Source organism: Chlamydotis macqueenii, chromosome 6 (assembly GCF_036417535.1).
Source record: "Chlamydotis macqueenii isolate bChlMac1 chromosome 6, bChlMac1.mat, whole genome shotgun sequence".
NCBI classification, from domain to species: Eukaryota; Metazoa; Chordata; class Aves; order Otidiformes; family Otididae; genus Chlamydotis; species Chlamydotis macqueenii.
In genome coordinates, this window is record NC_141561.1 from 3,536,284 (window position 1) to 3,680,462 (window position 144,179).

Here is a 144,179-nt window from a genome sequence, read left to right on the forward strand (position 1 = left end):
GGACCGGGTGTCCTTAGGCCAGATACAGAGGATGAGGGCAGAGAGCGATCATCGACATGTGAGATTTGCTTTAACAAAGCACATAGAGCCCTTTTTGGGTGAGTCATACTGAGTAGCAGTGAGGGAGAAGGTCTTCCCACCCTGACAGGACTCATAATCTTTCTGGCCAGTGGGTGGGACATGACAGGAGCTGTTCCCAAAAGGACGTCAGCACAACCTGATCTTCTCAAAAAAATATTAACAAGAATTAGCTAGAAAAGAGGTGAGAAAAATGTCACTTTCCTCCCCCTCCTATTGTTGGATTCAACAGCTTGGGAATGTTTTACTGAGCCTGCTAGTGTTGTAGAAATGAAGGAGACCCTTCCAAGCTGCACATTCAGCTTTTACAGCAGCTGAAATGCCCCAGTGGCAACATGCAGGTTGTGGGCCTTCTCCATCAGACCTCAATGGCCAACTGTAGGTCCCTAACTAGACTGAAATTTTAAGTAAAGACTAAAACTTTAGGATAGGATAGCATAGGATAAGAAAGACTAGACTAGATGAGACTAGACTATTTCAGTTGGAAGGGACCTACATCTATCATCTAGTCCAACTACCTGACCACTTCAGGGCTGACCAAGAGTTAAAGCATAATATTATGGGCATTGTTCAAATGCCTCTTAACCACAGACAGGCATGGGGCCTCTTTCTTTAAGATCTTTCTCAAACTTTCCTTAAGTTTGACTTAGAGATTCATTTCCAAAAGCAAAAACCTGTGGCTGTGAGAATTTGTTTTATAAGCTGTCGGTTTGAGTTTCTCAAAGCTGAGTGACTGCATTATTGGGACGATGTGTCATTCCTGATTACATTTGCATGTTGGTTTAAACATAACACTACATGCCAGAGCTTCCTAACTGGATGTGATGCAGCATCAAAGCGATGTTTCATGCTCTGAGAATCTTAAGAAGTCATTGAAGGGAGAAAACTGAGATGCCTATGGGAGGAAAGACAGAAATTTGGGCTTGATTCTACTCTTATCAAGGTAAATAGCAAAACATACGTTGACTGAGTTTGAAGCAAGATAGGGCTGTAATGACTCTGACAAGGTAGGTGGTGTCTTATGATTTGTCAGCCCTAAACTTCTCAGGAATGGAATGTCCTTCTATTGTTTTTTTTTTTTTTAGAATTGCCCTTTTCTTGTAAATACATAGTAGAATAATAACTGCTGGTGTTTTATTTATAAAAATGCTGGTGGAGGTATTTATTATAAATGAAATTAATTTTGAATTATCTTGCCTTCCATTCATGAATCATTTCTGCAAACAATGCTCTGTTCTTATTATTCACTGTGTAATGTAGAAGGAGACCTCTTATATCTCCTCTATCTCCCCTTGCCACTCTTTCTTCAAATTCTTCCCTATAGGGAAGAATATTTGGGAGCAATTTCACTAATATTCTTGAAGCCACCTAATCTTCTCCATACTGCATTTCTGAAGGCCTGATATATAGGACTGGAAGAGTCTGCCTATTATGGAGTCATGCAGGCTACGTGGTGGTAAAGCAGATTGTTTGACGATCTGCTACTGCATGGACGCAGAGCGGGTTGTTTCTCAAAACATCTTGGATTGCTGTGCCAAATAATGGACACTCTAGAGATTGAGAATGGAGGTGTAATGTGTAGTAAACCCATTAGATTTTGCATAACCTTTGTGAAAGCAAAGCTTATAAAACTATCCAATATTATACTTTCATAGAAAAACCCAGTAGATTTCGTTTTCATTGTATTAGAATGGACTTTGCAGTAGACAAGACCTGGGGACATGGGAGACTATAAGCCACTAGTATCTGATAATATGCAAAGGGTCTTTAACTAAATTTACCAAATGCCTACTGCCAATCCTACACAAGGTCCTACGGAAACCATGACGAGAAGCAGAAGATGACTTTCTGCTCCGTAGCCTGATGGATCCAGCTGTGGAGAAAGAGAAGGTGGTACAGAGAGGGCAAGGCTCCAGGAGACAGTCACTTTCACTGCTTGTGAGTTATTTCATTTCTGATTTTGCTTTTCCACACTTTTTAACATGTGCTTGTTTGTATCTAGTTAGTGGATACTGTTCCCAAGATTCAAATTACCTATCTGACTTTATAAAAATTCTTTTTTTTTTTTTTTTTTTTTTTAGTCTGGGAAAAGTAGCACTTCCTGTTTGAATTCATGCTTCAATTCAAATACAAACCAATCTCCTGTTCTTGAAATACACAGAAATCACTACCTGCTAAATACCCTGAAATTCTTGGTTAGACCAAATATTTTCATACTCTCAGTTGTAAACAATGTTTATGTTGGAAGAGTAAAGATTAGGACTAACTGCCTACCATATTTAATGACAGGAACAAAATAAGATTAATTTAAGTTTCACAGAACACAAAAAACGTACCTTGAAACTGAGTGAAAGAGAACTGGCAACACTTTGTTCTCTGGTGTACAAAACCTGACTAAATTACTGTAAAGTAAATGAACAAAGAAAAGAAAAAAAACCCAAACCTACCTGCTTGATTTTTTGATTGCCTGCGGTCTGCGATTTTATGTGTAAAGTTGGAATCCAGAGGGGATCTCAAGTCTTTTTATACAAACTTTATAATGGAAATGCTGTCAAATTCTTAAGTACAGCAAAGTAAATGGCACAGCTATAACATGTTAAAAAAAAATATGAAAATGCTCTGAACCCAGGGTGAAGGCTAGCTGTCTTGACACTGAACATAGAAAGGTAAATGACTGGAACTTTAATTACTTTGATCCGTCATGCCTTGTAGCTATATGTCAGCTAAGCCAACAAAACTGACACAGAACAAAGGCCGTGACTGTTTCAACATCTTAACTCATTTCTTATGGTTGATTAATAAGTCTATTGAATGAAACATGTGATGAGAATTGAGAAAAACATCAAGTGTGTGTTTATACACACACATCCCATGCGTATGATTTTTCTTCGTTGAATATCTTGGTCCAGACTATGGAGCAGCTAACAGTGACGTACCCAGCATACAGTTTTTACCATAAGTTGTGACTGGGAAGGGCGGTCTGTGAGCAATATACAGGCATGGTTTGGTGGGATGTTGTCCTTCTTTAGGTTACGTCTGATTACATGAACACACATGTAGTAATTTTTGGAATGCCTCCAATTCCTTGGTCTCCTATTATTTACTGGTAGAGCCTAAATTCATACTAGACTGAATGTTCTTGACCACCCAGCAGTTTCTTTGATAACAAGGGAAGGCCCCTAAAGATGTAGTCAAGGCTGTACTATAATACAAAGTACACTTTTTCACAGGGATCTTGCTTCCTAGGGTCCTGTCTTTCCTTTCTAAACTCCATCCTTTCTCTAAGTCCCTAACATTTCTGTTGTCTAGTACAGGAGTCCAATGGGACGGCTCATGTTTATGACTCGTACTCTAGTGATCTCTTTCATTTCTGAAGGATGCTGTGGATTTGTCAGAATGAGGCAACTATGAACTTCTAACCCAAACTAGGATCTAAAGCTTTCACTTTAATTTCCTCTTCATACAAATTGTTCAGTTCACTGCTGACTTTGGGGGTACTTCTGTGGCTGTACTAGTATGCTTGATATTAAAAAAAGTGATTTCCAGAAATACAATCCAATTGACACCGTTGTGATGAGACACAATTCGGCCCACATAGCAAAACATAAAGCAAATCACATAAACTGATGGTAAATGATAGATGCAAAATCAAAATATTTCCATTAAAAAAGGTGTTCTACGTCAGTTGCACCAGGAACTATATGAACAGTGAGGAAAAGTGTGTGGGGAGCTGCATGGCCATGACATTGTCTACCACAACTCATTAGATCCCGTTACATCCCAGTGAGACGTGCCAAATAAGGAACTGCCATGACAGGGTGGGCACCGAGACTCGATCCCTCCACCTGCGTGATCCATCCCGCCGGCAATCTCAGACTTTCAATCACTTACATAAATCCTTTGCAGAAATAACTACTCAATTCTCCCATTTGAAGTGTACATTGAATTAGAGAATCAGCATTCAATTTTAGATGTTTTTTCCTGTCTGTAATATTGCTTGAACTTGGAGCTAATTTTTAAAGGAAGTCCTTCAAGATGCAGTTGAAATAGTCTGCACTGAATTTCTCACAACTCATTTGATGCTATTTTCCACTCAGCACATCTAGTTCAAGACCCCTCTCTTCCATCATTTGAAGCTCTGGAACATTAAACACTGTCTTGTGTTGTAGTTTGAATATGAGATTACTTAAATAGCAGTGAATATCTCTGCACCATATCTGCTCTACAAAGGGAGCACACGTTTGGATGCTGCCTGAAATGCTAATATTTTACAGAAAATTATATAGAGCCATTCATTAACTAGCTATTTTTTTCCTTTGTGCAATATTTTACAAAATTTGATTCTAAACTCTAGTTCAGCAACTAAACCAGTGATTTTATTTGAAGAGAAGCACTAAAGAGCTGGCTTTTAAAACATTTAACTCTGATTTTTGCATTTAAAAAGTATGCTAATATTATGAAGGATCAAATTGCTAGAATATTTTTATGAAATCAGCTATTTTTTTTTCTTAAAGTTTAGAGAGTAAAGTAAAATAGGGTATAAATAGAAGACAATCAATTAATTCTTTCAAGCTAATTTATAGATTTGAGTACATTCCATGTCCCATGAAAGTTAATAGGAGTCCTTTAGCTTTGATTTAAATGCTGACCAGATATAATCTCCTGAATTTGGCACATTTTTACTGTATGTCCTAGTGCAAAACTTGTCTTATACGGCTATACAAGTACTTTCAAATTTTTTTACAGTGGTATGCTTTTTTAAAGTACAGTATTATTAAATGGTATACATATGCATGTCTTTCAAACTAGTTTGGTATTTGAACGCATTATTACCGTTACGGCAGCCTATTATTACTCAGGGAAATAGGCAGTTAATTTGGTGTAAAATATAGGAAATAAAATACCCACATGGGTCCTTTACATAGCCTTCCTACCCAGTGAGTAGTAGTGTAGCAACTTGATAAAAGGCAGATATTTTGCATTTAAACAGCCTCTAGTAAGGACACATGTAATAAGGATAGTTTTGTTACTAACGAGCATAGTTGGAATTTGTCTATACTAAAAGCGATCTTTGTGACCTATTCTGATTTTTGTTTTCTGTCATTGTAGAAAGTTTATCCAGATCATACATTGCTAGTATCTTTGCTAATATAATTTCTAATATGTTACTATAATCATACATTTCTAATAAGTGATATCGATTGGGCATTTTTATCTTGAAAAAATAAAAAGATATCCAAGTTGTACAACATGGATGCTTGTATGATGGAGCAAAGAGGCCTGGGAATGGCACGCTGAGGGGAAGATCAAGGAAATGTCAGATTTATTCCCATTTGTGACACTGGCCTGCTGTCTGCCCTTGAGCAAGTTACATCATGAGTCTGGATCTTGATACGGTCACACGATGCAATACTTAGCTTCCTTGGAGAAGTGTTTTAAGATTGACAAATGAAAACCTACTATATAATACACTATCAAATGTAATTATTATTGAGTTACCAGTTACCGCTATTGAGTTATTAACTTGGCAAAAATGTGTCTAGAACAAAAAGGGCAGCAGGATAAAAACAAATACTGATAACGTTTCTGTTCTTCCCTCCGTGTAGACATCGGATGGTAAAGGAAACAAATCCTCATGTGTTGTCTGAGCCCAGCAGGGAAATAGGCATGCTTTCCAAAAAGACAGAAAATGAATAAAAAATGCAAGCAAAAAAAAAGAAGCTAATATTTCATATTTATCTAAGAACTCCTGAACTCCATTTAGATAGGTATATTCTTTCTTGGGGCGAATGACTTAATTTAAATTAACGTTATATGGTTTATAAAAATATTTTTTCAGGTCTCTTGGCGTTTCCAAATGAAAATTGAACTTTCTAAGACCTTTCTCCGTAATATAATAAATGTATTTCTAGTTTCACGAATGTCTAGTAAAGAATGTTTTATCCATCTGTAAGAAAGTTTGTTATTTAAACCTGGAAGAAAACACTGCAAAATATTCTATATGGCACCTGGTACAATAAAAACATTGCTAAGAACTATTCAGTGACTTTGAAGGTATAAAAGCTAGAAAATGCAAAAAGCAGAAAGCACTTGAAAAAATATCTGCAACATTTATATATCTGTAAAACATACCTGTTTAAGTAATGAAAATTGCATATACAGTGATATTCTTTCATTTTTGATGACACGATAATGAGCATAAGAAACATGATATCTTTAGTTTGGGAGCACCTATACCTGCTTCTTTTAAAAATGATATACGGGTGTCTTGAAAGACAGAGCTGGTTTCAAAAATGGTGCTATAAGTATAGGTTGGCTTTTTTTTATTTCAAAGTCGTCTTCATGGCTCCAGTCCATGCTACACCCCAACTTTGTAGTAGTAAGTGAGGAGTGATTCACATATGTTGAGTGTTTTTATTAAGAATTTGTTTTGATTATGGCTGAAACTGATTCCTCAAGCCAACAGTCTGTATAAAGCAAAAGCATTAACTGTAGGGATAGAATTGATTAGTGAACATTCCTGTCTGGTAGCATAAGTAAAGACATCAAGGGAGGTGGAAAAGAAAGACATGAATCAGCAATCACAGAAGACAGGGCAAAAGAGACTAGAGAGGTCACCTAATGCATCCCTGCCTCAAGGTAAGATCAACAATACCTATGTCAGTCTTGACAGATGTTTGTTTAATTCTTTTTAAATGCCTGCAGTAATAGAGATTTCCTACTTCCTTGGCATATTATTTCAGTTGGTAACTATCCTGACAATCCAGAAGATTTCCTCAACTCCTTACCTAATATTTTTTTCCTCTTTAGTTTAGTTTCCTCTTATTCTCTTAGTAGTCGTCAAGAACTCACTCCATTAACATCACAGATCCCTTTCACCTTTTTTGAAGATTACTACCATGTATTTCTTGAGGAAACATCTACCTTCCTTGTCAGCATCTCTCATTCTTTTCCACTCAGAGTGAAAACAGAAGCTTTAAAAACAAGATTTCTTCCTCCTTGTAGAGATAAAGAAATTTCAAGTTTATCCCTCAACTTCTTCAGAACACGAATGAAACCCCAAGAGATCTTGTGGAAGCACATTCTTACTTGGCTTTTATCAAAACACCTGGAATGCCTGAAGCCTTGATTTGAGTTGCCATTAATGAAGCAAACATGTACATTTTGTAGCGCAACTTACTTTGCCATGCAGCAAGCCCAACTGCCGTGTTTCCTACAGATCTGCTTGTGCCTCGTGTTCTGTTTCCTAAACTGACCTTATCTGTGAATTTTAGCACCATTTAGCTTGCATAATATTATTCAGTAAAATACATTATATTTAGAGAAACAAGAATCATTTTGTGATTCATCATCACAAACGCTGGTGGCTAGTTTATCACCCGCATCTTCTGAAAGAAGTGAATTCCGTGCCCAAGTTTGCCATTTCAAACTGCCCGAACTAAAGGATTGCTGACTTGAGCTGGAGAGTTCCCACAAAGGCGTAGGATGGTATGTGTAAAGAGGGCCTCTGGCCAGGACCCCTGTCACATGTACTTCCTTGATCAAAATTAGCAGGTTTTTTAGATGCGGTTAGTTGGCCAATGATAAATATCCAGTCCAGCTCTCCTAGTCTTGTCGCCCTTTCATGGTGATAAAATCCTACGTATGAGTCAAAGTTAAACTTTGTTGTGACAGTAGAGGATCAGGAATTCATGACTAAGATAATGTGTCTTGAAAATGTCAAAAAGCAGATGGAGAAAATCCTGTCATCTTGGTCTGTATTTTTCAGCTGTTCCTAATTTAAGCCTATCTCAACCTATGTATTTATTCCACTCAATATACTTGAATGGAGCACGGGGGGAGTATGGGTGGTTACTTCTCCTGAGGTGGTGATGGGACATTCATAGTAGAAGAAAGAGGTCTTTTCAGGTCAAGATGGCCCCAGATTCCTAATTCCTTGGACTTCTAAAGGTCTGTGCTGACTTAAGATACTAGGAATCTGAGCAAACGTCATTTTTCCAGTTGAGATTTTTGCAGGACAGATTTTCATCGTCTTGTTCAGCAAATGTTGCTCTCCCCATCCCTGCAAGCTTCCTAACTATCCTTCTTATATATATAGTGCTCTGTCCCCTATGTGTTAATGATGATCTAGTAACAGCAGGCAAGTTCTAAATGGAAGTGGCATTGTGTGAAAAAGCTGGATGAGAGACCTGGAAAGTTCTGCTTCTTGGCAAATATTATTTAATGTAGGTAATGGAGTGCTTTGACTGAAGAAATGAATCTCTTTATCAGACTGTCTATTTATCCATCCATCCATCTGTTTATCTGTGTATTTATTTAGACTTCACTCAGGGAAAATATTCAGAGAGAACTTAGTTAAGAACCTGAGATTTGGAGGCTTTGGAAGGACATGTCTTGTATCTGCTTTCCTCCTCTTATATAAAAAGATGAAAGAGATTTTATTTAAACCTATGGCATTCTGATGAAGGACTTTAAGGTTTAAAATACACTTTTTGCTTTCCAAAATCATTGTTTTCTTTATTTTTGACTGAAAATGTTTGTGCAGTTTTATGTATTGACATGCCAATTCAAACTATGCCACTTTCCAGGCCTCATTGTATTTCCTCTTCAGTTCTATTTTAAAAGTTTAAATATTCAGCTGTTTATATTTATATATCATCATGTGAAAATATTAACCATTAAAAAAGATTGTGGGACTGTATGTTACCTGCCATGGGTGGCATAGAGCTGGCAAAGTACAAATAATAAAGGTAATAAATTTCACTTAAAGAAGAATACGTTCTGTAGGCTGAAAAATTTCTGCAAACACTGCAAATGAGCTATAGCAAGTTTCATAGACAAATGAAAGTACTTTGAAATAATTTCACCCAAACTACTGCAATAGATTACCAATTATCTTTAGTTTACAAGGCTACTTTATGAAGGGGACAGTCCTATCTAATCACACGAAGGTCCCAGATACTGTGCAGTCCACTTTGACGTATTTACTGCCAAACATTTCCAGAATACAAATCTCTTACTTACAGGATACCAGCCCCCATAATACTTCCTAAACAATCCATAAATAATTCTTATGTGAAAAGTTATGGGCAAAACTGACCCTGACAGAAATTTCAGCTGCAGAAAGTCTGCTGTAAGAAAACCTTGGTGGCTTTTGAAAGAGAATATTTTTATAAGGCTTGTTTAGCATGAAAGATAGCAAAGGCTATGCTCAGGTTGAGGTAGAACAACCAGGAAGAGGGCAGCTAGCAGTGATTTTCACCATTCCAGCTCCTGAGGAATTCACTAACCGCTAGATGACCCCTGCATTCACTGAGATACACAAGAGCGAGAAGAAGAAATCTCAGCTGCCCCATCTTCAGATATTCTCATGGGACACAATATTTATCTTCATAGAGACAGGAGCAATTTTCAGGTCATTGCAACAAATCCAAATTTTTTTTTTCTGCGTTATCATATTTTAATTAACGTATAAGACTTTTCTACCCTGTTTTCTGGAATGGTGGTTTTTATTGGGTATTTAAAACTTATTTACACGACTAGATGGCTGACCTGTAACTTAGCCCTAGACCTGGAGGACATTTGAATGATTTTCAGCTAATTACTTCTATTTAATTTGTAGTGTTTAATTTCAAAAATGTCAAAATGTTTTGTCATTCTTCTTACAATTTTTAATGCAGTGCATCTGTACAAAAGGCAACAAATTATTGATTCTTTAAAATTACTAAATTTTACCTTCAGGATCAATGGGCCAAAAAACTATTTTCAATTTCTTTGGAATTAGTGTCTTGCCATGCCCAACAGAAACTTTAGTACTTTTATCCCTGGAAAACACACACCTACAATTTCTCTTTCAGATGTCATGTTATTTTGGGACATAGCTTCTCTTGAAACGTATTATTCACTAGTATACAGTACATTCTCTAAGAAAAGAAAAAAAATACAAATCATTGGATTGCTAATATTTTATTTTTAATTAAAAAAAAAAACAACTTACTTATGAAGGGTAAGTATCCGAAATACCCAGTGATATTTACTATCTATATAGCAGGTTCAATGTATTATTTTTCCTGTTACAGATTAGGCCATCTTTGGTGAATTCACATGCCATAGGCTGCATGAATTTTTCTGTAATTCAGAAAATTTTCATTTGAAGGTATGATTCTTATTCTTTAATTTCTTTTTGCTTTTCACCTGGTTTTCCTGAAATAATTAGATTAAAAATATCTTTGTAATTTTTTTCCTTATGAAAAATATTTTTATTTGTATAGACCATATTTCTGATTTTTGAATTGTCAAGATTTTTTTTTTTTAAAAAAAAAATGTTAATTTCAATTCCTTAAAAATAGATTGATAATCTAATATAATAGATTGATTTGGTAATATCAGTCTTTCTGTCACAGTTTTTATTTTCCCACTACCATCCTACTTATTTCTACTTAATTCTCGTCAAGCACATAACACAGAACAGAGGGGAGAAGAAATATTTTTGGCTGAAAACATTGGAGTAAATCACAGCTCTTGTGAGAAAATGTCACGAATATCTATGTAGAACAGACAGGACTTAGATTTTTACGAGTAAGAGATAGAGAGAAAAGTGCAAGGACCCAATTTGTCTACATCTGAATGATAAAGAACTGACTGAACCCTTCTGGTATTGAAATCTATGTTTTTAGAGAGAATATTTTTAATTTTTTAAGATAGTATTTTGATCACCAAACTGGTTATAATTCTTAAGGTCAGAAGGAACCATTGCAGTGATATAGTTTGACCTATACACTGAAGACTATAGGGCTCCCTAAATTAATTCCCTCAAAAAAAAAAAAATACATGTTTTAGAAACATAACTTTAACATATGTTGATGGAGAACCCACAACTCTGGTGAGCTGTTACAAGATTTTGCTACTTTGACTTTTAACAAAATACATATATTTTTTACCTTGTTAACATAAGACTATTTTGAACTTCTGTCCAGTGGTTTTTGTTTTACCTTTCTTGGCTGCTGAAGCATCAGCTATGAATATTCTATTGCTCTTGTAAATACCTATGTACTGTTTGAGCCATACCTTAAATTTCTCTTTGATAAACTCATAAATTGTATGTAGAAGGCATTTCCCATTCATTCATTTCTAGTGTCTCTTCCCATATTTTCCTACCAAGGTAATTGTTTCTCTGTTTATATCCACATTACCAAAAGTATTTTCAATCCTTTTTAACTTTTATTAATCAGAAATAAGACCAAAAAAAAATGATAACTATGCAGAGAGTATTCAGGATGCTAGCGCTTTTATGAGCACGGCACCCACTGTACCGTAAGAGCGGTGTTTGTCATAGTAGTTTCCTAAGGGATTACATCTTAATGTTCGTGAAACCTTTTGAAGTTGAGAAGTTCAGTGTGATAACTGGTACAGCATACTCTTTAGGAACTGCGAAAAAAAAGATGTGTTACTTTGTCACTCATTTCAGTCCTGTATGGGCTTCTCTTACTGGTTTTTGGTGTGGGATAGAGATGTGTGTGGTTTTTGTTGTTTTTTTTTTTTTTTCCACCATATGGTTGGAATAAGAATATATAGCATACATTTAGTTTATGTGCCTGGAATGCATTTATTTGTCGATCATGCCCGTTCAAACCTCCCTTGTCACTTGTACAAATTACTAACTTTTTGAGGAAATGGCTCAATTTTTCCTTATCGGCAGTGGGAAAGGACATCCTGTTTTTTCCCCAAAGGGGGGAATTAGGACTGTGAGACCTCCACCCCGTGTACAGTCCTCTGCCAGGCGGGAGGGGCATCGAGTGTTTCCATGAGCTGAAAGAACGTCTAAGAAAACTGAGGGAATGGAACAGCTGAGACGCTATCACGGTCCCAGATACCTCACTAAGCTGGATAATTTGTCCATCACAAGACAAGTCTGACTTAGAGAGAGGATTAGTGTAGCTAATGCTATAGACGCTACTCACTGAAACATCTTCTGTGTAATCACTGTATTGTTTTTTTCCCTCTCTGTAGCAAGGCAGCGGAGAGGTCCAGCTCTCTCTGTGCTGTCCTCACCGAGCTTCCCAACGATCTGTGCCACCCAAGTTCCAAGATTAAACAGGACCTATCTCAAGAAACACATATACAAAAGCAAACGACGCCCCCTCCCAAATGTTTTCACTTTTCAGTGAAAGAGAACGGTACAAATAATAGTGAGTACCACATTGATTTCATACCAGTTTCTCTAATGATTTCCTTGGGAAAGGAGATTTTTTTTCACTGTGACATCATACCTGAAAGCCATTTGTCTCCTTGATTCACCTTTCTAGCCCACGCTTGGGGCAGTGCTGTAGGTGGAAAGCTCTCCTTCCTTCTCAGTGTTCAAGAAAGAGTCCTACTCTTTATTTCAGAGGCTTTTTCTTGTTATATGCAGGATAGCTCTGGCACATTTTTTTCTATCTGGTTTCCAGCAATATGTCCAACTTTGTAGTAGCTCAAAAGCTCCTTTTCTACTTGAAAAGGAAACTTGTTGGTGTAAGAGAATAGTTGTATATGTCTGCACGTATGCTGTTGGTGTTCATCGCTTGTGGTTTTCAGAAGCACCTTGAGTTAGTAGTATGCTGTACATAACCACTCATTCTCATTCTGTATGAGTGAGTCTTTGTTCCCTGAATTTGCCACGGGCGTTCTGGTGTTTCAACTTTATCTCTGACACATCACTAAGATCGTGTTCTTTTGCTGGCAGGTTGTAAAAAAAAAAAAAAAAAAAAAAAAACCACCAACAACAAAAAAAAACACCAAAAAAACCCTCCAACAACCCACAAACCAAATGCAGAAACCCCCCTAACATATGTAACCCCCTCATCCACTTTAAACATAAGCATGTGAATTATGTTTTTGTTCATCAAGAGTTTTGCTGGTTCTAACGTTTTAGTGGGTTAAATATTGTTTGTTCATTTAATTGTGCTATGTGAACCATTGCATATTCTTTAACTAAAAAATAGCAAATATGTTGATTTTGCACTGGTTCCTGGATGCTACCTAATGTTCATAGTTTTCTGCTTAGATTTCTCTTGCATTCTTTTGTATCCCTTTGAAGTGAGGGGAATGGTTTTAATGTTGACCCAAACTGAATTGGTTACAGGAGATAAGAAAAACATTTTAATATAAATAGTGCATAGACAGAGATGATAAAGACAATTTCAGGCATATAGAAAAAGCAGACAAGGAAACTGAAATCAAGTAGTTTCTGCTTGGGTTGGGTAGATGACTGATTTCACACGCTTTTCAGCATCGGAATGTGGATGTTCATGAAAACTTGATCAAGAGCCATATCCAAAAGAGCATTTGCATATCTGAAATAGAGTGTACAAAGATTTTTGTCATCCAAAACTTCCTTTGTTCAGACATGCTTAAGCCTGAAAGCACGGCTGAAATACAGCTCTTCTTTATGGGAGGGGAAACAAGTCAGCTGTGAGAAGCTGACGACCTAGCCGCAGTCAGTTGTAGGGATGGGCATCATGCACCTCCTTCTGCTGCCAATGGAGTTAACCTCATGTCAGTTCCAGGAGTGTGTCTGTGCCTGTTGCTCGTCACATAGAATGGCTCATAGTTACCCGCACGGTAGAAAATCGTTACACGAATGAGACAGTACGTGTATTGCTTACTGTCACGGAAGACTGCAGAAAATGGTAAGGAAGACTGAAAAAACCCATATTTTTATATTATAGTTGATACTTGTATTAACACTTTGAGAGGCTGCTTTCAGCAAATACTGGTGATGTTAAGCAAAAGCAAGCAGAGCAGACTCCAGAAGCTGAGGGGTTTGAGTAAAATTAGTTCAAACCGTGTGCTCTGTTGTCTGAAGAAGCAGTGGAGCGGATAGGATATACTCAATGAAACATTTGGTGCTGAGTGTGAGATGTACAGATCTAAAGTACTAGTGGATTCAGATACAATTTGAATAAGCTGCTGTTATGAGGATAAGTGTGTAAAGTAATACGTAAACTTCCCAGCGTCTGCTTATGTAGTCTAAAGTTAGTTTGCAGTTTGTTTCACTGGAGGTTTGGATGAGGACCGGGTGAGATAGAGTTGAGATTTTTAACTGATAGTGGTTTAATGTTAACAACAAATCGTGGTTGATTTTTTTTTTTTCTAGTAGTTTTCTAGCTCTTTCTAGGTTTCTGATCTTAGCATAGTCTACACACCATGTGCACCCAAAGCTGTAATTCATTTGGCTTTAGCCTGTCCTGGGCCATCCCCCAGTAGCAGGCAACACTCAATCTCAGGGACCTAAAGCATTCCAGTGTCCTTTTCCCTGCAGAAAGTGGACTTCAAATGCATATGGACTTCCATATGGTTTCTCCAAGTCATGCTGGATGCCATGTTTATCTACAGCAGATGAAGAAAGAAGGTATTTGGAGAGGTCAACATGATTAGAAGTTGGTTCCCACATTTCTGGTTATAGAAATGTCCCTACTGTCATGAGGTCTTGTGCAAACTCTTTGTTTTGGTGTTTCTCCTGCAGTTACTGCTTGCAGGGGGGTTGGACTAGATGACCTTTGAAGGTCCCTTCCAACCCTAACCATTCTATGATTCTATATAGAAGACAGTGGAGGGAGAACTTAAGCATGGAAATCCGTATTGGTCTTGCAGATTGGTTTTGCGTGGATTTAAAGCTCATTCCTTTGCTCTGTAGCCAGCACCAGGCTGATTTCGTCCAGGGAAAATAATTTATTCTCTAAAGCAGCAAATGTCCAACAAATACTTTCTATTTGGTTGTTTTGCTCTGTTCCGGTATAGCCAAGAGATAAAGTGACTTATCCATTTAAAAAGGGGCGCATTTATTTTTTCTTTCTCCATTTTATTCTTCTATATAATTTTTTCACATCGTTCAGGGAAGGTCTAGAGGAATGTTTAGTATATGGGCAAGACTGTCACTGGTTTTAATATTTTTGTTCCTCAAAATGGAGAATTGAAATTAGGAAAAGCATACATGACAACATTAAAAATTTCTATCAGAACTATGTGTATTCAATGCAGCAATACATACTGGAGTTAGATGGGGCATTGTATGCCATCTCACAACTCCTGACAGCATTGTATATTTGGGTTTTTTTTTTAGTGGAAATTCTGAAAACTTGTGAAATCTGGTATTTGTGCATTTTTTTTTTTTTTGTGTCTGCTGCTAAAGTCATTATTGTCTCATCTCTCAGAAAACGTATCATCCAATTTTAGAAGCAGACTTCATATCCATTGTTCGGGAGCAGGATAGAGTGTTTTGATTGCATTTTGTATTATAAACAGCAAGCTCACTATAGAAATGGCTGGACTTATTGTGCTGAAAAAACCCTCAAAGCTGAGGGCACTGTTTGCATGAGAAGCCTTCTGTGTGTAATGTGAAAGTTTCTACGACTGGGAACTGCAGAGTAGTAGTAGTTAGGGCTTTATTACTTAGTTCTAATTTGTATTGATGGCCTAAAAAAAGTAGCATGCTTTGCAGTTCTATGAAAGAAAAGATTATAAATGGAGATTAATTATAATTTTGCTAGCTCAGTACTTGTAAAACTAAAGCAATTTATATTCTTTCTCTTAATGATCTCCATTCCTGATTGCAGTAATGTAATCTAATTGTGATTATGATAGTATCTGAATCATGTGGGCCTCTATGTGATTGGAACTACTCTTTGCATTAAAAAGTAATTTTGGAGTAATGATGAAAAGTTACTGTGGAAAATTGGCAAGTAATATATTTTACTCTGTATCTTAAGTTTCTGCTTTCATTTTTGATTGTATCTTATAGCAAGGATAAGTATGATACTATATCAAGGATTTATTACATCAAAGACTTATCAATGATAACTATGAGTATCAAGGATAAGCATGATATTATTGGAATAACACAGATATGGTCGAGGCAAGAAATTGAGGTTTTGAGATACTAGTCTGGAGTTTGTGGAGAGAAAGGGCAGAGGGAGGAGGAGCCATATCAGTATTCCTGGGAGATGAGTGTCTTCAGAGAGAAGCGCTGCCAGTATTTTGGCTGACATAGCAATGTCAATTCTGATAAAAGTTAAGCATGATGAAGGTAGTCAGGTGGTCTTCTGAATTATTCTTTGAACTTTTAGGTCTTCACTTGCAGATGAGAGAGGCCTTCAAGTGTGCCAGAACTTTGATAAAGATGGCTTTTAATTCTTTTAATTAGTCTGTTATTGACTGCAATAAGGTAAAAGTAGGGAGGAAATACTCACGTGTCTAAAGCTAATGCAGGATTGCCTCTAGTTTCTTGTGTGCTTTATTGAATTGTCTTTCAGAAACTATTTGAATTAATTCAAGGATTTGAACCAAGGGTAATAAAGGGTGTTGAACTGAAGAGGTATGAAAGATCTAGTGATCTCAACATCATTTGATTTAAAATATTTGTTGAGGAGTAAAAGGCCTTATGGCAGGCTGATTTTGAGGGAATGCAAAATGTGCTGAGGAATTTTTATCAGGATTTTATTATAATGTATGGTAAATCTACTGAAGAAAATTGGAATATATTTCAGAAACAGTTGGAGGACATTTGAAATTCATCCTGGTTTAAGTCTAAAGAAGGATAAAGGTAACAATGCCCAATGTGGCTAAGTAGGGTTGTAGAGTAAAGAGTAAGATAAGCAATAAGCACAAGGTGTTGGAAAAAAATATACAAAATCTGGTAAGGTGGAGCAGTTGAAAGGCTATATAAAATAAGCAGAAGCAAACTGAAAGGCTAATTAGAAAAGCAAAAAGGAAATACTGAATGCTAACTGCAGAAAAAAAAAGTATTTGAGATAAAAATAATATACTGTGAATATATTCCAGAAAATTGAAAGGAAAAATAGAACCACAAATCCTCATAGTGTGGACAAAGACATAATGGATTTGTTTAGCAGGTTTTATTTTTGCGTGTGAATACACAGAGGCAGATGGATGGATGGATGGGCAGATGGAGAGCTGTTGAACAAAGGAGTATTTTGCTTTACGTTGCAACATGTGCATCCGCACCTGAAGAACTGACAAACATGACATATATCACAATATTAATTTCATAATCATTTAATGTGACCTTATTGGCAATATGAGATGCAAAAAAAATCAATCAAATTTCAAAGAACTAATCAAATTTTAAAGGAAATAGGACCTATTGATAGCGTTCATTATGGCCAGTACTCAGAGGACATGACAGGATTGGCCATAACTCTAAAGCGAAAGCATGAGCAGGAGAGACCATGCCTCAAGTGTGGAGATATCTCAAGTATCTGAAGTAACTTAATCTTTTAAGTGTTTGAGCTTTGTGTTGTTTGCTCCTGGGACTATATACCAGTGCCCTTTCTAACCCAAAGTCATCAGAGCGGAAGTACCGAGAGGTGTGGCTCCAGCGATGCCTCCCTGCATGAGGTGGGTGGCAATTCCCTTCCCAGCTTAAAAAAAAAAAAAAAAAAAAATTACTTAGAACAAGCTGAAAATCTTCATTGCCCCTTTTTACTTCTAGAGGGGGTTCCAGCATGCTCCCCTCATGAATTAAGAAGACCTTGGTGCTCTCATGACTTTTGTTTCACACTTTTAATTTCTCTTAGCTGCTGTTTGGCTTTGCTAATGGTTTGCATAACAAAGGTTGGGCTAATCTACAGCTTTAGCTTGGCTACCAATAATAAATGCCTATAAGAACTGTTTTCTTCAGAATGTCTACTTCTTTTCAGAAGTGTTTTTTTTTTTTAAATTGCCAGTATTATTGTGACTTCCCCCAGGATGCAGTGATTTTTGCTCCCCCTGCTGTCACTACAGCAGCAAATTAACCAATCCTTTTGCCCACTGTGAATGTGCATTGATAATATTGATGCACAGGATATTTTCTTAAAAACAAAAACTTGCAGCAAAGGGAGGAAGGAACCATACAGTATTTCAAAAAAACAAAAAAAAAAAACCAGGGAATATTCTGTATTTTAGACCCCAACAGCAGTATGTGCTGAGTAAAAAGTTGACAAAAATTCATCAAGTGGAAAGATTATTTGCTCTTCTAAAAGACTACTCCAAACCAGAGAGAGTCACCAAAAAAAAAAAAATAACGGGTTTTATTATTAACCCATTTTGTGTCTGAGAACGCTTAAATGCATGCCATGGAATAGCTCAGAATTACTGCACTGAAATTATTTCTGTAGACTGAGCCCCTTCAGAGGTGCTTCTGTAACAAGCTTTGCTTTGCTTTCCATTGATCTAATCTGCTGACAGCTCTTTCCTTTAACATTAACTTTATTTACCTGATTGTGTTCTGAAATGCTCACGGAAACGCCTGTACAGCTGCGTGATGGTACTGTGGTGGGGAGGTGCAGCCCCTGCTCCTGCCTGTCTTTTGCCAGGTCTTTGGGAACCAAATTTTTGGGAGTTGAAGGGACTTTCCCCCTCACTCTGCGATGGGATTTTCATTTATTCCAATTAGCAGTCCTGTTTTTAGAAGCCTTTTCCTGCAACCATGTATGTCAATGGCTTTTAAAAGAAGAGAATATCTATCTAAAATATAGTCCCCTCTCCTTTTTTTTCACATCAACAGCTGAAAATCTTCCCTTTATTCTCTTTGCATCCTGACTTTCCCTATCGGCGACTACCTGCCCACTGATTTTTGAAGGTTTGTGAGGCATTGCAATGAATTATTTGCACAGTGCGGCAGAAGCCGTTGAGTGGAAATGCTGCCTGGGTGCAGAGCATCACCGGGGCATACGGGGGACACTGTCCTCTTATCCCAAGTGGAGGTGAGCTGTGGTCAGGGAACTCCGTGCCCTGCGCCAGCGAGCATCACAGCTCGCACGGAGCATCCCAGTCAAGCTGGCTGCAGCTATTTTATTTAACATCTCTGCTGTTTAAAAAAAAAAAAAAAAAAAAGGGAAAAATCAAGCTAAAAGGTTTCCAAAAGGAGGCAGGCTGGCAGGAAGGTTTCTCCCGCGGAGGGCCAGTTTCTCAGCAACGCCGCCCTCCCGAGGCGTCAGGAGTTTGGGGGCCCCTTGCCCCCGCAAAGGAAGTTCCTCGGGTGCCTGTTAGACATTGAGGGCTTTGTGAGGGGCTGCGGGGCCGGCCGGCCGGCTGTCAGCCCGCTCCCTTAAGGGAACTTGACACATTAAAAAAAAAAAAAAAAATCAATTTTAAACTCACATGCCCCAGTGGGTGCCAAAGCCACTTCAGAGAGGCTGAGAGATGGCTGAGTCGACAAGATTTGACTTCCAGAGGTAGAAAGGTGACAAACTCCATCATGAGAAAGGGGCAGCTTAGGGCCTCCGAGGCCGAACCTGCTCCCAGGATCCAGGGCCCGGCGTTGTATTGAACCTATTTATCTCTTTCATGGGCCCAAGGTACCATGGGGAAAGAAAAGTTGTTCAAAAAAACGCTGGCAGAATTCAAGGGTGTAAATGATGAATTACTTTTCATCAGCTGAAAGGAAACATACTCCGGAACAATACTGAAAGGGAGCAGGAGCATCTGACCTCCTGCTTCAGAGCAGCCAATATCTTCATTCAAGAAGACAACCATGAAATTACACAGAAAATGGGATTGTCATGAACAGCCCCTTGAAATCTCAGGATACAGTCATTACTGCATGGGAAAAAGCCTTCATCCACACATCATAACTTGTAACAGACAAGGGGGGGGGGGGGTGAAATCCACCCTGAAAACGGGCCTTGGAGTTACCAGTAGGAATGTAGAAAATATTTGTTGATTCAAACTTTTCCCCTCTAGTCTCCCAAATCATTGTAAACAGACATAACAATGTTCTAAGTCCATAGTAATACTGGCTTTCTGGCCGCAGACAGCTCATTGGAGCTGTTTTGTAAATCAAAAGAAAGGAAGAGAGAGGGAAAGCCAGTCTATCGCTTTATTTATATTATCCGTCCTTGGTGAATGATTTATCATTTAAGTGCTTTGAGAAGAGAGTCCAGAAACCGTTGTCCAATTAGTGCTGCCCTCTTCAACCACGTACTATAAATATTCGTAACTATCTGAATCACAAAACAATGTTCATCAGAGCTTCGTATTCAGGGTAACAACTTATTTTCTGGGTTTGCCCAGCAAAGTTTATATTTATCCAAATTAGGCAGAGAATAGAAAGCAAACACAAGGCTACTGGTTTATTTGAGAATGAAACCAATCACAGACAACCAGAAGCCAGGAATATGGGGATAAAAATAACACATGTAACTGTTTATTTCTTTATTCTTGCAGATTTCTACATTGACTTTAATTAAGCTAGCCCTGGGCTGGTAGGCATGGAGATGTTTTTTTTTTTTTTCCTTTTTTATTCTTTTAATTCCTCATTAGGCTGTTTTTTTTTTTTTCCTTAGCTCGCTTGGCTTTAATGACTAGTCCCATTAAATAGGTCAATGGGCTTCTTTTATTTCAAGTTTTATATAGACTCGTATTCCACTGAACCTTAAGAACTGAACACCCAAACTCTTTCTAGGCATATTTCTCCATTCCTGCAGATAAAGATGTGTTTCTTTCTCTTTTCCCTTCCTTCCACAGCAGCTGACCTTTCATTGCAATGTAGCTGGGGAAAGCTCTGGAAAGCTGGTCCCAGTCTGGGCCAGCCGTGTGCAAAAATACCTCCCAGGTAAGTTCTTGGCTGAGGTTTGCAGCCTATGGATGGCGGCAAGGAGGAGGAAGAAGAGTGATGGTGTTCTGCGTGCCCTTGCACCACCTTCCCTGCCTTTTCCCTCTCTGGCTGGTTAATGTTGTTGGCAGGACTGGGGGATGATGTATTTGGCCAGCCCATATGGTTGGCTACGTGGGCAGCCAACCTGAAGAGTTAGGGAGTCTGAGTCAAACACAGGTGGTGCAGAAAAAGGATGTGATCTGAGGATCAGGACCTCAGGGGCATCTCCCGTGCTCCCTACTCCTGCGGGATGAACACTGCAAAGTCACTTGCCCAGGAGGGCTGGACCAGCTTTTTGCAGAGCGCAAGGATTCAGACCAATGCAAAGAGAAATATGAAAGGGAAGTTGCTTTGTAAGGGAGTAAAAAAGACTATTTACCAAGAAAAAAAAAGTGTAAAAAAGAAAAATCTTGGCTTTGGGTAGGGAGAAAAAAAAAGAAGTTGTGAAGTAATGAGATTTATTTAATCAATGTCAGTGAGAATGTGTTGCATGTGACTTTTCCTGATAATCAGTTTAGATTGTAACTTTATAATCCAGCATTGCACATGAGGTACTCTCACCTCCACTTGTGTTTTTCAAGCAGAAGGACAGTGTTTCGTAAATGCTTCTGTAACCCTGCAACATGAATTACTGTGGGGAGGTGGGTGGTTTGGAAATGGTTGCTTCCTCTAGGTGGTGTGGATATTTAGGGAGCTGCTGCATTCTGCTCTTCTGGCCAACAGTCGGCATGAACTACCTTCTCCTAAGACACAAGGTCAGTGCCATAGGTTTCTCTGCAGCAGAGCAGTGGGTCTTTGTTTGCAAATACTTCACATCTAGAACAGAGAAGCAACTCTATTGACTTCTTTCAGTGCTTTCCCACCTACCTGAGTTGCTGCACCGTGAGCACGTTGGTCCAGTAAACACCACGTGCTGGGATTTAATTCTCTTCCCCTTCTCCCAAATCTTTATTAGGTCCTTGAAATATTATTTTTTTTAATGCAGTCTTTTAATAAAGTAGTCCATTCTAGCAGCAAATCATGCTGCACAAAATATTCAATGTCACTAATGCATCAGGGAAAAAACTGGCAGAAAGGTATGTGCAAACTGGGAAAAATTGTGGTCTTCATTGGTTACCACAGGTAGAAACACAGTAATTGCAGTGTAACGTACAGGAAATTGGGTAATTTTCTGGTATTTGAAGATTCTAATTCAGATACACCTTCAGATATAATTTGAACCATGTTATTTTAAGTGCAAGCTGGGCTAAAAATAATCTGTCTCAACTCATACCTCCTAAGTCTGTACTCAAGACATCTACATTGGGAATGAATCAACCCACACGAGATGTGTATCCCAATCTAGAGGCGTCTGGGTGTCTCCGCTGCCCCTGAAAGGAGCCCGTGGAGACTTTCATATCCAGTCCAGCGCCTCAAGCAAGATGAGATGAATCTTACTGTGTAGCTGCAACTTGTAGAGTAATTAGGACCTTGACTATGACAACCTTTAGCCTGTCAGCAGTCGTGGTTTAGCTCATAGTTAAAATGCCGGTGGCAACTATAGTGCAGCTATTCTAAATATGTATATATTTTAACTAGATGAGGTGATACGTGGGTTTGTAGTGATTTGTTTAGATATATAGGGTAGTGTGAAAGGACTTTTTAAACCGGGCTTGAGTCCATTTTATTTTCTGAAAGGTGATTTTGATTGCCTTTTCCTCCTTTAGAGTTGGATGGTAATGAGACTGGCTTTTCTGCAATGGGAAAGCAGGGAACCCTCAAAGTATAACCGAAGGGCGGCAGTGGTGTACAGTGAGTATGAACCTGTCACACGCTCTATTCTACAGCAAAAGATGCACTTTATTCAGATTTAACAGATTAGATATATACCTAAGCAAGCAATTTGACCACTGAGCAATCTTTAATGCTCCAACAAACTGACCTCAAACTACACAAGTTGAGTGCAGAAGAAACTTAAAGTCTTATTAAATACATAGCTTTTTTGTTACCTGTATACTTTTCAGCACACTGTTAAAGAGTTGTCATTATCCTAATTATAATTAAGGCACTTGAAATACATTTGGAGATAGTAAACAGTGTAAAAATATCTGAATAGGGAGCTGGTCCATTGATTTTATGGCTAGGTGCACCTTATGTGTAAATGATTCTCAGATGCCACAATTGATAAACAACAGTTTTAATTCAGCAGTCAAAATGTTACTATTAAAGTGGAAAACTGAAAATAAAAAAAACCCAAACAAAAAACCACTAATGTGAATAACTCTGGTTTTGAGCAGAGTCCCATGTACTGTAAGCCAATCTGAAGGTAGATTGAACTTTTGGCGTACAGATCAGTATTATAGATGAAGGATTTTCTTCTCATCAGGAAATACTCAGTAGTTCCTTCTGAGGAAGGGAGCTTTCTACCCAGATGAGAATTTCTAAATTATTAGGGACCAGAGAGGCAATTAATGGGATTTTCAGAAGGGTTTGGGCACTGAATACCAATTGAGCTTCTAGGTGATTTTTGAAAATGATGTCTAGAACCCATCTGTATCCTTTGGCACCCAGATACCTTCAAAATGTCAGGTTTAGACGTCTGTCTTGATTCGTGGTGGATACAGTCTGTAGCACAACTAATTGTGACTGACAGCACAAAAAAGACAGGTGCAAAATTAAAGCACAGGTCTAAAGGCTGGGTCCCATGTAGCTGATGGACATTCAGTGTATTTTTAATGTTTCACTTTCACTGGCTCTTTAATTAAATAAAAACATTTTAGATAGAGCAGCAGAAATCAACTTCTTTGATATGAATCCTGTTTACTCTCCAACTCTGAACTCAGCAGGTTAAGTAATTGGGAGACAGAAAAGTTCCTATATTTCTATTTCCAGCTGGTGGTACACAAAAGGCAGGAAGTTATCTCATTAATGGGGCACCAGCTTTATGCAAATTATAGTAACAAAAAGGCTTCCCTTCATACTTTTCATAAATTACCTAATAAAGTAGGAATAAATGGCCATATTCAAGAGCCTTTGTTGTATTTTTAGCACAAGACTCTTTCTGTTACTGCAAATATGACTAAATGCGCCTTGTTCAAAAGGGGTGTTTATGAAATAAGGCCACTCAAAAGCTTTTATTCCTTAACAGCCTTCAGTTACTTTTATGGCACAAAATTAACATAATTAGTCACAGAGAATAGATGACATAAGCAGCGTGCCATGCACAAAAGGGGAAGCCAGTATCTAAGGAAGGTATTTTGAGAGATCAAAAATTTTCAAAGTGCTCAATACTAGAAGGTCCTTTTTATTTGTGCACAGCCTTAAGATACTTTCTTACGCCGTGAAATCCACATAATGAGATGCAGCAGACAGATGACATTAGCGATGAGCCATTAGAAAGAGGTCAGTTTCCTCTGAAAGATAGTCACTGTTCCTGCTCGTCATTAATTTGCAGCTTCAAAGCAGTGAGCATATGATAGTCTGGCATGTTAAGCAAGTTGCAGTTATCTTTAAATAACCATTTTTTTTCCAGTTATTAGAAGCTAAAGTTTTTTAAACTTCTGACTGAAAGCAAAATTAAAGCACGCAGCAGTGTAAAAAGGCTGTGGAGAGATTAGAAAAAGGAAATCAAATATGTTTTATAAATGAAGTTAGCTTTTCCCCAGGGAAAGGCTGCCTTAACTTTTACTTCAAGAATTTGAGGTTGTGTATAGACCTTATAGACTTGATTGCTTACTGGCAAAAGAGAGAAAAGTAACTATTTTTAGCTGCTGTCCCCTTGTTGATTAACAGAAAGGGCAGAAATGTGCAACTGTGTAAACAGCACTGCAGCCCAGAGACCAAGATATCTGAGATGCTTGCACAAGGTGAGAGAAGACAAAATGAACCGCTGTGCTTATGACTTGACGTCAAGTTGGGTTACATCTCCAGTTTGCCAGTGAAATATATTTGGATATTAAAAAAAAAAAAAAAAAAACCTTGGAGAACTTGGATTATGTCTTTTATTAGCAATTAGGGAGTAAGCAGAAGTGTAGGGCAGTAGGCAGCACGAAACTCCGATGCGTAGCACTGAAATCTTGGTATAAAAAGACTTGTCACTTCTCCAAATAGTGTCACGTGTCCAAGTTGGTACTAACAAACGCTCTTGTTTTCTAATAAATATCCTTTCATTTCTACTCTTCACTTCATATTTAATGCTGAAGCTATGTCACGGGTGAAGCCTCAGACGGAGCCTGGTTTAACAAACCCTGTCTGATTGTCCTAGCCCAGACTTAGTCACACTGCCCGGGCGATGCAGAACAGAAGAAGGCATTGCTGATGGATTTACACTGTGCCAGAGTGGCCGGAGTTAAGATAGGTTTGAGGAAATAACAAAATAATAATCTGCCCTATAAACATTATCATTAATTAGTCTTTTGGCTTAATTCAGTGGGTTTTTGGACCGTGTATCAACATAATCATCTAAGTCACCCAAATTAAGTGCACGGTTTCCCTGGTTTCTCTCTCTTCTGCAGAAAGACCCCAGCCAATGCCTACGCTACTCATCCCAATTCCCCAGGTGCATGTGTCCACAGTTACCCAACCCCGCACTATCAGCACAGCTTTGTCCACAAACAAGGTTTCTTCCACAACATAGACACCACACTGCTCACAGGAAGGCCAGGCAGCCATATAGATGTGATCCGTACCAAGTCCTTTGCCCTCAGAGACAGAAAACAGACCCTGCATTTCTTAATTATAAAACTGCCTGAGATACAGCCCTCAGATCTACCCGTGGCCAGCCAGCTGTTAGCAGTGCCCGCCTCTTCCGGACCGTGGCAGGAGAGGCCAAGCCTAGGAGGCATCTAACGTAGGTAGCACTGTTAAACGTCTGAAGTAGGATGGGATGAAGCTGAGCTTGAGTTTCTGCAGAAAATCAGCTCACTGCACAAGCCCAGGGGCTATCATTCATCCCTGGTGTTTTAATTTGGACTGGACTTTTGTTCTGCGCTGTGATTTACTCAGGATGAAGCAGGGTTCACCGAGCGAGGAGAAATGCAGAATGTTTTACAGCCTGGCTGTGGGCTAGGCTTCTTTGAAACTCCTTTAGAACTAGCACTAATGCCACTTCTGTTTTCGGATAGTTGGATCTGGTTATGGAGGTACCATAACTGGTTGCACAGCACATGCATCCAAACTTTGGATTCAGAATTGAGTCTAGGTGTAAAGTCCCCTGATGCCTTGGGATACCCCGATTTGATATCATGGTCTGGTTTGCTAGGAGAACTTCCAGTGCTACCCTGCTAATTTAAAGAACTCTAGGTGATTTAAACTAATATTTCGAGTTATGCGTGTCCGTACTGCCAGCACTGCTTCAAATTGACTTATTTACTGATTAAGTTTTTATCGACATGGAATTATCAATATTTTTAAGAAGAGAAGCTTTTATGTACCAAGCTTCTGGAGTCCTGTCTCTGAAAGCCCTGGTTTCAAAGCAGAACATCCCTTTCTGGTGGCTGGTGTGGAGTGTTTCTGATCTAGCAAACCTTCCCATTGTAAGGGAAAATCCAACCAGCTGAAAATTTAGGAAACAACTTGTCTGTTTAGAAACACAAAGTTAAGATCGAGATGATAAAATAAGTAGAAGGTTAAAAACCAAGCAATCCTTCTTCCCTTTTGTCCTACAGAGAAAGACCTACATTTAGGACAGTGCTCTCCTTCATTTTCTAAGAACTCTCCTTGAGTTTGTTTTGCTGTGTTTTATTAATTGTTATTTAGGTATGAGGCAGTATTTGTGGATTGCTCTTGTATGGTATGTTAGAGAAAAAAAATCAATTTATTAGATAAAGAGCAACAGGACAGATGGTGTTATATGAATTCCAACCCCTGGTCCCTTCTTGCCTGGTTAACAGAGACACATAGCAATTATTTTCGAAGTGCAGGAAATGTTCTTTCCTTTCTTGGGATGATAAACAGAACATTATTCAAACCTAAGTAAGTAGTGCCAAGTTTCAATATTTAGGCCAAAATTTCAGCTGATTATGAATTTTTTTTCTGCTGCAGAAAATGTGAAGTTTTAAGGAAAAACCTGAAACCAAAAACATTTTGCTTCAGAACATAAATATTTTGATTCTGAAATGTTTGTTGTTTATTTTTTTTTCCTAACGGATGCTTTAGTCCTGCTCCTCTTATGCTCTTTGGGTCGTGCCCTGCAGCTGTACCGTGAATCTTCTATTCCCATGTTTAAGCTAACCAAAGTACACATCAGTGAGCTGGGACAGGGACCGGGATAAGACTCGTGACATGAATTACCGTGTTGGCCTGTGTGTCTTTTGGTGCGAGGCCACAAGTGTTTTTGTGGGAAAGAAAAAACTGGGAGACCTAAATCTGAAGCGTGGAAGTGTAATTCATTAATAGACCCTTTCTGAGGCTTGCAGATGTATCAGGCTTTCAACACACATCTTCAAGGAATCACTGAAACCGCCTTTATGTCCAAAAAGTGAAGCAGTTACTATCAGGAAATGTTGTTCTCAACTTGTCTGTGACAAATTGGGTAAAATTGATTCCAGCTAATTTTTAATCTATTTTCACGTACGTTGCATGAAAACTATCAAGCGGTAATGTGGAGATGGTCTCCTGAAGATGAGCTGCTTATGCCAAGTCCAAAAATTATGGTTGGATGATTTAGGAGAAGGGAAATACGAACATTCAACAGATGAAATAAGCAGCACTGGAAGCTGATGAAATGCCACTGTGATTCTGCCAAATCAGTGAACAGGTATAGCTGAGTAACGAATGTCAGTGCAGAGATGTGCAAGCTGCAAACCTGTTCCAACAAGGAATATACAGTGAAAAAAAAAAAAAAAAGATAGGGTGTGGGAACAGTTTGGTGAAAATATGGAGAAGGATTTTACCAGTATTCGGAATGAGATCTTTATGTCTTTTAAATGTCTTTTATTAGAATCATAGAATAGTTTGGGTTGGAAGGGACCTTCAAAGCCCATCCAGTCCAACCCCCTGCAAGGAGCATGGACATCTCCAACCAGATCAGGTTGCTCAGAGCCCCGTCCAACCTGGCCCTGAATGTTTCCAGGGATGGGACATCCACCACATCTCTGGGTAATCTGGGCCACTGTTCTACCACCCTCACTGTAAAAAAAAAAAAATTCCTAATATTTGTTTGTGATACATTTATAAAATTATTTCTGTTCCTTGCTTGTACTAACTTTTACTTTTTCTGCATTTTTTTTTTATATAAAGCTTAACTAAAGTAACATATCACTATAAGTCTGTCCCAAAATGATAGTTGTCATCAATAGGAACTTATCACTATAAAACTTCCATTTGGCTGATGGTACCCTAACTAAATATAGGATAGACACACAGGTATCTTCAAAAGCAGCATTAGAATTTGTCATGTTGCTGGATTCCAGTATCCGAAGAGTATGAGAATTGACATTCAGACACTCTGAAAGCCTTTCAGAGTAATGCATCTTGGTTTTGTTTTCATTAAGATGAAAAATAAAACAACAACAACTAAAAGCCTTGTGTTTTCTTCTTTGAAAGGTAGAAAATATCCACAGACACTTTTTATTGTGTTCTGAAAAATTCAATATATACCAAGTCTCAGCATGCTACTGATGAAGGGTTCAGGCTAGTCCTTGACGTTAGACAGTAGGATGGGATTTGTGAAAGCGCTCTGTTGACCTAATAATACTCCTATTTATACCAGCAGGAGTAAAATTAATCAATGCTGAGTGTATTTCAAAGATTCATGCCTAAAATGTCAAAAACGCGCTACTTCAGAATATTGTATTTGAGTCTGATTATTTATTTGTCTGGTATTTTGTTTACATTTTTGTTTGCCAGTGAAGATGTTATGCGTGAGAGTTATAACTGAAAAGATACGCTGAAGCAGAGATGGTACTGCGACTAGATTCCTGCAATGATACTGGGTATTGTCAATTGCTCAGGCTACAAGTTTCTATTTTTTGTAATTTTTAAGTTCTGTGTCTGCCATTGTCAATAGTTTCTAGAAATACCAAGATACCAAAAGGAATTTTGGAAGATGGCTACAAAGCGGAGGTATTGCAGAGAAAAACCGAAGCCTACGAGACTTTTCCTGAGATTCCTGTAGCAAAAGAAAACCAATGGTAAGGAAAGAAATACAACAAAAGGAGATATTAGCAATTTCTATGTGTCACATTTCAGAATGGATTATTTCTGCTTTAACTAATAAGAATCTATAGAATGGAATGAGAGAATTATGAATTAGATGTTCTTGTTAAGGTCTACTTCCGTTTAATTAAAACACGAACTCTAACGCAATATATATGTGAATGTGTCTATGCACACGTAGCCCGGTTTATATATCAACACGCATACAAACCAATATATGAAATACAGACAACCTTGTTCATTATACCTAAACTTTTGCTTTAAACGCAAGGCTTTATACATTATTTTAAATGCATTTTTAACACATGTTAATAATATTCATGCTGTTACTTTGAAAAATCTGTGAGATGTGGTTAATGAAGAGAAACTGCAGCATAAATTGCATGTAAAATATGCAATCCACAACAACGTATTTTTTCTCAAGCTACAATTTTTTACATTAAACATCTTTTAGCTTGTTTAAATTTATTCTCTATTGTTTATAAAGAGCATCATCAGCCACCACTGCTTGAAACAACTACAAGTAGTAAACCAGGCAATCTTCTTATTTTAATAAGTCTTTGGTTAAAAATAGATTTTAAGTCTATTTCACATTAAAGGATGTAAATCCTAATGAAAATGCACAAAATGTTTCTCATTTTAAAGGCCTTTTTTTTTCCCATACAACCAAACACTTCCCTTTTTCTGAACTTGCAGTAAAGAAAATAGCTATAGGTTTTTTGTTATTAATTTTTTTTTCTTACTATCACTGGACAGTCCGTTGTGCGTTGTCTAAGATGTGGTTTACTAAATAAGCGTAGTCTGAAGGTCCAGTTCAGACATCTGCACTAGCATCGAGTAATGTGTTATTTTATTAATGTGTCCATGAGATTTTTCACAATATCTCATCAGAATACTCCTTGCTACAATTTCCATGGACTAATGGTTTTGCCTGTCCACAATTGTCATGGATAGCAATTTGGTTCCTGCTCCTTTGCTTCCTATTGCCCATATTTTTATTTGCAATTTTTTCCTCAGTCTTTTCTTCTATAGAACAAGCAGTTCAAAATCTTTACTTTTTTTTTTTTTCTTCCTAGCAAGTGTGGTTTTCTAGATGTTTATCATTTTCACTCTTCTCTTCTAGACTTTCTCCAATTGGTCCACATCTTTCTTGACCTGAGTATTTCATGACTGTATGTAGTTCTACGGCTAGGTCAAGTACAATCAAGGCCAGGAAGTGCAGCAGGTTATTTCACATTTTTTACAGTTGTATACATACGCATGCTCCCTGAGGTGGTATGTGTCTTTTTTTTTTTTCCCACAGCATTGTAACATTTATGTTTCTGATCTGTGCAACTGGACCATGTCATGCAGAACTGCTGTCTTAACAGAATGTTCTTTATTCTTTATTTAACGTCCTGGTTATTCCTAACTAACCATAAAATTTGCATTTTTCCTTCTTTAATTAAATGTTATTTTTAGGTTATTTCTCCAATTTGACAAGGCTTTTTGAATTCCCTAGCGTACTGGAAGACCATCTTTGCTTGATGTTAGATGCACGTGTTGAGGAGTTTCCAGTTTCAGCTTTTACTTTTGGTGTCCAGAAAACTAGTCCCTCCTTCTCATGCACAAGAGAGGAGTTAGTACTCAGTAATTAATCCAGGGTTTTACAGCTTACAAGATTAGCTCACAGCAAACAATTGCTTTGCTTTATTATTGTTAGTATTAGCAAGATTGCTGACCATCCCAAGACTACAGTTTATGTCAGAATCCTATTGTGGTAAAACCTCTAAAAACACACATGAAGACAGGGATCCTGTCTGACAAGAAACTAGTGGTGACTTACATTCGTAGATAACCCAGTCAATCATAGCAACTGTGTATGCGGCTTAACAGGTCCCAGTCATTTTAAAATGTGTGTCAGTAAATGAATACCTCTGAAGCCATTCATCAGAAAGCTGATTTTTTTTATTGCCGCCGTGGAGGTCATAGAAAAATGGGAGAAGAGAGCCTTGGTGTAAGTATGGATGAGCGTAGGAGTGGTAGGAAGGATAGACATGATCTCAGGGGTGGCATCGCTGAAGAAGCAATGGATAACACAGAGGGAAAGGTGTGAAGATGGAAAAAGGGTGTAGAGATAGGCAGAAAAGGGTGACCTACACGCAGGGTGTATGCTAGTCCTACAGAGAAGGAAAAAAAAGTCAGATATACCAGAATGATGATAACTTTACTGACATTTTCACTGAATTGACTTGAAAGCCTGAAAATCTAATTTAGTAGAGATAGATAAACATTTTTATTTCTATTGGTTTTGACTTTGGTTGATTTTGTTGTTGTTTTTTTTTTTTTCTTGGGGAGGGGGGAGGAGATGTTTTTTAAATTATTGTTATTATTTCAATGTGTGTATTAGCACAAGCTTTTGATATTCCAAATTAATATCAAATTTATGTTTCACCCAAACACCTCAGAATTGGTAAAAGAGCAGAGGCCAAATAAAAAACTCTGGAGTTGAGCTGAGGCATATCAGAGACAGAGGGGTGAAATTTGACTCTGCATTTTTACACCGCTCGTTTCAGTAAGCCCTATTTAAACTGTTATGAGTGTACTGCCAGCTGTGCTCTCTTTTGCTTTCAGGTGTGAACTTCATTGTATTAACGCTACTCCGAGGAGCAGCAAGCTACGCAGTGCTATGTAGCCACAGATTTTTTGATTCTGTGAATTAAACCAGGCTTGTTTTTTTTCCATTCTATTGCTGTATTTGCTGCTCCACTTTCTCATTTATTTGTTGTCTTTTTAATTTCTTGGAAGTTACCTGAAGCCTGGTGTTAGCAGCGATGGATGGATAGAGAGAACTTTCCTCTCTATCTAGAGGATTGTCAGCTTTTGCTAAAAGTCTTCTGGAGAAGAGATACGAGGCATATTTGAAATTGAGTCATGGTTTACATTAAACAGACTATAAAATAAGTTTTAATTTGGATTAGGAAGAATACTGACACTACTGAAATAGTTTTGGCTGCCCCTGATTTAGAGAAAACTGGTGGAGCTTTCATAAGTTCGTGAGAATTACTGTTCGGCTCCTTGTCCAGCAAGGCAATCTGCTGTCCTCCAGAGATACAGCTGGTTTTAAGAGTTGCAGTCAGACCTTACACCCTATACCTCACTCACCAGGATCAAATTTGAGCTGTTTTGCCTATTTGTACTATTTTTGAGTTACAGTATAACACTCCCAGCTTCCAAACTATTACTGTGTGAAAGAAAGAAAATAAGTTTGTTTTTTTTTTTTATTTAAATCTAAATTAAAGATGGGAATGAGTCCTGAAAGCCACAGCTAGAGGTCACACAGATGGAAAAAAATGGTCCAAAGTGGCCTTGACTTTGGCTCGGTAAAGTACCCACACAGTTGTGAGTACGTATATGTTTAATATCTTCTCAACTCAGAGAAACTGAGAAACCTGGAGCTCCCGTGCCGTGGCATTGACCTCAGCCCAAGCAGGTCAGAGCCCCATATTTTCCCCACTCATGGTGACCTGTCAGAGCTGGGGTAAGGAGCGTGGTCCTGCAGCAGAAAAGAAAGGAATTGAAAGAAGAATCCTATTAATGCCGGCTGCTGTAATGCAAAACCAGATTTCATTTTTAGACTTCTATTTTCTACTTTAATTATAAAAATCTGAACATACTTTCGAGATTATGAAATAAATGCTGAGAAGCCAGTTATTTTTCATCATTTATTTTTAAAGCAAATTTATCTTTGAATTGTCATCTGTTAAAATTCCTAAGAAGCAGACCACAAATGAGTACAATATGAACATGATTTTCCATGCCAATGCTATTCAAATAAGAAATGTGAAGGGGTTTTTTAGGCTTCTTTTGAACACTTCAGTTGAACACAAAGTGTGACCAGTTCTACCTAAGTAATCCATGGGTCGTTCTCCAAGTTTACAGTGTGTATGTGCACATATGCATATGTACATACAAAATTAATACTAAGCTTAGCCATATATTGGCAGCATAAACTCATTAAATCTTCAATTTAACAGATTCTGCAACCCTGAAATACTCTGCAGAAAGGAACAAAGGAAATAACTCAGAAAAGCTTTCTTGGAAATAACACAGAGGCGGCTCCTAAATGCTTCCTTTCCTTTATGGTAATGGTCTACCATTTAATGTTCTGAAAACAAAACTCAAAATTTTGTTTCAGATTTTGGATTTCTATGAAGAACTATTGTTGTATTGTATTAAGAGGAGGATAAGAGGCCTACTTTATTTGAAATCTTAGAACTATACCTTATTTTATCTTCTTCCCAATGAGTAAGAAAACTGTTGCCCTTCATTATATTTTTTATGTTTATTTAGCTCTTATCACATTTTAATATAATATTTCCATTTTTCTTTATAGGTCCTTTCCCTAGTGATTATTAGACATGATTAGTTGGCTTTTTAAACTTGGGCTGATTGGCATCAGTAGTAGACCTGCTGTCTGTTTTATACCTGCTGGTAGTTTATATGTATTTCACTTTGTAGCTATGGAATGCTCTTTTTTTGTCAAAACTCTCCAAGCTCTTTTTTTTTTTTTTTTTTTTTTCCACCAGTCCTGGTCACCATGCATCACAACATACCAAGTCCTGGTTGTCATATGTAGACAAGCCCCGACTTCTGGAGATGATGGCTTGGTGTCCCTAGTACTGACAAGTTTGGAAATTCCATCCTTAAAACTGGTTACATAACTGGAAACTTAATGGATACTTGAGTTAATAATGGACATGTTTGTCTTCACGTGCTGTTCATGTTCTTCTGCTGAAGTGCTTTGGAGAAGCAGTCAGTGGCATCTGTTTAACCTAAGGGTTATTATGACCAGGCTTTGACTATCAAAACAGCCACATGGCATTTCTTGCTATACAAATCTTGTATAATATCTATGGCAAATATCTATCTTTCTATAATACTTTTTGCATTAATAAGGCAAACCCAGAAGAGTCTCACCTGGCCAAGAATCCTCAAATGTAGGCTCAGTATCCTTGAGTTTTTCTAGCCCCAGACAAAAAGTTTTCCCACCTGTGGATCTGCTTTAATCTAACTCTGTGCAATAATGCGATCTTTCTAATCAAGTATGTCTTCTCCAAGGTTATTGTGCTTCTTTCCAGGCCACCGAAAGTGCTCTTTTTCCCTGCGCTGACTGAATGATTGCAGCTGTAAAGTAAATCCTAGTTCTTCCATTGTAGCTTATATATTCAGCGTCTAAACTATGCCAAAAATGATTACTTTCAGGGGTTTGGTGAAGAATTCTGACTGCGATATAAAGAGGAAGGAATATAAGAAAAAACAAGCATTTATCACTTTGCAATTTACATACCAAGTTTAGCTCGGCCGTGATTTAAAACAGCACATCAAGCCCCCGAATTGATCTTTGAACAGCAAAGTTGAGCTCCGCTGCAGCAATGCCATAAGCATTGTTGGGATATATTAGAAAAAAAAAGAACATGAGAGTCATTCTTGATCTCTCCTTGAAATTTATTAACTCCTTGGTGCTAAGAAATATAATTTGATGTCACTGATAGTTGTGGTGTATTTTTGCCGGAACTCTGATGGACGGAGTCATCCATATCTATCTCCAAAGGGTTACGGTGACAACTTAGTGCTTTGATTACAAGTTGCAGGGTTTATTTAGTTGCTTTTATTGTGCTTGGGAGTCTCTCCTGCTAAATATATTTACTTGAAGCCAGAACCCACACTTGCAGGTCTCTCCTGCTAACCAACCTTCTGGGACAAAATCGAGTTCCTGAAAGCCTAAGCCCGATATGCCGCAGCGCAATTACGAATCGGATAGGGAAAGGAAATTGGAAGGAACAACTAAAGATATTTTACTCTTATGAATTAGTACACAAATACAGATTTATTGTCTGCATATGTGTTTTGTTTTTACTGATGACTGTAACTAAGGACACCTGTAAGTCAGGGGAAAAGGGAAAGAATGAAAAATAAGTGGAGGAAAAATGTAATAATATGCAGCATTTCAGAGCTGATTTGGAGTCTGTTATGTGAGACTTAAAAAATTGTTTTTCTTTTCCTGGAAAACCTGTATCATTTAGCTGGTGTGCCTTAGTGTAAAGCATGAAATATAATGATTTTTTTTTAAATATTCTTTCAGCGTTTCCAACGGAAATGTTGAGCTAAGTGTAGAATTTGTGGGATCAGTTAGCTTATAAATAATGATCCTTTATGCTGGCATTGGGAAATCTGTGTTCCCACAGCTAGTTCAATAAAGCAATTAATATCAATGAATGCTGAAGAAAGCAAATCTCCGTTCACTTTTGTCCGGATTAGTTAACATAAGAAAAATCCCATTCCTCTCCTGGAGTATTTAACCTTCTCCTAGGAAGACACGCTAATGAAAGGTAAATAAAGCGTGCTGCTTAACATGTGTTTGCCATTCCTCCCTGTTCTTCGTGTCACACACTTTCCCTTTCACAAGGTGATTAACATTTTTTCTCTGGAAATCTTCACTGCGGTTATTTTGTTTCACGCATCCCTCCGTGCCAAACCTGTCTTGTCGTTAGCCCTCGGCATTCCTGCCGGTGTTTCTAGGCTTGTTCCCGCTCAGCTGAATTTCATTACGGAGGGACTTCACCTCCAAAACTCACAGATAATGTGTCTTAAGCACACAAGGTGCTGAAGTCTGCCGTGTAGAAAACTCCTGATTTACTTGGCATTGCGTTCGATCCAAGGGCAAATGTTTCCCATCCGACGGGGCATATTCCTGTAGCTCGTGTAAAGTTGTCCACTAAAGGAAAAGGAAGGTCCATCGAGGGAATGGGTGTGGTTCCACTGACCTCATCGCACAGCGATGAATTTGTGCATTCAGGCTTTGTAGATCAACATTTTTGATAAAACAGAGTCGTAAAACAGCCCTGCACTTTTCTCGCGTTTGGCTACGTTTTCTGAGATTTCACACACAAGCAGTAAAAAAAAAGCTTAAAAGATTTTTATCTCGGAGCAGCCAAAAACTGTGGTAATAAGGTAAAGGTTGAAGAAGCATTGCTGGCATAAGAAATCCCCTGCTTACGCTGGATTTATAACACACCCAGTTTAGTAAGAATTGGCGCTGCCGAGCGTTTTCTGACAGTGTTGGGATAATATATTGCAAAAAGCAGAGCGGCCAAGTCTCACACCTGAGGAGTAAGACACACTTCATTCCGCTGATGGAGAAACCTAAATCAAACTTTAATGTTACTAACAATGCAATTACTCCTCTCTTAGGAGCTCAAACTGTACAGAGTTGAGGTATAAAACTCGTGATTTTTTGGTATACTGGAAGAGTTTATTAACCCCTGAAGTATTTGTATGTACTCTGCATTTGGAGGGATAGCCTTTTAAAGTTTACTAGGCACATTTCAAAGGAAAGTAATAGTTTCTGGTGTGTGATGCCATTGGTATGAGGCCAAATAGGGTTTTCAATGAAGTTTAATTTTTTTAAAAGTAAATAAAACAATATGTGGAGCTTTGGATTGCATTTTCTATCACCAGCGTGTGCTGTGAGACCTCCCCTATGCTTTAGTAAGAAATGTTGTTTGATGAGCAAATAGACTTCCAATGTTTGAGAGATTCTGTGCAAAATATTGCTCTTTTACATCCCTCTGCTTCATGTGTGAACCCTTGTATCTTACCACTATCATTTCTCCTTGCAGGTAGATTAATAAAGAAGTCATATCGTTACAATGAACTTATGCTAAAGCTGTATGAAAAGAAGATTTTAAAAAGCACAGGAAAATGTTCTGTACTTTTTGTGTGTGCAGATGCAGCACGGCAGCACAAAAAAGGAGTGTGCAGCATGAACACAGGCTTGCTTGTACTTTTGTATGCTATTTCTTTTCTTCATATATATTCTTTCTTTTCTAAGAGATCAGATTTCAGTCTTTCTCTCTAGCTCTTATCATGATTTTGCTTAGCTCATTTTCATTCCATATTCTGTATTGTGTTGCTTTTCTCCCATATGCTGATTTTTATCTCCAGCATCTTCTAAGCAGAAAAGAAAAAAAACAGAGACATTGCGTTCAAGCCTCATATTTGATTTGTCATTATGACTGTGAGAAATTTAACTTGAAAAAAACAAGTTTATAGGTAGATAAGAAATAGAAATAGACACGATTAGGCTATAGAAAGAGTCAAACTCAAAACCTGCTAAGTTTTCTTCTAGTTTTTGGGTATCATTGACATGAAGACTACTGATACAGATGCTCTACAACATTATTTTCTTTTCTGCAAAATTTATTTTTTTTTTGTTTTACGGTATTAATATTGCAGGGTAAGGGGCACAAGATAAAAACACTCGCAATATTTTGTTTCCAGTTTGGTCAAACCTAATAATTCCATTCTGTCATCATGAATAGAAATATTTCTTTTCATATCGGCTTGACAGTCGTATGTGCTGGCTTATGTTGATACTTTTACAGACTTTCAGTCAAAGTTTCTCAGCCTTTCCTTTCCTGGTAAATGCTGAAGTATGATGTTGGGTTATAACTTTTTATGATGATCAGCCCAGCAGAGTAACTTTAATGCATAATGGAGATTCGGTTATTTTAGGGCAACTTAGCGGTTGCCGTCTGACAGGTTGGTCTCCAGGAAAAGGCTGGGTCATGAAACTGCCATCAGATTTTCAGCTTTACACTCCTGACTGCTCCAGCAGTGGCTGCTGCTGTGGCTGCTGCTTTCCTGCTCTACACAGAATTAAATACACTGCTTTCTGATGTGGACAAGGAAGCATGGCATGTCCTCTTTGACACGACCAGATGAGGAACATAATCCATTTTGAAATGGTAACTCTACGTACTCTCTAAGAGCTGTGGAGAGGTGTAATTTAGGAACTGGCTTCTTATTTGCGTCTCTTGAGCCACATTCAAAGGTAGTGAGGAACAAGGGTGCACAAAAATGCCCCAAGTGTTGGATAAATCTTGAGATCCTCCTTTTGCAAATTGGTAGTAACCTCCTTAATCCTTCCTAGGACAGTGTGTTATATGAATATAACATGTATTTTACCAGTTCTCTACCTGGGTCATGTTTCTAAAAAGATGGCATTTTTCGTAGCCAGGAGGCACTGCATTTCCAACACCGCTGAAAATCAAGGAACAGGTTTTCTTAAGCAGAAAAAGAAACAACGCAGCATGTACCATTTCTCCTTGACCTGTAAAAGCACTGTTGAGAACTGCACCTATGGGCTGATTTTGCTCTCAAACAGAAAATAAAAACCTTTTAAAATTGGCTAGTACTGTATAAAAGCATGCTGCAGCACTAAACATATTTTTAAATGTTTATTTATGCTGATTTCAGGTAAAAATGTGCCAGTGAAAGTACACTAACCTCACACAGATAATACAGGTAGCAGCAAACTTTGGCTGTCCTCTAATTCCCAAACACTTATCCCCACGTACACTTCCTGTTCCCTGGCTCTCCTCAGCTGGAAAAGTCATTATCTGAACTGAGAGCTTTGCATCTGTCAGCTGGGAAAGCGATTACTTAAACTGATAGCAATAGCAGTTGTTTTAGTTTGAAATGGTTAGCTATGTGGGGTTTTAAAGCTTTTTTGGGGTGAAAGTTGTCATTATTTATTGTTGTCACCATCAAAGACCTAAACAATATCAACAGCTCAGCTTCCTGCTGAGACTTGGATACGTGAATTTGGAAAATAAACGGTCTCTGCTAAAATACATGAGAATTATTTTTGAGAAGTGTTCTTTACATTTTAATAATTACACTAAAACACATAAAGTGTTTACTTACAATTCCTTTCTTTAAGCCATCTTGTCTCCATCTTTTTCTATCCTGACATGCAAGTGAGAGGCAAATATTGGTAACAAATATCATCCTGGGGACCCACTACTTGTCCTCTAGATATCTGAGCATCAAAGCTGACAAGAATTGGAGGCATCCTAAGTATATTGAGTGGATCATAAAATTATATTTTGTTACAGGAAAAATGGAAACATGGCCAAGCTTCCCCCCCCCCCCCCCCCCGCCCCCAGCCAAATAATCTTTTTCAGATTATGTGAATTGCCTTTAACTGCTATGCAGGAAATAACAAATATTTTATTTTTCTGAAAAGTTGTCAATGCCTCAAACTTTTCTTTAAAAAATGTAGGCCAGCTCCAAAATGCTCAAAAGTGTGACTTCACTGAACGCTCTTAAAATCCAAATTTAGTTCCCAAATAAGTAGCCTAATTTTCCGTAACACTGTGCAATCAGTAAGTCTCATTGACCTCACTAAGTGTCTGCCTTCTCAGCATTTCCAAAAAAGAAAGCAATTTGTTTAGAAGTCAAATATACTCAGAGAGTCTTCACTTGTTAATATTTTCAAAAGAACGTTCTTTTTATAAAGTATTGAACTTTCTCTGTTCATGTGTTCTTTGAGTGGCATAGCCAGAATGAGTAATTGTTATGTGTTTATCTTCAGATACTTTTATATTATTTTATTCTAAAAGGATATTAATCTTTTATTAGATTTGAATAACATGAGAAGATTGAGATGTTTTTGGCTGTGTAGGAAATAAAAGAACAGTTTCCTCTACTGTCCTGTTGTGGATTTGGCTGGGAAAATACTTGATGTGGAAATTTCCATCTTCTTTTTTTTGAGTGGTTTCAGAGTTTAAGTGATGCTTGGATTGGGGTAACCTGAGTTTGGACTAAAATCTTATCTGCCCTAGAACTTGTGATCCTTTGACTTTTGTCATTTTGACTCTTATCTCACACAACAAGCTGAATGACTTGTTGTCAGTTTGTTATTGAATGAACCTTTTATTATTCTCAGACCTGCTATACAAATACAGTTAACAATCCCGTTATTTATCCTGAGAAATATCACTGGCTGTTATGAGTATTTTATTAAACATGAAGCATCTCAATAAATCTTATGATGTATCTAATTCCTAACAAAAATTAACTATGCAAAGTCCAGAATATATTCCTGTAATACTTTTTCCTGATAGGAGACATGAATTTTAACTCTTCCTAGAAATTTTATAGTGACAGAGTTAACTGGTATTTAAATTGTATGCTGTGGTCTTTTGTTTCACTAATACTGGACAAATTTCACACATAGTGTTGTTTTTTTCCCCCTTCTATATTTCTTGTTAAGCGTCTGTTTAAGGTATTTTATTTCCACTAGAACCACAATGAGTTTTCATTAAAACGGTACAGAAAAGCTCTGCAAAACGGAACACCGTTCCCGTGGCTTTGGGAATGTCTTGTGCGTTTGCCTTGAACCTTGAAGACAGAGGAGGTGAACCTGCACGACGGTTCCGTACAAAGGAAAAGGGGCAAGGTGTCAGCAAGTGAAACTTGATTGTAATGTGCAGCCCTGAGGCTGAGAAACAATTTAAAAGGCTAAAAGAGGTCCCTCTCCACCTGCATTGTGCTCTGCAGCCTCCCAGAGTGTCTTTCTGGAGGCCTCAAAGTGTTCAGGGATGAAAACCTGTGCAATGCCTGGAACAGCTGTGTTCGCTTGTTGGTGTTCCCTTCTCACATAAATCCCGGCACTCATACATCTAGAGGTGGTGATGTTCCCTTTATAGCACTCGGCTGAGTGGTTCCCACGTCCTTCTAGAGAAGAATGGAGTCTGAGATGCTCAATGCAGGCACGGCCACGGGGATTGGCAGCAGTGCAAACTCAGAAAACAGCAGTAATGGAATACGTGGCCATAAAAGATAGTGGTCCAGACTGGAAGGTTATCTGATCTGATGTCTTCTGAGGCTCATTCTGTATTTCCAGTGTCTTCTTGAATCTCATTTTACACGCCCCTCCAAGTGTGGAGGTTTCCACTGTTTCACAAGGAAAAACATTCAACGCTGTAATAGCTTCAACATAGGCTAAACCAGCCAGTAATTCCCTTCCATTTTAGTTGCTTTTTTATTCTATTATCTCAAGAAGGGTGTAACAATTATCCACTGAACGATAATACTCCTCTTTAGTTTTCCTCTGATTGTTTTTTTTTTCCTTATTGCAAGTATTTTTATGGCAATAGAAATGGACAATTCTGATACACTACTATACACTTTTCGAGTGAGTCCACTCTTCTACAGTCTTCTATCTGTCCTACATTTCACGCCCATTGAAAGCATTACAGAGGGATACCATGCCAGGACACTTATGTTCGTGTCCTCTTCGCACAGATGAAAATGATTACAGTGAGTGTGAGAGCTGGAAGATCTGACTGGTAGCTATAACATGGAAAATGCAGGGGGGTTGGACTAGATGGCCTTTAAAAGTCCCCTCCAACCCAAACCATTCTGTGATTCTATGAAAATAAGAACCTATAGCACCTGCATCATCATGAGGTAGCTGCTTATTTTATACATAGACCTTGTTGCAGAAACCAATTTGTTAGACACTATCTATGCATATACCTCTTGTAAAATAGCTCCTAACATGTATTTTTGTTTAAACTCATAGTTCTGTGAATCATCATTCATTGAGCAAGGACACATGGGTATTGAGCAGCCCATGTTCATCTGATGTGACAGGTGTGTCCCATTCTGTCATCTATTTAAACCCTCAAGTAGCAGAAAATGGGAGTGCCTGGAGCCAGGCTTTTAGAGCCCATTTTCATCAAGGGTATGTCAGAGAATAAAAGTCAGAGTATTTGTTTATAGGGTGTTCCTAATATCTCAGGAGGTCTTCCAGTGTCTCCATATCAGGAAAAGATTCCCAGGTCTGTTGTTTACCAATGCCTTGATTAGTGAGTTTTTAAGCAAGTTGTACTTTATCACTTGAAAAAAATTGTATCTCTGGTGGTCGTTTAGGTTCCTTCCTCCTCACAGAACATAATTATTCTGCTCATTTGATGCTACTATGAGAGTTTGTAAGGGGAGGAGATATCGTTTTTTTTCAGCAGAGTTGATAATACAATTATATTACCTTCTACAAAATTTAAATATTTCTACTAAAATCAAAGTTAGGCTGGAATGGAAACATTTTCAAGTGAAAAGGTGGATAGGTACTGCAGGTGAGATACAGATTCTTTCTATTATTCTTAAATGGGTCTTGGTTGTTTGCTTCCATAGGATTGGGGGTTTTTTGTGAGTTTTTAGTTTGGTTTGGTTTTGTTTTTTTTTTTTTGTGGGATACCAGGTGTTGGTAATAAGCATACATATAATATCTTAACTTTTGCTCCTATTTGAATGTTGATCAAGTTCTACGATATAACGAAAATCCTTGCTTTGCTGGACTCTTTACTCTTCTTGAGGAGTTAGTGTGAAGTTAATTATAAGCTACTCTTCATACATGATAGGAAATAAAATTAAGGAGTTTTCCCTATCTCCCGCAGCAATTGTGGATCCCGTCTTTAGTACTCTAAACTTTCATATGACCATGGAAAAGATTGTCTGATTCACCTGTTCTATGCTCAAACATATTCCAGTTTTATGTTTCAATAACATGAACACCTAATTTGGTGAAACATTACTTTTCAGATTACTCACTTCCCTGTCATTTCTTCATAAGGAATAGTTTTTGAAGCACCTACTGTTGAACATGAAAAACAAACCAATAACAACTTCAGGGAGTGGAATTTATTTCCCTGTGACAACTGATTTCAATTGCAGGATATTGAATTATATCATCTGCAATAAATAATTTTGATATCCAGTAAGACTGCAGAACTTGGAAAATATTGAAAATTCATTGCAGAGTGTAATTATCTGACTTTTAATAATTATTAAGGTCTACGTGTACAGGACCTAAAGGGCAAGTTGGACAAGTAGGAGAGAGAACTTTCAAATGGAAATACAAATAAGACATTTTACTTAATTTACAAAGCAATTATTGATGTTTAAATAAGGGAGTTTGGCAATTCATCAGTATGGACCATCAGCTATGGTCTGAAAATGTTTGGATTCACATGGGGCAAACAACCATGAAATAACTGTTTAATCAGAGTATCTGGGATACTTGGGCTTGTATTGTGAGGCAGAAATCATCAGAAGGCAGTAAGTGACCAGGGATGTGATTAAACACATATCTCTTTTGTGGATTCTGAAAGAGAAGTACCTACTAACAGTACAATGTTTAATGATGAAAAACTGATTTGCAAGACAAGTGACACATTCATGATGCCCTGAGAAAATCTTTGTCTTCTCCCAACCAGAGTAGCAGGAGCTGTGATTCTGGGTATTCACAGAAGTAGGGAGGAATTTTATCTTAGAATGAGAATGAAAAGTTGAGGTTTTTCCATATTATAAATAGAAACATAATCACATCACATTCTATACAGATTGGCTGTTGTAACTGCTCTTCTACCGTTTCATACGTACGGTGCATCTATAATCACCTAACCTTTTTTGAAGGCTAATAAATGGAACAAAGATAGCAGTCTGAATTGTGGATTAATTAAAAGGGTGGCAATATTTTCATATAGGTTTTTCAAACAGGTTTAGATTTCAGCACTTAAGAGTTTATCTGCATAAGGGAAAAATATATTTAATGTCTGTTGACTGCAATCTGTGCCCCTCTAGTGTAGTTAAGGACTAAGACACATTCAGGGAAGGTAGAGCCATGCATTTCAGTGCACGTGGTGTGGAAGGGTTGTCAAATGCTGTGTAGGTAAGCGGCCACAGCATCTCATACATCTTATTAATAGGAGCAAAACTCAGTTGCCCAAGAGAAAACAATTCCTGACTAGACAAGAAAACTAAATGAGATTGTTCTCTATATCAGTTAAATACAAATTGCCCTGTGATCATTTTGATTTTGTAGAAGATAACTTCTGTTTCATGTGGCATCACTGCTCTTGGCATCCCATGGTATGCGGGCCTGGACTCAGGCCAGATTAAACAGCTGAGTAGCTCTGCCTTTAGATCCAAAGGCACAGGAGAGTAGAAAAATAATTCTCCAATGTCAAAATCTATTTTCTTACTTTTTGCAGTAGCTAACATTTTGTGATATATATACACAAACCCATAATCATATAATGAAACAGTTTGTTTTATGAGGCTACAAGGACATATGTGGGAAAGAAATATGATGCATTTTAAAAATTTGTAGCAATGAAGATTATTCATACTTTATGTGATGTTTGAGGTTAATATTTTGTAGTCTTGCTATGGTTGTGCTATGTGAAATAAGCACAGATATTACTTAAGTAACAGATAACTATGGATCATAAACAACAGCTGACTCCCAAAATTTCTGAGTTTTGTCTTCTCTAGTTCTATTATAGGAAGACTGTGAGTGTTGAGGGTTTGTTCTGGGTTTTGGGGAGATATTTTAAGACAATTCCTTATCTGTTTTGGTTTTTGTTGGTTGGTTGGTTGGTTGGGTTTTTTTTGTGGTGTAATTGAATGAGGGCCACAGAGATTAAGGAACTCTTTAAACAATCAACGCAAATTATGTCTGTCTTGGGATTAGCTTTTATAGTTCATTGTTTTCTCATTAGACCAAATATATTATTCTTATGTGTTTAAAGCATTTCAATATTTTAGACTCTTTTTGTATTCTGCAATTCACAGACTGTTTTGTTTGAAAGGAAAGTTGTTTCTTAAAAAGTCTATTATTTTTTTAAAGTTTGAATTCAGCAAAAGAAAAACCTCATCAGCTGAATTATTCTCTGAACTTTTAATGGTAAAAATGGTTTTATTTTTTCAGTTTCATTTGACTGACCTAAAAATTACTGAAATCTGAATATTTACTTATGCTTCTTTTAGTCTTGTAAGCTAATTGCTGGTGGTCACTGTTTCATGGATGAGGAACAGAATGAACCCTTAATTGGTTAGAAAAAAAATGTTAATTTTCAAGCAAGTTTGTATTTCCTCTAACAATGAAGCCAAAAGAGGGGAAAGTCTAAAGCAACACTTTCTGAGGGTCAGTTGAGACTATTTGAGGATGAGGTTGTGTGAATTGTACCAGTTGTCATGCCAAAATATACTAAAAATTGTCATTAAAGCCCTGGGTGAATGCTGTCATTTTGGTAGCTAAAGAGGAGTTTCCTGGTTAGGAGATGGTGAGTATTACCTTATGGCTTTGTCACTGCTAGATTTGTCCTGTTTTGAATTTGAATGAATAATTACTGACGTTTTTGCATTAGCTTCTAACTTTAAAGCTGTTCTCGTTGTTGATATTAAAAGGACTTGAATTTTTAAAATCATTTTTGTGCTTTTCAGTTTAATATATTCCACATAAGGTTGTACTGTTGTTTACAAAGATGAAAACTTCTCTCATTCCCATTTCAAAGTTAAGCAGAAATGCCAAAGATGTAAGTGACTTTCCACAGATAATGCAAAAAGTGAATGTCAAAATCTGGGCCATATACTTTTAGGAGTACTGTAGGATATGCTCTGTGGGGATGTGTGCAAACTTGCAGGGCTTGTGACCATGAAATCCCTGTTAATTCAAGATAATGAAATCCGTAGTCTGTTCGTAGAAAATTGTGCAAAATTGTTTTCTAAGATTGAAGATTACTAAGTGGTTTCACAGGATTGTTCAGCTCTTACAGGGGCAAAATCCAGAATCATCCCCTTCTAAAAAAGTCGCAACAGTAATTGAAATTTTTTTTTTTTATTTTTAATAACCACTTTCTGGTCTTCAGAGGGCTATAGGAGCTGCTAAATCAAAGTGCAATAGCAGAAATAGTAGAGCAATTGCTTCCAATGTTGCTGACCATTATACCAACATCAGTCCTTCAGGCACATGCTTGAAGGGAGTGAAATGGTCCTCAGTCACTCCTACATAGGACTCAACAAACTTAATTAATGTTAAAGTTTAAGTCATTAACAAAGTTCAATAATTTGCCAACAAACTTTCAAAAAAATTCATTTTCAGCTGTTGTCACCACAAAGCAAGTACTTTTTTTTTTTTTTTTCTTTCAGATAGTTGAGAAGAAAGGCTGCAACTTCTGAACTCTTCTATACACCTCTTAGATTTTTGTTTTCCTTTGGAGCATCAGCTAATGCTCAGGTGCAAGAAGGTTGCCATCCAAATGGACCAGTGGTCCACTATAAATTGCCACACACATATATAACAACTTTGAAGGTTATTACCTATCTCATTTCCTAGAGTAAATTGAACCTTTACCCATGAGGTACACTTGAACATTTAGGAAGTATGAGTTTCCCACAACTGGAAAGAGTGGCTACAGGAATAAAAGCCGGCTAAATTCTCAGTGACAAATCGAATGTAGAGAAATGTTGTCTGCCATGCCAAAATAATATAGGCATGTAGTAATGCATGGTATGTCATGCAATGCATTAAAAAAAAATCCCCAAAAATCAAGACCGATATAAAATAATCGGGAGGTTCTCTTTCTTCTTGTGAAGATCATCAATATACAATAAGCCTTTTAAAGACCAGTGTTTAAATTATTAAAACTGCCAGTTTAATGAAAAAGTAACAGCTAAATTTAATAATTAATGACAACAATTCAAGGGAAAGCACACAAAATATTTTTAGCATGTGTCTCAAGAACAGTTATACACAGAAATCCTCAGTATCAAAATATGCAATGTTACACACAGTACGTTCTTATCTGTTAGGTCTGGTAGAGGGAATAAACATTTTTTCCTGATGAGAAAATCAAAGTTGTATGCCATTTCAGTGAAGTCAAGTTGACACCTGCAGAGAAGCAAGTCATGACATTTTAGCTGACTGCTTTTTTTTTTTCCTTCCCCCCCTCTAGTTGTGGTTTGTTTCTTCATTTTATTTACCCTGACAGACAAAAGAGACCTAGATGAAAATGTTTAGATGAGGATTTGGCATCCTTTCTCATATTTCTACTTTTTTTTTTCTTTTTTCCTTTTTTTTTTTTTTCCCTCTGTTAAATAAGTAGTTCATACATTCTGGGGTATGACAGTTCTACAGAAAAGAAAAGCACTTGAACATATTTGCGTTAAAATATAGTGTCCCTCCTTTCTCTTTGCACCCCTTGCCCTTTGATTTCTCAAACATAGCTACATTTATCAGGATAATAAGCTTCAGGTTTTGTAATAGGAGATCTATTTTCATGTCATCCTGGCATAGTCCTGACTGAGCTAGTAAGAGCCTTAAAAAAATATGAATTTAGGATCAATAATATTTATAGCTCCATTTATAAAGCAGAATTCAGAGGCATGTATAATGCTGAATTTATTAAGGGAACTTACGCTAGGGATTTTGTTTACTAGTCTCTAATCCTCCCTCTTCTTTTTAAAATCTCATTTTCTAACAAAAAAAAAAGTTGCAGGTGTTTATAAATGTAAAAAAGCACATAAGGAGGCTCACAAATTATATCTATTGTGACCTAATATTGTAGTATAGGGTACCCATCACCATGTTTTTCCTGGCTGCGTCTTATTTTTGTGAACTATGGGTACCATTAAAGAAGATGATAAAGTTATTGTAATGGAACTGAAATACTTTTTATTACATGAATATTAGTTCCATTTACTGTGCAATATGACTGCTTAATAATTTTGTATTGCAAGCATAATTATGATATCAAATTAGTAATTTTCACAAAGTACTTGCATTAGACACTCATACGATATGATGCAGTGTATTTCGACTCTCTGTGGTGCCTGAGAATACCCATTCCTATTAATGGAAAAAAAAAGCAGAGGTGCGGTAAAAGGAAGCACCTCGTAACTCCCATCGAGCGATTTCATAAGGAAACTTACCATCCACTGGGGTACAGATATTACCTAGATTGTAGTGGAATCTAGTTATAAAACACTGATAAAGCTAGAAAATTACTGAAGTCTAAAAATTGTGATAAGTCTTCCTTTTTGGCGATAATGTCAAAGGTCCCCAAAACTACTGCCTCGCTACTCTGAGCAGTGTCTAAGTTTGACTAATTCCACTGGTACCAGTAAGGGTGTTCCCGACGGAGTAGATTGTGGGAAGGATTATAAACTCCAGTTCAGAGTCTGAAAATGGGAGATAGTGGAGCTGTAGGACACCCTTGTGAGGTGGAAAAAGGAATCAATTTGTGTCCCACCAAAGTGCAATTCCTTCCAAGGTGGAGCACAGCAGACCTGGCAGTGCTAGGCTGCATTGCTCTTAAGGCAGGAACTGAAGACTCGTCTATCCAGGTGATGTGTCTCTGGCATCCTTTTTTCATCTCCTTAGGCTTTTTGCATGGAATTTATTTTCTATTCAGGTGCTAACAACTTCTGCAATGCAAATTTGTTCAAGAGTTTGGCTTTTATCTTCTAAAGAAAATGACAGAATGCTATAAAGTTTCACTAACATTTTAATAAACCTTTTAGAGTCTGCCTTAAATACCAGTTTTCTGTACTAGAAACCTCATCAATATCTAGACAGCCATGCAAACAGCTAGGAGGCCAGTCCATTAATGAAATGTTAATGACTGAATTAGACCTGTAATAACAGAAGTAGAATGTACTGCTGTGAGTCCATTAACATCAGCAGACCCTGCTGGGAAACAAGTAAACACAACATACAAAGGGAAAACTTGTGCTAATAAACAGTTTTTGTGCAGTAAAGGTGCTCAGAAGCATGAGTTGTAAATCCTAATCACTGCTATGCTAGTGTTTTTTTTTTTCTTCTTTTTCTTTTTTCAAAGTTTATCCAAGCAACCTAGCTCAATATGCATCTCACAATGTGATGATAAACTATGTGCCACAGCGTTCTCTGATAATAAATCAAAGCCTGCTGCCAAACATCTCAACAGACATAGTGGTATGTTGCAAGAATAAGCAGTGTTCAACGGCAATTTCAGCTTTGTGCTGCAGCCGGTCCAGGTGGGTAGTAGGGAACAGTAGTTATCACCTGATAGATGGTTGACCCAAGCGAAATGGAATTTATGGCCCCTAACGAAGGCCCTCGTAGACATCACAGAAACTACCACTGTTGGTACTAATTACGAGCGCTATTAAAGTTTTATACTGTGCTGTGCTTTAAAAGTTGATTGTGCTTTGCAGAAGGCGTTAATCCTAACAAAGGCGATGGGAATGGCAACATTGCTAACGGCTTCATCGGTGACCTTGTAACCCATGGCGTGAGAGTTCTTGGCTTGGGATATAGAAAGTAATGAATTTGACTTCTTGGAATGAGAGTTTCCTCTTCCTAAATATATAACTCACCTTTTTCAATAAAAGTGAAATAAAAATAGTTGCCTTGTCTTCCAGTCTTGGAAACCTCAGGAATTTCCTGTAAGGAAAAACCCCAAACCGTTTGCCACATCTTCTCACTGTGGGAACGCTGACTGTCAGGCTGAATTGTGGCAGCTTTTATAATAAAAATTGCATACAACTTCAGTGCGTTGAAAAGCAAAATATGTGTCCCCAGTATGTGTCGCTACAAAATACAAGTGAATAACCCCCAAACTGCTGCTATTACAGTGTTCAGTCTTTTTATGAACTCTATTTGATTCCCTCCTTTTAACCTACTCAAATCTGCAGTGTCAGGACCAGCTTCCACACAACTCAGTAAAATGCCAAGGAGAGGGGGAAATCAAGATTCTTTCCTCTGGGTTTTGTGAATGTTGCTCTTCTTTTCCCCCTTTTCTGACACTGTCATAGCATCCAGGATTATGTGGTCCCATTCACATGAATTCCTTGAGAGGATCTTCACTGCTCCTGTTCCCTTTGTGATGCCTTGTAGGCAGGTGAGAGGTTGTCACCAACTGATTATAGCCAGAAAGAGGGACCTTGATAATCCAGCATTCGGGGCAAAGCAGTTTGGTTTTTATTTGTCTCTGACAGTGTGATCCTGTGTGACCATCTTCATGTCACCCACCTATCCTTTTTACTTTTTTTTCCTCTCCTTTCTTTCTCAAGCTTTGCATTACCTTTCTAGTTATTTTTTTTTTATTATACCACAATAAGATTCTTCTTTTCATTTTTCTCTTGAGGTTCCTACGAAAATGCAACTAATAATAAAAAAATAGAGAAATTAGATAAATAAATAGCATTGTGTTTGTTTTACGCAGTGAGAGAAACATTTAAGAAGGGAAGTGGGGTGAGAAGTTGAACTGTTTTCTGAAATAACTGGCAAAATTTGGGTGAAGAAGTGCGTGGCTGTACGAAGAGGGAAGGTGAGAACGGGCACTCACACCCTATAAGTCAGCCAAATATCATTACAGGAGAAGGCATGCTGCATCAATTTAATGGTAGACTTTTCTCTGAGAGTGCTTAATATGGGCTGTAGGAATTAAAACCATCCTTCTAACATGATGTCTTGAGGAAACAAGTGGAAAAGAGAGTCTGAAGTGCTTCGTTGGCTGGTGTTGTGGATGTCCTGCATGGATATACATCTCAAGGCTTCAGTCCTCCTTCCACAGCTGTGGGTATGTGAGAGGAGTATGTGGCTGAAGTAGTGAAAAACCAACATGACTGGATCTTGTCTAAACTTCTCCATTTTTGGCAAGAGTTAGAAATTTACATGAAGCTCAATATCTTATTCCTGCTCCTGGAAACCTCAATATATTTCCCGTGGGGCCTTCCAAAGGCTGCTTTTCTCCCACTTTCCCTGATCCTACATGCAGGGGGTTGATTTTTCTTTTGTTCTGTAAGAATATGAGTAATCATCCCTGATTTTCCCGATGGCATTAAAAAGGTTCCCCTATGGTGTTTCCAGAGGAGACTCATTTGTAGTAAGGACGGCTAGTTGTGAGGGTAAGATACTTGAGTAAGACGGGGGATCTCTGTTTCCAGATCCCAAGGTTGTGATAGACTCCAAACGTCACCTTGAGTGAATCAACTACACTCTGTGTTTCATGTCTGTATCCCTAAATTAGGGACAACAGCACCTCCACATCTTGTAGAGGTGCCCAGAGGGTAAAACCACTATAGAAAAAAACACTGGGGGATGCATAGTACTTAAAATTTAAAATACGTACATTATTACTTTCCTTCAAGTATCATCTTATTTTAAATTTTGGCAACCATCTGACTATTTGAGTCCACTGTGGACTTTTGGTTTTATGGCACAGTATTTGTTTCCTAGAATACTGTAATACCGAAATACTGTATAATGGGAGCTAATTTAATTAGAAAGAACACTGTGAGCTGATTATGTACCTTGAATAAATAAATACAATATCTGAATACTAAAAGAAATGGTAGTATTAACTGTAAATCCTATGAACGACTCACTACTTTTTATTTTGCACAAAAAAAATACTTGTAATATTTTCTGAGCTGGGCCGGACCTTAGAACCACAAGCCTATGTGAACCTTGTTAAATAATATTAACTTTTTTTCCTTTGCGGAAAATGTAGCTTTTTTTTTTTTTTGGTATGGCAAGTAGAGTAGGTTGCACTCTCTATATTTTGTTGGTCAGAAGAACAGTCTTTTTCTCTCTTTTGCCATTTTTACTTGTATCCTGACACCTTTGTCAGTTTTCTTACTGCATTTTCACTGGCAATCAGAGTTCTAGGGAGTAAGTTTTGTGTAGTATTCACAACTGTGAACATGGTACCAGATCTAAAAAATCAGACCATACAATGAAATGGTCCATGAAGAGGAGGTAATGAAATGGTCCTCCTCCTCCATGAGGAGGAGGTGAAAGGCAAGTTGTAACATCTGACAGGAGTGCATCTGCTGGATCAGAGCTTACGGACTAACCCTCACTCTGCAATGTTTCCTAAGCCCTTGAGTACACTATTTCCTTTTTTTGTCCCTCAAAAATGAAAGGGAAACACTTGGCCAACAGATTTTATATTTGATAACTGCAAGGTGAAGAAGAAAATAATATGACATCAGCTTTTCAGTAGCAAACTCACTAGCAAGTAAGTTGATGCAAGCTGCTCAACATACTGTTTTAATTGTGGCATCAATTATTCAAAGGTCAGAGATTACATTTTGTATTACGCAACTCTAAGATAATGTGAAAAAAAAATTCTGCCTCACCATTTTTTTCACAAAGTTGCAAATGAGGATCCAATGGTAGGGCCTTGACTGATGTTGGTATCTTTTTTTTTTTTTTTTGTATGTAGGTAGACTCAGCAACACATAGTAATCTGCTCTTTGCTGACATCTTTGAAGTGATGTTTTAGGTATTTCATGAAAAGCCCAGGTTGTCTGAAGTCCTTCTTGAAGCTCTATGTCATGTACATGGAAATCTCTGATGGACCGGTGATGCACTGGAAGATAAAGCTTTGTTAGTAACAAATTTCCTAAGGCTTTTAGAATATAAACTTTGAAAAGTTACTATTAATACAGGACGGTGCATGTGATGCTTTGCCTGGACAATTGGTCCGTACAAAGAGAAACTTTTAAGATAAACTGGCATAGTATTTTACTGTCTTATTCTTTTCCTTTTTAATAAGTTGTTAACCTAGGAAATCAATAACACTTTTATTTCATAGCATTTATTGTTTTAACTTGCAGCAATCAAATGCGTATTTACAGTAAGTGTAAAAGCCCGTGATCCTTGTTCTCAGCTGAGTCACACCAATCTCAAATAAGATACAATTCGGTGGGAAGTAAATAGCAACAGGGATGTAAGGTAATGTAACATGTTAGAAGGAATAACTGGGGAAATGTTTGTAGCTAATAGAGGTAAATTAGGGATCTGTGTATTTTTTTCACGTACACATAATGAAAACCTGTGATCTTGAAAAGGGCTTTGGCCAAGGTGTCCAGCTGGTGAAAGCGAGGACAAAGGTTTACAAACTGGGTAGAAGGAAGGAAGGAGGGGAAATGACAAAAGCAGAAGTTTTGAAAATAGGGAGAGGTGTTTGGGCTGCAAGATCTGGAACAGAAGGGAGAAGCAGCAGCTTGAATGTGATGTGGGAAAGCCAGAAGGAGATTCAGGAAAAAAAAAAAAGGTGATGAGTCTTCCCTGACTTTTCAAGGATGATAATTTCAATGACCTCATGTTTCATCCAGAGTGATGTAGGCCTCGGGGTGATGAGATGAGGGCAGTTGTAGTGATCAGAACTGCAGATAAAAACCTCTTGAACAAGAAGTTTTAGCTTTGGGTAGGACAGAAATGATCTTAGAGATTCAGACTGGGCCTTGGTCCTAGGGTCCTACCTGGCTCCGTCGCAACATCTCTCTCAATTTCTCACCTCTAATGCTGTGTTTTGATTTTCTAAACCCACTTGCAGCTGAAGTAGGATTGATATTATTGAACGACTATAAATAAGTTATTAGAGTCTGTTTACAATGGAATTGTGTGAGGGCTTCCTTCCTTCCTACGTGTGCCCTGATGCTGCAGAGTGTCCCGGGTGGCTGGGGGCCTCCCTGGTAAACTAGCCCCAAAATCCCTGCAGCGGGACCCCGGGCACCAAGTGGGAAAAGTTGCTTTTACTCCAATTTTACAAATTTCAGAGGGTAGAAAAGTTTCAGCAGATACATTTATTTGCCTGAATTTTGCTGCCCAGTGTCATGCAATGAGGTTTGCTGAAGTATTAGCTATCACTTTAAATTCTTTTCGCTTTGAGTCATTCCATCCCGTATGTAATTCGAACAGGTTTTTGTATAATTATTTCTCTCAATAATTACCATTATACAATTGCTATAGCTGCCAGTTTTGTTTTTCTTTCCTGCCAGAGAGTAGCAGAAATGTATTACGCGTCTGTGTAGCTTATGATCTTTGATTCGTCTTTAAAATGCATGGAATATTTTTCATTTTCTGTTTGAGGCAATACCTCATCTGGGATCATATCCCACGGTGTAAGTTTACACTGTGTAAATGGATGCCTTGTACTGCAACAGGGTAGAATCTACAATGAAAAACTAAAGGAAGTAAAAAAAAAAAAAATAAAACATTTTGAAGGTGTTCGAGGGCCAGTGGATATCAGTGGCTGCAGGTAGAGGCACAGTGCATCTGGACAGTAATGCAGAAAGGTTTTGTGTATGGTCTCTTTTTCCCTTTTAAATAAATTGGATTTGACCATCATTGTAGCCCTTTGTTGTTGCTTTTTGATGAGGATTCTAGGAAATTGGTTTGTCGGCGTGAGTGGTTTACTGGCAGGGACAGCGAACTGGAATTTGCAGGCACAAGTGTTCCTACTGGATATCTGATTTAAGAAATTGTACTCTCCAATAGAGACAAAACAAAAGTTTTTTAGCATTGAGTTTTCAGTGTGTACTTATTTTTTTTGCCCAGGGTAGGTGGGAAGAGGTGCGATAGGTCAGAGGAAAGGAGTGGCAGACTTATAAGTACTGATGTGAGGACAAATTTCTGGTACAAAACTCAACCTGTATAAAAGCTGATGCTCAACTAGGTGTGCAGAGGGCATGAGGGCAGTCACTCCATGCCGCAGAGAAATAATGAAATAACTGCTCGTTGTTCTAAATGAATCGGTGATAGTATTTGAAAAGGGATTTATTGCTTTCTACATATGTAATTAGAGAAAAAACATTTTAGTGTCATGAGTCATACTGAATTTTGCTTTGAAGGACACTAAAAATTGGGTTGTAACTAGAAAAAAAAGATAGAGAAAGAAAGAAAAAACTCAGAATAGGGATGAACACGAGACTTTGGGATTAAAGTTTACATAATGGCACAAACAGCTCATAATTTCATCTAGAACAGGATGCTTGGAAGAGAGTAGACAGGTCCTCTGTGTCCATGTTGCATGTTAGACACATGGGAGCTTGGATCCCTGACTCTTCTTTGCCTTTTAATATTTTGACTTTAAGTGAGCAAACAGGCTGTGTATACAGATGCATTTGATTACTAATGATCATTATAACACGCGCAACAACATGATTTATTAGAACACTTGTTGACTGGGATTCCAAGAAAAGGTAATTGTTTCAGAATTATCCCCACAATTAATTTCACATGTGTGAAGTCCGTTAACTCCAACTACAGGCCGTAGGACACGTGTCAATGTTCACAGCAAGGGCTGTGTTTTGAGAAGGGAAGGATGGGTCTCTGGCCATGATGGCTGATTTTGGGGGAATTTCAGTGCAGGATGGTTGGGTTTTTTTTTTTCCTGCTTTGTCTCTGGCTTCCTCTACAACCTTAACTAATTATTCAGTTCCTCTGAAATGAAAATGTTCATCAGTGGAATGAAGTGCTGATGAGACGGAAACATCAGAGATCCTAAGGTGCTTGGATTATGGCAACAGTAGCTTTTTTAAGTAGTAGGATATAAGTTTTAACACATTATTATCAACGATCCTTTGTCTTCCGTATGTTTTAACACTGTTTGTGTTGTCTGACAGTAGAACAGGGATAGGACGTCAGCCTATTGTGAGAAGTTTTTATGTATTAGCAGAACTACTGCTTGTACTATACCATGAAATGCTAACAAATATGATGTGCCAAAAAGACAGTAGTTTGCATCCTCAGCAAACACAATATATATATTATGACTCGTAATACAATGACTTTTGAGCAGAATTAATCCTTACTCAATCATTAAACAATGAGAAATATTGAGTTGTTTTTCTTAAGGATTAGGAAAATTCTTTTGGAAAGAGACAAACATTTGTCCCTGCTGGAAGCTCCTTCAGCTGTAATGCATCATTGTGCCTGACCAGCCCTAGAAACCTTGGAAAGACAAAATATGTACAAGCTGGTTGTTAAGCATATGTGATATGTTTTGCCTTGTCACCTGGCAACGAAAAGGTTTTTCTAAACAAATTTCATACATTGCCAAAATTCCAACTTTTTGAAACACGTAAGCTGCTTATTTTTTATTTATTTATTTTCCCTTTGTCAAACACAGCCCAAGGTACGTCTTTGTCAGAAGAGTAAATGTTATAATTTCTACTGGTGGAAGAAACAACTTTTATAAATTTAATTCACTTAGTCTTACATACTGCATGTGACAGCGCTGAGATTACCAGCAAATATAGAAAATATGCTGTCTTCAGAACTAACTCATAATCTGTCCTCCACGAGTTTTAAAATTAAAAACAAACAAACAAACAAAACCCCCAAATCCTCGATTGACCTAAATTCAGCTAATAAGCATAAAATTAAAAGAAATAAGTCATGCTGGTGATAAAGTTTTCAAATAATAAATCATTTCTGGGACTATACTTTATTTAAGAACAATATATTTATAATATCTGATGAAAGAGAAGTGAAACTTAATAATTTTTCTTTTCAAGTTGCAAAGTATTTAACATGGAAGTGATCAAATCATTGGCTGCCGTGTCTCTAAGTGTTTAGGTCAGGGGGAAAAAATCTCTGATATATAATTTCTTAAGCTTGAACTAAAGGTTTTAAGGAGAATACTTCAGACTGCAGTGAAAAAGCTACATTGCTACACTCTGGCAAGCTTTAATGACCTCATACATTTGGTTACCTCCTTAACCTGCCAGTTACGTTTTCTACACATCCGCTGCTATCTGATTACCAATATATTTATCTTTTACCATTCGTCCCTTCCTCCCCTGTGTGCGGCGGTGTCAGTGTTGATCCAAGGCAGTGCTGATGGAATCACAGTTCATTACCGCACGGAAGGTGATTGGGATTTGGACGCACAATGGGGTGTGACACCATCGAGCGAGGGGAGGCAACTCATTATAAATGACAATGCTCCGGTAATGACACAAAGAGTTTGGGAGTCAGTAATGATGAGTAGACCTCTTAGTGTTATCCTTGACAGAGGAAAAAAAGAAGACACCCAGGAAATAAAGATGGACATTTCCATGTGATTCATACAGGTTTTTACTGGTTCCATGCTACCAAGACTGGCATGAACATATAAAAATGATGAGTTGTCACTGTATGTGCACACCACAGCATGGCCATGAGCACCGGAGTGCCACGTATTGGCACTGTGCTGCGAGGGAAAGTGTTTACATTTTTAATTAGCTAAATGGTGAACTAAAAAGTGTTTTTGTTTCTCGTGCCATGAAGAGAGCAAAAAAGGGCTTTAAAATGATAAAAAAATGGTAGCCTCCTTGCTGAATGATGCAGCACTTTGTAATAATGCAATACATTTTGAAAAGATCTGTATTTTTTCAAAGACAAACATCAAATAGAAGGAAAAAGGTTATGTCACCTTCACCTCACAGTACTGTCATTTATATGCTATCAGCTCATTAAATTCACATTAAGATACTCCATGGGACTTTAGGAGCTATTAGTGCACCTAAAATGGCATAACAAAATCTCAGTTCACTTTAAGAGAGATGGCATTGCGACATTTTGTATTTCATCACTGAATTATTATAGTCTCAGATGCATTCTTCTCTGATGGTAATGGAAGGAGGAATACTAGAGAGGAAAGCTGTCCATTTGTTTATCCCCAGGGAGAGAAAAAAGAAAGTTTGATAAAAAACTAGAGTGAAAGTAAAGCATTAACAATTTAACCCCTGTAGCAATGCTAAAGAACACACAAGATTTTTATATTCTGCTTTTCAAGAAGTCTTTTTTTTAAAAAAAAAAAAAGAAAATTTTGTATATAGGAAGTTGCTTCAGGCTATGGAAGGTGCAGCAAATGTACTGCATGAATACAGGCATCTCAGTCTTTTGTAGGTGAAGTCTCTCATGACAGACATAAAATACCTTCCTTTGTATAAATTATTATGGAAAAAAAAATAGTTATTGTGATTAAATTTGATGTTCGTGCTAGTTTGTGGGGTTTTTTGTACTCCCTGACTTTCATCAGCAAATAAGTGTGCTGCTGTAGGTAAATCTGCAACCCTGTATTTATAAATCCCACATGGGATAATTGCTTGGGCACTGTGCTCAGGAAAGAACAAAGAAAGCTGAAGCAATATTGAGTTATTATTAAATAAATAATATACATATATATGAATAGTGAATAAACACTATACTGCTTAATAAAAAAAAAGATATTGGAATTAATAGACCATATATATTTATGTTTTCATTCTGGAAATATAGCTTGATCTGAGGGAGATTTTTCTACTCAGTGCATGTATGTAACTGTAGCTATATGTTACATACATATATAATATATATTGGAGGATAGAGAATAAGCTAAATTTAGCTTTTAATTTGAGGAAAAGTTAAGATAATTTTCTTATAAATGTGCATGAATGATTAAAAAAAAATTAGAAGTGGGTTGGAGCAGGTTCAGTCACTTTATGCAATATATTTTTCTTGATCTCTATTCAGAATTATTTAGAAAACAGAGTGATTCCTTAGAACTGCTTCCTTCCCTCTCTAATCAACACAAGAATGCCATGACTCAAGAGCTTTGCCTCACACAATAAAAAGCCACCAGAACAAAAAGACAATTTGTGAGACAAAAGCACTGTAGACCCTTCGAATGCGCTCATATGCAAGGAGTGAAATTCATTCCTGTGGCAGAACCAGGACAAGCACAACTTAAATCGTGCTTTCAAAACACATCTTTACTGCAATTACCTGACACGTAGCTCTTTGGTGGAGCAGCAGTAAATTTCTTCTGTGGAAGAGAGAGCTCAAAGACATAGGAAGAGTCATTGCGAAAGAAAGATTGAGGTTTGGAGAGTAGAGGAGCAGGAAGTAGCAGCACAGGGAATAATCACTTCATAAATGCACGCCGAGCACCTGCTAAATTTAACGTAGCATTTTACTACATTCAGTGCTACAGAGCGTAATCTCTTTAGCACAGGGATTCTGCTGCTTATTAGATAGCTCACCTGTTGAAAAGCACAATATAGACACTAGTTTTATCATCACTAAAACCTTTTTTGAATGATTACTCTGAAGGCTAAAACCAGATTGTACAATAAATATAGTTTTCTAACAGGAAAAAAAAAAAACAGACATGTTGGACTTAAAATATTGGTTTTTTTGCATGGCATTGGTTTGCCCGTTCCCATTGGATGTTGAGGCGAGTGCTGGGAAGCTTAGGAGGCAGCATGGCTCATTCCCTTTAACGGCTCCCAGGTATCAGAGAGGATGTTACAGGGAATTTTGTCCTGTTTGGGGCAGGTTTTTTAAAGGTCTGTTGAAGGTTTACAGCACTACTGTTACTGCTAAGAAGCGCATTTTAACCTATCTTTAGGCAATGGTAAAGTTGAAGCCATGAAAAGTAGTTGCACATAAACAGGGGAACTTAACATTTAGGATGATGTGAGACCAAAAATCAGCAGTATGCATGCAATTAGGTTGGGGAAGATATGGGTGCAAGCACTACCCTGAGGGAAGGTGTCAAAACTAATGGACGCTATGTTGTCGCTGGTAAAAGGATCTGGTGAAGGTGGCTGTAATTGTATGTATTTTAAGTGTTCTGTTTGTACATCAAGATGCAAACTTATTGGGATAGCTGAAGAAAAAGACAACTTTGTCTTGTATATTTATTTCCAAAGGGAGCAAGCCGCTGTTTGAACAATCAAGTTTACACTTGCCATATTACCAGTGACATAGTGAAGTATTTTGGATATGTAATTAATTTAGTATGCATAAGAACTCAATTCATGCTTTTATCCAAGTGAAATCTCCATTGTTAGAAATAGAGATTCAAGTCTTGACATTGTGGCTGATTTAGTCCAAACACTGCAAGAGCACACAACTGCAGTGCAGCTGCACAAAGGCTCACCAATTTCAAGCCCTAGGTCATGGTAGTGTCCGTGACCAATGTGTCACGGATTTACAGGCATTCACCAGGGCAATCCACAAAGACTTGACCACCATTTGGATAGATTTAAATTATTTGTTTATTTAGATTTTAATTAGATAGATTTATTTAGATATAAATAGCTCTTATTATACCTCTCAAAGGCAACACAGTTATGTAGGAGCCAATAATGTCATCGATGGACGAATTAAAGCTTGTCTTCATCTGCTAGCTTAGATGGAGGATTGCTTCTGATCCACGCAGCTTTAACTCCAGAATAGTTTTTTCTCCTAAAATTCTGTATCTTGGCAGGGGATATCCTACGGCAAAGGAGCTCCAGCACAGCAGATACAGAGCAGAAGAGCCTCCAGCACCATTGAGAAGATAGACGGGGAGAAATCTTTGTCACGTTTGTTTCCCATCTGCAGCCCAGTATAGCAGTCAGGTTACTGAGAATCACATTGGGTCCAGAATTTATCAGAGTTGACTAAAACTATGCCTTTCAAAGCCAATGTCAAGTGAAGAGAGATCCAATCCTACTCCAGGCTAAAAGCACATGGCTGGGTGCTGTGGATGGGGAGATGGAGAGGTACTTGCTTTCTACTCTGTCACCTTTCAAGAAGCAAATGTGAGCCAGTTTATCTGCTGTGTGTTATAGTCTGCATCTGCAAGACAGAAATAAAATACATGTTGACATGATTACCGTCCACAGGAGAGGCTGATTTTTACATTGAAAGCTCTCTGCAACCTTTTAGTAAGTTTGCCAAAAGATCCAGAGACTCTGATATTTAATAGCATTCAGGGATATCTAATTTACAATGTTTTCATCAGCTCCAAATAATTCCTGTTATTTGTTTACTCTAAGTCTATTATAAAGTAGCTTTTATTTCATATCTTGCCTGGCCACCCAAGCCCTGTAAGTGTCTTGCATCACGTCTTACCGATCTTTAGAGTTTGTTTTATAAGGTGAAACAGAGTCTACCCCCTGTTCTTGTACAGGCACCTAAACCAGAAATCTCCTTAAGCTAGTAAAGAGATTAATTTTGCACTTTAGTTTTTTGTCACACCTCATGACATATAGTAGATAATCGCTGTTGCCACTAATGGCTTGTCTACAGCGCTAATCCTTTCACAGGTATTAACTGAAACGGCTTGAAGTAAATATTGCTTTTATTATAGACCTACCTAGGGTTCAGAATCTTGGTATTATTCAGCGTGTCAAGAAAATAACCATGGGACACTAGCTCTGTAAATTGTTCTTACAGCTGCACTAGACCTGCCCAGGACATTTCCAGGTGGACTCAGCAGTACTCAATGCCCTCTCAAAGCTCATCAGCCAAAAGTTAAACCAGGACCTGTCTAGGCTGGTTTGCAGAATTCACCCCAGTATCCCACTCCCAGAAGCCTTTAACTTCCTCGCTACAGGTTTGAGGGAGATGGGAGAAGAATAAATTGAGAGCTGAATAAATTTGCACTCTTTTAAAGAAACTGATGGGCTACAATGTTAGTGCACAGTAATATTATTCTAAGTACTCACAGTGCTGGTTGTGGCACTGACACTCTGCTACAGCATGAAGGAGAAATCCTGACCTGCCTTCCTCTTGTAGCTACGCGCAAGGTGCTACATCAATAAGAAAATTATTTCTGTTATCTCAGTCAATTAAGAGTGTATTTTGAAATAATGAGGTGAAGCCTAGAGCTATAAAGTGTGGCACATGCTTTGACAAAAAAAACAAACCAAACCAACCAACCAAACACATAAACAAGCAAAGCAACACCAAACAAACAATTTATAGGAATGTAATACTTTCACTAACCTGGATGATGAACAGCAACTTTACTATTTAGTTTAATATGTAAGTAGTAATGTACAGTGAAACATAGAGTAAAACAGAAAAAGAAAACCCAGTCTAATAGTGAACCTCAAGTACGCTTGTTAAATCAGAGAGGGGGAAAAAATAAAGATTTGTGGTTTTTTTTTTTCTGGGGGAAAAAAAATAAATATAAAAGGTCACAACACGTTTCTAACTTATCTGGACATGGCTAGAGGGACATGCTGTGTAGCAGAGTTCTCCCATGGACTTCAGGCTTCAGTTCAAAGCAGTAATTGTAAGCGATCAGTCAGTGCCCTGCTTCAGTCTTGTGCGCTTGTCTGAGCAAGAAGATCCTAGATACTAGGGTTCCTAGAGGAATCACTGCCATCGGTGGTGAGATGCAGTGCTGGGTCGTAGCCAAATCCCTGACTGGATCCATGACCATGGAGGCACAGGAGAAGAAAAAGGTTCTCTGACACATTTCCCAGTGTTTCTGTATTAGCTGAACACGACTACTAAGATGGGACGTTAGTATTTACAACTGTATTCTGAATGCTAGCATAAGGCATTTAGCATAATGGTGGTGATATTGCTAGGAGTTCAGCTCTGAGGTTGAGTTACTGTGGCTTGACAGATTAACAGACATCAGCTGAGCCTCAGAAACCAATTCGGTGCACCCTCATGGCCTGTGGCAATTGGAAGGTAAAATACATTATCTTCAACTTGAAAGAAGTCTAATCTAACTTGTTTTTTCCTCCTTAGAGGTGGCCCAAGAGCACACAAATTGGTCAAAGCACTTCAGCAGATACTTAGTGATTTTTTTTTCTGTCTGTGCTAACTCCTCTGTCTCAACTTCGTGTCTCAGCTGTAGGTCTACAAATTTGCCTGCACTGTGCCTAGGTGGCCTTGAGGTACTAAATAGCCAACGTCAAACTAGTGTGGATGCCTGCAGGCTGCCTTCTCTGGCTCTTGACGTGCTGAAGAAAGGGCCATCCGGAGGGGTGGTGTAAGGAAATGAGTGTAAACAAACCAGACAAAGTTAATGCCAACAGGAATATGGCGGCATGTTAATGCCAGCCCTGTAATACAATATCTCCAAAGAATTAGGACATTCATCATTTTTTAGGCAGGTTCATATTAAGTTCTTATTTCTTCTTTTTCTATTTTTTTTTTTTACATTTTCTAAAACACAGGGTGTTATGTCAGAGGAAGTCTGGTGTAAGTAGAAATTAGGAAAGATGTTTGTAAAAATCTGAAGTGACTGAATTTCTGAGTATGGATTTCTACTGTATTCGCTTGCTTTCAAAAGAAGGTGACATGTGATGTGACACGCATGTTACAGTGCACTCAGACACACTGTTAATTTTCTGTAGGGCAGATAAAGTAGACTTCAGGGACGAGCGTTCTGTGTGTGTTTCACTTTGTTATGAAGTGCCATACATGACCCAGCCTCGTTTAGACACCCCTCAGGAAACACTCATTCCAGCACTGAAATTGCCAAATACTTTGATGCTACTTGTGAGCGCTGCTTTTGGAAATTTTGCATTATCATCACGTAGAAGAAACATGGTGGTGTTTATGTGCATGTTGCAGGGAGAAAATATTAGTTTGGAGGATGAAAATTACTTTTTAAAAAGTAAGATGGTAAAAATGTACTTTTCCTCTTAGGTTCCTTTCCATGGAACCATCCTTCATACCTCCTCTTGAAGATGTAGAGTCTCAGCACCTCATAGTAAAATTATCTTCTTTTGTAGGCCATCAAATAGGTTTTCCTAATGACTATTGACAACTTGTTTGTCATACGGTGGTTCAGTTTCTCGAGGCTTAGAATGTTTTCTTCTAACCTAAATTGTTGGCTGTAATACAGGGGCATCTGGAGGGAATGTAATGTGATGGTCTGTGATCTCTAGGACATTAGAAAAGATATGAAGTTTACTTCTGTCTTTAAACTCTGAAACTATAAATGTGGACTGTAGTCCACTCACTGGTGTGAGTGGAAGACTGACCACTTGGACTAAGATCTCATGTAAAAAATAAGTTGTAGATAGCAGAAAAAAAAAAAGTCCAAGCTCAGAAGAGATTAAAGTTACAAAAAAACCCCAAACTGTGACCAAATGTAACAGAATGCACATAAGGTAGAATAGTGATCCATATGCTGTAGAACAGAAAGAGAAATGGTTCAATAAGTAGAAAGTTGGTGCCATACTGACCACGAAAGATCTTTCAGAAGCAGTACAAAAAAAGCTTTTAAATTCTCATAGTTATGTATAGCAGCAGTAAAAAAAAAAAAAAAAATCAATAGAGTAATACAAATCAAGAAAGTAAAACATATAAATTGGAACCAAAAAGGAAAAGTTTGAGAAAATCATGTCACAAATTCATATAAACTAAGAGTTGATCAGAATAGCCATGAATCTAAAAGTGTTTTCAGGTCTTGGTGGTTACACTCTTTGCTTGATCAGGTTTCAAAACCGATATGTTTACCCTTGACAAAACCAACCCTGGTCCATGGTTACTTATCTGAACCTTTAGTAAGCCTACGGTTAAGAAAGAAAGAAAACCTCCTGTCCTTACTCAATTCTGATTTTCAGTAGCAAATTGCATGAAGTCACAGTGATGGGATAAGTCCCTGAGTGACCCTTATATTTTGATGTTTTTGAGATACTATTTTCTCGGTTAGGATGTTTGTAGATGGAGTGCATGGAAAACATGGCTTAGGAAGTATTTATCAAAACCTGCGTGTCCATTCAGTGAGTAAATGCTGTATTTCTCAAATTTTTAACTGTACCTACAATTTTTTTTTTAATTGGTTCATTTCAGTACGTGAGTTCAGTACTTGTTTCACTTCAGTACACAGAGGTGTACTATATGCTGTTAACTCAAATTTTGTCTAAGAGTAAATAAGTGGTGCAGTCAAGATAAAGTGATACTCAAAACTTCTGGCTAGGCCAGAGTCCTATATACTGTACTTTTATAAATATCTTTATGATAAGATAATGCATAAATCTGATAATTGGTTTAATGACAGACGTGGGCAGTACTGCTTACTGCCTAAAGTGTTGGCTTGGTGCTGAGGTGACCAGCTATACCCAAACCCCTGCCAAGTGGAATGATTTTGGGCAAGTCAGGTCACCCTGGCTGCATCTCATTTTACCCATAAAGTAAGGATAATTGGCTATGCTTTTTCTTTGCTATGAAGTCTTGAGTTTTGCTGGTGAGCTAGATCTCCTTGTTTTATAGGAAACCAGCTGGATCTGTAACTGTACTTTGTAGCAGAGGAAAACATGTAACAGAAAACAAAAAATTATATACACTGATAATTACTTTTATAAATACCTTTTTTTGGTTGTTGTTTTGACTCACAAGAATATGCAGGAACACTTAACTGTTTTTTTTTTTTTTAGAGCTTATATTGCAGACTTCCCTTTGTCTCATTAATTCAAGATTCACATCAGACAAAACCTACAATCTGGTCTTACTGTCAGGCAATATTTGCTTGATGAGAAATTTTGACTCTAGCAAGTAACGAGAGAAACCATTCCTGAGCACATCCGTCGGTATAGGAACTGCCCCAAGAGTATCCAGCAACTCCTCATCCAGACTGCAAGGTCTGAAATGAATCTGCCAGTGCACTGACCTTGACTCTGCCCTTATTCCAAGTATATGTATTGCTAGATATCAAGAATCTAAACAGAACTAAAACCCTAAGCAACCGAAATATAAACAATCAAAACAACAAATGCATTTGTTGTATTAGCTGACAGCACCCATAATGTCACCGGACAAATATGTAAATACTGACCTAAATCCCTTTGCTAGAGACTTTTGTGTTCACTTTAAATGTTGGAATAGACAGCAGCTCCTGCGGCCTGACCAGAAACATCGGTGCCCATGCCGCCTCGGGTGCAGGGCTGTGCCACAGTCGCTCCTCCTTGGAGCCGAGCATTATTGGGATGCTATAGGATTCAGGAAACTGCGATAGAAAGAGGATTTAATTCTTGTGAATTTGGCACTATTCATTAGCATTCAATTAATTAAAACCAAACCTTTAACATTTTTGGCTGAGTTGAAAAAATAGACATCTGAATATGCAGAAAACTGGAGTACTGACCCAATCCATCAACCAGTTGGACATTAATTGCATTTTTTCCCACTGACTTCAGGAGCTGCGGATCAAACCAAATGTAGTAGACTGTGCGGAATCAGTTTTCTACTGCTGAAGCAAATTACTTCCATAGGTGTTTCCTGAAGCAGGTAATTAGCAACATTAACATGCCTTTCCATGTCAATGGCTAATGGAAACAGGATAATAATGCTTGGGTGCTGCTGTGGTCATGTTGGCCAACCTAAGGTATTCTACCCTCACGAATCTTGAGTGATAGAGCTCAGATTTTGTAACGCTTTGGAAATTAATATAAAATTATTCTGATTCTTAGCTTTTTGGCGAAGCAGGAGGTGTTCAGTTTTCACAGCATTGCCTCTTCTCCAAAGAGCAGGAAAAGCCTGGGTCAGGATGAAACCAGAAGGCTGGACCAGGCTGGATAGATTTTAATATGCATTTTTTAAAATATCCACCCAACCATTTTTGCAGTACTCATTAAAATAACTGCAATGTACATTTAGTTGGTACACATGCTTGCACACAAGCCCGTAAGTGCCAACAAGTGGCTGGGTTAGTGTACAAAGACCTGACTTTAAACTGTTTTGCAGCATTGTATAAGTAAATCATCTGTTTACAGTCAAATGAAAAAAGTAGCCAGTTCTTCAAAATGATTAAGTATTCAAGGAAACCTATCTTTACATTGTAACAACTTTTAGAAAACAGGCGTAAAGTAGTTTAAAAAGTTTCTTACCTCTATAACAACAGAGGTTTTTTTTTGTAAGGATTAGACAATTGCTAGTGTTAATAACTCTAACAGTAATTCTTTCTGAGTTGATAACTCTGATTCTGGAGGCCCTCTTCCTCACTAAAGTTGTGTTCATCTTGAGATAGGCAACATTCCCCTAGTACTGGAGAGCTGTGATCTGGTTTTTACAGAATATTAAATATTTGTAGTGTTTCCAGATGCTTAACTCGGACTGGTTTCAGCAGAAGCTAGGCAGCTCATTGCCTTCTGGGACCTATGATGTAATTTACTATGTATAAAATGGCAATAATGCCATTTACCTGCTTCAGTGAAATTTTATGAGGATAAAACTAAAGCTAGAATTGTCTTTAAGAACGTTTCTGACAGCATACTTTTTGACAGCTTTTTAGGAAAATATATTCTTTAGCTGCACTTTCTGTTGAGGGATGTGTAAGGAGAAAATTTATTATGTTTTTAAGGAAACTGAAAACCAGAATTTCTTATTCTGGTTGTTTCAGTATGAATTTGTGTTTGCCCTAATTCCAGCAGTGCTTCATGGAGTCAGAGATCAGATCCCCTTGAGTGCCCCGACTGCCATACACCGGTATAAAAACCACATGGCTGTCCTGTCGCAGTGACTGGAGCTGGAATTAGAAGGCACCTGAAGCACAAGGTGTTTTGAACGGAGTTACCTCTACTGCAGGAGCATCAGGCAGAACTGGCCTGAATATTGTGCTGTGATAAGTTCTGTTTGGAATACTTTTTCATTATAATCTGGGTGATTATAAACAAGATTGGAAATGATGATGTGTTACCATTTCCCCTAATGAAAAAACTTCTCATTTTGATCTATAACAGTGAAGATAATGATAAAATCCTATTTACTTTGATACAGGGAGACCCTCAATGCAAGGCAACCTCTGGCTGTTGTGTACAAGTGAAGGGCACTTTCCTATTGTAGCTGTAGAAATAAGAAAAACAAATTACCCAAGAAAGATGGTATTAGGCAGATTCAAGTCAGGAACTTTGCTGTGAGTTATGTGAAATTGTCTTAGTTCTCCTCTTCTTTTTCATATCACCACATTAAGCAAAACCAGCATCGCTTAAACACATGTTCTCAACCACTGAAATGACAGCTACTTACTAGATACAAACTACTGCACAACAGAAAAACTGAGGAAAGAAATAATATAGGAACACTTCCAATATTTGGCTTTTCTTATAATTGTGGAAGTACAGTAAGTTACTGCTTTTCTCTGATACTAAAAATAACATTTTTTAATAGAAATGTCTGTTATCTGCTGTTGTATAATTTCTTCTAAAATACCGAATAACCAAGGAAATTTTTCATTTGTAATGTAATTTAATTCTGGATTTTATTTTTGATTATGGTTGAGGTTAACTTTGATGTTTTCAAAATGAATTTCAAAGACCATTTATTCAGCTAATTTTGAAGGCAAAAACACACTGAAACTTTTATCCCAGTTGGTAAGCAGCTATCCCCTAGTTTTATTCAAGTTTTCACATAAAAATGCCAGTCGGGAATAAAACTGACAAATATATTCAATCAAAGATGGAATATTTTTTCCTCTTAAGTTGCAAATGGCTTCATTAAAATAAAAGCACCACCTTAGGGATTGCATAAAGCAGAATATTGGTACCTAAATGGTATTTATGACTCGGCTAAATGTAAAGTGAATTAAAATTTAAAGGATTATAGTCAGGTAGGCCGCAGACATTCGTAGAGGAATGTCCATTAAGAAGATGGAAGAACCTGCTGTCCCCAGCGACAGGAACATGTCGGGTTAGCGGTCAGGCATACCTACACGCTTAGTGGCACCGAAAATGAAAAACATCATGGTTGAACCCTAAGGTACTTGTGTGATGTTTACTTCAGGCAAAGAAAACAAAATCCTCATGCAAACATCTAGGGATGTGTAAATTATTATGTACATATGTATGTATATAATATATGGCTCTATATCTATATACACATACAAAATATATATATGTATATATATACGCATATATGTATATTTTATATATATATAAAATATTACAGCATTGGCAGGAAACTGTGGATGATAGAAAGCAGCACAGTTAATTATGTAAAATATAACCTGACCACTGTTATTTTACCAGTAGCTTGCAGTACCCACTGCAAGTTCTGATGGTTTTGGTTTTGTGATATATTTGCACAGAGCTACAATACAGATAAGTGTTGAATTTTCTGAATTTTTACCCATAAGAAGAATGAAATAATTTGCTCAGTTAATTTATTGAATTGAATTCTAGCTTCAGTAGTCAACTTTTTACACCTTGATCAGGAAGTGATTAACTGGAGCTCTTGGAAGATGTGTTTTCTTCCCAGCATCTTGGATTCTTCATGGAATAGCCATTGTTCAAGTTACTACACAGTGGGGAGCTGGTCAGGAAATAGTTCCTCATTACTCAAAGTGTTTGTGGCCAAACAATAAAATATTATTCAAGATGTGTGCTTTTAATTTACAGACACAATTCTATGAAAACCAAGATTTTCAGTTACAGTTTTTAAAAAGTAATTGAAAAAAATATTCAACCATCTTTAATTGAATGTCATTGTACAACACCTCTCTATGCACTTTTCTGGCCACATTGCTATGGTACTTTGCTTCAGGCATTGGTCTTGTTTACCTGAAAAACCACTTACATCCTAGATTCAGTCGAAATAATCACCCCTGATGTTTATTTACCCAGCACCAGCCCCTTGAATACAGTACACCCAGGATCTTGACAATTATTTGTGTTGAGAAATAGATATCACGCAATTCACTGCCTCTTAAAAAGACATGGCACTTTTGCATAGCATTCATTTACATAATTTTATTTATTTCCTATTTCTTCTATCCAGCAACTCCCTATTGTAATGTGCTCCTGGCCTTGTACTTTCCCTTCTCTGCTACGAGGTACAGGAGCTTGCATGCACTTGTGCAAATTTGAAATTTTCACAACCAATTTTGTACCCACTGACTGTGGCCGTGTGTGTTTAACTTAGCATATTATAATACTGTAAAGCTTTAAATCCAAAGGAATATGAGATGGGATATTTCTATTTATTAGAATATTAGCATTTCTGACATGACATTTTATACAATGCTTTGAACCACATAGTGCATATTTCTTTATTTAAATAGTACCTCTGAGTCTTAACATCTTTTTTCCAGTTTGGACAGATTAGCTAAGTGGTTAAGTAGTATCCTTTTATTACCCATCTGCTTTGTACCATACTTGTATCTTTGATAAGATAGGTGACTAGTGGGATGCTTTTTCAAAGTGCAGATCTTTATAGCTGTGTGTTGCTATTTACCTTTTCACGTTTCATTTCCCACTTTATTTTTCTAGAAAATTTTACAAAATATTAAAAAAAAAAAGCAAGCATTTGTAGAGCAAGCTAGTAGATATTTAGGAGTAATTTTAAACTAACATTTCTTCTCTATCTTCACTTAAACATTCAAACATATGATAAAAACTAATGTTTGAGTGAGGATTTGAAAAGATCTGACTTTGCAAGTTAAAAGTCTGGTTTAGCAGTATGCTTCTACCTGTTAGTGCGCAGGCTCATACACTGTCTGCATTTAGGAAGGAAACTAAACATTTAAAATAGCCTTGGGGATTTTCAAGGTTGGTTTCTCAATGGTCTTGCTCTAATAGAGGCAAAGCAGGAATGGAGTGACTGCTGCTACAGCCACATTCCTGGAGGAAGAAGATGACCCAGGCAGTTGGAGGTGTTCTGGCCCCCAAGGAGGCTGGGACCAGGCGGGACTTGGCCAGCCCCACCATTGTTCCGATGGCTTATGCCTGAACTTTGTTTCCGAAACCTCGTTTGTTTTTGTTGTTTGTTTTGTTTTGTTTTGTTTTTTTTTCTATAGCACTCATCCAACCTGCATTCATGAGTCAGTAATACTGGAAGACAGCGCTTAAAACCTATTTGCTGGTGTCTCATCCTCTGCTAAAAGGAAATCAGGTCCTATTTATACAGGAAAAAAAATGAAGCTTGTTCTGGTTTGCCTTTATGATAACAGCAATTGTATTTTAAGTGCTTTTGCTTCTCAGAGCAGGAAGTTTTTGGAGGGATGAAAAAAAAAAAAACAGGTTCTGGTGGGCAAAGGCAGATGGAGATGCGTTGTTAAATAGCAAACCCTTTTCAAAGCGAGTGATTCAGAGCGGTTACTAAAGACTGCATGTTAGAAGGAAATGAGTTTAGGGAAAAAGAAAGTGAATCAAAGCACTTTATTTATGAAGGTAAGTTCTGAAACACTGTATTTTTGACTGTTTTCAGTTGGTTTGTAGGACAATAACCATAAAACTCTGCTGCAGAGATTTGAATATAACATGCCACGTAAAAACAGAGTATATGAAAAATATGTCTTTATTCCGAGGCACAAAAATAAAATGAAGCTATGGATGCTCTGAACAGTGCTAATTGCGTTTTGCAATTATGAGGGTCTGACTCATGAAAATACCAGGCTGACACATCCGAAATCACACACAAAAAAAGCAAACAGAATATTTGGAATTAACTTTTGAAAAGGTTAAAATTTCCTAAGTTCTGGAAATCACGTGTCCCAGGGGAGAATATGCAGACTACTGTTGGAGCAGAGATCTCTCAAAACTCACCTCAAAGGTGGAACCAGGATAGATGAAGATGGAGTTTGTACATACTATGATAGCTGGTCAAACAGGGGTAATCCTTGGTGTGTGATGAGGGTGCTAGAAATGCAATGGCTGATATAATAAGGGGCACTTGAGATACCAATGAAAATCAGCATTATTAAATCAAAGGAGTTTGTTATGGGAGTCTGGTTAGAAAAGCAACCAATTCTGGCAATCTGAGAGGAGAATACTTTCCTAAGCTTCACCTGAGTAAACCACTCTGTGTGTTAGAAGAGTTTTCAGTATTATAAAAGTTTTTTTTAACAGCCTAGCCTTCCCATAATACATGTCCTTAAAAAGATTTTTCTCTAACATAGAAGTTAAAAACTGGATCATAAAAAGCTCATTTCTCTGGGAAAGAGCAGGGGAAACCCAATAAGCAGATCATCAGTCACTGCAAGAAAACACCCAGAGGATTTGGGAACCTAACAGAATTTGTACAAAGGAAACAATTGTCATTGCCTACAAGGGAAGAAATGTGTGGGAGATGACTGATATCAAACACTTTTCTGCTACTGGATGCCCCAGCAGGTCACTACGTACTTGTATATATCTAGCAGTCCCTTTAAGAAAGAAGTTCCACAGAGAGATCATCTGGGTTGTGACTCAGCACTTGGGGTAGGTGGCAAAAGAAAATAAGATGCATTTTTAGCCCCTAGAAGTTTTATAAAGCGTGAAGTTAATAAAAGGTATTTTGATGACACTGGTGCATTTTGCAAAAAATTCTTCATCACAAAGACCCTCACAGGACTAAAGGAGGAAAATGCAAATAGCCCAGGAGATAGACTGGAGTGGAAACGGCTAAAGGAGAAATCCGCACACAGGAGCGAGACCACCGGCTGTGCGCTCCCCAGCTAATGAGGAGAGGACCTCTTCCCACGGGAAAACTTCTCTTTTTCCTTTGTTACCTGAACTAGCAGCTAAGAGCGCTCCCAAGAGAGGTATCCAGAGAAATTTGTGTCTCAGTTCAAGCTTCTTTCCATCACTTCCAGACACTACCTTTTCTGGGGAGGCTCTACCCCTCCATGCTATCAGAAATAGGTTTAACATGTCCGTACACAGTGCTTGCATCACCTCCCAGCCCTCTCTGGGGTTAACAAAGAGGCTGAGGTCCTGAAGATTCAGCTGTGGGTCACTCTTGTGGCCCCACTTCAAACCCATTGCCTCTGCGTGGCAGTGTGGGCCCCCAAGCTGGATGTGGGTGGCAAAAAAAAAAAAACATCTTTCCAGTGTTATGCAGGGAGAGGGGTCACTTCAACAGCTTTATTCTATACACACCTCTTCATAAAACTAGGAATCAGGCTAGCAATGCATTGGTCATGTTTATTTGGTCTAAAAAGGATTATTCTTGTTTTTAAGTGGGTCATTGTTAGTGAAAAACAATGAAAAAAACCCAGCAGAATATGAAAAACCTTTCATTTGTTGTTACAGCTAAGGTAATTACAGCCTTCTCAAGCTCTATAGACACCTGAAGGACATTTGCTGGTTGCAGACCTGACTGCTAATGGAATTTAAAAAGTGACTAGTGTAGTCTGGAGCTTGAAATTACATACACCAGAGGCAAAAACTTGTGGGCTGGCTCAGGCTGGGGGTGGGTGTGGGGCAATGATATGCACCTGTGGGAGTGATGGGTGATGAGCAGCACTTGGGTCGGTGCTGGGGTCACTTCTGAGCAGCCAGTCCCCTCCCACACCACAACCAGCCTGGGCACTGTGGGAGAAGGCACTACTGAATGTGATGCTCCTGGGTGGCTCTGGAGCTCTGCTGTGTGTCAACACATTCCAACACAATGCCTGAGTGAGAGGGTCCTGGAGAGCCATCATCATTATCATCATCATCACCACTATCTCTTCCTTCTGCTTCTGAGTGCTACTTGCAGCTCCATGGCCCATCAAGGTAAGTGCAATGCAGTTTTTGGCTGTCTGATGGTTTTGGTGCATTGTGTAGAGTCCAGTGTGTGATCTGGCCCTATTCTGGAGGATTTTGGTTAAACCTTTACAGTGTTAATAATGAAGAGAGATGTGAGGCTGTGGTGTGGCCCTGAGTCAGTCAGAGCTTTTGTGGTGAGTTTGCCCAGGTATCTTCTTTGTTGTGGTTGATGGGACCAAAAGCTTTAATTTTGGCAAAGCCAGGTTTTATTGGAATGAAGCTGGAGATGGTCTTAAACGGAGAAAACTCATAATAACCATGGAAGGCAGACAATTATTGCTTCCTGTGTCCTTGTGGGCTGCTTCTTGCTTCTAAGCTTGGTTTTGCTCAAGTGAGTGACTCTTGCAGTTGTAGTGTGTTCTGTGTGGTGTCAAAGAAGCTTCTAGAAAATTTTCTTTTACATCAACAGCTTTAGTCTCTGGTTCCTGCTCTGTAACAGCACCACCACCCCCTGGAATTCCCTGCCCTGGAGCAGCTGGGTGGTTGCTCCCAAGAGCTTTCTACAGGTTTCTCCATGGTGTGTCCCTGTAAATGTTCATGTGTTAATTGTGAGATTAAGTTTTGTCAATTAAGAAACTGAAATATCAAAGACATTTTGACTGAATCCAATACAAACAGAGGTATGGCAGTTATTCCTGTAACTCTGAATGTAAAAGTACAGCCAAAGGTAGAAAGGAAATATAAAGCTTTGGGTATGAAGCCGACGATCCAGTAAAAGGCGTTTCTGTAGTAAAATCATAGAGTCATAAAATGGTTTGGGTTGGAAGGGACCTTAAATCAGACTTGAGTTGCTTGTCCTGGGGGGGGGCAGGGAAGCCTGTCCTTCTAGATTACACTTCTCATTTTCCTGCAGTAGACTGCTTCAATGTAGATGAGTATGTTAATGTACATCTAATCTGGTTTTGCTAAATAAGACACAAGTGATATGTAACAATGAATCGAGTATCAACATGAATTTGTGCAATTTCTAATGGCTCTGGAATTTGTTTGAATGTATTGCCACTAACTCCTACTAATTGTTTAATGGAAGAAGGCATTAAATTCAAGTAGCTACCAGGAAAAAAATTGCAGAATCCTAATTTGTCCTTAGTTTTGCCAAATACAAGTAGCGCAGAAGTGAAATTTATGCCGTGTCTAGGTGTCGTTTTGTCAACTGTGAACAGAACGAGGGCTGTGCTGTGACAGAGGTGGGGAAGCTGCAGCACGGTAGGAAGATGTACAGCTTGGCAACAGGAGAGACAACTTTTGGGTCAGGGAGTTACTGTTTTCTTGAATGTGATGTAGTGTCTGCCTATATTGGAAGCTGGTGCTGCTGTACCACTGCCAGGGGCTATTGCAGAAGAGATCACTTGGTCCCAGTGCTGGTTGCAACCAAGGGAATAAGTCAGAATACTTTAAACTGTGTGTTATGCTAAGTATTTCAGTCAGTGAGTTTTGGCTGGGAAAGGGGCCATGGGGCCGTGCTCTTGAAAAATGCAAAGGTTTGGCAATGTAAACTTCTTGAGAAAAGGTAGGTTAGGATGTGAACTTAGAAAATTCAGGTTTTTCTATCGTAGCTCCCTGAAAGTGAGGTCAGCTGGTACAGATTATAGTAAGAGATGCACCTGGCCTGCTTCTGCAGGATAAATAGGTAACCTGTGATAAATTTGCATCTAGATGCCCTACTTTGTATGGTACCCTATTGATGTGGTTGAACCCGTGCTTTTCGTTAATGATAGAAGGCTGCCAAAGGGCTGCGGTGGAACTGTTCTGTTGCACAGAGGTACACGCCTGGGGAGGGAAAGAGCTGCAATTCCCAGCTGGGGAACTGCTACACTATACTGAACTCAACAGAAACCTTCTGATTTGCAGCAGCTGTGGATGTGGAAATAATTAAAAGATACATTTTCCATACCTGCCTGAGTTATTTTCTAGATGTATGATGGTTATTGGAGTTCACTGAGACCCTTGCTGCTGTTTGTCCATGCTGTAGTCCAAGCGACCCAACCTATTTATCATCAGCAGCAAATTTTTAGTCATTCTTATAAGTATCCTGAACAAAATGTGCCAGCTAAACTCTACCCAGCAAGAGTGGGGGAAGGAAAAAAAAACCCGCAAACAAAAAACCCCCTTGAAACCTGATCTGACTGTTATGGGAGACGATTATTATAGTTCTTCACTTGCAAATTTTCCATTTGTGTTAAGTTGCTTCCCACAGTCTCTCACTGTCACATTCATTCAAAAGCCAGAATGGCATTGATAGAGTTCAGCGTTTTGGCTCATTCGTCCCAGTTCTGCCTGGAGACTGGACGTACAGGATGTAACAGAAATCTTCAACCAAAATTCTGCCCTCCCAGTTGTCCCTTTTTACTTGAAAGCGCTACTTAGATTTTCCTTGTCCTCCTTTTGTCCTAAGTCAAATACATTTTGAAAACAAAACAAAACACTTGAAATGGCAATTTTGGAGCTTCCCCCTTGCAAAGCAATTCCTCCTTCAGATGCTTAAAAAAAAAACCCTAAAAAGCTGCTTAAGAATCCTGTTTTGAAGCTTCCTTTACCTCTTTATCTTTAAAGCAATACAAAGTGAGGCTGTATAATTTTTATGAATTAATTTGTTTTGTTTGCAGCTGGTTATCATCCTGCTCTGGCATATTCATGTTATGTTACAGAGAGCTCTGTGCCATTTTCTAGATGTTATCGTTATGGCCTTTTAGTTAAGAATTACCACTACTATTACAGCAACTACAAGGAAATGCTCTCCCACTCATTGCTGTGATAAGATGCCTCACATCCTCCTCCTTGCCATGGTTTCCTTAGTGTTCCACTTCTCCGATGGAGACATATTTGCAGCAATGATAACAATTTTCAAAAAGAAACTAATAAAATGTGCACACACATTTTTTTTTCCCAAGGCTTGTGATTTCCTCCCAACAAAACTGTCACTGAAGCTAGTAACCACATTTAGTAGAAATGATCAGAGATGTGTGACAAATTTACAGCAAAATGCACAGCAAAACTGGAAACATTTTTCTTTTCATCAGCTATATGAAAAGCAAAAGCGGGGGGAAAAAACATGTTTTTCTCTTCCTTTCTGCCTGACAGAATACTTCACATTTTAAGATATGGGAGTATAACTTCTGAATAATGTTTCTGTTAAAGTGTCAGCCAATTTTTTTTAATAGAGGAAGCACATTCTCTACGGTAATCATATGTTAGTGGCCATTGGTTAGCAACATTAATCAACAAAGATCTGGCCTGTAATAACAAAAAGGTGGAAAAAAAACTACTGTTGGTTTTACAGCAATTTCTAAGTCAGAATTTTTTAATAAAGGAGAACAAGCGTTTGTCCTACAATGGGTGTGTTGATTTTATTTATTTACTTATTTATTTTTAAAGTCGAGAAATATATAAAGCTTTAGATTTGACAAATATTCAATGGCTTCTCCAGATCAACTTGAAATATGTTAATAAAAGAAAGGGGAAAAGGCACGTGGGGTTAGACCTCTGTCGTATGTAAGTGTTTCTTTGGGGTCTTTCCTCAAAAATGGTCTCTCTATTTATCCCAGGTGAGTAACTACCCCCCAGATAATCAGAAGGAATAGATGTCGTGTCCTTGCCATTGCGTCTTCTGACCTTGAGGGTTGTAGGAGCTTTCTGTTGAAAAAGTTTTCACAAGATTTTTCTGTTTTTTGTTGTGATCTTTTCTTCCTTCAGTGCAGTTCCATTCATTTACCAAAAATGATTTGACTTTGGAAATAAACAGTGAGATGCAGCATCCTTGTTCAGAAATGTAGGTCCTGTTTTTCAGCTGGTGACCTTGTCAAGTGCACTGTGCGCACTGAGCAAGATCAAACAGCACGATGCGTGGTGGTCAAGAGCCGCTCAAGGGTGCATCCCCTCCTGTACACAAAAGCACGGCACTATGCTGGTGCAAAACTGGTTATTCAGCAATGATAGATATCTTTTGGCTGCTTCCACTTACCACTGCCCACTTTTCAAATCTAATGTGGAAAATGAGACCAAATCTTCTGTAGCATTCACAGTATCTTCCACTTGTGACAGTGAATTTGAATTCTTGTCTTCATTTAGTGTCCATGATGCTCTCTCCTCTAGCCAAACTATGTGGAAGGCAAATATCCAGCTGAAATCTCCATTTACAGCTGTGTAACACAGACTTATACCTTTTGTGCCCACAAAAATGATGTATATATGTAAAGATGAGGGCCCCATGCTGCCATGAGAGGGAATAAAGCTGCTTATCTTAAAGTGCCCCAACAAACTAAAGATTTCCAAAGTTTTTCTTGGTGTTTTTTTTTTAATTTTGTTTAAATCACTGTCTAGCAGTGGTTATTATTCTACAGTTTATAATGAAATATATAATTTCACTTTATTTAGGTCAAGGGGAAAAAAAAAGCAATAAATGTTTGGTACCTATTAATAGTGTTTTTAAAGGGCAAGCACTCTCTGGAATAATTAAACCATTATTTGGCTATCGCTTACAGATTACATATTTTAGATTAATGTTCTTTGAAAATGCTTTAAACAACAGAGAATGTTGAAACCAGGTAAACTTATCTCATAAATTTTGCATAAAAACCTGAACAGAGTTAATGAAACACTGACTCTCGCATGCAAAGGTACATCCTACATTGGAAAGAGGTTATCAGCAGCAGAATGGAAAAAGATTAGGGGTAAAGCATGTAGAGGCCTCAATCTAAAGCAAGTTAATATTAAAATTATGTCTGGAAGTCATTTAAATCCCACAGTAGTGGTTAAATAGAGGAAAAGCTATAGTATTTAAGTTGTAAGGAGGATATTGGCCTATCGGTTGTTGGGTGGAGGCAATGTAAAGGTGTTGAACAACTTTGGGAAAATATAACACACACAGATACATTACATTAGACTCTTGTTAAATACCAGACCTTCCCTGGAGTTGCAGTACTTTACTTGTGCCCCAGGAAAGGCTTATCAAGAGAAAAGAAGTGTTGTGGGGTAGGGGTGGGTTTTTTTTGTGTAATGAATGTCCCAGTTGATACTCTAGGCTGGAAGTGGATTTCTCATTTTTATACATTGATGTTTATTGAAAAATATCTCAAGTATTAGTGGTGCAATAAGTTAAAAATCAGGTCCTGAACATGCCACACCCAAATAAGTTAAATATATTACTTATAATAGTAATACCATGTAAGTTCTGCTTTATTCAGTGATACAGTTTTTTACATTCAGGGAGGGGGAGGCAAACATGAAGGCATCATGACTGTGCTTTGGTTTAAGCCTGGTTTTTTGACTATACTTTCAGGGAATTAACTATAACAACAATAACTGTGCTTTTTCTGTGAATTTGTAAGTGTCTATCATACTCTGTTGCCATGAGCTCTATGAGAAGGTTTTTTTTAACAGCGATGTCTAATCACAGATACTATATACCCTTACTGTTGTAGGTTTATGCAGATGCAGAAAACGACACCCATAAAAGGAGATGACAAAATGAAAGAAAAAAAAAGGACAAGTGTCTGTGATAGCTCAGCATCCCCATTTTGATGGGCCAGGGAAAGGAAAAGGACTTCGGTGTTCCTCTTTTGAGAGGAATCGAAGAGATACCTATCTCAATGGCTACCCTAAAATGCCATGTAAGGGCAATACATCATGATCATAGTATGCTCTGATCAATAGTCTTCCACTGATGTTGGGATTATTTTTGACTCTGTTTCCCACCCTGAAAACCAAGATACTGTTCCTCATCTGTCTTACGAGTATGTTGTGTTTACCAGGGAATGCACGCAGAATGATTTTTGAAAGATGCTCTAGAGTGCAAAGAATTATTGCATTGTTTTTATTCATGACTTGAGCTGGGTTTAGTTAGTTGCATGCCTTTGTATGCTGTGTATTGGGTTTTTATAGCAACGTCTGTGTTCTCTGGGTACCTAAGCAGAGATTTTCATTTTAATACTACATAATTCAAATGCTGGATTCATACCAAATTCACCTCCTCCACACATTTTAACTGCATTATTAATAATAATATGGTTGATTGCTGATGCTATATATTTGTTTTCTAAAGAGCTCGTTGAGAAGCTGGGCGTGTTAATAAGGTATGGTGTGTTTCTCCTGTGTTCTCAGCAAGGCTCCTGCCTGTAGCACGCAACTGGCACTGCCCATATTCTCTTTTCGCTGCTACTAGGCAGAGCATGCAGGCATTTTCAATTCACTAGATCATTCACAAGTTACCTCCAACCCAACCTTGTCATTGCGATTCGTCGCACTTGCAGTGTATGCTTTTATGTGCTGTATCTCGCCAAAGTCTCATCACGCCAGGCCAGTGCCACAGGGTACTAGACAACAACAAAGATCTCAAGCATAGTTTAAAAGGTAGCACTATAAAAGAGAAAAACAATGGCAGCAATCACTGCTAGATACCCTGTTCCCATAGATCCTGCAGCTTTTTAAAAAATTCAAACTAAAGCTAAGTTGTATGAACGACTAACTTCCCTGCTGCCACCATATGCCCAACATATCTGGCACCTTGTCCAGCAAGGCAGGGAGGGAGAGGAGAAGCCCCGACACAGTCTATCCAGAGGGAGTATGCTGGGCACTCCTTCAATGTGAAAAATGTTGGAGAAGACTCTCTCTAATCACCTCTTGGCTAACAGTTTGTGGGAATTAGGATGGTGTTATGAATGGATCTCTGGCTGTGTAGAGTTCCTGGCTTTGCCACGGATTTCTGGGGTGTCCTTGGAAAAACCATGAAAGGTTGCTTTATCTCTTGTTGGAAGCAGTGAGGTCACACTATTGCTTAACCAAAAAAAAAAAAAAGGTGAGAACAAAATAGATCTCCTTTTCCACTGCTCTTCATCTGAAAAATAAGAGTCATAGTTTTCTCATAATCCTTTCCCATCTGTTTTTTAGGTACTTGAATTTGTGCCTTAGCCTGTTTTCATACAGTCCCTAACATGATTTCTCGGTCTCAGCTATGACCTTCAGGTCATAGAGACTTTGTGGTAATATCTGTCAAGAGAAGCTGTTGCATTGTCAAGTGCCTTCTCTGAAGACTTAAGGACAGATCATGCACCGCTTCCTCTCCTGATGTCTCCAGTTGCCTAGTCCCTTTTGTGAAGTTGGCTAAATTTTTGTTTTCTGTCAGCACGGCCTAGGTCTGATAATGATTTGGTTACGTATACACCCGTGTGAGTTTTGGCACAAAATGTATGCAGGCCTAAACATGTAAGGTTGCAATTCCAGGCCAAGGAATAGGTGTCTTGAGGTTCCCTCTTAAATTTCTCCTTTCATTCACATAGAAGTATGCTGAAGCTGCTTTCTTCAGATTGCAATAAATTCGTGCTAAATTCCTGTCCCAGGAGAAAGAGCTTGGCCTTAAACGAATGCTCAACCACATAAACGGTGAGGTATTTTTGGGAGCAAGAACTCTTGTGGAAGTTGGAGGAGGATGACTGCTGTCAGGGGCAGCATTTGCAACGTCATCCCCGTGGATGTAACGTTACAGTAGACTGGAGAGTGCTACAGAAAGTAGGGGAGGAGGCAGCTCATCTGTCCTGGTGCTGTCATTCTATAGAAATTAAAGCCAGTTGGCCATGGGGGGTGCTCTGTGTGTGTGTTGTCCAACTGATACAACCAGGCTAAGGCTGTGGTACTACTTGGAGGATGGGGCCAGCTGTCTGCAGGCTCTGTCCTGTCCCAGTTGTGTTCCTCAGGACTAGGATGGACAAAAGTCCCTATATTGTGATGGAGAAGTACGTTTCCTTGCTGCCTCTTCATCTCTCCTCCTTTTCATGCACACGTTGGTGCTGGCAATTGAAGTAGCTTTTGATAGAGGCTGGTGTGCTCTCAGGAGAGAAGTGAATCTGCTGTGCATGCAGTGATATTGTCCAGCCTCAGCTGTCCTGGGGCACCATAAATGACTGCATGAAGTTTAACCCCTGGATCAGCCAGCGTAGGCAAAGAATGTCAGGCAGGTGAGGGATTTTGACAATGCAGTAGTGTCTATTGAAGGTAACAAGATTGTTTTCTTTGTAGCCTCAATGAATTGAGGGATGCGAATGTTTTGGTGCTAACTTTTCTGTTGCAAGATTATTTTTGTCTCATAAAAAAGTGGAGGGATGGTCTGAGGCACCCTGCATTGGGTGTTCGCGATGTGCCTTGAACCTCACTGAGGGGCTCCTTTGCTTTATTTTCTCCACCCAACTGGTATTTTGCGTGTACTTCCCTTGCATAACAGAGTGTTTCAATAATAAGATTAAGCCTGGACTTTTCATTGCTGCCTCTCAAGTTTCTGTTAACGTGTTCTCAGATTATAGGCATCTGCTCAAATGCGCTTCCTGCAGACAGGCTCTGCTGCCCTCTCCCCTCCTGAAAAATTAACGGGTTGAAAAATGACGACGCCGTTGAATTCCTCGGGATTGGTTTCCCTAAGAGATATAGGATCTCATTCCGGATAATATTCCGAAGATGCATTTTTTAATGATTTGGTCAACAATTGACAGGAAGGAAAGGTTAAATAGTAATGAGAAACTACTGTAATTGCGCTTCTGAGGACTAGTGCTGTAAGTGATTACACGCATGATTGAAAACCATACATCGGCCCCACAAATACAGCTTGACCTACCTGTATATTTTCAATAAGAAGTAATGTCTCCTATTTTGAAGAGAAGAAAAAAATTTTAAAAAAACCCTGCTGTTTTAAGCTATATACAAATGATAAAAGCAAAGACATCAAAGTGTGCAGCCTTTCAACTCATGCTCAATTAGAATAAAAGTTTGGTTGCTGTTTTAAACATTTATGGCTAACCAACTGTGACAGCATCTCAGCTCTGCAAATGGGATGATTTTGGATTGACTTTTGATCTGACTGACAGTTTCTTATACACTTCAGTGTTGGTTTATGGTGTATGAGCCTGCGTTTGAATCCACATGTGACTAATTAGAAACTGTTTATGGTCTGTATGTATACATTCACACAGGAATAAAAGTGCTTTTTTTTTTTAACTGGAGTCATGTTATAAATGAAAGAGTTAATTTAACAAGGTGCTTGGCATGCTGTTTTAAAAATATCTACAACAAAGATTTAAAAAGTAAAAATACAAAAAATGTATTTAGCATAAAGAAGGAAGATGCATATATTAATGTTAATAACAGATATGTAAATTGTAACAATGAAGGTCTCTTCTAAAAACCTTCTGTAGTTTTTTGGCCGCTATGGGAAAACAACAGGTTGAATGACACATTTTAGAGTACATTTACAGTATGTGGGCATATCAGTGAGAATTTTTATTCTAGTTTCATTTTTGGCCTTTCTGTATAAAATGAGACAGAAGAATGTACGTTTATGCTAATCTCTTCATCTACGTTTATCGTAAGGGCTCCTGACAACACATGCGGTACTATAGCATTTGCGCTAACAAATACATCTGGGGGTTTTGAAGAGTCCGCAAAGAGGAGAACTAAAATGAATACCAATATAATAACATTTTCTTGATAAAATAATGCTTCCATGTCACAGAAAACGAAACTGTCAGCATTTCTTTGTAGGCCTCTCTCAGGCTTAAGAAAGGGTCCTTGACAGTTTCAGCGTTGCCTTTAAATATCTTATTGAAATGTAGATTAAGACCGAACATCTTATAATAGTTGGAAAGCCTTTTCGTTTTAAGTCTTGTAGAAATGCAAGTATTAAGTAAGTATTAACTTTAGCGGTTATATTTTAGCATTTTTCTCAGGTTGATCCCTTCTAGACCTAATATTTAGATTTATTTAAAGAGGCAGTAGATTACCTAACAGTACAGTAGTACAGCATTGTGCATTTTTCTGAGTCGCCTTAAAGTGAGATTAGCTGTATCTTTTATTAGTGCCACCTCTCAAGTATTTTGTGAAGGTATCCTGTGTACATGGGTACTGCTGTAATCGATGATGCCTCAACGTTTTCAGTTTAGCGTTTTCAAAAGTTTATGCTATAGTGTTGATAATAACTTATTTGAAATAATAATGATCTTGAAATTTGTTCTGTAAGCAAAGCTTTTTCAAAGTCTTCTGTAACTGAGAAATAGTAATTATGGAGTTCTTTAATTATACGAAACATAGTTTAGTGCAGGCAGCATTTACCAGTCAGGACTCCACCTCTGCTTCACTTTGTATGTAAAACAATGTATCCACTTCATGTACAAAACAAAGATATTTTAGATAATTTTGTGGGTCTCAATGTCTGGGTGCTAATTTTGGAGTTTTGGAGAGGAGCTTATTTTTCAGAAAACCCTTAGCCATTAACTTCAGAAAGTCATTTTCTTGCAGATGTTGGTGTCTTGCTGTGACATAGTAAAAAATTGAAAGTACTTGTAATTATGAATCATTTGTATATCTCATGTTTGTTGATATAGATCTCCATGAGAACCTTTATATAATAAACTCTCAAGAACCTTGACTTAAAGATAGTGACCTAGATGTGACAAGGTAGTCTTGTTATTATCATTATTTCTTACATAACCTGTATGATGTGTATAACGAGCTTGATTTTTTGCAAAGCTTAGTTCTTGAAAGAATAACTTTCAGCTGCACAAATGTGATATAGAGCTAATTGGAAGCCAATAAACACACTGCTTATATGCTCTGATGTTTCAGAATGTGTCCCTGCTTTACACGAGTGCAACAAATACAGTGCTTTAATGACACTTGGTCAGATTCATACTTGCTGAATGTATATAAATAAATATTTGAATATAGATAAGAAAATATTAGCCTCAGCTTACATCAGATTGGAACCAGACAGCAGAGGAAAATGATTCATGAATGAAAAAGATAGAGTCTGAGCAGTGCAGTAACTCAGTTCAAAAGAATATTAAAATACTACATGGGAATTTCTCAAACTCCTACCATAGCAGTAAGACCCCAGATAGCCAACATATTAAATGTAGGAATTCTATAAAAGATACTGCTAGGCGTTTTCATGGTCTTTGAGAATGCTAAGGTATTCAAATATTCTAGAGGATTCTTTTTTTTTTTTTTTCTTATTCTTCTCTGTTCAATGTTTGGTAGGACTTTAATATGAGACATACCCTTGAGTTTGCGTATTTGGACTCTGATTCTGTGACGGTCTATCAAGAGGAGAAGGAAAAAAAAAATTGCTAGCATATTTGATGGCCAAGTTAAAATCCTTCAAAGATGGAAAGACTAGAGGGGATCTCTGTTTTTTAAATGGTGGAATATCTGTTGCAGGACTTTGTGTGTGATCTGTGTTGGTGTATAAAGAAATAATCAAGTGGCTTTAGAGAGCAGTTCTGGAGAAGTTTAATGCATAAGAGACGTAATGTACAAAGTCGACTGAAAACTTTGTGAATTTTTTTTTTAATTATTACCTTATTTTCCTATTTCTCCATTCCTATTATTCTTCTACAAAACCATAGCACTCCATACGTCATGTGTGAAAATATAAGAAGGAAAAGATTAGTATCTTCTGTGCTCCAGAGACTTGCCAGATTTACATAGGACGTAAAAATAAAATAAAAAGATCTTTTGATGAATTTTGTACTTTCGGCAAAATTATTCTAGAGTGAGGTATTTAGCTGTTTTTAAAGCTGTTCCAAAAGAGGTACTGGGTACTGGGTCTTCAACGAACTTTCAGTCATGACTACAGAACACAATTTTATGTAATTAGCCTGAAATGACATGGAAGAGCATAGTCCTGCATGTACTTAGTCGTGCCACTGTAGTGGGTCCTCTGGCAGGTAGTTGTACCCCAAGTTTAGTGCAGTTTCGTGCACAGTAATGAGAAGAATGTTCAGCTCAGTGGTTTGCAAGGATTCATGAAAGAGTTGGTGGTGGGGTTGTTGTGTGTTTTTTTTTTTTTTTAACTCCTCTCCCAGCCTTGAAATGCATGTGAAAGTTTTCATTTAAAATGGTGTAACACTGGAATAGCACCAATAAAATCAATGTGATTACTCTGGATTTATATTCAATAGTATGAGAAAGGACTTTGTCCTCCTGATCTTACTTTGAGGTTCAAATAAAACTGAAAAGTTGAAATGAAGCGCCCTTCGAAATGCGGTGTTGTATTTGGTGTCAAGCCAAAACCATGAAAAATAATTGAATTTCCCATAGTTTTGATAAAAAAAATATAAATCCCTCCAAGTTCACTCAAGCTGAGCCCAGAGATTTCCGGCAGCCAGAAGTAAGAAATTCTTGAAAAATGTTGGGAATTCAGCAAATTTTGGATGAACCTGGACTGAGATTTGTGTTTAATTACAAAATTCAAAACAAACCAAATTTTGTGGTGTTTTCAATTATGTAATAAACAAGAGTTTGACCAAGGTCTCTGCACAACTGATCATCTTCGGTGGATCCTGACGAATTATGCTGTGACTATTATATTTTTTTACAAGTTAGGCACTGAATGTGGTCAGAAATACTTTGTGGTAGTTACTAAAATAGGAAGTTATTCAACTTTTGATTCAGATGCCTATTTTAAGAAAGTTGTTTGTTTTTCTGCATGGTGAGAGAGAGCTTTCCAGCTCTTAATCTATGCTGCTAAACTTCTGGGGTTTAGGTCTGTTTTTCTCAAAGCAACAAGATTGTTCCACATAATTTTTAAGCATTTATTATCTGATGAGGCAGACGAGAATATTCAACAAAACAAGCCCCCCAAAATAATAATCATTACTGACTACTAAGTAAAGATTTTTTTTTTTTTTTTTTTTTTTTTTAAGCTCTTTAACGTTTTTCTGTGTGCTCTTGTGCTCCCTCTACTGACTCTGCATCTGGGTATGACAAACACAACTGTTAGAGCTGTGAACTTTCCCGTTGACATCACTAGGAAAAAAATTCTCATTTCTAATAAAAACCAACTTAATTGCAGAATTCCACTTTAGTTCTTGCAGTCTTGGAAACACAGGAAAGAAAACAAGTCAATGCAGATGAATGAGAAAAGCATCCACTCTCTTTTCAATTCTAGGGAGAAGCTGAGGACACTGAGGGAACAGGTAAAGAGGCAAAAGTCATTAATAATTGACTTTGTGAGATTTGATGGAACAAGTAGAGGAATATAGAAGCTGTTGGAAGAAGTCCACAGTGCACGTAGAGAATAGCTGAGTCATTTGTTGCATTTATTTAGTCCTGTCAAAATCCAGGAAATTCTTCAGAGCAGTCATTGATGAAGACATCTTATCTGAGTACAGTTTTGATATTTTCATCAATGTGGTCAAAAGCCTTGAAGAGTTTTTCAGTTTAACGCTGGAATGACATTGGAAGGTGGTTTCAGACCAAATTGTTCATTTCACTTGTGACATAAAAAATTTCAATTTCAGTAATTTGAAAAATAAAACATCTGGTTTCCACTTTGGTTTTTCTTAGCCTTTGTATGTTTTTTTTTTGTGTGTGTGTTTTTTGTTGTTCTTGTTGTTTGTTTGTTGGTTTTTGTTTTGTTGGGGTTTTTTTTGTTGTTTGTTTTTTTTTTTTTTTTTTCCTTCTGATCAGTGAATTGTGTTGGGATGAATTCTGGGAATAAGAGTATTTTGCAACTGAATATGGTAAATCTGTCCTTGGATTAGTGGTGGTACATTTGAACTTCCATTTTCATCTGTAGAAAGCTGTAATTCTTGTATATTTTTCTGTTAGCTTGTTAATCATATGAGTTCATTGCCTCTAAGATCATGTGAAACTCTCTTTTGCTTTGCAGGTCAGTTTGCTGTGACGTGTTATGTGTTTTGTCTGGGAGGCACATGGGTTAGGTTTCATCTCCCTGACTTGACCTGACTGTACTGTGGGTGCCTATACGTGAAAGTTATCTAGGGTACCATTGTGGTAAACAGAGAGGAATATTAGCTTCTAAGGTGTGCTAATATAATACATTTTGGGGCTGATTTTGCCATGAGTACCTATCCAATGTGAAGATCCTGTCCAGGTTCCTGCTGCAACTGCTGGTGGTTGTGTGCTCTGTACATGTGTCCTGTGTTTGGAGGACCCACAGATCATTTGATTTGGGCAGCTGAATTGAGCTCTGTCTACATTTCCTCATTGTGATTAAATTACTTCCTAAAGGCAGCTTGTTCTGTCCATTGACTATCGAGGTTGTTACCAATGCCCAGCTGAGACACAGATACCTTGTTAGGTCAATGAAACTCCATCGCTTTTGTCTGTGAGACTAGCCAGTGGGTTATATTGCTGTGTTTTTGGGTGATATTTTTGTTCTTTTTTGATGCCTAGGTTCTCTAAATTTTAACTGTTTCTGATTCATTTTTTCCAGTTGCTTTGGGGGAATTCTAGCACCCTAGTACCAGGTCATGATATTTTTATTTCTAAATGAATCCAAACTCAAGTGATGAAAACACATATCTGCAAAGCTGACAGTAACCACAATATGTATGATTATTGGATTCCTGTCATATTGCCTTAACATAAATGTTAAAATGTCCCTAACGTGATTCTCGGGTAATTTTTTTTTAAAATATATACTATGAATAGAGGTACATGAGACCTAGTCTCCTGAATTACTTTGACATTAAAATGTGGTTTTACTAGAGTATTTCAAAACACTCAGCATGCACCTAGCAACTTAAAAAGATTTTTCTGTTTAGAGACTGAAGCTTGGTAATGTAAATGTCAGGTTCAGCCAGGATATTGGAGAAAAATGCAAGAGACAGAATCTAATCTGTACTCATAATTCTCGAGGTTGATTTTTCTAATTTGATTTTTTGTCACAAGTATCAGTCTTCCCTATTCCTGCCATGGTGGGACCGGAGAAGGGGCCACCCTGGTGGTTCTCCTTCAGTCAGAGGTGAAAATTAACTGCAGATGCTGTACTTAAATCGTGTGTGACCAGCTTGGAGTGTGAATCTGTCACTTGCTTAACAATTTGCCAGACAAAAGTCATCCCAGATTGCTTTCCCTTTTGCCACTTCTCCAGAAGCCCTAGCAGTAACCTGTAGCTGATGCTAGGATCACAAGACTCACAAATATATATTTCAACATGACTTTGTCTTTCATGAACTACATGAATTTTCTTAATTAACCTCCCAATACTTTAATTCTCATAGGACTTACGTTTTCTTGAAATATTAAATCTTTAAATAAAGATTCCATGAAGATTTATGAATCTACTGCTTAGTTTTGACCTGAACTAGAGTGATTTATTTTTCTAAATTTTCTTGCTTTTGGTATGAAATACCAGTAGTAAGTAAACTTTAGACAGAAAGAAAAAGAGAAAAAAAAATTGTCCTGGAAATTCAGAACTAAAGTATTTGGGTTTCAGACAACTCATCTAGGACCCCAATGTGTGTGCCAAAATTTTATTGAAACAGGAAATAAATTTGGGACATCTGAGTAATTCATCAGGTGTGTCAGGTGTTTTCATCCTTGTCCTTCTCTTTTAATCGCTGCAGACTTCTGGTTTCTTTTCTCTGTTTGCAGTCTGTAAATGGTGCTGATTTACTTTAACAGACTGCTAGATATACGTGATAGTGTTTTAGAGCTACTTCAGGTATGGTTTCTCCGTCTCTGCACAAGGATGACAGATTTGCCTTAAGGAAGAGTTGGGAGCGGATTCATAGATCTGACTTTTACTATGGATCAGCACTGTAAATGGCAGATTCACCTTCAGATCCTTTAGTAGAATACTAAGCAGAGGCTTGAGTTTAAGACTTATTTTTTTAATTAACTAAAACAAAAAGTTTATTTTTCCAAATAAAAATAATTATTTTTTAAAAAGCCAACTCTGTTTCTTCTTGCAAGTACAGTGTTAGACTAAATCTTGGGAAAGAAGAGTAACTATGAAATGGACATTGAGAAAAGCTATGTGACAAGAAATTTGTCCCAAGTCTGCATTTAATTACATTTACAGCCAAGTATGCCATGTAAATACATGTTCTGAATGAAATCCCATTAATATTCAAGTTGGTAGCAGAATTCCCATCTCACTTCACTGAGACCAGTCTATCATCCCTGCACACAAAGATAAACCAGAAGCTGGGTGATGTCTTATAAGAACCAACTTCCTTGCAAAGTTATTCCTGCTCAGGGCCCAAAATTCTTCAATATCTTTTCTTTGTTGGTTTCCTTCTTCTTCTCCCAGTGAAAAGTGGTATGTAGAGAGGCATCTAAATGGAAGAAAAATATCTTATATTGGTTAAGATTTGAGTCCCCTCTCAAGAACAGGTTGAAATGAGTTTCTCTCCACCTTAGCTATTGTAGGTAATTTATTTTTTTTTTCCCCTCTGTGTTGCACTTGGCTTTATAGGAATGTAACCGTTAAATCTGTCAATTTTTCTTTCTTTTGGAAGAACGTATTTAATTATAATTGTAAAAATAGTCTGTGATGATCCTATTTGTTCAGGTAGAGCTATGTTTGTTTTGACTTCTGTGTATTTAGTTTTGCAAGTATTAAAACAGGAACAAAGTGATTCTTTATTATTACTCCCTCTGATAATAACCCTTTCTGTCTCCTAAATAATAATAAAAAGTGAGTCATTGATAGTTTGCAGCTTCTTAGCTATAAGGTGTCTGTAAGAGAAATCAGCATATTGCCTCAAGGGAGTAGATTAAAGGGAAAATGAGTGTGTTTCTGCTTACTTTCTTGGCTCGTTGCTTTATGGATATGTGGGATCTAAAAAATAAATGGTGGTCAGAAAAGAACAAACACATTTATTAGAGCAGTTAGAAAAAGGCACTGTTTTGCTATTTGCCAAGGTCCTTCTGAATAGCATGTTTGGCAGCTACCAAATGACATGGCCTGCACAGAGCTGATTTTGACGAAGCCTCTGGGATGTGTTAAAAAGTAAACCAGAGCAAATCACGTACTGGAAAGCATAACTCAATCAAGGAAAAATGTATGATTAAGGGTGACATGGGCAAGGAAAGCTTTGCCAGAGCTCAGGGTAAATATTTGTATCAGTGTGAAGTGAAAGCTTCACATCGCTGATGTCAAGCAGCTGGAATTTTCATTGTTTATAAACTTTTGTTGTTACAGTTGGATTTTGGCAGAAAAGGTACCAAAGAGAGAACAGTTTCCCAGCAAGAAAGTTTGAGTTTTGATAAAACAGCTTGAATAGACAGGAATGCAAAGATGCAGAATTTCTATGCCTTTTTTAAAAATAGCGTTGCACGTAAGCATCAGTTGCCTTCATGTGAAGTTGACTTGCCCTGTTGGAGTTTTCTCAGAGTGTTTGTGTGTTGTGGGGGCAAAAGAGAGATACCAAGGATGACCATCAGCCTCCTTTTGTGAAGGCGACTATCAACCATCAAATTATAAGATAGTTGCTTCAACAACTACAGCTCTATCTTGTTCTGAGTCCAGAGTTCATTTTTCTTCAGAGAACATTGCCAATATGAGTCAAATATTTTAATGAGAGAAAAAATATGACCTACTTGGGGATTGAACCCAATTCTTTGGATTTTGTCCAGCAGCCTTAAGAAGATAAACTAATGTGCCTCCTTCCCCCACCCCTTACCTCCAACGCACTTAACAACACATGACCATAGCTGCAGTTTATATTTTGCACCATATTTTAGTCAGTGTGTTGTTTTATTAGAGTATTTCAACGATTTTAGAGCTACGTATTTAACCTCTAGTGACTTCTTCCTTGGGGTAATTTTTTTTTTGTTCTACATAAAGTGCAAGGCTGGTTTTGGTTCTTATTCTCTATGTTGGGTACATCCTCGTAATACAGGAGGGAAGCGATTTGTACAGAAGTTCAGCCATTGTGAGTGGAAGTTTTTAACACTTGGGGTTCTTGTGATATCGCTCATTGTCATGATCCCAAAAGCTTTCAACAGGGCTGGTCTCTAGCCTTTTCTGTAGGTGAATTTGCAGCTGGTTCCTTCAGGAAGAAAGGGGAAACTAAGGTCTTACAAAGACCCATTGGGAGAGAAAAAAAAAAAATAAAAATTTTTAAAAGTTTAGATCAGTTAAAACTCTGAGACTGGTGATTAGATTCCCAAGTAAGAAGCTTTTGAACTCTAAAGGAACCTGGGCTGTTCTGAAGAGTTGGTTGCATGTGTGGCTGAAGTGTACATGCTCCGTTACACGCATACGTAAGGATGTTTCTATTTAAAGAGCTCCATATTTTTGTCAAAGTGAACCAGGGGCTATCCTTGCCAATGAAAAACAGTGCTCTGCAAGAACCTAACCACGTTACCCAGCTGCACTAAGAATAGAAATCAAGCCCCTGCTGGTATAATTAAGAAATCTTCACTTCCAGTCCCTGGGCTTTAGAGACCTGGATCACTAACTAATTCCAATTTAGCGGGCTTTTTTGATAAGAGCTTTTGTAAACTAGGAAATAAGCTGAGAATGAAAACTTTTCATTGCAAGTATTTTAGCTGCACGCTCAGCCTGTTCAGTGTTATACAATGTTTGGTCTGTCCTGGAGGGAAATCAGATATATCAGCATTGAATTGAAGAAATGCAGAGTACTCATTCTAAAAAAAAAAAAAGTGGCACTCATCCATGGTCTCTGATCTTACATTTGGAAAAAACCAGCAATTTCATTCATAAGCGTGGGGCCTGGCTGTGCGACCTTATGGCAGAGACCTCGGATCTCCTGAGACTCCCAGTTGCTCAGATCTGAAGCTAATGCAGGGGCAGAAGCTCAGCCTGGGCACAGATGGATGTTTGGATGAGTTTAATATATATATTTCTTCAACATTAACTCCATAGTTGATTCTGATCTCGTTTGTATGGGTTTGGCAGCTGGGTGGGAGCTGGGGTAGGGGAGTTGCTCTGGTTGACAGTGATGAGAGGGATCAATGTCACACCTGCTCTTTTTTCTCCAAATAAGATTAAATACATATTTATCAATGTATCTCCTCTCTAAATGGAAAGCAGTTGATCAAGGATAAAAATTCTCAGAAGCTTGACGGAACATCTCCTGCCTTTTTTTTTTAAAGACAGGTGGATGTTTTTGCTTTCTGTTTTCATTATAGCTTCTATTTGATTCATCTCTCATTCTTGTTTCACATTTTAAAATTTTCTTCATTCTTCACCAGTGAGGCGCTCCTTCTCCTGCAGTTTCTTTGAAGCAGCATAAAAATTTGGTACTACTTCTGTGTGACTCAAACCTTGTAACCCACATGTTACAGGAGGTTTAAAGATGCTGGTGAGATCACCCGCCTACTCACTACTTATTATTTTATGCATCATAGTGTAACAGGTCAAATATCTGCCTCGTAAAAGTGTACATAGAGAACAAACCATTGCAGGAGATGGAACAGTGTATTCTGTTTCTAACAATGCTGGTGACATCCAAATCATACAGTATTTTCTACTTGCTTTCTCACCTAGGATGCAAGAATGCTAATACCTACTACGGTGTGAAAGCTATGTAAATTTTGGACATATTGGGCCACGAAGTGAGATAATAATAACACTCATCAAAAATTCTTGCAAGAGATGGAGAATTTTGAAACGGCTTATCTACCACTTCTCATATGTTGAGTAAGAGTGTTTTTGTCTTAGTAGATCATGATAGCACTTAAGAGCCTTTTACAAATAAATTAACAAAGTAAACATCTTCTACATTATCTTTAGCAAGGTCTTGCTTCTGTGTCTCACTGTGTTCTTGCTCCCTCTGAAGACTATGCCCCCTCCATCTCCTCAGGGTGTGGATGGTAACTCCATGGCAATCATCAAGGCTGTATCTGAGCCTCAGTTACCCCATTGCTTGTATTGCTTCTGTGGCTTTTTTTTAAAAAAAAAAAAAAAAAAAAAAGCAGCAGTCTAAGGAGTTAGGAGATCACAGCTTGATTGCTCCTGTGCTGCAGAGGTTTCTGAGCAGTGTACTCCAGCTGATGTAAGTCAGATTGGCCTTGTTGTCTGGGATAAAAAGAAATGCTGCTTGTGAGCATCCCTAGGGTGATTCAGGCTCATGTCCTTCCCTTCTTCCAAAATTTGATATACATCCTAAATTTTATCTTTCCAAACAACATTATGGTAGGAATCCAAATATAGGAATTTCTCTAATGGTTTCCTTGGGCGTGCAGCCCCCCCGTGTGATCCAGTACTCTGCCTCAAATGTGTATCTTCTGCAGGAGATGTACTGCTGTACAACACTGAAGTCAAAGCTTGAATTAGTGTCTAAGACTTTTATTTTTTTTTTTAGTAGAAAATAGGGATGATTTTACTTGATGCTTTCAGAGGCTGCTTACTGCTTTTAAAAGTTACAATTCCAATCATGCTTGAATTTTTTTTTAAGAAGGGTGAGAGTACAATTTAGATAATTTTTTTTTTTTTTCTCTCTCCTGGAATGATGAAACTACTGCACTGCAATCAAACTGCAATAAAAATTTGAAATACTGTCAGACGATATGAAGCTAGTGCAAACGAAAGCCAGTGATAGAGACAGAATCCTAAAATAAATTCCAGGAAAAAGCAGGCTATTTAATTTCAAAATAGAGAAAGCAAACTAACCTTAAAAGTGCTCGGACAATGCGATAGCTTTACCCACGTTCACATTCAGCCAAAATACAAATGTGGATCTCTTTGCAGTTAAATTATTAGTAGAATTAAAATAAAAATAATTGACATAAAATTACTCCCGGAGCAGCCCGAGGAGGGAAGCCAAGGCCGCTCGTGGCTGCCGGAGTCAGCTTTGCGAAGGGGACTGTAGGTGGAGCTCGGCTCTGCGATTCCTCGCTGCCGACTCCACAATGAAGCAATTGTTTCCCCTTCTCCGCTCGGCAATTCCTCCTTCCCTCTCTGTGTGCTTTTTGGTCACACGTTCTATTTATTTTAATGTATACCTTTGTGCAAGGCCTGTCTCCGAGTGGTTAGATACCCCGTTGATATGTGGCCTTTGAGGAGGGGGGAGGAGCGCGGCCTATTCCCATGACATCCGTGGGCTTTGTAGAGCCAAAAAAACCTTCTCAGGAACACCTAATCCTTGGGCTCCCTCCAAGTACCACAATCTCTCCGCACAACTGACATGGGCCACTTGGGACACTTGAGGGCTTTAGGTGTGTCTCTCTGAAGTCAGCCACAGCCAAGCATGAGGCAAATGTGCCCAGACCAAAGAAAATAAATTATGCGGGCTCCAGTTTTCAGCAGTTATGAAGTATTAAATTACACATCTGAAGAATTCACTCTGGGATTAACCCTTCGGAACCTGCGCTGAGCGTCGTGGTGGCTCCTCCTGGAGCAACTGCGCTTGCCCGCCTTTCGAAGGCGCGTGGGTCATTGATCACAGGGCTGGAACGCTAATTGAAATATGTGTCATAATTAACTGTTAACACTAAAAAAGGAGAGTGGGAACAAGGGCAAGAGAGACCTTGCTACTTTTGCAAAAAAGCCGGGGTGGGGGGGCAGGATGCAAGAAGCAGTTCTGGCTTTTTGTGTTTCTCGGGGTGCATCCCAAGAGAGTCCTGCGTGCCACCTAAGTTTTAAATAAAACCGTAAAGTTTTTAAACTCCCTTTTGGAAACACAAGAACAACTTCCAGCACAACATTAGCATGCGCTGTAGCACAATTAGCAGGGCCCCTGTAGCTGCCTCTCCATTCAGATTTGGAGAAGTGACTGCGAGCCAATGCAATTCTGCTGAATTTCTTGCTAAAAAGCTCCTGAAAAGGCATTAGCTCTTGGTAAGAGATGCAAAAAGTACATCCTGCCCTGCCTCCCTCAAGTATTTCTGGTTCCCCACAACCATCTGTAACATCAAATATCTGGTACATTATGTTGCTGAAACTTAAAGTGTAAACCCCACACTGGAAAAGCAAACGGCCGACTTTTTTTTTTTTTTTTTTTTTTTTTTTGTGCATGGATTTTTAAAGTTATTTTCTTAAGCAAATAATTAGCCTGTGGAAGCTGTAATAATAAACTAATAGACAATTATTTAGAAGGTGTCTTTGGACTTGTTCACCCACTCCCCTGTTATTGCACTAATTGAAGTTTGTAGTCTTCCTGCAATCCAATCTGAAACTAATTTTTTGTAATAATTCTAGAAAGCTGCTCTGTCAGCGAGCTCCTTGAAGCTGATGCACCCATGCTGCGATCTCCTGACATATACAGTTTTCCCATAGGTAAAATTTATAATATTTGCAATCATTACATGATTTTTTAATTTTTTTTTTTTAATCTTGGAAGGACTTGATCCTGAAAGTGGTGCAAAACATAGTATTTCGTCTGCCTAAAGTGCAAATCTTGGAGATTACTTGCACACCTTTGAAGTTGAAATGCGGTGATAAGCCCCCGTGCTAGCTTCTGCCCTGCCTTGCTGGGACCATGGGTGAGTGTGTGGTGACCCTCTCTGAGAACGGACAGACCGTGGGATTCATGGATTGCGAGGTTGCCCCAGCTGCACAGGAGCTGGGAGAGGGGTGGAAAAGACACATGCAAATTTTGGAGGTCATTTCTGAGGGTTTCAGGAATTGCTTTGGCCTCATTGTCTGTAACCTCTGTGGTGGGGTGGAAATTACAATGGCCTCGTACAATCTTGGGCTTGTAAAAAGCTGTGTGTATCATTAAACTGCTTTTATGCTTTATACACCTCCTGGAGATGACGCGTTTGCATGGTTTGTATTACAGATGAATATCTCTTTGGCTTGAGAGTGTCTTTCCAAACTCCCTTATTTCTCCTTTCCCTGCCTCAATGGCATAATAGATTTAAAGTACAAACTAATTTTCCACCTCTGTATTTTTAGTAAACTTCTCACTAAATAATAGGCCTAGTGTTTGAAAGGGAGACAGTTGTAAGCATCAGTAAAAGATAAGGCATGAAGGAGGTATAAATAGCATTTTTGTGTGTTTTGAAGATGGCTTCACAAGAGAAGATCTGTTTCTTTTACAGTCATATCTTCTCTTTAAAGTCTACTGTGGTAGGGAACAGATCAGGAAGTGTCTGTGTGTGTAGGGGGTGTCCTTTATTTTTAGGAATAACTTTTTTTTTTATGTTCCTTTCAGTAGCATGACAATTTTCCAGGAGTTTCCAAAAACAATGTAATAGATGCAGTTCTGACTACATCTTTTTACTTATGTATGGTATTGAAACTTATGTAAACTGGGATTCTGGGAGTCTTTGGAGGAAAAGAATGGAAAGTACACTACTGGAGTAACACCGTTAAAAATGTGAGTCTCTTCTATATGCACAAGCAAATGGGCAGCAGGAGTAAATGACTGGTTTCATGGGTTTATAAGTACCCTGTTAAAATATTTTAGCTAAAACTTGGTTGAGAAATTATCCTATGGCTGTTTTTATGAAACACATGGATTTTTATTAATAACCCTCACTTCAGTTTTGTCTGATTGCCTTGAACCTGGTTGTAGGAGGCTGTTCTGCACAAGCAACCCCTACACAGACTTTTATCTGGTGTAACAAGAAAACTCTGAGTGGGTGAAGGAGCTCTACCAGGCAGAGCTCAATGCCCAAAAAGTGCTCACCGCATGGCCACACAGGCATGTGAGGTCACACAGTGCTTCTGTCAGCCCAGATTTTCAGGTTTACCTCTGAACCAATTTCCTTTTGCAGGTTGTAAGTCAGGTTCTTATATGTCACTTTTGTGGCTGAATTATTTTTGTGCTTGTAAAGTTCAGAGATCTAGGATGACGTACACATTGAAGTCAGGTCTTTTTTTATACCCCGAAAACCCATCAAATTGAAATTTGTCCTTAAAGACCCAGAAAATGGGGAATTTTGATTTGTTATACTTTATTGTGAAAAGATGGAAAGCTATGTTTGCTGGAAGTAATTTGCGTCACACTCTTGTAGCTCGTTTGCCTTCTACTTGGCAATCAGGTGAGAAACCCTTTGTCTTTCACCTGACTCTTCATTGATATGTGACAGTGTTGACATAAAAAAAAAAAGACAGTGGAGTAATCATTGCTTTTAGGATCAAACATAAAGCATTTCTGGAATGTATGAAAATGAGGTTTTTTGTCTGCTCAGGAGAAAAGAGGATTTGGGAATTGTGGAATAGAGCTGTATGTGAGGGCTTTAATGCGGATTAGAACACCAAAGCGTTTTGGCATGTTTGGGTCTGGGCCAGAATGTCACGGAGATGAGGCCAGATGAAAAATCGGAATGTAGAATCTCTTCCCAGCATCCCCAGTTTGGTGATGTTTAGGTTGCCTATTTGTTTCCATCTTTAGGGCAAACTGATATTCCCTTGTTCTGGTCGTGAGGACCTTGAACACATGGATTTCCTAGTGTACACATTTAAGAGACTCGGATGAGTTTCGAAAGCTTTCCTGAGCTCCCATTTTCAACCCGATCAAGCTCTTCTGTAGAATTTAGAGTTAAGTGGAAAGTGAGAAAACTGGATTGTGATCAGAGAAATGCAATGAATGCATGAAGTGGGAGGTGAGGGGTAAGGTGCCTCCTGTGACTTATTAGATCCAAAAAAGCACTGAGGATATTCTCTCTCCTGTTCTGGGGAAACCAGATCCAAGTGGTTTCTTTGCTCTGTTCCCTTTGTAAAGTAGCTATGAGGAAAATTACAGATGAGTCTCAGCCAGAAAATCCATCTGGTATGAGAAGAAGGGGCCAAAGTACAACTCTTTGAACACTCAAGACTGCCTTCTGTCTTGACTAAACTGTCTCCTGCCCTGCCCATTGTTGGGGTCTCAACCTCCCTTTGACTCTTCACATCAACTTTACTACAACACCTTCACTATCCACATGCAAAATAAACTTGTCTTCAAATCTTGAAGGATTTAGAAGAGCAGTTACTGCCCTTGCATAGGTGTCCTACTCATTTCCCTCTCCAGGTTTCTCTCGCATCAGGTTGTGTATGGCCCTGTATCTATACCTATGTGTTGGGAGAGCAGTGATCGGTCATTGTGGCCGAAGTCTGGAGGATGGAAGAGACTCTGGCAGGTCTGTTCTTACAGCTGGCACTTAGGTTCACAAGCAGTTCCAAATCTTTTTCCCCCAAAAGATTTAATAGTCACTTTTGTTTATAACTTTCAACCAAGACTAGAACAGAAAAAAAAAAAATAGTTTGGTGGGGGATTTTGTGTTCAAACTGAAATAAAACATTCAATATGAGAAATTACTTAAAGAGAATAGATTATTTTCAAACTCTAAAGCCAAAGAGTTTCTTGCTTTGTAGAATGTAATTTTCTGTTCATGCGCATTTATTTAAAGAGAAGTTCACAAAATGTAATACATCTGCATGTTTTTTTTCTGAGCAAAGCAGGGTAAGCTGCGATGTTGCCCACCTCTAGCCTGTGGCTTTAGCTGAAATATTTGCAGGGGGTTGAGCAGAGCAAATGTAGAGGGATCTGATCCCTTCTGTGTGCCCCATGCTTGCTGCAGAGGTTGGGATGAGGTCTATTTGGGGGTCTCCTGCAGCCTCTCCGGCCCTCCTTCTGCCAGCAGGGCTGCTTTGAATGGAGCTCCATGCTGGAGATGACAGCAACGTAATGTGCCAGGTGGAAGAATAAAAATGACTATTGCCCAAGCCCACGCGCTGCAATGGCAGTCACCTCTAATTAAATAGTTACAAGAAGTTGCTTTCAGGCAGTTTCAGGGCAGCAAGAAAAAAGCAGGCTCCAAGGTAGGATCACCACAGCTGTAAGAATACATCCCTGAGGGCATCTAATGCGCATGGAGCAGAAGTTAAGGGGTGTGTCTGAAGAGGTTTAAACCTCTCCTTTAGCTTTCCTGTGGTCCAACAGGGAAGGAGATTATTTGGATTTTTACACGGCCCCAGCTCAGGGCACAGGCCTGGCTTTGCTGTGCAGCTGCGGCAGCCAGCCAATTGTGGCAAGGCACGAAGGCGTCTTGGGCCACCCTTCGTGGCCAAGCACCACGCGCTGCCATCCCTCCCCTTCGTGGCCAAGCACCCCGCGCTGCCATCCCTCCTGCGACAGCTTCTCTAACCCCCCCTGCGGTGACAGCAGGTCTCTCTTGAAACCGTTTCAGAGCCACATATGACATGGAGAATCAGGCGTCTGACATCTGCAGGGAGATTGAAATGATTCACTCTTCTCAAAGAAGAGAGAGACCCCCACTGCTGTTGCTGTTCTTGCTGCTAATTTTTTTTTTTTTTTTTTTTTCAGTCCTAAATACTGTGGAACATTGTATTCCTTCGGAAGATTGATTATAGCTTAGAAAACATGTTCCGGGCCTTTTTGTTGAGGCTGCAGTGCTGCCCTTGATCTGGAGATGTGTGTGTGATTTGGGCAATGGCTATTTTACAAATTCTGTTCTGACACAGAAGTAATCTGAGGGCAGTCCCCCTTTCCAAAGGAGACAGTGGATTTAGCAGCCAGGCTGGTGTGAGCTGGCAAAGGGCAGGGGATAAAACAAGCTCCCTTGCATAACACTTGTGACTGTCCCTTCATGTCCCTGTCCCCAGGGCCACCTCCCTCGTTCCGGCCTCATGCTGGAGGCAGTGGAAATGCTGCCCCATGCCTGGGCAGGAGATGTAGGATGGGGAGGCTGGCCAAACGAAAGAGCCACAGGGACCATTAGTTATGTATTTCCACACTTACCTTTATTTTTTTTTATTTTTTATTTTTTATTTTTTTTATAAATGGGAGGTGGAGATGGTGTTAGAGGACAAGGCCATGGAGAGGCGTTAGTAAAGGATGGTAAGCTGGGTGAAAAGATTTGCAGTCTGCAGATGAAACCTGTGTCCTTGCTGTTTCTGGGAAGTATTGGTACCTGCTTTGTCTCCTCTGAATTATATTTACTAAGATTAAGCTAATGAGTAATGAACATTCTTGTCGGGTCCTGTGCATCCCCTTTGCCTATGGATCTCAGGGCCCAAAGCGAGTTCCAAAGATGGTGAAGGTGAGGGTATAGTAAAACTCTGGACTATCGTTAACAATGCCGAGGAGACAATTTTGCTGGGTAAAAGCTGCTTTTTCTCCTCTTCAGAAATCCATTGTACGCAATAATAACATGTTATCACAATGGATACAGAGTTTATGCCACAGGAACCTAAGTGCTACTAAAATACCAGTAAGTAAGTTGAGAAAGCAAAAGCTAATGTTGTAATCATGGGGAAGTACGTACAGTTTGCTATCCTCAGTGTCATTTTCCGTTTGCCTTGGTGCCTTCCATAGTATTTCCCTGACACACTTTATTTCAAGTAAAACATTTATATTGTCATTGGACTGGGACAATTGCCTGTTTTGAGAGAGGACTGGGGACAGGATCAGAGGTGGTGATTCTTTATTCTAAACTTCATCCTGTGAACTCTTTGCAGAAGAGAAATTAAACCTAAGTGTGAAAATACTTTTTTCTTTAATTCTCTATTATTTTGTTTCTGTGTTTGTTGTTGGGGTTTTTTGTTCACAGTTTTTAATAGAACCAACTTTAATTATGCTTAAGAGAAATCTCTGACTTTAATATCTACATCATCGAAGTTAAGCTATATAGGGATACAGAGTATGATGAGGTGCCACGTATAGCTGCTATATCCCAAAGCAAGTCTTCACTTGTCCCCGCGCTCTTTGTGAGAAGATATTGAGGCTTTGCACAGCACTGGCAATCGCCACCCTGCCTGCAGCCTACAGCTGTCTCAGGACAGAGGCCACTGCGTGTCCCCTCAGGAATCGCCGTTGCTGCTGGGGTGGCACTCTTCTCAGACACAAACCATGCTGGGTTTAAAGGCAAAACTTGTACTGTTTCAGGTTTTTAAGAACAAAGCTGATTTAAAAAAAAAGACAGAGTTTCTTTAAGGTTTCTTTAACCCCATTAACACAGCTGTTAAGAACATAACCACCAGACTGTGTTTATTTTTTGTGGGAATTCTTGGCAATCACTCAAGGGATGCTATTTCCCCCACTTACTTGCTTGTCCCTCTGCTAGAGGCAGAAATTCAGTTGTTTTTTTTTTTTTTCTCTATCAAAAAGTGTAGGAAAACTACCATCAGGGCCCTCTGCTCAAGTCATAGGGGTAGCAAAAACTAACTGGTTTCTTTGTGATAAGAGGTCCAAATTAAGTGGTTCTGATCCCTTAATTGGGTTTTTATCCATAAGAGAATGGACAGATTTGGTTTTTAACCTCTGAGCACTTAGATGTATCTGGCCGATGGTTGCAGCATATTCAGTTACTCTATGTCCACCTCTCTTAAGTTGTGACACACAATATTTGTGCAAGAGTTCACCTTCCCCAATTTCTTGGCATCTCAAATGAGAATTATTTGGGTCTTTTGCTGAACTTCTAGCAGGTCCTCATGTAAACCTCACCTGAATCAAAAAAACATGCAAAATCTTTCCATCTCTCTCTGTTGGTAGAACAGAACATGAATAGAAAGTGAGAAAGCATAACTTTTAATCAATGCAAATCTTTCTAGCCATTCTTCTATGCATAGAAGCTACTTTTTAAAATGTCTTAATACTCTCCTTCACCTTGGCTGCCTCATCTTTCACCGGTTTTGCCTCTAGTCACTGCGTAAGCCAGGATTGGAAGCAAACCCAGTTTCTTATTTTTACCCTCTTTTTAAAAAAGTACTGTGTATTGGTTGGACAGTAACATCATCCTGTAAATTTGTTAATTTTTCTCTGAAAATGTTTCTTGTCTTTTTTAACAGGGAAAAGAACTGGTTATTTTTGCACTTTAGTGCAGAGTATTGGCTCAGTAAGAAGAAAGAATCAAATCTAAAAATGCATGCTTGAAAGATAAACACAAAAACACTTCTGAATTTTTGGCACCTAAGGACAATTGTTGTTAAGGACAAAGTTAAGTATGATCTAATATAATTTATTTCTTGTTACATTTTCTGACATAAAGAGGGTGAAGCATCTTACAAAATGTTGTTATAGGGCTATTTTTATTATTATTCAAGGTAAGTTTTTAGACAAAGTACGGGAGGGAAATGAACTATCAGAACTTAATTTCATCTTCAGTTGCATTATTTTATATATCCTTAAGCCAGCTCTCTAGTATTCTATTTAAATCATCTCAGAGAAGGAACAGGGCTCTGAAAAAGGTGGATTCCCCACTCGCCATTCACAGTCAGGTGTTGAGGGTGTGCTTTCCCCCATGTGCCGCTGCGTTCATTAGTAAGTATGGATTTAGGACTGCTGTGGAAAGTTAAGCTAAACTGTCTATTGCAGTTCAGCAGCTTGAACAACCTTTGGAAATGAAAGTCTCTTAACCTTAGTACAGCAGTGATATAACTTAATGGTGCTGTTATCACCTTATAATAACACAACTGCATGTGAAGCAAGTTGTCCATAGGCTGTTGTTTCCTGCAGAGATGATGGCTCGCGGTAACGCAGCCTGATGGGCATTCTCGAGTGAAACTGTCTGAGATCTTAAAAAGGGCCAGTCAATTAATTTGTTCCATCCCTGCAGGTTAGGAGAAAGATAAAATCACTGCTGTTTATAGCTATAATCTCTTATTAAATATAATTATTTTAAACTTTCAGCTATATTTTCCCTGTGGTGTGCTGGGACTGGGCCACGCGCTCTCCACCAACACCGGCTGGGGTTGGGAACATCAACTCTGCAGTGTGCCGAAACCTTGCACCGGTGACTTGTAGGAATAAAGCATCTTGCCCTTCTTTAAGTCTCATGTTATTGGATTCTGCATGTGCATCAATTCCCATGCTGTTCTTTTCTCCTTCTGGTATTTTTCTCAATATCTTGCCGCCTACCGGCTCACCGTTTCGTGCACGGTTAGTGGTGGCACTCCGATTGCTCGCGTTTTATGTCCACGCAGTTCTAGTGTTCCCTTACCATATGGTCATCCTGATGTTACCATTTGCCTCAATCATCCTTTTTGTAGCTGCTTGAACATCTTAATTGATCTCATGAGCTATGTTAAAGATTTATAACAGACGTCAGTGTAATTCATTTCACAAGCACATAACTATGCCTTTCCATCCGATTGGGTGTCCACACCTCTCTCTCATAAAAATGTACAGAAAGCATGGTCTTTTGTCTCTGTGGTAAAATAACGGTCATCTTGAAGGATATTAGACATCTTGTGCCACTCTACCCCAACTAAAAAGATAAGCTGTGGACTCTCAGTTTTTTCTAATAAGATGTTCTCCACTCACTCTTAAATAATACCTTGAATTGGGGAAACTTTTCCCTTCTTCACTAGTAATGGAGATGGTAAAACTTTTTTTTTTGATCGGGATTCAAAACCATGTGTTGATAATATTGTTAAGCTGAAATGCATATATCAGAATGGCAACGGTGCCAGGAACTGCTTTTGGCCAGGCCTGTGTTTCTTAGTATATGCGACAGAGGCATGTGCAATTAATGATGTTGGCAAAAGGAGCACCGCAGAAAGAGCACACAAAATGAGAGGTTTGATGGTTTCTGCAAAGTACTGTGCCCATCTTTTCATGCAGAAAATGAGTAAACCATTACTCTACATATGATTGGAGCATAACATAACACTTTTTGATGGGGTTTGTCAGAGAGCGTTCAGAAGAAGCTGTATATTAGAAGATAAATTTCATCACACAGTAAAGAAAATATGTCTAATGGTAGATAGGAAAAAGATAGGAAGCATCCTTCATGCCATTAGAGGGGTGGAATTTTGAGTGCAAATGAGAGCCAACTCCGTCTTATGGAGAATTTTCTCTCTGTTAATCTACATCAGGATATCCAACTATGGTGTAATTGTTGAAAATTACTGTTGACTAGAGACTTTTCTCAGAAGCTGTAGCCTGGATGACTTCCTTTTTCACCTGTATGAGTGCACTTGAGCTAAATCCATCCTTATTGGCTTTCAGATTTAGTTTTGATGAGAGGGTGAGTGACATTCTGGTGCCCAGATCTGTATGTGCCTTTTTGGTAGGACCTCTGTGTAACAGTACTTGGTCAGACTTTAACTGCAGGCTTGCCAGACCACTCATCAAAAGAAGTTAGATGCAAAAATTGTCTTAAAACTATTTGGAGGCAAAGATGGATGTGTGCAACCTGTTGACATAGCTACCCCTTTCCTTATAGCCCTCCCCTGTCTTTCATTTCCTTCTTCTCCTCTTTGTGGTGCTAACATATGCAAACGTTGCTCTGTGTCCATGAGGGCAGTTGACATTGTTCAAGTTTGGTGGGGTTTTTTTGGTGGGTTTTCTTGGTTTGGTGTTTTTTTTTTTTTTTCCTTGGGTTTTTTTTTGGTGTTTTTTTTTTTTGTGTGTGTGTTTTTTCCTGTTCTCTGATGTCCTCCATCTCCAGGCTACAGTTATCTAGCAGTAGTTTCTTTCTAATCTGTGGTATCTGTACTGGAAAGAACTGCTTCTGTTCTCACATTTCTTTTTTGAAACTGAGGTCCCTTTAGTGGGAAGATCAAAGTACTCTAAGGCTGTGTATTACAGACGGGATAGGGATCAGTCTTTCCACAAACTTGTACTTCAATTCTGCCCCTTGTAAAATGCAATAAAACTCTACATATCAAAGGAAATGTAAATAAAGTTAAACTTGGTTCTAAATTCAGCAAGCTCTAATTAACCTTCCTAATATATTTGAATAGTCTTAAAAACTACATGAAGTGTTTTTTTAATTTTTTCCCAAAAAGGTGGATTGAGCCTTTGGTCTCAGACCTTCATGTAGCATGGCCATAGTTCATGGACAGGGTTGGGAAGAATCAGTTCTCTTCTTCCAGGGAGTATAGAGTAACTTACTACTTATTTTTGAGATACATGTAGCTATTTTTTTCCAATTCCAAATACCTCAATTTTCAAGTGTTTGTGGAGCTTAATAACAGCAGTGATGTTATGGAACTTAAGTTGTCCAATAAAAGTAGATCTTTCTTAACTGTAGGAAAGCCAAGATATTACTTCTGATTCTTCAGTCCTACTCCTCATCTTCCCAGAACTTACAACTTCCCAGAACTTCTCCAAATAACTTTCCATAGCATGTAGCCAGTCCTTTGGGGATAGAAACAGTGAATTTATTCCCTGGGTAGTTACACAGGAAAGGGCCTGATCTCACTGAAATAAGGTGTTTCACAGACCAAAGTCTTTATATAGTCTTCTGTTCTGCTTGGAAAATACTGGAGGAAAAACCTGCCTGGTTTGTGTGTCAAATAAAACCTATGAAGTAAATATGTAAAAATAAAACACACAAAACTTCAAGAGTATCTATCAAATCACAGAAGAAAGCAAGCAACAAATGTGTGTGTTCACCTTAGCAATAAACTGTGATTGTGTGTTGTCCATCACTTCAGCTTCCTCCAAGGAAGCTGCGTGCGGGACTGGCAGCTGAACGCCAATACTTGGAAACAGAGTGAACCCTAGCACCAGGCCTGTGTTTGTACGTAACACTCAAACAGCTGGTTTGGATTTTTAAAATTCTGTTTTTATTAGAACACTGACTCTTGTTTATCGTTATTGATTTTATTGGGTTATTATTGACTGACTGCACCCCATGGGCCTATTAGTGAAGTGCTAGTAAAGCATTAAAGGAAGACTTAGGCTTTCCTGTGCTTTGTACGTACAGCATTTGCTTTTATCGATGATTTTTAGCCAGCTGCCTAACTACAAACATGGGTAGTCTCACCCATCAGAGATGGAAAAGCAGACAAGAAAGGAAAGAATTTTCTATTTTTTTTAACCTGTAGAAGAATAAAACAATGTTTTAAGGTTATTTACCTTTTTTCTTTTTTTTTGACTAATTTTAGTTCTCTGGGAAATGTTTGCATCTTTCTTATCTTGCTAAGACTTCTGACTAATATTAGAAATAGAGCAAACTCATCAGTCTTACTCACAAAATAATAATAAAAAGAATCTGCAATAACTTTTATATGCTATTTGATCTTTCTGAGTAGAAAGGGAAATCTATTTTCTTATTAATATGAATCAAATGATACATGATATTCAGTTGAAGCCATATGAGAGTTGGGTGAACTCTGGTTGTACATTAGAATCTAAAGGCCATCTTAGTGAAATTTTAGGTATAAGTGATTACTTTCTCCTAAAACAGCGTGTCTTCCCATAGCACTAAAACCTCCTGATGGTCCTACAGACCCAAATAATCTTCCACCTTTCCCTTTGGCACTTTTTTCTCTTCCTTCCTCCATAGAAATGAAGTTGTTATCTTTTCCCTTGTGCCCCAGTCAAGGGTTATGGGCTGGTCCTAATTAACTGTAGCAGCATCAGTGGAAGAGGACTGAGCAAACAGTTAAAGCCATTATCTCATTTGTAAAGATGTACAAAGTGCTGGGAATGACCAACAAAATTAGAGGAACATTATGAATGCATGCAAGGGACAGCCGTTGCCAAACTGTCAGCCCATGAAGTTGCAAGAATTTCGAGTACTACTTCCTTTGGGATGAGGAGAAAAGAGAGAGCTGAAGCGCAATAGAGGGGCCTGAAGAAAGGAAACAGTACAGACGCTATAGGGAAGAGGTAGAAGTGTCCTGGCAGCAGAGGGCCATGAATGTCCATCTCCAAATGAAAGTAAGAATTTAAATGTCCCTAAAATAGCAAGCAGTCAAACAGATGGAGATGACAAAGAGGCTTCAAACAGGTCCTCTTTCCTGTTAATGGTAACCTGTTGCTGCTTCTGACTGCTAAGAATATCTGTTAGGGGATAGCAGCAACGGGATAAAAATGAGAGACTTCTGCTCCTCTGTAAGAGCAAGAAAGTCACCACACATTAATTATGAAAGTAGTATTTTTCTCTGTCAAACCTACTGCTGTGAGTAGTAATGGCTTCCCCTGAAAATTGTCATAAAGTAAAAACGGTGACAAAGAGGTGGCTCTACAGTGTAATGTCAAGCTGAACTAATGGGAAAACTTCATCCTGTTTGTGAACTGCACATCTCTGGGGGAATGACAAGAAAATAGTATCTAGCATTGGATATACAGATACAAACGAGTGATCCATAGCAATGGTCAGATGTCCATCAGTTTTAAAGCTGCAAATTAAACAGATTTACTGTGTTGTCTCTCCCAGAAGGTAGGCAAATAACTCACCAAAGAGATATTTGTATTTACTCACCTTTGCTGAGAACCCTGAGGGCAGAAAGGACGGTGTGATCACAATGGAAAAGTTCTGCTGCAAATCATCCAGGAGTCTGAATTGTATGCAGAACAAAACATGTGTTATAACTGCAAATCAAAATGAAGTTTGTTTTGCAAAAATGATCTTAGCATAGGTTCAGTTCACAACGCAGGCTGCCTTCCACTTTCAGCCAACCTAACGTGTTAATGTGTCATTAAATGCAGGAAGTGTACCGGTAACTTTCTTCAGAAATGAACGCCGTTTTATTTTAAAAGCAATCTAATTTTGCCTTTGAATTTCATGACGGGTGCAGCAGATAGCAGCCAGGCATCAACAGTTACTATTTAATTTGCTGGTACAATCAAACAGCTAGACGCTCTTACAATTGACTGTGCCCACAATTTTGTGCTTGACTGCAGGTGCAAAATCGCGGATGCAAAATCAGAGCACAACTTGACGATCGCTTAAAAATTTGGTCCATTACCGTTTGAAAGCCTTTAACTTCTGTCTGTCACATAAAATACAATATTTTTGTATCTTTTTTTTTCAGAATTGGAGCTACTCACCAAAGTTTACTCACAGGAATAAATAATCCACCTGAAAACTGATGCTATATTTATACTCTAAGATTGAATGCAAATAAAAAGTTATATTATTTTAAATAAACAGGTTTTTTTTAATAGCATTTAACTGCTATCTAGCCTCCTTAAAAATGAACAAATTAACTCCTTGTTCCATTTATCCTAGATAAGCTGATGGATTTCTTCTTTTTATTTAAGCTTTTTTTTTTTTAAAAAAAATACAGTATACAAATAACATTACAAAAAATAAAAACCTGCAGTGGAAATAAACATTTAAAAAGTTTTCTTAGTAATAGCTACCCTAGAAAGCTATGAATTTTGTGCAAATTGGATGTTATATTTTGTGACTGACAAAATACACATATTAACAAATGTTTTGATGATGCTATTAGACACAGTTTATAAACTTATACATTGCTCAGCAGCAGCAATATTACAGAAAGGTCACTGACTTGCATGCAATACTAAACTCAGAGTTCTGACGGTCACTGACTTATAGTTGATCAAATTCAGCAAAACCATACTCCTATGCTCGCCAAGCATTACAATTCAATGACTAGTTCCTTATAATAATAAGCACTTCAATCATATATTTTATGAATATCAAATAATCTAACCACAGATCAAGCAGTCGATGTAAGTTAGGTTTACAACAGCTAATTAGAAATTTCTGGAGAGTGGTAAGTAGGATTTCCCAAATAGTCTGCTTCACAAAGCTAGTATGTGGAAAAAGGCTTTTGCTTTTATAAACTAAGGTTCATACTGTAGTTTTTATAACTATAAAAAAGCACAGTACACTTCTTCAGCAATATTTTTTTTCTCTCATTACTGAAGCAGAGGACCAATTTGTTGATCTAACTCTGTTCATTGATATGCAATTCATAACTCCTTCACACTAAGGGACATTGTATGCTTGCACTGATGAGAGATAGACCAGAGATAGTTGATGTAGTTAATGCCTCCGTGTTGTGCTAAGTATTACAATACACATGGGATAACGTATGACAACATTTGATCTGAGTTTTAAAAAAAAAGAGAGAGAGCAAAGATGAGGTTTGTATGTTTGCTTTGTGCCTAGTTTCTTTTTATATATAATTATTTCCAAAATATTGTGAAGTTTTGTGGGGTTTTTTTCGTAAATTTTGGATTATATTGTTGCAAAAAGACTGGGGACGCGACCATAATGTCATTGTCTTCTCTTCTCATGCAAATATTCCTGGGGATGGGGAAAGTACTATCGAAACCAAGTCTAAATCTGTCATTGTAAGGGTTTTCAGAAATATGTCAATGCAAAAATCACATTTGTAAGCCATGGCCAGTGAAATGAAGTGTCTGCAAGACTCCTTCAAGCGTGCATTAAGTGGAAGATAACACACCTTTCTCCATCACATCTTTGTTATTTATCATCCAAGAAATAACTTTGACTCCTGTACAGCTTTCAGAATCTTGACTCTTAAGAAACTCCAGTATTTATTCAGCAAGTTCCATGTAAAGGTGAAATTTTAGCCCTACAGAAGTACGTGGTCACTTCTACCTAACTGCTTTAGTACCAAGACCTTGTTCCAAATCAATCATAGCTACTGCTAACTGATCCCCAGCGTGTCTGCATATGCACAACCTTTCCAGGGTCCAGTATTCGTCTTAATCCCTGCTTTTCTGCAGATTCCCTTCTGGAAGTAGCCAGTTCTGGAGATAAAGTGTAGCTCTTGAGAGTCGTCTTACTTCTTTACTGTTGCTCATCATTTTTTCCTCTGGTCCTCCTATTGCCTCTACTGGGGCTGCTGAAATTTTTAGGCAGCACTGCCACTTTTTTTTTTTTCTTTTTCTTTTTTTTTTTTCTCTCTCCAATCACTGCTCTTCACTTGAAAGAAGAAACAAACAACCCAATGAAAAAAGCTGCAGAGGAATTCTAGTTTTTTTTTTCTACTTTCCTCTTTTCCTAATATCTCTTTTTCTTTCTCACATTCCCTCTACTTCCCCCCCCGCCATTTCCTTTTCACAGTCCCTTGCTCTCTTCTATTCTTTTTTTCTCTCTGTTCCTTCATTAATTCTTCTTCCTCGCATTTATTTTTCTACTCACTCCTCTCTAGTTCTTGCCAGTTTTAACAGTCCGTGATTTCAGATGGAAAATCTGTCGCCAGAGCCCCTCCTCCACTAACATTAATGGCCACTCTAGAAAGCCTGCCCTGCCCTCCATCATCTAATTTCAGACACTGAGGGGGCAGACGAAACAGATGGTTGGCACAGGGAAGGATGATTCACTGCTTGAAATCATGGTGCAACATTTCTGAAATTGGTGAGGGAGAAGGAGGTCTGACATTTGACAGAGCCGTGTAAAAATTGCCTGATCCAGACAAAGTTCAGACTAATCACTTGACTGTTATTTTCCAGATGTACTGATCATATGACTGTAATTATAAAGATTATATTGACAATACACCGTTTCCCAAACATGCCGTACTCATTCTTAACAAAATGATTCTCCCTCAGGATGTTCAGGTCAGACTTGTGTGCTGAATTGCAAGTGCGTTGCCATTTATTCATCCTTGAGTTTTCTAGTGTGTGGTTTGTTTTTTTTGGTTTGTTTTTTTTTTTTTTAATTCAGTTCATTCATCTACTTTCCAGTTACTGAAGGTTGTAGGTTTTCAAGTGCACAATCAAAAAAAGCTGAGCAATATATTTGAGCTCTTACTTCCAGGCAGATTTCTTTATAAATTGGACTACAGTGGCAAGCTTTTAAACATGAAACCAAAGAAGGAACAGAAATAAGCAAGGAAAATTGCAGAGAATCAGCTTTTTGGCATGTATCTGGTGAAAATTAAACAGATTACTGTGCTCATGTACAAAGATGGTGTAAGACCCCTGTATACTTGTGGGAAATATAGAATCATAGAATGGTTAGGGTTGGAAGGGACCTTCAAAGGTCATCCCGTCCAACCCCCCTGCAAGGAGCAGGGGCATCCGCAACCAGATCAGGTTGCTCAGAGCCCCGTCCAACCTGGCCTTGAATGTTTCCAGGGATGGGGCATCCACCACCTCTCTGGGCAACCTGGGAGAGTGTTCTACTGCCCTCATTGTAAAAAATTTTTCCTAATATCTAAACTGAATCTACCTCCCTCTATTTTGAAACCATTACAGTTAGTCCTGTCACAAGAGGCCCTACTGAAGAGTCTCTCCCCATCTTTCCTGTAGGCCCCCTTTAGGTACTGGGAGACCTCCATCAGGTCTCCCTGGAGCCTCCTCTTCTCCAGGCCGAACAGCCCCAACTCTCTCAGCCTATCCTCATAGGAGAGGTGCTCCAGCACTTTGATCATCTTTGTGGCCCTCCTCTGGACCTTCTCCAACTAGTCCATCACCATGTAGATTGTCTGGATAATGTTTACAGTTTTCAAAATTGTGCAAGTATCCACAGCATCAAAGTCTCATTGATTCTTTATAAGTGCTGCTTGCTGTGGTCCACTTTGGATGTCATCTTCACAGCCATACAGTCACACTTTGGACTGAGCAACATGGAAGCAGAGCAGTAGCTTTCATGTAAAGCATTTTGATCAGTGAAAAGACAGTGAACTTGAGCACCATGGTGGAAATGTCCATAACCTCCATAAAAGCCAGCCTTCTAACTGCATGAGCTGAAAAATTACTTAGGAGCTGAAATAAGTGGAGGAATTTCAGATGAGCAGTTAATTTTTTGGGTGCTCTTGAGAAATTCCAAATCCTTGCTTACCCCTTATGTTAATTGAAATGTTTAAGCGTCAAGCTTGGTGAAGTTGCTTATAATTAGTCTTGCTAATTTTTATGAATTTCAGGGATAGCTTTCCAAATGTTCTCAGCCTTCTGCTGCTCCTATTGCTCTAAGTACGTCTGCAAATCTCGCTACTTACTTAGAAGTCAAAGTGGTAACCGAAATATTCTTAAATGTCAATGCAGTTTCTGTTTAACACTCTTGAAAATTAGGCGCTTGTTCACTTTATCATATTAAAATTGATTCTGAAGAAGGAGGGAAGAGGTAGAAGAACTTGATTTGTGGTATTCAATTACCTGAGTTTAACTCCTTTGAATTCTGTGGGTAAAAGCAATCCCTGGCTGACGTGGCTAGGTATGTTAAAGAATGGACACAAATCTAGATCATCTTCAGTGTTTTCTCAGCCTGTGTGTATTATCTGAGATAAAACTAACACCTGGAGAGCTTCAAACATGAAGGATGTATTTCCCAAGGGGTTCAGATGTCTCAAACTCTTTGAGGCAGAGAACAGACCTGAAAACATAATGAGCTGGAAAGTATGGAGATTGGTGAAAATACAACATCTTAAACAAAAGCTTAGGAACCAGGGACAGATTGTGAGCATCTCCCAACAGTGAAGAGCAGGAACATGAGGAAGACCTTAAATAACCTTTGATAAACAAGTATTAAACTTGTGGGCTCACATCTATGAAATTGAGATGGAGGAGCCTTCCTTCTACTCATGGACCTGAGAACCTTTTCCTCTGGAAAAGAGACAGTAGTATTAGCCAAGAGAAACTTGAAGACCAGACAGGGCCTTCCTATGGAAGTGCTCACACATACCAGACCTCATCACAGTTTGTGGCAGATGCCCAGTACATTTTAAATCTGTCTTACCATTACTTTGGTGCTTATGTATGTAGGTAAGAGTCGGAGTCCCTGTTATCAGTTTAGAAAATGCTGATCTTAGGGTCTTGTTGAAGAGCTATGGAAATTAATGAAAGCAGCTTTCAGTCCACAAGCTATGGGAAGAAATTCATTAACCCTTAGATAGTTAGGAGTGTTGATTTAAAATAATACTGAAAAAAATTTAAATGCAGTATTTCTTCTTTCCAACTGAAAACCTCCATCCTCTAAGTTTATAAAGATTTTGTCTTTTTTTCTTTTTCTTTTTTTTTTTTTTTTTAATTTTCTCTAAATCTAAATGTTGTAGTTGGGATTTTCTAGTAGCTAGTAGCTGAATTCTGCTCCAGAACAGAACACCTAATGCAATTTAGATGTACAGGACCTTACCATGGCAGTGAGATATAGACAATGCAATAAATTGAGTTGAGAAAGCTTTTCAGACGACCTGAACCAGATACCTGCATTGGGCTTTTTTTTTTTTTTTTCCTTTTTTTTCCTAGTTACTTATGACTTGTGTAATTTCTTGAAGAAAGACCACCATACAGATAATTTCTAGTGGTAAGAAGAGTTTCTGCTCTGCATAAACTCTATTTACTCTCTCTCCTTTCAACATGGTGGACATAGATGTAACTAGTGCACAGGTAGACATCAAAAGATCAGTGACTCTATCTGAAGCTGAATTTGTGCTTATGTTTCTCAATCTTGGGTATTTTCAGTTCTCCCTGGATTAAAAACTGGATCCTTGGCAGCAGAAAGAATTGACTTTCAAGGGGCCAGGAGTATGAGGACCTGCTCCAGGACAGGGACCAACTTAGGCACCTTGTAAGAAATTTCTTGCTTTTATTTAATTCTTTTGGCTTGAAAACGTCTTTGGAATGAAGGTAATTGAAGTTGTAGAGTTGTAATAACAAACCCCTAAATTCCTCGTTATTACAGTGTAATTGATGGGAAAGACTGAGAAGTAAAAAAGAAAAATATTGACTTTCATGCATTTAAATTTTATTTATGTGATGCTTGTCCAAAATCACCAGAATAACTCATGATACCTTATATATACATATGCATATGTACATGTGTGAGTATAGCTTGGATCATGTCTTAAAAATGTAGGTTTCTTAGTCTCCCAGAAATGAGCCTTCTCACAGCTTATGGAAAAGCTTCAGGCATGCTTTTGTCCTTTCCCACCAATCTAAAACTTCAAAGGCCAGATAGGACTTTACATGAAACATAGCTTAATGATTTTTATCTCACAGTGTATTCTGGGAACCTCTCCTATCTGATGTTACTGAAGTTGATAAATAAAGGGAGTTTTTCTTTTCTCAGCCCTTGCCTTTTTGAGTGTGATTCTGAATAAACACTCCTAATTTCACGGTCTCAGTAAAAAATAGGAAAGGAAGGCAAATGACAAGTTTGGATGAGAGAAACTGATACAATTTGGTTTGGCAGCATTTAGCTGAGAATTTTTGAAAGTCTGGTTCACTTTCGAGGAATAATCAGAACTACATTTTTTTGAAGTCTGTTTTACAGGATACTGCTAGCGCTGTTACTTTTATAACTTGAAGAATAGGTGTATTTATCATTATGGACAAATGTTAATACAAGTTTGGTCGTATTCAAGCTTTAAACTTACAGGAACTGTCAAAAAATTATTGCATCAAAAAAGGTTCCACTTTTTTTTTTGCTGGGATTTTTGTTCGTGCACAGAATTTTACTTTATTATGAGATATATAGATACATATATATATCTAATACAGATAGCCTTTTAATAGCGTTTCATACACTTTCAGGAATCAAAAGCTGTATATATTAGTTGATAGATTATGGGAATGTATCATTTACAGGAGTTGGCAAATATGATTATGCTGTTCTTGATCATCAGAAAACTATACTTAGATCTGCAATAAATTTTTAAGAAAAGATGCAGAATTTGCAGAAAGTGTTCACTACAAGTACTGTAAGCAGCTCAGATTAATCAGAGTTGGGTTGAACCCTTCTTTGTTAAAAAGTAAAATAAATCTGATGTGGTTTGGAGAATACTTGTATTTCAGTAGAAACTCTTCTTAACTCTAGAAATTATCTGTATCGTGGTCTTTCTTCAAGAAATTACACAAGGAAGTCATAACTAACTAGGAAAGGAAACAGATTCAGACTGGAGAAAAGGGGAAAAAAAATTTATTATGAGAGTGATGGAACACTGGCCCAGGTTTCCCAGAGAGGTGGTGGATGCCCCATCCCTGGAAAAGTTAAAGGCCAGGTTGGACGGGGCTCTGAGCAACCTGATCTGGTTGGAGATGTCCCTGCTCCGTTCAGGGGGGTTTGGACTAGATGACCTTTGAAGGTCCCTTCCAACCCTAACCATTCTATGAATCTATGAAATAAACAGAGCTTAATATTTCTCTCTTATGGCTGAGTATGTACCAGGCATTTCTTTTTTTTTTTTTTTTCTTTTTCTTTTTCTTTTTTTTTTTTTTTTATAAAAAAAAAGGCAAAGAAAAAAAGAAGCAGCAATAAAAGTGAAGAAGAGTGGGGAAAAACCCATTAGATCACACATTGCTAGTAAAAGCAGTGAGTGTCCTGGATGGACTCCTTATGATGAGTATGAGTTATGATGAGTAAACAGTACTTTATATTTGCTAGCTTTTTCCCAATTAATTTTGGACAACTCCACAAACTGGATCACTTTATACAAAAATTATTCATTTGTTACTGCAATATTTACTTAAAATTTAAAGATAGATTTAAAGATTAATTAATTTAAAGATTAAAATCAGCTTCAAAATCCGGTAATAGTTTAATAGAGGAAAGAATATGAAGGAAATTATAGCTAGATCCTGGTTTTCTGAAAGGAAATCCAGACCTGTGTGTACCTTGGTGACAAGAAGTGTGGCTTTTACACAAATTTTTCAGTTTGGCTGTGGTTCCTTCTTCACCTTAGCTTAGAAAAAGCAATTTCCAGGAAAAGAACACAACCTTGTGTTCTGACTCTGGGGAAAATCCATGTCTTCACGGGATCACGGAAAAATGCACCATGGGGATTTTGGCCATCATGATGCCAAGCAGCAGCTTCATTTTTACAGCTCTGCCAAAAGATGTCGCCGGACACCCAGCACCCTGCCAGGGTATCTGCTCCGCTGGGCGTGGGAGCCCTGCCAAAACGCACACATCCCACCCAACCAACAGACTTTTCCTCAAAAGCCTATTGCTTGAGCCCAGCCCAGCCTGCCCTTGCTTCGTTTCCAAGATCAGGGTTGTACCACGGTACGGCTGAAGCTGTTTTCCCATTTTCCAAGCTATTCCTCGATCTCATGTAGGATAACTTTGTCCGGGTCCCGGCTTTGGTGACTGCACTATGCAACAAGCTAAAATGCCCACAGAAGTCTAAGTGGAAAACAGAGCAAAGGAATAGCAACACAATAAGATGAGCTCACGCTATTTATCTGGACATTTAAGTGTTTCTTGCTTTTTGAGATAAATATCCTTTTGGATTTGCCCATCCCATTCACTGCAGAAAAGCCAAGTTAATAACTGGACTTCAAATAAGAAACAAAAGATGCTGGGATTTCCCCAGAGAGCCCAAAATCTGTTTTACATCCCTCACCCAGGGTACTGTCTCTAGCCCTAAATGTTCTTTTTCCTCTGTGTGGGCAATGAATCAGCAAATGCGATGGAGTTCAGGGTGAAATGTCAGGTGCTGTTTCCACAGTTGGTCTTTTGCAAGCATTAGGGTGGATCCTCACGGAGGGTATCGACCTCTGGATTCAGGATCCAGTGGTAGGGTTAATGCCCTTACCTTTCCTTCTCTCTGAATGAGGAAAATAATGCCTCCCAAAGATGTGCTGCCTACTTTGGTTAATTGATGTCTGACCACAAACTGCTTAATAAATAAGTTCTGTCTGGAAAATATTATTCCCTGAAATCACGTCTGCGTTACACAAAATTAAGTAATTGAGAAAGCATCTGCTCTGTGGAAGGATGTTTGTTTGTTTGTCTGTCCTGTGTTTTGTAGGGTTTTTTTTTTGGTTTTTTTTTTTGGTTTTTTTTTTTTTTGGTTTGCCAGGACAATCGCTCTAGCATTTGTCTGGAAAGAGGTTTATTTGCAGAACCGCAGCGCAGATCTTGAGAGGAGGGAAGCATTACAAAGAAATGGCACGCCTTTCAAATGAAGGCTACAAATAGGTCTGCAACTTTCTTCTGTCTTTGGTAAATTACCCAAGTGTGGCCAAATCGCATTCCTAAAGACAGTCCCCTGGCATCCTTCAATAAACAGTTTTTGCCCTGTGTATAAAATGTTTAGCTCAGTGCTTTATGAAGTAAAGGTCATCTGAACATAGATGTTGCAATAAAGGGCTGCCTGAAAGTGCTTCCACCGAGCGTGAATAGCAGCGATATCGCCTTGAAAACTCTGTGCTAATTGATTAAACTCCCGACAAACTAATTTTAATTAGCCACACTAGGTTAACTTTATTCTTCCTTTTTATGATTCCAAAGGTTTGTTAGTGGTGCACGTAGAGCCTCAGTTATTTATTACTGGAAAATATTAAGGTATTAGAGAGAAGTATGAGAGTTAAAGAAACTCAGACTTTTTTTTTTTACATGCAAGTTTTCTGCTAAAATGCACCTGCTCTCAGCTGGTAGGTAAAAGAACCACCACTTTTTTAATTGATGCTGATCCTTAACTCTCACGTGTTTGCACCCTCAAATTACTCCTAAATCTGATATAATTCTTGGAGCCCTTGGAAAACAGCCACTGCACATCCTGAAGGTGCATGCAGTCCTTCTGTACATCTCATTTACAGCTGCTTGTAACAGTTCAGGAGGGTTATGAGCACCCCCAGGTGTTTATGCAGCACATATATTTTAAGCAGGGTTAAGTTGCTTGGTAATTAACTATCCACTCTGCTAATGATTACCCTCAAATACTTGATATCTTTTCATATATTGTTGTAGAGCAAAAAACTCTGGGTGCTTTGGATCTTTCTATAATAACTTTTCTTATTTCAAATCCGTAGTGGTATTTACTTTTTCCCACCTTAGCCTATCTTTCTATGAAGACGCTTGAGACTCACACAGAAATGGGATCTAAGCTTAACATAAGAGCTCTAGAGAAGGGAAGCAGTGTGAAGATACCACTACAGGTCTGCAATTTCAGAGCAACAGCGTACTGTTCTGCAGACACAGATGCCATATCTGCGTGTGTAAAAAACCAAGATCCTCTGGGAAATGCACTATTTCTTTACCTTGGTTTTTGGAGGGTAGCAAAGAAGAAGCTGCAGGTTGTGTCTGGAATATACCTTGTGCCAGAAAAAAAAATGTCTTGTGATCTAGGACATGATGTTCCTACCTCTGATATTGCCCTTACAGGTGATCATGAGCATATTGTCATATTCTGGGTGTGTTTATTCCCATGTGGGATTTGAGAAGTTGTACTTGTGTCTTCAATTCTAAAATGTCTTCGTCCACTCATAAAACATGCTATAGAGGCATTGGTCTATTTATAGTGACGTGCCATGCTTTTTTTCAAACATTATATCACCAGTTTTAGGTAAATAGATACATTTCAATGAGTTGTAGGAACTTGGCAGGAGCTATTTTTTATGTAGACACAGGAGATGATAGACGTGCTGCTTCTGCGACAAGGCCGCAGGTCTGGCACTGGATGTGCCCAAACAACCTTGAGCTCTCTGTGAGCTTGGAAGTACTTAAGCCTTGTGGAGAAACAAGGTACCAGTACCCAGCTGATTGACTGTATCTTTATTCTGTGTATAGTGGAAGCTCCTTGCTTCCTCTGAGTTTTTCAGGCCTAGAAACTGCTGCTCCATGAAAGAAAAAAAAAAAAAACTGGACTTGTTCCTGAGCAGAGCTGAATCTCCTGCTCCACACTGATGTCTCACCCTGGGGCTGTGGTTGTAATCAACCACCCATCGCTTCTGCATAGGGCAGTGACTGTTGCTGAGGTCCAAACCATCATCTCTTCCCTTTGGGCATGGTAGGCAACATGAGTATTGCATACTTAAAACGCTCCAGATACATTGTGTGGAGTAAGGATAACAACGATGTCATGCACAAAATGGTGTCATGCCACGAGTTCTGCGAAGTGTCCGCATATGGCTCGTGTTGTTTCTTTTGCAGAGCTGGAACCCATCTGGTTGGGAAGGAGATGCACTAACGAACTATTTCCCCTTTCTAAAAGGTGTTTGGGATCCACGTTTTTAGGTGGTTGCTGTTGGCTACCTGTGCAGGACTTCACAGCCCTTCTTGAGCGGGGCAGCTCACCATTTCGTGCCCCCACTGAAGGCTCATCTGCCCAGTGCTCCAGATGGGCATAGGTCTGCACACCGGTGCCAATGAGTTGTCACCAGGCTTCTGGCTTGGGTTACCCATGAGTGCATGCTGTAGACTGTCGAAATGCTTTAGGCAATCGGTTACTAGCAGCAGAAAAAGAAACCTATTCTGGGAGTGTCACTTAATCTGAATTTCTAGGTAGTTGAAAGAAAAATGGGGGTGAGGAGGGAGGGAAGCCTCTAGCACCATGCTAGCTCTGCTGTGCTGGGAGCAGTGGGAATGCCACTACCAGCCCTGACGATGCTTAAAAGCACTTTGAAAACCTGACATATGGACAAAATAACCTCCATACTGCTTCTTCCTGCTTTGATTTCAAATATGTCCCCTATTCCTGCAATAGGGTAGCAGCCAATTCGTTTCATGAGAGCTGGACTGAGGAAATGTTTGGATTAACTAGAATAGCCCCGTTTATTTAGGTGTTGCAAATTTTGGGCAAAGGCCGCCAACTATCTTTAAATTAGACACTGTAATAGGTGATGATTGTGCAATACGGACTTGGAGCTTTAGTATGTGAACATTAAATTTATGACAGTACCCTCGGAGCTCGGGTCTCCCTTGCCAAATAGGCTAATCTACTAATTCACTTTGCTCCTAGCTGCTCTCAGAACAAAACCAACTTTCAAACATTTTCCATTTGCAATTGTAATCAAAGGACAAGCAGTGATACAAGAAATGAAGCAATGTGGGTGAAGTAGAACAAAATCATTTAGTGGGCTAGTGGAGGAACAATTTAAAGTGTTTAAACATGCCAAAAGAAGGGGGGGGGCGGGGGGAAAGACCAGAATTCCACTTTCATGAACAGTGTATTAGAAAATGAGTGGAAGTATAAAGTGCTGGCTAGAAATCTAAGGTGGTGGCTTGGTTTTGTTTTTTATTTTTTTTCTATTTCTTGTATTTGAGGATTTAATGCATCTGAAAACTTGGCAAGCAAGTTCCAGTATCGGAAGCATGAACTAATATTGTACACGTGGTTAACGTGGTTCCTCGGTTCAAGTGGATGTCAAGTTTGGATGGTACAGGGAGTGAATATGAGTTAAAACAGTGTTAATGAGGTTAAAGACAACTGATCTGAGATTGAAAAGTATTCTTGAGTGGAAGCACTAAGAAAGTAAAGAGATTGGTCTTCTCTAACTGAGCCATCAGGTGGTACAATATGGTGAGAACTGGGATTTTACAGGACTACTGTAATTTGTGAGCTGTCTTCAGCCATACATTCCTTTTTTTTTTTAAGTCTACAGACTGTTCCAAAATTAACTTCTTTTTCTGTCACCATCTTAATTTTTTTTATTCCCCTCCTCCTTGCCCCCTGAAATGTCATACAAAACCCTCCAGCTCTCTTCTCCAGGCTCGATTAGTGCTTTCAGTTCATATTAGGTTTTGGTATCCGTCTGCCCCTCCCCGCAGGGTTTCCAGGCCCTCTGCAGCCCTCCTGGCCACCGCCTTCCCACCCGCAGAACTGTGCTCCCGGTGGGTCTCTCCCGGGCACCCTGCCCGCAAGGCATGGCCACAGTCTCCTCTTGCTCTTAATCGCCTCAGATTAAAGTAAATCATCAGCGGCTTTTATGTTTGGTGCAGAGATGTGTGACTGCTACCTTATACCTGCTTTGTGGGCAATGGGACATGGAAAAGAGTGGTGGAATGTTCACCAGATCTTCCACTGGTGAATATTAATTAGTGCTGGCTTTTTCTCTTTTTTTTTTTTTTTTTTTTTTTCATTTTCTCTAGTTTTCTTATCTTTTGCTAAATATTTTCTATCAGTTGTGTGCTTGTTTTGTGGTTTGTTTTTGTTTGTTTGTTTTCTTTCCCCATGGATTTCTTTTACCTGGTAGAAGACCAACTTTCTGAACTGTGGTGTGGTCTAGGAAAATGAATTTGGATAAGGGCAGAGGTAGAGAAAGGGAATGAAGGAGATAGAAAAGTTTTTACCTTCTTCAGCCTCCAATGTGAGGGCTGAGAAGTCGTGTTATGGTTTCTATATGAACTTTGGGATGTGAGCTGATCATCAGGGAAGGGAAAAACCTTTAAAGTAGACAGCAGCGTTGGTGCCCATTCATCCCATTCCTTTCCAACTGCTTTGGGTCTGTGTTTCGCTAAACCATTAGTAATACTTACCTGCATGGATTTTGCAAGGACAAGAGGGAAAGGAGGCCTTTCCGAGCATGCTTTTGTCTTTTCCAGACTATAATTGAAAACTGCAGAAGCCCATTAAAAAACTAGGACTGCTTGGGATGTTCTCAAGATTGATATAAGTTTTGGTGTTGATCTGAAGTAGAAATCACAAGTTGGAGGAGGAAGAGGGGAGGGGGGGAAAAAAAACCAAAACGTTGACAACTTCTCTTTTTACCTGAAACTTCTGTTCCCAGCCCATGGAGTCTAGACTCCAGGTACTAAGTATATATTGTTATTTGAAACAACTAGATGAGTGTTTAACTGCCCAGGAGCTTTTCTTATCTCTGTGGTGTTACTGAAGTGTAAAACCCCTTAGAAGCACCCTTTAATGATGAGTTTGAGTTAAAGGCCCTGAGCTACCCTTTGAGCCATCCCACCCTCCTAGGTTAGGTGGTCACTAATCCTGAGGAGATGCTCTGTACATTGTTCGCTATTACTTAAATAAATATAATATTTTATAACTTGAAAAAAAAACCTATGCACTATTCCTTTAGCACACTTTATATTCTCTTTCTAAGGTGTACAGTGTCACAGAATTTGTGTTTATTACACCCTTATAACCCCTCTGACTTGTCAAACTGTAACAGAGGTTTACAAAGCTGGACAGCTTTTAAAAAACATGTATACATAATATTGCATGCATAATAGATGGGAATGATTCCAAAACAATCTATTGCATAATTACCTAATTAATACAATCTGTAATAATTAAAAATCCTTTGGAGAATTTGTAAAGCCATTTTACTATGCATGTGTCGTAGATAATTTTTAGACTCAATGTCTCAGCTGTTTGCTTTTTTGTTGTTGTTGTGGTTTTTTTTTTGTTTTTTTTTTTTTTAATTTGGTCTTTCAAATTGCCAACGGTCTTATTGCTGCCTTGTGGCCCAGGCCCTTAACGAATTTCATTTCTGAAATGGAAGGGACCGAATTTTCTCCCCAGAAGTGCAGTTGACAGGCAAGGGCAAAATTCAGTGCTAACTTCTCCTTTGCAGAGAGAAACACAAAAGACAAGTTTACATGAGTATATTTCAAGGGCTTTTTCAGCTGTTGGAGAGACTTAATAAAGAAAAATAAAAATTTCAAAGTAACAAAAATTGCTTTGGGCCAGACTTTTAAATCAAGATACAAAAAATTGATTTTGCAGATGCATGGTAACCCCGCTCGTCCCAAAATGGTCCTACAGTGCAAATTGTACTAACGATGGTTATTTACCCTAGCAGATATTCTGGAGTGTTAGATAAACTCTGCTTCTGGAAGTACCAGCCTTATGGCCTGTGACAAGGCCTGGTTGTATGTTTGGGGATGTACAGGCAGGATTTGAGGTGCTGCCCCAAAATTGCTTTTACTTAATGATGAAGGTACGGTGCTCTTGCTGTTGCATTCAGCAGAGTCACCCCGCAACCCAGCACGGGAGCAGCGTTAGCCCCGCAGATGCACCATTTCAGGTCCAGTTCTCCTTTCTCTGCCTCTAAGATAGCACGGGAAAGTTTTTGATTTCCCTTTCCATTTCCTTTTTTTTTTTTTTTTAAAAAAAAAAAAAAAAAAGAAAAAGAAACAAAAAACCCCCAAAACAAAACAAAAAACACGAGCAGACATCAAGACGAGGGGTAATGGTTTTAAAATAGAGGGAGGTAAATTCAGATTAGATATTAGGAAAAATTTTTTTACACTGAGGGTTGTAGAGCACTGTCCCAGGTTGCCCAGTGAGGTGGTGGATGCCCCATCCCTGGAAACATTCCAGGCCAGGTTGGACGGGGCTCTGAGCAACCTGATCTGGTTGGAGATGTCCCTGCTCCTTGCAGGGGGGTTGGGCTGGGTGGGCTTTAACGGTCCCTTCCCACCCAAACCATTTTATGATTTTATGATTCTATGAAGTAAAGGGCAATGGTGAAATCTCTGTCCTGGACAGCCCCACTGCAGCTGATGCTGGTGCTACAAGCAAAAGCTTTTTACTCATTTTTCTCTCTCTGTGGTACTTAAAATTAAACACTTTTGATTTGTTAAATGCAGCTGAAAAGACCGTTCCTACTAACACCTTAATATCAGGTAATTAGTTAAAGTGGGGGCATCCTGGGATTTGTAACCTTGACTTTGTTATTACCAAACCATCAGCAGCTCAAAAGCCGGACAACAAACTGCAGAAACAAGACTCGTGTCATTAAAACCGACACCAACCCCTTGTCGGTGAGAGAAATTTATTTTGAATAAATGGTTAAGCATAGTGGACAGCACTAAGCGTGTGGTCAATGCAGGAGATCCTCAATGAATAATTATTAGAAAATAAAGGATTTTTGCTTTATTGAAGTGTGGGTTTGCATCAAATTGATTCTTAATTGTGAAATCCATTTTTCACCTCGCAAGAGCCGCTTCATAGTTTTGTCAGCTTGGTTTGTTGTTTAACTTTGCAGCAACTGGAGTTACTGACAAGAGTCTGTAGTACCTGAAATGACAATGTTTGCCTTCCTATACTTCTGGTTTTTAGAAGGTCAGCAGAACTATTTAATTTGCCAGTGAAAGCAGACTGGACAATTAGGCCTTTTGGGTTTATTACTGATCGTTACACAACAGCTGATGGGAAAAAAAAACCCAAAATAACAAAGTAGAGAGCAAGGGCCGTGTCCAAAACCACCGTCTTTACATCACAAAGTGAATGGTGCAGACTGAGTGTTGTGTTGTGAAAGACATTGTTGTTGGTTTTATTCAGTGTTAGGAAAAGTGGTGGAAAAATGTGAAGAGGAGATTTTCGGAGTGTGGTCTTCTGGAGAAGATTTTTGGGGTTTATTTTTGGTTTCTGGAGGCTGCATGAGGCGTGCCCGGCACTGCAGAGGCTCTGCCTGCGTGATGGCTGGGACGAGGGTCATGAGGGGCTGCCCTTGGCGTGCTGACCTCTTTGTGTGTTACTGCTCTTCATCAGTGATGCCCATCACATCATCCCAGAGCAGAAAGTCGTCTTTCCTTTCTGGTGAGCACCTGTAACTCAGAGGCATAACTTAATCTGGGCTTTTTCTGATGTAATTGTTTTTCCATAACAAAGCAGTATTTTCCAACCTCCTCTTTATAAAGAGAGTGAACATCCGTTTTGGACTCAAAGTCACTAAACAAGGACTGAAGATCAGCCCAAACATGTGCCATTCAGTCGCCAGACCACGGGGATTCACTGGCTGCATCTTCTCTGCACAAATACTGTGAGAAATTCCCCCTTGCTCAGTTCCACTGTAAATCTTCCAGCGACAAACTCAGCTCAAACTTCTGGCAGAGAGGGTCAGGCAAGTTAAGGAGCTGTTGTTCTCCCCAATACACTGTGTACCTAAGATATTTAATTCTAGCTGCAGATGTTAAGTAACTTCTTGATTTTTCGTAACCCAGGCAACAAAAATACTTTTTTTTTAATCTCTGTTTTGCAATCAGTATGAATCATATGATCAGCTCAAGGATACACATTCTGCAAATGAAACTAGATTATTATTAGTCTTAGCTATTTCAGCATGAGGAAGAAAGAAGAAAAAATATTCTATGTACATTTTGAGACCAGTTGCAGTTTGTTTTAAAAACATCTCAAATGCACACCAAGGAAGGTAATGACCACATGATGTACTTTCATGTGTGTAGGGTGGCTTGTATAAGTGATAACTTTGAGAAGCCTGGAATGACTCTTTCGGTCCACAAAATAAAATTTAAAAAACTCAAAACCCAAACAAACTGTATTTGGGGTATAAATGAAAAGGAACACACACATGTCTATGATCTTGGTTTTTGGTTTTTGTTTTTGTTTTGTTTTTTTCCCAATGGCAGAAGACTTCTTGAGCAAAATTGTGCCAGCAAATTAGCATTTCCAGTCATTTAATATACATTCCTGGAGGTATTTTTCTCCAAAGAGAGCACTTCCAGGAATGACAGCAACATGCTTGGTATCGCTCCAGCTGCCTGGCAGTGAGGTGTGCTCAGCATCACTTGCCTTTCAGTGGTGGTTGTAGGGCACCTGTGTTTTATTTGCAATGTTATACCTTTGAAGTTTTGCCTCTTTGACTCTTTAAAAAGATAACATGCCTGCCAGGCATTTCTTGGTAGTCTGCCACAACTCAAATGTTAACCTGTAACTTCTGCTAAAGTCTCTACTCAGGTGTCACACATCACTTAGGGAAATTTTTTTTGATAGCCATAATATGGCCATAACTAATGTTATTCTTACTACACTCCTGTTTTTATTTTCACTTGTCTTTGCAAACAGTTATGCTAATTCAAAATGAACAACGGTTGTTTAAATCATTTGTGACCTAGTGGTGTAAGAAGATGTAGCACATCATCTGAAAGGCTACAGTATGTTTTCTGACATCATTGTGACACGAGGTAAAACATCATGTGACAGCTCTTGTTGCACAGGTGTCATTACATTTTGCATCAAAACGCTGAAAATACCTTTTGTCGGTTTGCTAATTGTTTTGTATTCCTGTCTGGTAACCTCCGGCACCATCACCTTGGTGAAATGTAGGGGGACAAGCAGTGTTTCTACCCTCATGCCTAACGCTACCCTGTCCTGTACCAGCTAAGGCTGCAGCTCACAACAGGCATGACTTCTGCTCTGCTTTGTGGCATTATATTGGCTGCTTTTGACTCTAGGGTGATTTTTGTAATGATTTATTTCAAGACTTGAGGGCTACTTTCTGGTCTGGAAAGTCGTCTTCTGATCCCAGCTTCAGCCAGCATCAACTCTGATTTCAAGCAATAGAGCCAGATTCCAAAAATTGACCAAAAGTAACTATAGTGAGAGATTAATACATCCAGTGGAGAAGTGAATAAACTCCAGCTGGACTGGAGGGGATGTGCGACAGGTGTTCTTGTGGCCCTTGCTCTGGGAAACTGCTGGAAAAGTTGCCAAAGCTATTCCAACAAATCTGAAAAAAATGAGACTCTGGGTAATGACACTTTGTCATGCAAGGAAAGAAAGGAGGCACATGTTAATAGTAACAAAATACGAGTGGTTTGTTTTGTTGGGGTCGGTTTGTTTTTTTTTTTTTTTTTTTTCTGTTGTTGTTGTGTCGGGTTTTTTGGGGTGGTTTTTTTTTTTTTTTTTTTTTTTTTTTTTCCTTCCCATAAAAAAGAGCCCAAAGATGATGATGTGCTAAGGAAGCTGTAGATCTGATTGTTTTTCCTAGTAACTTTTTTTTTTTTCTCATTGCCTTCAACTGAAACAGGATTTCACTTCTTAAATTTTAGAGTTTATCTGAACATTTAGATCATACTGACTGCTTGGGCTGTACCTTTTTTTTTTTTTTTTTTTTTTATATAAGGTCAATGTCTACTGCTGCCTGGAAATGCAGTTTTACTTGTTACACAGCGTTTACCCTTCAAAATGCTTAGCAATGCAGCACCCTTTTTCACTTGTATTTCAGCCTGTTGCACACCTTGATGTACTCAACCGGATGGGTCTACGAGTGGGAGGCCTTGCTGCTTGCTCGGAGCTGTCTTCTGCGTTCCTTAAGTACAATAGACACAAAAAAAAAGTGATGAAATTGCCTTTCTCTGCAGCATGCATTGCATCAACCAAGGGAAGTGCATATGTAATATACAAAGCACCACCCACACCGCCCAAAAAGACCTATCCCTTGATTTCTAACTTTGTGCAAAGTTGAAATATTTGCCCTGTTGTAAGGTTTGAAAGAATGAAGTCCATCATTCCTCATTATGATTTATTGTTGTTAGAACTGAAATCTTCCACATCTAAAATCAGTCTGGGCTATTACTAACTCAAATCGAAGCAACTAATGTGTTACACAGGGACCAAATATAGCCCATAATTAACCAACGTCAGCATTACCTTATTACAGACAATTTACCATTGCAGACCAGTTACACAGTGCTTCATTCTCTGATTATCCCAGGGAAATTTGTGATAGCTATCAGTGCAAACAGTAAAGCTTACACTTAAACTTTTTTAAACAACCGAGCATGAGAAATAAGATAAGCTCTTGGAGAATTTTACAGGTGTTAGGAAAATTGGTCAAGGAATTATCGTCAGCACACTTACGATTTGTCTTGTTAACCACACTTTTTTTTCTGTGTGTAGGAGCACTTTTCTGCTTTGATACCCTTTGATAAGAGTTTACAGGTAATTAGTAAGCTATAACCCCTTATACTTTTTCCTTTAACCCTAAAGGCATGCAGATTTAGTATAGTTTAATTATTTGGATTGTTTTAAACTTGGAGCTTTATGGAAATTATTGTTTGGGATTGAAACCTCTGCTTCAGGCTTGAAGAAAAAGTTTCTTATACTACTGGATAAAACTTGACTTTGCTTAATTTCCTCCTCTCTCTCACTCTTCCTTGATTACCTAAAAATCACTTTAAGGAAAAAATTTGAGCTGGTGTTTTCCCTCTTCCATACATGGTGTGATGAAGCAGAAACTTAAGGAGAAAATGAAGTCGTGAAACCTCAGTCAAATGCGAGTAAAAATAAATGACCAAAAAAGAAGTGAGGTGTAAAGTAGGTAAATTTTTAGTAGCTCTGGAATAAAAATGCCCAGTAAATCTGTTGCAGATGACATGATTCATATAGTTTTATGGCATATGAAGTTTATTTTGCAAATTATGGATCCTTTGATACCACTGTGATGGTTGCTTTCGGAATCTTTGAGGTATTAGATAGACGTAAGCAAATAAACCAGGCAGTGAATACCAATGCTAGAGGCATGCACTAACGGGTTTTGTGTTGGTCCGGGGCTCGATTTTATCCTCCGCTTTAGGAGGAGATATTTATCACAATGAAGTCTTTCTGATAATTTTTTAATGGTGTGCAACGGGGCATTATTTAATTAAAAGCCATATAAGCTGGACAAGGAAAAGTTCAGCAGGGCAACTGCAGTTGGGATGCTTTATAGTTTGTTCCTTAACCATTAGTTGGACAGCTGTAGTCAGTATGTCAGATTTCCTAAATGAAGAATCACTGCCCTTTGAATACAGGAAGAACCATAGGCAACCCATAGCTTGAAAAAAAGGAGACACGTATATTCAGAAAGGTACCCTCTCCCTTAAATGTATGTAAAGGCTGAGAGAAAGGCTGTCCTTAAGGAGAAATTAAACGAGCCTACAGTAAGTGATCAAATGATGAGTCTGGGGACATCAGGATTGCTAGGGGAAAGAAGGGAGGGGCAGGGGGAAAAAACCAAAAGCCAAAGCTCATAACAACAGTGGGCTAAAAGGTGAGACAGAGATGGTCATTTATCCAAAGATTAAAAAAAAAAATTTGTCTAGTTCTGTCTACTTTCGCCTGGCAGTATCAATCCAAATATTGTCATTTAACCTCCAATCTCTATATTCAGTGAAGGATGCCTTCTATTATTTTTGTGGGAACCTCACTAAGAAGGAGAGTCAACGATCTGTTGCTTCTCAAAAAAAAAACTCCAAACCAAAAAAAAAAAAAAAAAAAAAAAGAAAAAGCCCCTGCCCACCAGAAAAAAAAAAAAAAAGGAAAAAAAAAAAAGAAAAGAAGAAAAAAGGCCTGATATGCTCCAAGACACTGTCTGAGTGGTTGGATGCTCAGCTGAAAAAGTCAGTGAGAACTGCGGTAACCAAAACTTGTAGTGAAGCTCAAAGAGTAATTTGGATAAATGAACTGAACCAATATTTTCATTTAAACTGGGAGCTGAGCGAAGGCTTGTCACAGCTAAACAGGTCAGGAGAGATGTCCAGAATGCTACATGGCAAACTTGCGTAAGCTAAGTTTAATTTAAGACATAGTTCTCTGTGAAAATGAAAGCTTTGCTCACAGCACTTAGAAAGAGATAATTTTTGTACATGCTCATTCATATGCGTCTAATTAAATTCCACATGAATTTGCCTGGAATTTAACCACAGTCATCTGTTGGAGTTGAGTTAGGCCAGTGCGGATCTTTTCAATCGTCCGATCCAAATGACGCCTTTATTGAAAACATTACGAGAATTAATACCTCCCAAAATCTCAATTGGAGAGGAACTGATGGGGATAGGAATAGTAAGAAAATAAGGGATATGTCAGAAGACCAATAGTTCTTGAACTGAAATTCTGACATAGAAACCTTAGGGAAATTGCACACCTTAGGACTGCTTTCCTTAGGGAAATGCAATTATGTAGAAAAAGCATTTTTCTTAGGGAAATTATAACCTCTTTCACCTGATAAACACACTGAAGCTACATTTCCCCCCCCCCTTACACGCACACAGACACCCTGCATTCTCCCTCAAGGCTCGCTTTTTCTCCCCTTTCCCACTGATTAAATACTCTTCCATCTCTTCCTTTTTATTTTTTTTTTTTTTTTTCACGCCCTTCTGCAACTACCGTGAACTTACCCAGCATCTCTGGGACATTCCCACCCACATGAGAAGATCCTGTCCATGTACCCAGTAAAGAGTTTCATTCTTAAAAATCAGACCATTTAAGGTTTATAGGGAAGCAGTGCAAAGAATAATGCATATAATAGAAAACAGGATTTTTATTGTCAGCAGTTTTAGGCAGTGGCAGAAGTTTTGCTGAACCATTGAAAGGAACTAAGACTAACAAGAGGAAGAGGAGCAGAAAGATGTGTTACAGTAATCAAATCTGATTTTAATAAAAGCATTAAAAAGAGTCTCTGTGCCAGTTAGGCAAGAAAATGTCTTTTTCTGGAAACGTTTAGATGAGGAAATACTGAAAGTGCTAGTAGCGTGCTCAGATGTGGAAAGGCTAGTGTCCCAAATGATCCTAGATTTGCTAAAATATCCCAATGGCAAGGTATCTGTTGTTGCAACACAAATAAGGAATATTGCTCCTTGTCACAATCATATTTCTACGTTCTGGCAATCACTAGTGACCCATTCTTTTTTTGGATTTAGCCAAGCCCTAATAAAAGTTTTCTGAGCCTAAATTTCAAACCGTTTAAAAACTAGAAGATTACCGTACCAGAATTTGATGGAAGAATTGTAAATAGATTATCTGTTGTGGCAGGAAATGTAGCATTTAATGGATATTGGTGGAACTGGAATAAAACCCAGCAGAATAACACACACAATTTCAATGTGGGCTGGAGTTATGTTAAAGGAACAAACAAAATCCTGGCGCCAGATAAGACAGAAACCAAGCACTTAGATAGTCCAGTACAGGACATTAGACAGTCCAATAAAACTGCATGGTTAACAGAACTGAAGGCAGCTGCAATCTCTAATAACATGAGTACAGTCGAGGACCTTGCAACAGAGTTAATAAGCAGATCATTACAGACTCTGACCAAGGCAGTCTCCATACTGACCTAATCGAAATCCAGAATGAAAATTATCGTAACGTGCATGATGAACCAATTAGCCTGGAGCTGGGTTGCTTCCACCTGCTCTAGTATCTCAATTTAGAATGGTAAATTAAAACCAAAAAAAGATGAGAGAACACATCAGAAGAAGAAAATGTGATCCTTTAACAGGGAAGATGGTACAGACTTTGAGAGAACTGATCTCCTCTGTCTGGCATCAGCTCACTGCTGTCAACCAGGCCAGGTTTTTTTTATGAATCTCCATACTCCCATTGAGATAGGATGATCAGTCCCCAAAATAACGACTGACTCATCTGTCTAAGGGTTTAGACTGGCTGCAGGGATGTAGATTAAAAGCTGTGATGCCTGAAGGCTCTACTCTGTGGACCTCTACATTTTTTCTTCTTCCTCAACGTCCCTGCCACTTTGCTGTGCCCTGGCCTGTCCTGCATCTCCAGGGGCTTGGGTGTCAGCCCAGCTCCCTCATCCTCACCCACTGAGGACAGGTCCACATGAATAGGGGAGGAGGTGGAAGTTCTTGGGCAGGCAGCTGCCTGGTGGTGGCTCTCTTCCCCATCTCTTGCACAAGAACATTGTGGCTGGAGTTCTGGAGAGCTCCACCAAGACTTTGGGGATGTGAGGAAAGATTTCTTCCCCCTTCCTGAGAATGTTTTTCATCTCCACTCCCTTTCCCAGGAATTGCTGTGATATCTAGATCTAGGAGAAAACTCCCAAAGGGTTTGGTCAAGCTGGATCTCTGTGCAACCATGAGTGGAGGACTCATGGGAGAAGTAGGAGGCTGACTGCACTCTGCACCCCTGGGTACCCGTCAGACAGGAGCAGGATTTGAAACTTGCCTCCTGAAACACCCATGTGTTTTGCACTGTGCTAGTGTTCAATTAGAAAACAGACTGTGAATAATCTGGAAAGCAAGGCTTGTGGCTTGCTCTCATGTTCCTGGCTATACTGTGATATGGTTTTCATAAAAGAAGTATGACTTACTTTTTGCTGATTTTTAGGAAGCCATTAGCCAATGCATGGTATAAGGAAATGTGGGATGGAAAACTGCACAAATACTACCCGAGGATTTACCTTGCAAAATAAGTTGAGTTGCCCTTTGCTACTTGCAGTGTTATTTGAGTCCGTCTATCTATTTGTGGATCCACCCGTGATTACCAGAATTGCGTATAACAGAGGTTTGAAGAGTCCAGAGATGGGTGATTAGCACAACTCCTGTATGCAGACAGATTTATACGGTCATGACACCTTAATGCAGATAGTAAATACACAGGAATGTGGCGGAAGTAGACATAAGTACAAATACAGGTGATTCTTCTTTGTTTTAGAAAAATAGTCGATCAGAAGGAAAAATAATCACACAGCCTAGACCTGGCCTGGGAAACTCTGCTAGCGGATAATCTTTACAGAGCCTAAACTATCTAGTGAGATATTTCTGAATGCATTCTTTTAATATTATCCAGTAAAGGGGAATTTTTTTAGGCATTTCTTAAAGCTATTTGGTATCTTTCACTATCAGAGTAACTAGGCTATTTGACTGTTTCTATAATCTGGGTTGGTAGTTTTTGTTCTTAATTAATCCTTCTTTAGTTCTGGTTCAACATTTGTTTGGTAAACCATTTTTTCAAACACTAAAGGATTTGTGCCAAATTCATGAGTTCCTGTTGGACAGAATCTAGGTTAATGGTGTCCCAGCTCACCTTGCACACGTGCTGTGGCTGTGACCACGCAAAATTGTTGGCGCACGTGGGTGTCTGTGCATGATATTCAGTAATAATGAATAATCCACTAGTAGATTTTGCAAAGCTCAAGTTTTCATTGTTTCTAGATTTTACTAGTGGCTAGGGAAAAGAAAGGGAGGAATGGCTGCAAACAAAATTATAATTGCTCAAAATCTCATTCTTTGAATGATTTTCTACATTCGAAGGGCAGCCTGCTCTGCAGACTGCCCATACCAGTGGCCTCTTGCATCACGCGGTGCTGCTGACTCTCATGATTTACCAAGCACCTCATGACTTTGCACATTCTTTCCCTTGTGGTTTTGGGGGAGAGTTTGAGAATAAGATTAAACAACAGCAACAAGTAGGAGGAAAATGAAAGTCCATAACACATCACTTCAGAAGAAGTCCTGGTGCTCTGCAGTGTAAGCTTGGGGTTTGGGGTGGGGGCTGGAGGAGTCGACACCAGCTCCCTTGAGCACTCATGGCACTGATGAACCCACGATGCTTTGTGCCGCTATTATTGAAAGCACGACGAAGGACGCAAGTACCAGGATGGCTGCAGAAGGCTGACATGTGAAATAGGTGGTGAGGAACAGGGAGCACAAAGAAAGAAAGACCCTAAGCCCCCAAGTAGCATACGTATCCTAGAGTCCTGGCTTTAGCTGGGAAGTGGGAAAGGTTTTAATTTAAAATTTGATTTAGGGGAGAGAGACTTTTTCATTAGTGTAGCAGTTACTCACTCTGTTGGGAGCTATTGGAAGAAATTAAAGTACATTTGGCAATCTATATGATTCAAGCAGGAATGGGATCTATCTACCTATTCATCCACCTTTCTGCCTAATCACATAAATTCCATGATATCCAGCATCAGGAAAGATTCCTTTTCCTGAACTACTGCAAAATCTGACTTCCTGAAACCATACCAAAAGGGGGAAGATATTTTTTAAATATGATCAGTGTCAACCAGTCTCTTTTAAGGTTTGTTATTACTGGTTTTTTTTTTTTCCTTCTGTTAACATAGGATTATTTTTCTCTTAATCAGTTGAAAAAAACACAGTGGAAAACATTTTCTTACTGTCTTTTTTTTTTTTTTTTTTTTTTTTTTTTATTTCCAAAGACATTTTTCAGGGGGAAAAATAAAAGGAAAGTAGGCAAAAATGAAGAAATTTAAGTAAGTAAAACTTGACAAAAAAAGAGGAGAGTGATTCGGGAAATAATGTGTTGTGTACATAGCCCTGTTTTGATATGCAGTTGCCTCCTTTCACATAGAGCTTAGCATAAAGTTTTGTAAGTTGTGGGGGTTTTTTTCCCTTTTGTCAAAAAAAAATTATGAAAGTGTCACTTTTCCTTTGCGGTTAATTCAGGAGAGATCCTCAATTCGAGCAGGGCACATTTTCATGCAAATACAGCAGCACAGTTTCCAGCCCCCTAATAGCTTCTTACAAATGATGTGCCATTACAACGAGGTTTATTTAAACAAATTTAATACATCTTTAATCAAGCTGGAGAGCATTTTCAAAGGTCACGCTCCAAATCAGGATCACTGTTCAGAGCTTATCAAAGTATTAGCTTAAGGGGGAGGGAGAATTATTTCTTGGACAAGTAATTTTAGGCAAATCTTTATTTACATTTTTATTCAGTTATTAAATTTTATTCCTTTCCCTCCTCCTCTTAGTCTCCGTTTATGAACCTATAAGAAAGTCTGTAAATGGAGCCATAAGCATATCACAGCAGTTACTATTTCCAGGGGCTATTCCTTTGAATCTAGTGGGCCTATAAAAGCAAGGATGAAGTCACTTTTTTTTTTTTTTTTTAAACACAAGCTATGCGTATCCATTTCATAAAACGAGCTCTTGCCTGAGGATCTGATATTAGGATAAATATATGATCAGATATATTTTAAATTAACACAACAAGTTAAAAACTCATTTTGAGCATAATGGGTATTTAAAGGTGTTTGTGCCTTCCTGCTGCGAGAGGACGGTTGTTCGTGTTATGTCCCCTTGAAACTAACTGGAGCTGCAGTCGTATACCAAGAGAATCCACCCCAGTTCACAACTTTGGTGTTGTTCATTAGGCATATATTTTTAAATAGGTCACAAATATTTTAACTCATATGTAACCAGTCTTCCGTGTGTAGGACTGTTGATGTCTCCTGTGATAGCATCTCACCTTCTGTTTTGCCATGTTCTCTAAAGGTAGCACTCTTGGACGGCAAGCTTTTGTTCATAAAACTCAATCCTTTGGCCTTTGCTCTACAGAAGTAACTAATGAGGCACCAGGATTAAAGGAGGAGTGAGCACTGTAAGTGTGCAGACAGAAATACTCCTGAGATTTTAATGCTCATTAGGCTGAGGAAGGCTTCAAATTTTTCAGTGTGGGGAAGTAAAACTGGGCATCTGAGAAGAATAATGAAAAAAGCTTGTGCAGGCTCTGTTAGTTCTCTGTTTAAGGCATTTGGTAATAGGGTTAAAAAGGAACTATGGTGAAGTAATGAACAGACAGTCCTGGAAAGCTGGTTTTGCAGACCGTTGACTTGGTTGATGTGAAGAATCATTCTGTACCTAAGCCTTCAGTCCTCATAAAAAAATCTTTGCGTCTAGTACCTATGGCATCCAGCTTGAGAGGCAAGGGATTACGCAAAATAAGTAAAAGGTACTCATATCATCCAGTTTTCACTGATTTGTAATTCAGTGGACGTCTCTTGATGCTTTTGGTGGAACAACTATGCAAATGCAGTGTCCTAAACGTCAGCCTGGGTACATTCATTCACTCTTTGCTTCTTGACAAGGACTTTTGATGATCTGCAGAAAAACAGCAGTTATCGTTTGCCTTTTGGAACTGCACTGACTCAAAGGTCTTCAGGAAAATGGGGAAAGAATTAACTCTCTGAATGTTCAGCTGCAACTAAGTATCGTAAAAGAAAAACTTTACCTCAATACTGGACACAGGTTCGGTTGCTGAAAATTATAGGTGTCTTCAGGCTTCTGCAATCAGAGAAAGAAAGTTATGCTATGTGATATTTATGATAAAAAAATCCCTACTGATTCAGAGTAAAAAGGAAGGCAGTTGACCTGGTGGGGCTCAATGGCAAAATTCCTGTGGCAAAGAGTTAGTTGTACACTGTACACAACCATCCGCTGAACAGCAAAATCGAAACACAAGTTTGGTCAGCCTAGGGTGACGAAATGCATAGTTGTATCGTAAGTGCTAAGCACAGATGTGAGTCTGAGCTGGTAAACTGACACAAATCCAAAAGTAAACTTGTTTGAAGTATGTAACAGTTGTCGTATAACATTCCAATCAATGGGTACTAACTCTGCTCTGCACTTGCAGGCTAGCATGGCAGGTACCATATTGGCGTATCCTGCTGTGAAGTAACACAAAGTTCAACATCTCATTTCGAGAGACCTGCCTTAATATGAAAGGAATGTGAATATTTTTATCTGAAATAATAAGTGTTCACAGAATGATTTACCCAACAATTTACTGGTTTTGCGTTGTTTTTTTTTGTTTGTTTGGTTTTTTTTGGTTTTTTTTGTTTTTTTTTTTTTCAACTTTCAAATGACACTTTTCCATAGCGGCTATATTTTTTTTTTTATTTATTTGTTTTTTAGTAATCATGAATGGTTTTTCAGTGATGGTTAGTATTTGACGTCCACACTTTGTTGCTAGTGACACAAAGGATATTATATTGTTTCCTTTCATTCCTTTGAAAGGCTTTTTAAGAAGGAGGACTTGAAAAAACCTTGAACTTCTGAGCAAGTTTATAGAGCAATACCAGATCAGTAGAATTAGTGAGCATTAAAGGACATTTAAGCACCTAAAAGTCCTGGGCTTCTACTTCCTCTGTTGTTAATGGGACTGTGGATTCAAATCCCTTGGTTTCTGAGACTCTTGCTTCATCTTTTCTTTTTTTCGCTCCTATAAGGCATTCCTTAGAGAAAAAAAAAAAAAGCCATGAAAAAAAAAGGGATACTTCATGAAATGTAATAATTATGCACAGACTTTAGGTTCAGTTTTATCATAGTCATGTGGCATCATATTTACTTGTTTGGGGGTAGCTTTACTTGTGCAGTTGGCTGCCAGTGCAGTGTATTCAATAGCCCCAGGATGAACACCGGTACCCCAGAGCCCGAGCCCCAGCCCATGACCCTCCTATGGTAGCTGCTGCATAAGCATGAGGTAAAAGGTCTCCTCCCTGTCCAAAGAAGGTGAAACAGATGAAGATGAAGACTGTTAGAGGGAACATAGAAAAGTTAATATACTTTGGCAGACTTTAGGATTGACTAAATATGGCAGCATCAAGCCAGAAAAAAAAACATGAGGGAGGAAAGGATGAGAGGAAATAGCTGCAGAAAGAATAAATTTTGGGGCTATATAGCTAGAAGTGAGCATACAAGATATCAGACCATTATAGGTAATCTCAAGATGTAGACATTGGGCTGAAGGTCAAATGAAATGCCATTTGTCATATTTGTAGCAGCACATCTCCACCCTGATGAACAGATGATGAAGGAACATTTCAAAGCTCCTGTAGTTTTCCTTCCCATTGGATTTACGGTGGTGGTGACCCTCTTGTTCAGAGGTGCAATGAGATTCCACTCCCTTGCAAATTTACACTTGACACTTCAGTAATTATCCCTACCAGGTTATCCAACTAGTTATTTCCTTAATATTTAAAAGTTTCTAAGAATTTCAATATTAAGACTGTCTTTTCTGTGACACTTTCTAAATTACAGTATCGACATTTTTTTTTCATTCCATATTTTTATTATATTGGTTTCAGTTCCTTTTCTGTTTTCAAAAGTATACATGTCAGTTATTTGCAAATGGATTCTTTGGAATATTTTGTTTGACCATCACAGGTTCCTTGAAATCTTTTGATTCCCAGTTCACAGCAGGGAATTAGTGCTTGTGCTCGTAGCAAGAGTCTTGTTCCCTTGGTTTGACAGGCAAAGATTCTTCCCCATACGCACTTGGGGTGTATACAGTAAAATATTCCTGCTGCAAATGTTGATACATACAAAGCTCTTACCAGCATTTACAAAATATGAAGAGGAGAAAATATAAACAAAGGCTTGGAGTGAATAAGTTTTAATGATAACTTAATCCTTAAGGATATACAGAAAAGAAGTAGTGATCAAACTCTAAATTGAACATATACCTATGAAAATAATATGAAAAAAAACCCCACTCCACTGTCAGTTTAGTCTAAGTTTCTCTTGGAGCCAAACAGTAGAAATGTATTTGTTAAATGACGGGAAATTCAGTTTGAAGCCACTTATTGGTGTGTTATTTTCTGTTAAACTATATTTTTAAAAATAAATAAGATTAGAAAATTTGAAGTTATATAGAATATTCTGTTCTGAAATTATCTAAGTGCAATAGAGTGATTAGAACAATCTGAACTTGTTTTCATGTTACGTGTTCAAGAAACTATGTCCAGCTTGGGATAGGACTTCTTTTTTTTTCAGAGCTCAAGATTTTAGGATAGGATGAGAACTTATTTTGCTTTGCTTTTACTTTTTTTTTCTACTTTGTTATTCGAAATATCTAAATATAAAGACTTTATGCAGCTAAAAGTAACTGTCAACTGGTTAATTATTGGCCTCCTATTCTTTAAAGTTGCAAATAACTTCACCCATCAGTGCTAATGGTTTTGTGTTTTTTCCCTTGGTGGTGTTACAATTCTATGATTTGGGTTTGAAGGTAGAAAATACCATGCTAAAAGACCATTGTGGGCACACACTTGAAGCATATGAATTGCATCTTCCAGTGGGTATATGCAAGCTGGACAATATTGCTAAAATTCTCATCCTTTTTTAATGTTATGGGACAAAATTTGATATGAATTAATTATGTGCCTTTTTGATCTGGTCAGCCGCTATGCAAACTGCATTCAGGGCCTTCCAGGACTGTATGACCCACCATGCAGCAGGTAATTTTGGCCAGATAGTGCCTTAATATGCTCTGATAGAGCCAAGACGACTTTTTCTCAGGAAATAACCAAAATAGCAGAAACATAATCACCCGTAGTTGTGCTCTGAGGGTAGCGTTCTGTCATGGACTGTGATAAATGATTAACACAAATGCTGTAATGCTGTCATTTATTCTCTGTAATAATCTGAAGAAGTGATGGCTATTATTAACTGGAAGAATTGAGTATCAGACCTGAGAATTTTTTAAAGGTAATCTAAAAAAATGCAAAAGAGGAAAATATAAAGCGTAGGGATTCTTCATGACTGTGATGTTAAATTTTCACAGCTGGAAATTTTGAAATTTGCAGAATGAAAATGAATTTATCAGTGCTAGCTGGAGTACGTTGCACAACATGAAAAATAAAATGGATATTTAACCAGAAAGAAAGCAAAGGGAAATGAATGTACTAGATAAGATACGAATATATAAATTTTGATTACATACTAAGTACATGCATATCCAAAATCAATGTTGAACTGCTGAAAACAAGAAAAAGCACCTCTGTAATAAGATATTGATCTTCTAACAACATTTTTTTTATATATATATATATATATATATTATTAGTGTCCTCATGTATCTTCTGTGAAGTTCAACTTTATAGCCCATGCTATAATGGAAATTTCAGAACTTTCACATAGTTTTCATGTATTTTATTGTAAAAAGGCTGCAATCATTTTTCTTTTTTTGGTATCTACCTCAAGAAATGAGAGAGAGAGACGAGGTTGTGTTAGCGAGTTTCAACATGTGAAAATGAAGGCTACATGCAATTTAAAAAAAAAGAAAAATCAACACCACCCCCCCAACCAACCAACCAACCAACAAATCTTTGTCATAGTATATTACTCAAGAATAGTTCCTGTTCTTTGGAAGTTTTTGTCTGACAGGTTAGAGAGCTGTTTCAGTTGAATGCTGCGTTTGTCACGGAGTAGGCTTGAGGTCCTGTTGTTGAGATACTGACAGCTACGTCTTCACAGAAAATGTTTCACAACTTGCAGGCGGCAGTGTTTACTCTTTAATTTATAGCTTTGGGTCCTGTTCTGAATTCCCGTATTACCTTAGTGGGAAATTGTGACAATGTTCACCATGCATATGTGAATATCTGTCTTTGGAAAAAGGACATTTCTGCTTCTTTTTAAATCTCTTCCGATTCCTGAACGGCATAGATTAGTGTGGGTATCTGTTCTACCATATACTAATTATGACAAGATGAAAGAATCACACAATAGTTTGCGTTGGAAGGGACCTTTAAAGGCCATCTAGTCCAACCCCCCTGCAAGGAGCAGGGACATCTCCAACCAGATCAGGCTGCTCAGAGCCCCGTCCAACCTGGCCTGGAATGTTCCCAGGGACAGGGCATCCACCACTTCTCTGGGCAACCTGGGACAGTGCTCCACCACCCTTATTGTAAAGAAGTATTTTTTTTTAATCTGATATATGTGGTCCTACAGTGCTGGTCCAAGTGAAATACAATTTTTGTTTCTGCAGCCCCACTGGTGGTCTTGTATCGCTTTCCCCGGCTCAAGCCCTATTTTACAGTAATCCACAGTGCCCATGTTTTCTGTGCCAGAGCTAAGGTCCAACCTCCACACTTAACCTAAGACGTATTTCAGTCTCTTTGACTACAGTTTCATAATGATTTGGGGAAAAGGTTCAGTTTACCATAAGCTTTTCTGTAGAGAGCTGCCGTACAGTTCCTCACTGTTTTAGATCTCTAGGGTCTCTGCCCAAAGTTTAACTGACCCAGTTCCTGTAGTAGTTTTTTTTTTCAGAAAGCTGCTGCCTGTTTTTCCTCTGTTTTTTCCCTCTAAATGAATCTTGAGTTACTGGGCGTTTTTTATTTTAATCTTCGGTTTTGGAAACATAGGCCAGTTGCCTGTCTAGTGATAAGTATTACATTTTCAAGATTATGCCATGAATAATTACTTCTTAAGAGCCTTTTTTTTTTTTCCCTTGGAAATCTCTCTTGCATTATTTTCTCTCTCGCTTGTGCCTCTTAACACTGTGCATTTAACATTTGTTCGGTGCTAAGTTGCCAACAGGATAGCTTGTACTTTCTCCCGTCCTTCAGCTGAAAATAATTTCCTCAGTGAGGTTGTGAAGTTCCATGGGTGGGCTGTGCAACTGGTGGGAGAAAGAGAGAGAGAAGGAGGAAAAAATAAAACTAAACCAAACCCTGTATGCATTGCATCAGCAGTGACTGCAGAAAAGAAGCAAGGACATAGACTGAAATGAAATATTCCTGAATTTACAGACCAAAAGTAGACCAGTGCCAGCCTGAATAGGAGATGAGGAAGAAACAACTCCAAAACCCCTTGAGTTGCTGGAGTGGGAGCTGTAGAGATGCAGAAAGCAGAGCCTAGAGAAGAGATAATCGGTTAATCGCCTTCCAGTCAGTAGCAAAATGCTCTCTCAGTGGTGTGAATATGTTCATCAATGAGTTCAGGATCGCATGCTGAGGCAGAGGATGCTAATAGACACTAGCAGGCCCACTCATAAAGCCTAAGCTCAGCCATCGGTGATTAAGTAAGGGAAAATTTGTCCTGAAATGCCTGGAAACTGACTGGCTAAAGCCTTCAGGAATTAGTTGAGGGAGGAAAAAAATATCCTTCTCTGTAACCATCCCTCCCACCTCAGGTTCCCGGAGTGCCTCACAAACACAGGCGGAGGTTCGGGAGACCTTTGGACGGTTGTTGATGGTTTGTTGATGGAGGGAAGAAGTCAAAAGCTGGCTTCCCAGCCGAGGGAGCGTGAGAGGGACCTCAGCGGCATGAAAACCAGTGAAGCTGCAGAGGGAAATGAGGTGATATGTAACAAGAGTAATTATTTTGAAAAAAAACCCCTAATTTACTCATGTTTTCATTATGTGTAGATTAGAGAAGACAACCGAGAAGAAAGGAGTGAACTGTCTGCCATTGCCCTCTCTCCAAGCTGGCGTCCGAGCCGGTGTGACTCACTCTGTGCTCCTTCAGGGAAACAATCCCTGTTCTTACTGTATATGGAGAAACGTCTCAGTTTCCCACATTTTAAATCAATCTCAGGTTTAAGTGAAGGTGCAGGCTTAAAAGTTATTACAGCTCCACTGTTTCCCCTGATAAATTACACGAATAACATTTGAGACAATGCATTGTTAAATATTTATGTCTAGTACTATAGAACCAGAAAAAGCACAAGAACCCCTAGAAGAATAAATATATTTACCTAAATAAATTACTAAGATAAATATACTCCTATGTGCTCTGTACCAATAAACAGTAGGTATTCACTAAATTGTGGAATATAAATGGCTCATTTCCTCTAAATGTACACTGAAAGATCTATAACATGTTACACATTTCCTGTGCTTTGCATATATATTTCAATATTCATCATGAAAAGCCTTGCTTATGTGTCAATATACATTACTTTGCATACATTAAGAAAATATTTTTTTAATTTTACCATTACAGATGTGCTTTGCTATTGGGGGGGTGGCGAAAGCGCAGGCCTTATTTCATGATTAACCCTTTCGTGGCGCGTCCTTTTTTTTATCAACGTGACATTTGCACAAAATGAATTGCTTGCTTAGACACAGCTAACTAAATAAAAGCAGGCCGGAGCTGATAGTATGAAAAATGGATTTTCATTACTGTTTCATTGATTCTTGTAAATAAGGGCCTGAGGCCTGCTCCAAAAAGGCTGCAAACAGTAATAATTTAATCTGAGGTGACATAGACCAAAATGTATGTGGACAAAAATCATCCTTGAATATTAAACAACAGCCTCAAGACAGAGAAAAGTGTTGCAGGCGAATTTAAATGTATGCAGATCGGTGGGTAACATATTTAAAAACAGAAATTAAAGATTCCTGTCATAAATCACATTTGCTGCCATGGATATGCCTTGTTATGCTGGTGTTTAAGAAAACCTGAAAGGTTAAGGCAGTTGGTGCATTAAATCGTACAAGGATAATTAATACTTTTCTTGTGGCTATTTATAAGAAATGGAAAATACAGTTAGATCAGCTGTGGCACTGTAGTAATTTGAGGGGGAAGAAATGAAAGTATGAGTCAATAGTTTTAACTGGACAAATGTCAAAAGCTTAATGATGCAGTATCCTAATTTGGAGGCCTTTTGAGTTCTATATGAAAAAAATAGATAAAATACTTCATTCTTCTACTGCACGTATAATTTGTTTGCCTTTCAAACCTTATAACATGTTTAATAAAAATAATTGAAAATAATTTCTCCAACTGCAGTTTAAAAAAAAAAAATTGAAACTATTCCTTGGAAGCAAAGTGTAAATCAGCTCCTGACTCTAGAATCATGAACTTTGTTTTTTCTTACACATCTTCTAATTAAAAAGACCACCATATTTTGCCATAAAATAGCCTGAAACTACACGTAAGAACATTATTTTAGTTGTAATACTTTGACTTATTACAGTGTACCTGAAGCTCAGGATGGCTCATAGCAAGACTAATGTAGAAAATAATTTTCTCCTTTAACCTGCTGAAGCATTAATCCTTTTTTTTTTTTTTTTTTTTTTCTTTAAACTTGGGGTTGCATTCAAACAAACCCTTGCAACTACTATAATTCCCGAGAGGAAAATACTCCTTCATCACTCATTGAGCTCAGCTTTATGATAGGCCTATTATTTAAAATTCTTATTTTTCTTTTTTTCTTTGCTTTCATGAATAAAAACAATAAAGTTTAGTGGTATCAAACATTATTAAAGGGTCTCAAAGCAACAAGACAGAAGGTTTATATGACCAAACTCTCTTAATATAAAGGAGTTGTATATTTTCAGATGTCACTGCCATTCATCTCTTCTCTCTTTCTCTCTCTGCCTCCCTTAAGCTAGGAATAAAGATTTTATTTTAAAAATCTCACCAACATATAACTTTTCACCTGTTTCATAAAAAGTTAAACATTTAGAATACAATTTGCCTCGCTATTATTTTTATTCTAAATTAAAACAGGAAGTATTTCTTTCTTCAGAGGTGATTAAAAAAAAAAAAAGGTAAGTTCATTCAAGAAAGCTATTTTCAATCTGAAAATTACTATTGCTGTGGGGGAACGTATTTCTCAAACCTCACTGAATTTCTGCTCTGTTCGAAGAACACTCAATCTATCATTATATAAAAAAAAAAATAGATTTTTGAAATTTTACCCTGGTTTTGATTTGCAAATATTCATAAAAATTGCCATGGCTGCATGCAGATCTTTGGAAACAAAGATTAGCAATATTTTTTTTCACAGCTCTAGCTAGAACACGCTGTCTTTGGCAAGTTTCTGTTTGCAACAAACAAATTGTGATACTTTATAGGTTATAATATTCATCATTGCCCCAATGTGTCATTGGTATGTGGTGTCACACCCTACTACTTTCTGGACAGCATTTTCAATTTGATTATGACAAACCTTTTCTTAAAAACTGCATTTTTAAGAAAAAACTCATAACAAATTAACCTAATATAAAATTAAAAAAAAAAAATCCTTTTTCCTTTCAGAGGATTACTTTACAAATAAAAGATTGGGTGTGAAGTACATTAAGCATGCTGACTTTCCAAGAATTATCTGGAAAATAATCCAAGTTCAAAGGAAAAAAAATAAAAGGTGAGAAATCACAAATTTTGCAATCCAAAACAAACAGCTTTAAAAAGCTTCCATTGAAATAGAGAGATGGAAAAGTGTTCCTTTGCAGTATTCCTTAGACAACAATGTGGATTTAGCAAATGTGGTGATTTTGGTGATAATATTGTTTTTGTTTTTATATACGATATCTTCCTTCTGCAACAACATAAATGTCTAAATACGTAAAGCTGAGCTGGATATGGAATTTTCTGGTTACTACATGGGAAAAAAAAAAGAGTAGTATAATGATCTGTTAAATGAAAACACTTATATTTAGTCACACCCTACTAATTCATGAACCGTATCTTCATAGTTGAACAATCTCCTACATTATAGGCAACCAACAATTGGTTGTGTAGGTCAGAGCCTTATGGATCTTAATTTTCTTTTTAAATAAAAGCAAATTGTTTCACAGCACTCTATCAATAAAAGAAGTGTAACTTTTTATCTCTGGTACAAAGCACACTTTACATACAATAACTATAAACTGTGTGCAAAGTTATTCTGACAGTGGTATGTTCAGCAGAAGGAATATGTCTCAAACATTATATTTTGATCTGAATAAGCCTGCAAACTGAAAAGAAAGATGTTAAGGCTCACATTCACAGAGCAAACAATTTTTTTTTCTCTTTTAGAATTTTTAAACTAGTAAACAAACAGTGAAAAGTCACAAGATCCAAAAAGCCTGTAAATCTCACCCTAGAATTTTAAAAAGTGGTTTGAACGCAAGCGTGTTTATCTTTATTTTGCCTAGACATCTGCCAGTACACTTTAGGCTGCTGCTGATCGGTAGAGCTGAGCAAATAACTTGTAATTATTAATGTTTTCCTTGAATTTATACTACATTTTCTCTTTATGAAATATGTGAAGAAGATCATGACATTTTCAAATGTCTTTGTTATTCAAAGTTATTTATGAATTTTTCCATGGCATATTTTTCCCTGTGGGTGGTATTCACTCTTGTGCGTGCACATGGACTAAGCAGTACTTAGACTCCACTTAAATCTTCAAAATCTGTCTTCTGCAGAGGATTGATTTTCATGCAAAGGGCTTTGTGTATTTGATCAGATTGATATTAATTTTCCTATTCAAAAGGAGAGTTACAGGAGTTAAGTTCTAATGTAGCGGTGCTGTGTAAATGGCTGGATATGCAGTCCATCAATTGCAAAGGAACCACATGTAAGTCAGGCTATATCTGTAAATAATGTACAGTTCTTAGAAGTAAAACTTACAAATGCACAATAGCAAATTATACTGTGGTTCTTAAAACGTTAAGTCTCAGCAAACAAAAAGCTACCCATGAGCTACAAGTTTTTATATCTAATAGCTACCCATTTTCTTCCTCCCTTCAAGTTCAAATAGCAGTTTTGGCTGTGTCATTGGTGGTTGTATTAGGAAGCCAGTGCTGTAATGCTTTTTTTTTTGTTTTGTTTTGTTTTAATATGAATGCTCCTTTTCATCATGTGGCTGGAAGACCTCCAGATTAATTGACAGACTACCATTGTTGGGCTAGGTAAATAACAAGCTAAACAGTGTTTTGAAGCTATC